At 45.7% G+C, this 144,179-nt stretch overlaps 1 pseudogene; it reads left to right on the forward strand.

Moving 5' to 3' along the window:
- The first annotated feature begins 103,394 nt into the window (after window positions 1-103,394).
- LOC147093058 (putative G protein-coupled receptor 139) lies at window positions 103,395-104,865 on the forward strand (annotated as a pseudogene).
- Window positions 104,866-144,179: the final 39,314 nt, after the last annotated feature.

Here is a 144,179-nt window from a genome sequence, read left to right on the forward strand (position 1 = left end):
TACGTAAGACATGCCCCCTGCTTACACATGGAGATCTCCTTTTTGGTCCCTAATAGGCCCAATTCTTGAGAGTGTCACATTACCGGAGGATCCCTGTATTTTACTGCCCTAACTTGTTGGTTCCGCCAGAATTCCGGGACTGAGGAAACTGACATTTGGTCACTGAGAAAGCCGAAGCATTCTGACACAGACACCGAACAGCGGCGTCATTTCCTGTTGTAAGACAATCAGACTGTGACCTCACTTCCTGTGGCCCATCGTGCAGAGCGCTACAGTCTGGAGTAGGGGCTCATGATGACGCAGGTGACCTTTCAAATATGAATCTGGTTCGCCACACTTCTGATACTAATAGCCAATTGGTGCAACGCTAAGGCGGTTCTGAGACGTGTCACCAAATATATTCAGGAGCGCCTGAATTTTTCACTCCCTACAGTTTGTTCAGCAGTTTTGTTTTATTTTTTGCAGTTGAAGGATAACAAATACATTGCTAATATTTATGCTTAATGTTTCTTCGAGATCAATTGACTTGTGGACATCGGCTCTGTGCAACTTTAATCTAAAGCAAAATCTTTTAATTCCGGCCAAGGTATAGATCCCTTTGGATTCTTCTAAAATTTAATGGAACATATGGCAGATTCCAATGCTAAGTGCGGTCGTCAGACTCATGAGGGAATTCTGTAATCCTCCACTAACAGTCTACAGCCACATAATTCTCTGCACTTTTATAAAAGCACATCCAACATGATCATCGTGTTCCGAATTATAGATAAACAACGGAGAACTTCGCGCCAGTTGCACCCCAGTTATTCCAGGCTTTCTTTCCACCTAATTATGCAATAGATTTACAGCAAACATTTAAACCTGTTGCTGTGTCTAAGAATTTATGAGAGTCGGTTTCATCTACAGGAAATGAAATCTCACCCACAATCCAAATGCTGTCACTGTCCAACTGACTCTGATAGCAGAATCTTGAAACAATTGGTGGCTACTTCACCAGTATCAGCACTTTATAAATAAGTATTCGGAAAATATGGAAGAAGATAATAATTCAATGTCTACTGAACTTTGCTGTGCTTTAGTTAATTCTGCCAAATAAGCCACAGGTTCATGTGAACGTTCCAACTTTCATGGGTTTAAACTGCTGGTAGGATATTTTACTTACCGCCCTATTGTGTTTTACATTAGAATCAATGGAAATGAAATTCAGCGGTGTCTATGACTGGTGAACAGTCCGCTCCTGCCCGATTTCCTCCCAGGCTGAAATTGAAAATAAGTTCAGTTTCAGGATATTCAGTTTCTACTAAACCCAAATGGATCGCGAACTACCTTTACAACTTGTATTTAAAACAGCTTAAATAGGGGTCGCTGCAATGCTCCTTACAAATAGTCCTGGAGGACTGGCTGAAAATAAAGAATTTCAGCTAAAATTAACCATGGGAGTAGTGGCCAATCGGCGGCCACATCGCTCGCCTGTTATACGCTGCTATGGGACAGAATATAGGGCGGCGCCTATAACAGGAAGCAATGTGATTTTGCCTTACTGCCCAAGACGAATTTCTACCCCTTGGGGGAAAAATTTGGTATCGCCCCATTTAGGGCGCTGTTATCGGCCATGCACAAAGTTTTGCGCCTGGCGCTAATCATCGCCTCTGACAGCAAATTTGGCTTTTATCGCCCTGAAGGTGATTGGAGCGCTAAATCAGGTGCTTCACACCTGCCTTTAGGCGCAAAGGCCGAGGAGTGAGGTGCTACATCAGAATGCTGGTGAAGCAAGGAAGGGCAAATCAAAATAAACCTGCAAAGTGCTGCTCATTGCTCATAACTCCTTCACACCGCGTTGAATCTCTCCAGAAGTCTCTCTCCCCCTCTCTCAGAATGCGTGGTGCAAAAATGTCACCGACAAAAAAAGGCAGGAAGCGGTCGCCTTTAAATAGCGCTCCCCTAGTCCCTTTCTGACAGCATAATGCTCCCCTCAACCTGTCGTTGCGAAGGGCAGGTGGTAAGGCAGGGGGCACCACTCAATATCTGGATTGTTGTGCTAACGGAGCATTGTTCACTCGATTGACGTGACAATCTGCCAGTACAGGAGATCGTGGCAGTAGTGTTTAGCACCACCGGAAAATGTCTAGTTAACTTCACGAGCAGCACGAACATCACCACGCCTGGCCTTTAGTTGCTTTGTGTCCCAATTGGTGCCCTCTAAAGGTGCTAATGGGAGGCGCAATCAACTGAATTTTTCCCCCCTTGAATTTACATAGCGCCTTTCAAGGGCTCAGGACATCCTAACGCGACTTAAAGCGCATAAAGTACTTTTAAAGTGTAGTTACTGCAGTCATGTCAGGAAATCCAGAAGCCAATATGCGCACAGCAAGGTCCCACAAACAACAATAAGGTAAATCACCAAATAGGACAACACTGGGCATGGGCGGTGGATATGAAATTATCGGTATCACATCGATTGCCTGTTATACACTGCCCTCAGTATTCAGCTATATTGGCGTCATGAGCGCAGAATATCAGGTCTGTTCTATAACTGTCGGCAAATGCCCAACTGGGTGCAAAACAAAACCATATGGAGATTTGCAGTCATCGGTGGATGGAAGACAGAGCAAAAACCGTCTATGAAAAAGAAAAAACATTCCAGCCAATATAATTTGAAGGATATTTGAACCAACAGAGTAACCTATATATGCGATGCCCATCAATCACAGAGGGCATTTAAACATCAAGTGGACACTATATACCCGGTTACACACATTCTATGTGTAACCGGGTATATTGAACGAGTGTGCAAGCAGCTCGCGGCATCTCCTCTGATGATCTTACACATCCTGCAGTGTGAACGGTGGATTTACCAATCCCAGGGGCAGCCTCTCCTCCACATCTTCCAATCAGTAACCCAAACACCGCTGCTTATAATGGAAAACAGTTTCAGCTGAGGCACAACAGGAGGAGGGCGGAAAATATGTCAGTTCATTGGCTCAAGTTTTTATCTGATGTATTTGCACCGAGCCAGGTCCCCAGTGGGGCTGGGCGGAGCTCCCAATAGATCGACTTGCATTGGGGATACCCGGTCAACACCAGTTGGTATAAGACAGGGGGTGTTATATATTATGGTCTGTGTGCAAACACAGGCAGAGGATTGTTCCAACTCAATACTTGACTTTTACATTTTACAGATCGCTGAATCAGCTTTTCCTTTTATTTAGTATATTATGAATTCTTAAACAGCTTTACCTGTTTAACCAGGTCGCTGATTCCAATTAACTGCATTAAGGTTACCTGTGACACAATTAGTAAAAACAAGTATCGGATGTACTTTAATGTAGCTGCAAAGCCTTCAACTAATTCTCAGTATTAGAGATATCAGAATAAAAACAGTTAAAATGACACAACTTCAGTTAACATTCAAGAAGTGGTGAAACATCACGACACTCTGAAGCTGGCATCAGCCCCACTCCTTATTCCCAGGAGACGGGATGAGGCGGTCAGTGCAGCTGCAATCAGTCCAATCAACATTATCAGTAAACCTGCGAGAAAAGATAATGTCACCAGGGTTTCTACACCACCGAGTCTTATCCTAAATCTGACGGATATTCTTGTCAATTACACGGTAAAATGAAATTACAGTCCTCGCTCTGTTAGATATTAAACACATTGATTAAATATCCTATTCCATTATTAAACTTCATTTATCACTGACGCTTTTCATACTTAAGGCAGAATGTCCTTATTGGGCAGGAGTCAACAGTTAACGAAGTGTGCAAACCCAAGGTCAATGTTGGGATTAATGACACAAGGGGCACAGATATAGTTGCATACCTGTGAGATTTTACAAGAACCATCCTAATGTAGCTGTAAGGATTGGGAACCCCAGTCGAAGCTGCAAAAGGAACTAAAAGTGAATTCTGATATTCCAAAGCGAGCCCTAGTACGCATTTATTTTATTTTTAACCAGTCTTAGAATCAGTGTCCAGGGGGATTTTTGCACCTTCTTCAGCTCTTCTCTGAATTTCTTCTGTGTCGCTGCATAAATACACGTGTTCAGACAGGAACCCAAAAGCTTCAGTATGGCTTTGGTTTCAGTGACGAAACATCCAGGTTTTGTGCGGTCGCCTCGGTAATAAGTGGTGTTTGATAGTCCGGTATTTGCAAAACTCACGACAGCTGTCAACCACAACAGTATAAAACTGCCGGATATAGTGAAGAGTAAAGTGATGGACTTCCTTCCGTTCTCCATCTCTGGATCACACTGATTCTCACTGCTGTCACCCCAGAATCCCCTGTGGGCTCTGCTGGTCACTAAAATACGTCTGATTGTGAAAGTATTACACAAAACTATTAAAGTAAAATGAAGCCAAACAACCCAGACGCTGTGAAACCAGGGGAACGCTGCACCTGGAGGTGAGGGGAAAAAAGCTACACTTCCTCGGCAGCCCCACTGCACCTTGTCAATTATTTGCTAAGAGTCATATGCAAACATAAAAGCGATATTCTTCAACAAAATCAGAACAGAGAACGTTGTTATAATCATGGCCGCGGTTTTCTTGGTGCAATACTTTACTTTAAACTTCTGGCAGCAGATAACTACACATCGGTCAAATGTCATGGAGACGGTGAACCAAACAGGCAAATCGAGGTTGACAGTAGTGATGTATAGAACGAACTTACACACGGGAATGTGGGAAAGGAATGAAAGTGGAAACTGATAACTTAAAATATAATGAACTATTATATTGAAGAACATGACCAGTAGATCTGCTGTTGCCATGGCCACCATGTAGACAGAGATATATTTGGAAAGGCCGCAATTTCCTCGGGAGAGAATCGCAATTGCCACCAAGTTCGCTGTAAGAAAGAGAGAGGAAGAAGCAATGTTCCAGTGTCTAATTGAAATATATATAGAGATTTAGAACATTTGCCTCCATGCAGTGTGATTATCAACACGGAGCAGTGTGAGAACAGGATTAGTTTTGGAGCCGTTACTTGGAAACCCAGCCACACATTTTAATGAGCTGCTGCAGCGCTCACTCTGCATGGGGGGCAAGACTGTCCAGGTATCCGCTAAAAATCCTTGTGTTGGAGCTTCAAAGAACATTGTAACATCAGTGAGTTTATCAGATTAATGGGAACGCGGTAAGTGCTGACATGTGGTTCATGAGTTGCTGGCAATCACTACCGATTGTGCTGACATCCGGCAAACCCGTCACCTTAGCCAGCAGGCTGTAAGAGCAGGGGGAGTATTAACAGCGCTTAACAACAAACAGGTTACAATGGCTCACTCACCGGGAACACCGATGGCTGCCAGAGTCGGGTAGTAAATCTCTTTTCTCAGTAGAATAGTTGGCCGCCCAATTTTCTGAGAGATTCGATGAAATATTCAGGAGCTGAATGTCTCTGACTGGCGCACGGCTGAGGGAATGGAAGGGAACCTATATTTGTCCTCAACTCAATCCTCCAGGGAGTCAATCAAGTATAATCTTAATTAGAATTAGCTGCAGTCATTTAACAAATAGACTCAGCTAAGTTGTATTGCTTATCTGATATTTCAGATTAAGAGAAAAGTGTGAAATTGTTGTTGGAGAGTTTAACAAACACACAATTAAAAGATTGTTCACAAGTGAAAAATGCAATGTCGCAGGATGATTGTTGGCTGTATTCCTACAGGCCTGGTGAAGGATGCTCCCCTTATAATAATCGTCATGACCCTGGCCATTAGTCACTATTAATGCACCATATTCTCCAGAACAGGCGGACTAACAAATCCTGCAAAACTGGTGATAAAGCCAGTCTGGCAGCATTAGCCATGATCTTGTTCCTCCAGTACGATACATATGCTACACTGATACTAGAGGTGATTGCGCTCCTCCTGTACAAGTGGCACACGTACACTTACACTACAGGTGACGGTGCTCCTCCGGTACAACGATTTACAATCTATATTAATGACCTGGATGAAGGATCCGAGTGAAATGTAGCCAAATTTGCTGATGATACATAGATAGGTGGGAAAGCAAATGTTGTGGAGGACGGAAAGAATCTCCAAAGGGATATAGATAGGGTAAGTGAGTGGGCAAAAATATGCCAGATGGAGTTTAATTTCAGAAAATGTGGGGTTATCCACTTAGGTAGGAAAAAATAAAGCAAATTATTATTTAAATGAGGAGAGATTACAAAATGCTGAGTTACAGAGGGATCTGTGGTGCTTGTACATGAATCACAAAACGTTAGCATGCAGGTAGAGCAATTAATTTGGAAGGCAAATGGAATGTTGTGCAAAGGGAATGGAGTATTAAAGTAACGAAGTCCTGAGACAACTGTACAGGGCGTCGCTGAGACCACACCTGGAGTACTGCATACAGTTTTGGTCTCCTTAATTAACAAAGGATAAAAGTGCATTGGAGGCAGTTCAGAGGTGGTTCACGAGGCTGACTCCGGAGATGAAAAGGTTGTCTGATGATAAAAATGTTGAGCCGGTTGGGCCTTATTCATTGGAGTTTTGAAGAATGAGAGGGAATCTCATTTAAGCATTGAAGGGCCTTGACAGCTTCGATGCCTAGAGAGTGTTTCCCCTCGTGGGGGAATATAGAACAAGGCGCCATAATTTCAGAATAATTGTGCACTCATTTAATTTGGAAATGAGGAGGAATTTCTCCTCTCAGAATGTCATGAATCTTTAGAGTTCTCTTCCCCAGAGAGCTATGGCAGCTGGGTCATCGAATATATTTAAGTTGGAGAAAGGCAGATTTTTGAAAGATAAGGGGGTCAAAGGAGCCATGAGGGAAGTGGAGTTAATGCCACGATCAGATCAAGCATAATCTTATTGAATGGCGGAGCATGCTCAAGGGGCCAAATGACCTACTCCTGCTGCTTCGTCTTATGTTCTTATGTTCTCCCGTACTAGTCAAACCCTGAATATTATCATAGAGTGGACCATGCTCATCCGGCGGTAGTGGTATCCTACACTTACACAAGCTGTGAGCGTGTTTCTCCTTCACTACTGGATATAATAAACCTAAATTAGAGGTGACCGCGCTCATCGGGTACTGCTGGTACACAACACTAGAGAGAGGTGAATATGTGAATGCTGATGAAGTGATTTTGCATGAAGCACAGGTTAGCTGATGACAACCAGCTGTACCTCCCCACCACCTGTCCCGATTCCTCCGCTCTCTCTAACTAGTCAATGCATATCCAACATCCAGTAATGCATGCGTAGAAATTGCCTCCAACTAAATATTAGGAAGACCAAATTCATTGTCTTCGATCAACGCCACAAACACCATTCCCTAGCCACCAACTCCATCCCTCTCCCTACGATAAATGTGACTGTAACCTCCGATGCCCCCTACATTTTGACTAGAGGAGATCCTGCTGCTCTGGTACTAGTGGCACCTACACTTAGATTAGAAGTGACCACCCTCCTATGGTACAGTTGGTAAACAATATTTTCTTTCGGTCCTGCAATGTGGGCATCGCTAGCAAGTCCAGCATTTACTACCCATCCCAAATTCTCCTTGAAAAGGTGGTGCTGAGCCGCCTTCTTGAAACCGCTGCAGTCAGAGTGGCGATGGTTCTCCCACGGTGCTGTTATGGAGGGAGTTCCAAGATTTTGAGTCAGCGATGTTGAAGGATCGGCGATATATTTCAGAGTGAGGATGGTGTGTGACTCGGTGTTGAACTTGGAGGTGGTAGTGTTCCCATTCGGCTACTGCCCTTTTCCTTCTAGGTGGTATAGGTCGCAGGGTTTTGTGGTGCAGCCCAAGAAACCTTGACGAGTTGCTGCAGTATATCCTGCAAATGGTACACACTGCAGCCATGGTACGCCGGTGGTGGAATGATTAAGGTGGTGGCTGGGTTCCCAACTAAACGGGCTACTTTGTCCTGAATGGTGTCGACTTTCTTGACTGTTGTTGGTGCTGTACATATCCAGGCAAGTGCAGATTATTCCATCACACTCCTGACTCATGCCTTGTAGATGGTGGGGATGTTTTAGGGAGTCAGGACGTGAGCCACTTGCCTCAGAATACCCAGCATCTGATCTGCTCTTATAGCCACAGTATTTTTGTGGCTTCTCCAGTTAAGTGTCTGGTCAAAGATGACTCCCAGGTTGTTACAGGTGGGAGATTCGGAGATTGTAATGCCGTTGAATATCAAGGTGTGGTGTTTAGACTCTCTTTTGTTAAAGATAATCATTGACTGGCACTTGTGCCACTTATCAGCCCAAGCCTGGATGTCATCCAGGTTTTGCTACATGCGGAGATGGACGACTTTATTTTCTGAGGAGCTGTGAATGGAACTGAACTCTGTGGTTTCATCAATGAACGTCCCCAATTCTGATCTTATATGAATCAGCTGCAGAAGGTTCGGCCGAGGACACTGCCCTGAGAAACTGCTGCAGCGAAGTCCTGAGGCTGAGCTGATTCACCTCCAACAGCGACAGCTAACTTCCTTTGTGCCAGAAATCACTACAGCAAGTGGAGAACTTTCCCCTGATCGCCAATCACATCAAGTTTACAAGGGCTCCTTGATGTGACACTCGGTCAAATGCTGCCTTGATGACAAGGGCAGTCATTCTCACCTCACCTATGGAATTCAGCTCCTTTCTCCAGGTTTGGATGAAGGCTGTAATGAGGTCTGGAGCCCAGTGTTCTTGGCAGAACCCAAAGGGGCATCAGCGAGCAGGTTATTGGTGAGTAAGTGCCGCTTAATAGTGCTGTCGAAGACACCTTCCATCACTTTGCTAACGATTGAGAGAAAATTGATGGGGTGATAAATAGCTGCTTTGGATTTGCCCTGCTTTTTGTGGATAGGACATACCTGGGCAGTTTTCCACACTGTCTGGTAGCTGCCAGTATTGTAGCTGTACTGGAACACTTGGATGGAGCCGCAACTAGTTATGGACCACAATAGTTTAATCTGCATATAGACTGGAATCAGATGGACAAAGGTAGTCTAGATGACGAGTACATGGAATGCTTTCGGGATAGTTTCTTGCAACAGCACGTTCTGGAGCCAAGCAGAGAGCAGGCTATACTAGACCTGGTATTGTGCAATGTGATAGGATTAATTAATGACCTCATAGTGAAGGCGCCCCTAGGTAGCAGCGGTCATAATATGGGTGAATGTTACCTTTAGTTTGAGAGAGAGAAGAGTCGGTCCAGGACTAGTATTTTAAACTTAAATAAGGGCAATTATGAGGGCATAAGAGCAGAGCTAGCTAAAGTGAACTGGCAAATTAGGAGAAGGGATAGCTCGATAGAGTTGCAGTGGCAGACATTTAAGGGGATATTTCAAAATACACAGAATATATACATTCCAACAAGAAAGAACAAATCCAAGGGCAGGATCCACCATCTGTGGTTAACTAAAAATGTTAAAGATAGTATTAAACTTAAAGAAAAAGCATATAATTGTGGAAAGATGGGTGACAGGTCAGAAGATTGGACAGAATATAAAAAAACAGCAAAGAATGACTAAAAGATTAATAAGGAGAGAACAATTAGCGTACAAGAGAAAGGTGGCTAGAAATATAAAAACAGATAGTAAGAATTTCTATAGATATTTAAAAAAGAAAAGAGTTAACAAAGTGAGCGTTGGTCCTACAAAAAGTGAGTCTGGGGAATTAATAATGAAAAATAAGGACTTGGCAGTTAAATTGAACAGGTACTTTGCATCGTTCTTCACTATAGAGGATAAAAGTAACATCCCAGAAATAGATGTACATCAGGAAATGGAAGGGAGGGATGAACTCAATAACATTATAATCACCAGGGAAGTAATACTGAGCAAATTGTTGAAGCTACGGGCTGACAAGTCCCCGGGTCCTGATGGACTTCATCCTATGGTCTTACAAGAAGTGGCTAGTGAGATATTTGATGCGTTGGTTTTAATTTTCCAAAATTCCCTAGATTCAGGGAAGGTTGCATTAAATTTGACAATAGCGAATGTAACTCCTTTATTCAAAAAGGGAGGGAGACAGAAAGCAGGAAATACTGGCCAGTTAGCTTAACATCTGTCCGAGGGAAGATGTTAGAAGCTATTATTTAAAACATTATAGCAGGGCACTTAGAAAAGTTAAAAGTATTTAGGCAGAGTCAACATGGTTTTGTGAAAGGGAATTCATGTTTAACCAAAATATTGGAGTTCTTTGAGGAAGTAACATGTGCTGTGGATCAAGGGTAACCGGTGGATGTACTGTACTTAGATTTCCTGAAGGCATTTGATACGGTGCCAGCTCAAAGGTTATTGTGGAAAATAAAAGCTCATGATGTAGGGGTAACATTTTGGCATGGATAGACGATTGGCTAGCTAACCGGAAACAGAGATTAGGCATAAATGGGTCATTTTCTGATTGGCAAGATGTAACGAGTGGTGTGCCACAGGGATCAGTACTGGGGCCTCAACTTTTTACAATTTATATAAATGACTTGGATGAAGGGATCGAAGCTATGTTTGCAAAATTTGCTGATGACACAAAGATAGGTAGGAAAGCAAATTGTGACGAGGACATAAGGAGGTTACAAAGGGATTTAGATAGGTCAAGTGAGTGGGCAAAGATTTGGCAAATGGAGTGTAATGTGGGAAAATGTGAAGTTGTCCATTTTGGCGGGAAGAATGTAAACGAAGCATATTTTCTAAATGGTGAGAGATTGCAGAGCTCTGAGATGCAGAGGGATCTTGATGTCCTAGTACATGAATTGCAAAAGGTTACTATGCAGGTACAGCAAGTAATTTCGAAAGCTAATAGAATGTTATCATTTATTGCGAGGGGAATTGATTACAAAAGTAGGGAGGTTATGCTTCAGTTATAAAGGGCCTTAATGAGACCACATTTGGAGTACTATGTACAGTATTGGTCTGCTTATTTCAGGAAGGGTGTAAATGCGCTGGAAGCAGTTCAGAGAAGGTTTAGCAGAATAAATCCTAGAATGGGTGTGTTGACTTATGAGGAAAGGTTGGACCGGCTAGGCTTGTGGGAAGAATCTAGAACAAGGGGTCACTGTTTAAAAATAAGGGTTCGCCCATTTAAGACAGAGATCAGGAGAATTTTTTTCTCACAGAGGTTCGTGAGTCTTTGGAACTCTCTTCCTCAGAGGGCGGTGGAAGCAGAGTCTATGAATATTTTTAAGGTGGAGTTAGATAGATTCTTGGTAAGCAAGGGGGAGAAAAGTTATCGGGGGCAGCGGGAATGTGGAGTAATCAGATCAGCCATGGTATTATTGAATGGCGGAGCAGACTCGAAGGGTTGAGTGGCCTACTCCTGCTCCTAATTCGTATGTAAATATTTTCAGCACGACAGTCGGGATGTTATCGGGACCCATAGACTTGCTGTATCCAGTGTGCTCTTCCGTGTTTGATATCAAGTGGAGTGAATCTAATTGGCTGAAAATTGGCTTCTGTGATGGTGGGGACCTCAGGAGGAGGTCGACATGGATCATTCAATTGGCACTTCTGACTGAAGATGGTTGCAAATGCTTCAGCCTTGTCTTTTATACATGCACGGTTGGCTCTTCCGTTATTAGGATGGGGATGTTCATGGAGCCTCATTCTCCCGTTAATTGCTTAATTGTCAGCACCATTCCCTTACAGAAGAGGTGACAGTGTGGACTGTGCGCTGGGAAAGTTTGGCGCTGATTTTCCGGTGGTCTAAAATTTCCAGCACCCGCCCTGCCCATTGCATGGGAATGGAAGTTGAATTCTGTTCGAATTTCCCGCTCTACCTTCCGCAGCCTGACTCACAAAACCCCATCAATAACAAGCTGTTTGTTGCTCGGTGGTGGTTGTCAGGCGCGATTTTTATTGGATCCGTTTTATTGGGATTGTGCAAGTGGGGAAACTTACTTTCTGGAAATTCCATGTTTTTGGCCTTTTACTATCTCCAGCTCGCAAACGGTTTCTCCATCACCACCAATGCTGAGGGATATTTTTGACATTCACCTGCCCCTGTGTCTATGAAGAGCAGGAACAGGAGAATGAAGAATTCGCCCAGCAGAGCTCAGTGCCCACTGTCGGATATCTGTGACCACAGGTCAGAGGTGGCACCAGAACAGAAATAAGATCAGAGACATCTGAAAAACAAACCAGTCCGGCTATCATCGAGTCTCCCATCGGAAATCATCCTGATTCTATTTTTACGAAAAATTACCGTGAATTTACAGCACAGAAACAGGCCTTTCAGCCCAACTTATCCAGGCCGGTGATTATGTTCCACACAAGCCTCCTTCCACCCTTCTTCAGATTACCCTATCAGTTCATCCTCCTGTTCCTTTCTATGTACTTACATAGCTTCGCCTTAAATGCATCCAAGCTATTTGCTTCAATTATTCCATAGTAGCTGCTTCCACATGCTCACAAGTATCTGAGTAAACAGTTTTCTCCTGAATTACCTGTTGGATTTATTAGTGACTATCGAATATGATCCCTAGTTAAGGATATTCCAGCAAGTGGAAACATCTTGTCCACATCTACCCTATCAACGATCTTCATAAGTTTTAAGACCTTTATCAGGTCACACATCAGCCTTCTCTTCTCTAGAGAAAAAAGCCCCAGCCTGTTCAATGTTTCCTGATGGTTATATCCTTCACTTCTAGTATAAATCTTGGAAATATTAGTTGGAACTTCTACAGTGATTCTCTATTCTTTTAATAATAACTCTATCTCGCCGGGCCACGGCACTTTGCCCAAATTATTTCCCCTTATCCAAATAGTGCTAAAAATGAAAGGAAGCCATTCTGTGTGCTCTCCTCTTTTGATAACCACCGGTGCCCCTGCCGATTCCTACAGTTATAGGCCATTTCATTCCAGCCTCTCCCCTCTCCTCAGTGGGCCTTCAGCACCAGGCGGTTCTGAGCTGATTGACTGATGCTGTCCAGCACGTTTATTGTGAGACTGAGGCGGCACTTGATTATATTTGGTGTTGGGATGTTTCTCATATCAGAAAAAAGTGCAGAGTGTGAAGCTGGAATGTAACCCAGGGGTCAGAATGCGGTGCTTAATGTGGGTGATAACAGGGGCAGAAACCAGAAAATAAGCGGCATGTGAGTCTTCCAATGATTTCTGACATGTCTGTCTGTTTGAAAGAAGGCCTGTCGGGAAGAGATGGGGTGGGGTGAAGGGTATTCGGGTCCCTCCTCCACATTGCTATCCAGCTGTCTGGTAATCAATGCAAACAGACCCGGCTGCAGGCAATAGTGAACATGGTTATTATAGCGCACTGTTACATGGGGCACTGACTCATGTTACCTTGGCTGCTCTGGAGATTTCTTTGAAATTCTTTCACCTTTCAGTAGCCAAGCAGAAATTGCTGGAGGTGAGACTCACTGCCAAGGACAATCTCCCCCCACTGGGCTGGCACCGTGCCCTCAGTGCACCTCCTTCCCTCAGTACCATGGAGCCGGATGGTCCTTTGTTGTATTTCACACAGTAAGGACAACCTGAATCATGTGTGAATGTCACGGCTCAGTGTGCGAGGAACCAGCATTCTGAGACTCTGCTGTGATCCATATAGTTTAACAAACTGATGCCTGCATTTCCCATCCCATTGCTGCAGAGAGATTGGCAACAAATTTTACGTTCCGCCCCAGCCCGAGGCGGGGTCCCAATATCGGGCGGGAAATGGGGCCTGTACATCCGCTAGCTATTTCATGAAGGAAACCGTGTAAAGCTCTTCCGGGGTCATGGCGTGGCCACTGAGATGGGTGTAATTTCCGGTCTCTGTGCACTCGGGATGTTTATGAGCCAGGGAATGAAACCAGATGTTTGTCTTCCGAAGCCCTGCTTCACATTACCAGTTTCCAGTTTGCTGGTCCCGACCGCCTCCTTTTCACTATGGACGTCCAATCCTTCTACACCTCCATCCCCCACCAGGACAGCCTTCGGGCGCTCCGTTTCTTCCTTGAGCAGAGGTCCAACCAGTCTCCATCCACCACCACCCTCCTCCGCCTGGCTGAACTTGTTCTCACATTGAACAACTTCTCCTTTGACTCCACTCACTTCCTCCAAATTAAAGGTGTTGCTATGGGAACCCGCATGGGCCCTAGCTATGCCTGCCTGTTCATGGGACATGTGGAATATTCTTTGTTCCATGTCCTACTCGGGTCCACTCCCTCACCTCTTTTTCTGGTACATCGATGACAGTGTTGTTGCCGTTTCCTGCTCTCGCCCTGAACTAGATAAGTTCATTCACTTTACTTCCAATTTCCACCCTTCCCTCACCTTCACATAGTCCATCTCCGACTCTTCCCTTCCCTTCCTTGAATTCTCCGTCTCCATTTCTGGAGATCGGCTTTCGACAAACATCCACTACAATCCCACAGACTCCCACAGCTACCTGGAGTACACTTCCTCCCAGCCCGCTTCCTGTGAGGACTCTGTTCCATTCTCCCATTTTCTCTGTCTCCACTGCATCTGTTCTGACGATGCCGCCTTCCATACCGGTGCTTCCAACATTTCTTCCTTTTTCCTCAACCGAGGATTCCACTCTACTGTGGTTGACACGGCCCTTGACCGTGTCCATTCTATTACCTGCACTTCTGCTCTCGCCCCTTCCCCTTGTCCTCACCTTTCACCCCACCAGCCTTCACATTCAATGGATCATCCTTCGCCATTTCTGCCACGTCCAACGTGATCCCTCCACCAAACACATCTTCCCCTCACCTCCCCTTTCAGCATTCCAAAGGGACTGCTCCCTCTGCGACACCTTGGTCCACTCCTCAATTATCCCCAACAGCCCTTCTCCTTCACCTGGCACCTTCACGTGCAAGTGCAGGAGATGCAATACATGCCCTTTTACCTCCTCTCTTCCCACTGTCCAGGGCCCCAAAAACCCCTTCCAGGTGAAACAGCAATTTACTTGTACTTCTTCCAATTTACTATACTCTATTCGCTGCTCGCGATGCAGTCACCTCTACACTGGGGAGACCAAACGCAGATTGTGCGACCGCTTTGTGGAACACGTCCGTTCAGTCTATAAGAGTAACCCTGAGCTTCCGGTCGCCTGTCACTTTAACTCACCACTTCACTCCCGCTCTGATCTCTCTGTCCTCGGCCTATTACATTGTTCCAATGAAGCTGAATGTAAGCTCGAGGAACACCACCTCATCTTTCGATTAGACACTTTGCAGCCTGCTGGACTCAACATCGAGTTCAACAATTTCAGATAATTATCCCTGCCCCCATTTTTCATGCAGTATGATTTTTGCCACTCTCATTTGCAACATTTTATCTTTCCTGCTTCTTGCTAAATTACAGGATGTTCTTTCAATTCCTTCATCCCCTCCTAACCTCCCTCCTCTCTCTCTGCACCTGCTTAATATCTGTTACACCTCCAGCTTTTTCCAGTTCTGATGAAGGGTTCCAGACCTGAAACTTTAACTCTGTTTCACTCTCCACGGATGCTGCCTGGCCTGCTGAGTATTTACAGCATTTTCTGTTGTTATTTCAGATTTCCAGCATCCGCAGTATTTTGCTATTATACAGATGTTTGTCTTTCTGCACTCGGGAATAAAGTAGCGACTACACAGAGCGCACACAGCAAAACAGGGATAGGAGAATTCCCATGGAGCAAGAAAACTCGCCCAATGTTCCCTCCATTAATGTTCCTCTCTGCGCACCACCAAGGCGATCCTTTACTTCCCTGTGCTATGACGGCTCATCCGCCCTCGGGATCTTTCCCTGCCGCTGGATCACTGTACCTGACTCGGGCTGGCGTGGCCACCTGATGCCCGCTTCTGCCCCTGCTATATATTGTAAGATTGGTAGTTGAGAGCCTTTATTTTGTCCGCTCACCACATCCTCCCAGTCTGAAGGCCGCCGGCTCGATGCCCATTTCATTTTATTCTTGGACTACAGGAAAACTACGATGCTTTGGTTTGACTTTTATTGATCCACTGCCAGTGGATTTGGTTCTAGTGACTGAATTGGGCACGTTCATCACTGCATGTGATTGACCAATAAAACGGGGGCTCTCGGTTTTCTAACCACCAGGCGGGTTTCAGTGTAAACTCATTTTAAACCCCTGGCCGGTGAAGCACATGCACTCTTTTTATGGAACAGTCGGATATTCAGCATAACACCGCGAGTTGGAGCTGGCCTCATCCAAAGGATTGAGTGTTCTCCACATCTGGATCATTCCTCGCACACTCCCGTTGATGGTTAGGGCAATCATTGTTCTGTTGGTCCATCAGGATGTTATTCTCTTCCAGCAAGGTCGATAATATGCACTGTAGGATATTAAAGTGTGGCGTCACATCCATCCCTCTCATTTTTATCATTATCACAACCCCTTTCACTGACGCTACCTTCTGTCTTCTCTACAGCACAGACCGAGTCCGGTCTGACATGGTGAAGTCTGTATGGAGCAGGTGATGGTCCATCAGTTGAGAACAGTCACTGAGATGTGAGACTCTCTGCACTACTTCTGATTAAAGGTGAACGTGCTGTGACTCTGGATTGGAGTCCTTTCCTGTGCTGAACCAGTAGACTGCGATGATCAGCGATTCAGCACAATTAATGGATTCAGTCCAATGGACCGAACCACTTAGGTAGATGTGGGTGACGGGATTGGCCAGGATGGATTGATTATTACAATAGATTGATCGCTGCAGCCCAATCCCACAGATTAATATAAATGTGCCATGTAGCTACATGTGGAAATGGGGATTGGCAAGGATTTACTGCTCATTACGAAAACAATAACCTTCATTTATAAAATGAATTTAACTGAGTAAAACACCCCAAGGTGCTTCACGTTAGTTTAATCAGACAAAACAGGATGCCGAGCCAAAGCAGGAGATATTACGACAGGCGACCATACGTTTGTTCAAAGACGTCAGACGTAAGGAGCTCTATAAAGAAGGAGATAAAGATGGAATGGGTAAGGGACGGAATTCCAGAGTTTAGGGCATAGGTAGCCGAAGGCACAGCCACCAATAGTGGGGAGAAGAAAGTTGGGTATGCAAAAGCGGCCAGAGTTGGAGCAATGCAGACATCTCTGAGGACTGTAAGGCTGGATAAGTTTACAGAGATAGGGGAGGTGCGAGGCAATGGAGCTATTTGAACACAAAGATGTATGTTTCTAAACCGAGACGTTGCTGGAACGAGAGCGAATGTATTTGAATGAGCAAAGGGTGATGTGCGAATGGGACTTGGTGCGAGACAGGTTATGGACAGCAGAGTTTTAGGTAAGCTTATGTTTATGGAGGGTGGGAGAATGGCAGCCGGAATGAATGGCATTAGATAGTCAAGTCGGGAGAAGGTAAAAGCATGGGCGTTCTGGCGGCCGAAGGGGCACATCTGTGAGATGTTACACAATCTTTGTGATGGAGCCGATATGGGGTCAGAAGCTGAGCTGGGGCGCTGAGTTTGCGAACACGCTGGTTCAGCCTGAGACGTTGGCCATGGAGGTAAATTGAATCAGTGGTGAGAGAACGGAATTTGTCGCTGGGACCAATGACAATGATTCAGTTTGCCCAATGTGTAATTGAAGGTCATCCACGACTGCAGGTCAGGCAAGCGTTTTGACAAAACAGAGGCAGTGGAGGGGTCGAGAGAGCAGATGGTGAGGTAGAACGGTGTGTCATCAGCATACAAGTGAAATCTGACGTTGTGTTTCTGGAAGATGTCGCCAAGTGGCAGCAAATAGATCAGAAATCGGAGGATGAAAGAGAATGACCTTTGGGCACACCAGAGGCAACAGTGCAAGAGTACGAAGTTGAAGCATTTGAAGTATATTCTCTGGTTCTGACTGGATAGTTAAGAGTGGAACCGAGTGAAGGCAGGAAACTAGAGGAGAGGCATTGGAGGAGGCTGATGTCTTCAGTCTTGTTGAAGAGGGAAGAAAGAGGCAGGATAGTGCACCCCGATCACAGTCACAGAGGATGTAATTTCTAACTTCGATAAGGGCCGTTTGAGTGCGGTGGAAAAGGCAGTACATTCATTGGAGAGATTCAAACATAGAGTTGCGGAAAGATGAGCACGGATCTGGGAGACAACAGTATGTCCAAGGGCTTTGGAGAGGAATACTTATTGGAGATGGGTTGATAGCTTGCAAAGATAGAGCGGTCAAACTGCCTTTGTTAGAAGGTGTGTGATGACGGCAGAAGGGATGTGGACAGTAACAGAGCAGGTGGAACCGTTCAGAATATCAGCTAGCATGGGGGCCAGGAACAGAAGTTGTGTAGTCAGCCATTTTATGGAATGTAGTTGGAATAGGGTCGAGAGAACACGAAGTGTATCACGTGAACAAAATGAGCTCGGAGAAGACTCAACGGGAAATGGGGAACATCGAGGAATTGATGGTAATACAGTAACTGTTTAATTACAAATACAAGGCAGGTGAATTTAGTAGAATGCAGCAAATGTTTCATTAGGAAAACAGGACTGGAGAATTTAGGGGATTGGAACAATTGTTTTGATATAAATAGAATAAAAGGTAATATGGGGAACACAGTCGTTGTTTAATGAGAACTAGAGGATTGGGAAGTTTAGGGGAACACAGTAACCATTTAATTAATAATGGGGAACACAGGGAATTAGGAGAACACATTAACTGTTTAATTAGGAATAGAGAAAGGGGGAATTTAGGAGTAAAGGTATAATTTGTAATTGAAGCTCATGGAACTTAGTATCCGTGTAGATAGAAGTAGGTGACAGGGAAAAACGGTTATGGTTTGATAACAAATAGAGGGTATGGAATGTCAGGGAAACACAATGGCCTAGAAATTAGGTTTGCCTCTGCCAGGGCTTTTGCGCCCGAAATTTTGCGACCGCGATAATTGCCGCTGCGCCCGCCAAAAATTCAGCAGCCCCGCGCCCAGACGGCTGCGGGCGCTAATGGAGGGTTTCAGCGCCTCGCTATGGGCGCTGAATGCAGGTTTGCGGCTCTAATCCCCCGCTGCGGCACCCGATGCGGTGCGGCAGGCTGGGGTACTGCAGGCCTCCTCCTTCTGTTAAGGAGGAGCTGCCTGCAGCCGACCGCTGACCGGTCGATTCGCCCGACAAATGAGCCCGGCACCTCGGAGAAGTGCCGGGCTCGCGGGCCACACACATCAGTGCCACGGGGGGGTGGTGGAGTAGTCCGGGGAGGGAGGTGCGGGCAGGCGGCCGCCGGGAAAGCGGCCGGCCGCCGCTCCACCTTAATGCGCCGGCGCTACGTGCTGCAACATCCCGTTGAACAATCGTTGGTTGCGGCTGCCATGGGCAAGGCGGCCGCAACTGAATTTGGACGTCCGGCCGCGTTACCACGGCAACCGGGATGCTGCGCACACCAATGACGTCATCGGTGCCGGCGCAGCACTACCGGCTAACGCCGATGGTAGGGCCCAACGCAATTTCGATCGCGGCTATAATTCCGGCGCAAGGCCCTCTAACGCCTCTAATTGGGCGCTAACCCCACCGAATTTCTAGAACAGTAACTTTAATTGGAAATAGAAAATCTCAAGGGAACACAATTATTTAATTAGCAACACGGGGTGGAGAATCACAGCCATACGGGACTTAAATTGACACGGTAATGTAATGGTTAAATTGTTCATGCATTTGATTTCAATTTTATATGTTGATATTAGATAATGTGATTGTTTACAGATCGGTTTCTCACGACTTGTGCTGGGTGCAGTTAAATCGCTGACTGAGAGAATTAACACCTCTGCCTGCTGCCTTACTCCTGTCTTACATAGAGTTGGCCGTCTGAATCTAGTTAACTGAGAAATTGCCTATTACACAGAACAGCCAGCACGGTGGCATAGTGGTTAGCACTGTTGCCTCACAGCGCCAGGGACCTGGGTTCGAATCCGGCCTCGGGCGACTGTCTGTGTGGAGTTTGCACATTCTCCCCGTGTTTGCGTGGGTTTCCTCCGGGTGCTCCGGTTTCCTCCCACACTCCAAAGATGTGCAAGTTAGGTTGGTTGGCTATGATAAATTGACCCTTGGTGTTGGGGGGATTAAATACGTGGGGTTACAGGATGGGGTGGGATATGTGTTGGTGTTGGGGTTACAGGGATCGGGTGGGATATGTGTCGGTGCAGGCTCGATGGGCCGAAATGGCCTCTATCTGCACTGTGGGGTTCCTGTGATTCTGTGAACTCACCACCACTTCCCCCAGAAGCTGAGTGCCAGCCGGATTGGCAGAGCCCGGGAATCACGGGGAAATTAAACCAATTTACTTAGCCTTTATCAATAACGAATATTCCTTAGTGAACGAGCTGTTTTTTTTCTATTGGGCTAACAAGTATTATAACTTTTGTTCATTATCTTTTCAATAGTTTCGCTCTTGATCCAAAAAATTGCAATTATAGCAAGTGAAAGTTTTAATGATAAGTCAATTCTTTGTTTCTGTATCATCGATGTCAATGCTGATGAATTTCCAAATGCTTTCATTGGCAGAACTAACACCTTCCCACACGTTATCACATGATTAATGGTCTCGGAAATATATGAATCAATTTGGGATGATATCTCTTAAATTAAATTTCGTATTACTTCATCCTGAAACTGACCATTGCTGCAGGGTCAGGCCTGGCCCATCAGCCTAGTGGTACTTTAAATAGTCATGGAGTCATAGAGTTATACAGCACGGATAGAGGCCCTTCGGCCCATCGTGTCCGCGCTGGCCATCAAGCCCTGTCTAATCTAATCCCATATTCCAGCATTTGGTCCGTAGCCTTGTATGCTATGGCATTTCAAGTGCTCATCCAAATGCTTCTTAAATGTTGTGAGGGTTCCTGCCTCCACAACCCTTTCAAGCAGTGAGTTCCAGACTCCAACCACCCTCTGGGTGAAAAAGTTCTTTCTCAAATCCCCTCTAAACCTCCCGCCCTTTACCTTGAATCTATGCCCCCTAGTTATTGACCCTTCGAATAAGGGAAAAAGCTGCTCAGTATCCATCCAATCTATGCCCCTCATAATTTTGTACACCTCAATCATGTCCCCCCTCAGCCTCCTCTGCTCCAAGGAAAACAAACCCAATCTGCCCAGTCTCTCTTCATAGCTGAGCGCTCCAGCCCTGGTAACATCCTGGTGAATCTCCTCTGCACCCTCTCCAAAGCGTTCACATCCTTCCTGTAGTGTGGCGACCAGAACTGCACACAGTATTCCAGCTGTGGCCTAACCAGTGTTTTATACAGCTCCATCATAACCTCCTTGCTCTTATATTCTATGCCTCGGCTAATGAAGGCAAGTATCCCATATGCCTTTTTTACCACCTTATCCACCTGTTCTGCCGCCTTCAGGGATCTGTGTACTTGCACACCCAAATCCCTCTGACCCTCCATCTTGCCTAGGGTCTTACCATTCATTGTGTATTCCCTTGCCTTGCTAGTCCCCCCAAAGTGCATCACCTCGCACTTTTCCGGGTTAAATTCCATTTGCCACTGTTCCGCCCATCTGACCAACCCATCTATATCGTCCTGCAGACTGAGGCTACCCTCCTCGCTATTTACCACCCTACTAATTTTTGTATCATCCGCGAACTTACTGATCATACCTTTTACATTCATATCCAAGTCATTAATGTAGACCACAAACAGCAAGGGACCCAGCACCGATCCCTGTGGTACCCCACTGGCCACAGGCTTCCAGTCACAAAAACAACCTTTGGCCATCACCCTCTGCCTTCTGCCACTAAGCCAGTTTTGTATCCAATGTGCCAAGGCACCCTGGATTCCATGGGCTCTTACCTTCTTGACCAGTCTCCTGTACGGGACTTTATCGAAGGCCTTACTGAAATCCATGTATACCACATCCACTGCGTTACCCTCATCCACACACCTAGTCACCCCCTCAAAAAATTCAAACAAATTAGTCAGACATGATCTTCACTTGACAAAGCCATGTTGACTATCCCTGATTAAACCTTGCCATTCCAAGTGGAGACAAATTTTGCCCTCAGAATTTTTTCCAATAATTTACCTACCACTGATGTTAGGCTCACTGGCCTGCAGTTCCCCGGTTTTTCCCTACTTCCCTTCTTGAATAATGGTACTACATTAGCGGTTCTCCAGTCCTCTGACACATCCCCTGTGGCCAGAGAGGTCCTGAATATATGTGTTAGAGCCCCTGCAATCTCTTCCTTTGCCTCACACAGCAGCCTGGGATACATTTCATCCGGGCCTGGGATTTATCCATTTTTAGGCCAGCTAAAACCGCCAATACCTCCTCCCTCTCGGTGTTAATATGTTCGAGCATATCACAGTCCCCCCGCCCTGTTTCTATGTCTACATCGTCCTTCTCCATAGTGAAAACAGATGCAAAATATTCATTTAGAACCCCTCCTACATCTTCCGGCTCCACACACAGATTGCCACTTTTAACCCTAATGGGTCCTATTTTTTCCCTAGTTATCCTCTTACCCTTCATATACTTATAAAACATCTTAGGATTTTCCTTTATTTTGCTCGCCAGTGTTATTTAATGGCCCCTCCTTTATCTCCTAATTTCTTTTTTAAATATCCTCCTGCACTTTTAGTACTCCTCTAGGGCTTCCTCCATCTTTAGCCTTTTGTATCTGCCAAAACCCCTCCTTTTTTTCCTAATCCATTCTCGTATATCCCCTGACATCCAAGGTTCCCTGTGGTTTTTGGAACCACCCTTGACCTTTACGGGAACATGTTGCCATTGTATGATCTCTATCTCCCATCTGAAAGCCTCCCATTGCTCCGATGCGGATTTTCCTACAAGTAGCTGATCCCAGTCCATTTTGGCCAGATCCTGCCTTATCCTATTAAAATCGGCCTTCCCCCAATTTAGAACCTTTATTTCCGGCCCATCCCTGTCCTTTTCCATGACCACCTTAAATCTCACCATAGTCTTGTACTTCCCCACTTCAATGGAAAAGGCTGTAGGTTAACATTACTAAAGTATAAAGAGAAACCAACATTAGCAGACTTCAGGACAGTCTGATTAACCCTTTCCTTATTGTGCCACTCTGTTGGTGTTAGAGTACTAACGGCCATCACTAAACAACTTCTCATCAGCATCATATATTTATCTCGACGTATTCCATGCCACAGATTTCTGCCTATTATTTTTACACATGTTCTCACTCTCTAGAGCCATATTAACAAATTCTTGTAGTGGTGATGTCAGCGTGACTGACCATGTCATGGATCCGTTCTTCGGGGCATCTGCATCATGTATATCGCATGCTGGTCAGTTCATGTTCAACGCGTCACTTCTGTACACACAGTGACATCGCAAGATCAGGCAGCACCAGACATCCGATATTGACCCATATCTGTCCTTTCTGGCTATCGATCAAAAGATCGGGGCTGTGGAGGTGTTTGATTTGAATTTCACCCTGCATGGTCCTGATGTTTCAGATAGTGGCCACGCTATCAAATATATTATTCTCATTGTTCATTATAAACAAGCACACAAACATCGCCAACAGAAAGCTATAAATTAGTTATTTTCACTACACTTTCCTGACTTTTACTAGATTATGTATTGTGTAAGAATCACTCTGAGATCTTCGACTCCAAATGATTCAACATTCACCTGTATTGGTAGCAGAGGTTAAATCTTTAATCATCACAAGCAGGAATCAATATAATTACTGTATCTTAAGCAGCAGGTTACAAGATATAATCAAAAGTTACACAACCCCGTTTCTGCCTCAGGAAATAGTCGAGTTAAGAGTTGCCTGCACCCCTCTGGCCGTGCCACAGACCTGTATTCACATTGGAGTGTTTCTGGGAATTCCTTGGATCCTCCTCTTGCTTCAACAACTTACAACTGTCAGAGCAAAATAAAGGAAAATCCTAAGATATTTTATAAGTATATTAAGGGCAAGAGGATAACCAGGGAAAGGGTAGGGCCCATTAGGGACCAAAGTGGCAATCTGTGTGTAGAGCCAGATGAGGTAGGCGGGGTTTTAAATGAATTTTTTGCATCTCTGTTCACTATGGAGAAAGACGATGCAGAAATAGAAATCGGGCAAGGGGACTGTGACATACTTGAACATATTAGCATCGAGATGGAGGAGGTGCTAGCGGTTTTAGCAGGCCAAAAAGTGGATAAATCCCCAGGCCCGGACGAGATGTATCCCAGGCTGCTGTGGGAGGCAAAGGAGGAGATTGCAGGGTCTCTGACACAAATTTTCAGAACCTCTCTGGCCACAGGGGATGTACCAGAGGACTGGAGGACAGCTAACGTAGTACCATTATTCAAGAAGGGTAGCAGGGATAAACCAGGGAATTACAGGCCAGTGAGCCTAACATCTGTGGTAGGGAAATTATTGGAAAAAATTCTGAGGGACAAAAGTAGTTTCCACTTGGAGAGGCAAGGATTAATCGTGGATAGTCAGCATGGCTTTGTCAAGGTTAAATCATGTCTGACAAATCTGATTGAATTTTTCGAGGGGGTGACTAGTGGGGTGGATGAGGGAAATGCTGTGAATGTGGTTTACATGGACTTCAGTAAAGCTTTTGACAAAGTCCCGCATAGGAGACTGGTCAAGAAGGTAAGAGCCCATGGGATCCAGGGTGCCTTGGCGCGTTGGATACAAACTGGCTGAGTGGCAGGAGGCAGAGGGTGATGGTCGAAGTTTGCTTTTGTGACTGGAAGCCTGTGTCCAGTGGGGTGCCTCAGGGGTCGGTGCTGGGTCCCTTGTTGTTTGTGATCTACATAAATGATTTGGATGAGAATGTAAAAGGTATGATCAGTAAGTTCGCAGATGAGACGAAAATTGGTGGAGTGGTAAATTGCGAGGAGGAAAGCCTCAGTCTGCAGGACGATATAAACGGGTTGGTCAGATGGGCGGAAAAGTGGCAAATGGAATTTAACCCTGAAAAGTGCGAGGTGATGCATTTTGGACGGACAAATAAGGCAAGGGAATACACAATGAGTGGTAGGACCTTAGGAAGTACAGAGTGTCAGAGGGACCTTGGTGTACATGTACATAGATCCCTGAAGGCAGCGGAACAGGTAGATAAGGTGGTTAAAAAGGCATATGGGATACTTGCCTTCATTAGCCGAGGCATAGAATATAAGAGCAGGGAGGTTATGATGGAGCTGTACAAAACGCTGGTGAGGCCACAGCTGGAGTACTGTGTGCAGTTCTGGTCGCCTCACTATAGGAAGGATGTGATTGCTTTGGAGAGGGTGCAGAGAAGATTCACCAGGATGTTACCTGGGATGGAGCGCCTCAGCTATGAAGAGAGGCTGGACAGGCTGGGGTTGTTTTCCTTGGAGCAAAGAAGGCTGAGGGGGGACCTGATTGAGGTGTACAAAATGATGAGGGGCATAAATAGGGTAGATAAAGTGGAACATTTCCCCTTTGTAGGGGGGTCAATAACAAGGGGGCATAGATTCAGGGTAAGGGGCAGGAGATTTAGAGGGGATTTGAGGAGGAACTTCTTCACCCAGAGGGTGGTTGGAATGTGGAACTGAATGCCTGAAAGGGTGGTAGAGGCAGGAACCCTCACAACATTCACGAAGCATTTGGATGAGCACTTGAAATGCCATTGCATACAAGGCTATGGACCAAATGCTGGAAAATGGGATTAGACTGGACAGGGATGGATGGGCGGCGCAGACACGATGGGCCGAAGGGCCTCTTTCTGTGCTGTAAAACTCTATGACTCTATGACTCTATGGCTCTATGACTTCCTTCTTATACACTATGGCGGTGTTTGATTACAATCTCCCCCTGCATGGTCCCGAAGTTGCGGGATTCCACTAAACTATCAAGTACATTCTTCTCATTGTTCAGTGCCAGAAAGGACACAACCATCTCCAAGATAAATCTATAAAGTAAATGTCTTAGCTACACTTTCCTGATTTTCACTAGACTGTGAATTGATATCAGATTGATATATTTGTCAGGTCGTGTCCAAGTGATATGAGTTAAGAAGGGACAGAACAGGATAGATAGAAGCTGGCTGTTTCCATTTGTTCAGCGATCAAGAAATAACGGTCAGAGATATAATAATAAATGTAAGAGGTTTAGAACTGAGGGTGGTTGAAACATCGTTACCTGGAGAGTTATGAGGCTGTGGAATTAACGGAGGCAGAAATTATGTCGATATTCAAGTTTAAATTGGATAGTTTGATCAATAATAATAGCTTGATGGGATGTTCAGGCAGGCTGGGAAAAGTGAATGGAAGTTCTTGTTCGGGGTAAACGCCACAAGGACTGATTGGGTCGAATGGACTGTCTCCTGTTATAATATTCCAACATTGTGATGAACAGTTGAGATTTTAATTCGATATCTGTGAACAAAGAGTCTAATGTCACATTGACGAGTCAAGTTCCTACTGTCTCCATCATCAGTCACTGATCATGAGAGAGGGCCCCTCTTGGCACAAGAGACAACGGGGGGGGGATTCTGATGGGGAGATCAGCACCTACTACATTCACACGAAGAATTACTGTTTAAATTATGCGTTTCTTTCAGCGTCAACATTAACTTTAGAGGAAATTTACTAACTACATTCCCGTGGTGAAATTCCGCGCTCCTCAGAGGTGCCATCATGTGTTCTCTGCTCTTTATTACAGGTGATCGTGATTTTCACCGTGGGCCAAAGTTATTCTTGCTCGTTGCTGTGTTGCTCAATAAATGCAGAGCATGGGGACTTAATCTACAAGTTAAGGTTGACTCAAATAAAACTGATCGTAGAGGCTAGAGAGAGAAACGCAGGCTCAGTGCCTCAGGAAGAAGAATGAGAGGTGATCTCATTGGAACATGCAAGTTTCTGAAGGGGATTGACAGGTTAAATGCTGAGAGGTTGTTTCCCCGGCTGGAGTGTCTACAACTAGGGGGCATAGTCTCTTAGGATAAGGGGTTGGCCATTTAAGACAGAGACGAGGAGGAATTTCTTCAACCAGAGGGTTGTGAAACTTTGGAATTCTCTGCCCAGAGAGTTGTGAATGCTGAGTCTTTGAATATATTCAGGGCTGAGACAGATAGTTTTTGGACTCTCGGGGAATCGAGGGATATGGAGAGAGGGCGGGAAAGTGGAGGTGATTTTGATGATCAGCCATGATCTTATTGAATGGCGGAAGAGGCTCGAGGGGTCGTATGGCCTACTCCTGATCTTATTTCTTAAATTCTTATGTGCCCCGACCTTCCGGACGGACCTGTAAAAGGACTTGGCGTTACCAAAACAAAATTATACTTTGTATTGTGAATTTGCATTCCAGATTATTCTTAATCTGTTACATGTTCCTTCGGTATATTTGCCTTCTGGTATATGTAATACACGTACGTGGAGTGTACACGATTATAGTGAGCACCGTTCGGGGAGAGGTTTAGGTGGACTGATATTGAGACTACGTGGGAACATGATGAAATACTGCGCAAGCAATTAAAAGGGTTGCTTAAAGGAATAAATAGGCAAACAGGGGATGTTATATCATAAAAAGGAGAGTCTCTGGTTCCATAAAGGAATGGCCGAAAGGTTGAGGATGAAACTAATACGATAATCATTCAGAACAACAAACACTAAAAGGAACAATTGGTGTCAAAGGCAATTGCTTACAGTATGTGTGAATGGTTTGTGCTTAATCATGTTCAGAAGTGGTTACCTGATTGAAAATGCAATCGGATCACAAATGTTGTATTAGACAAACAAGTGCAGTTCCCGACGTCAGATGGGAATATAAATTGGTGCAAAATGCGAAGATTTGAATCGGAGCATTACACGGCATAGGAGAATCATATAAAAGATACAACACACTGAAGCTCTTTGGGGACTTTGAGCCTAGTCTAACTGAAGCCAGCATAAGCATTCAAGGTGATAGGCTTGCGATCTCCTGAATGAGACCTGGCTACAGGAGTTATAGTATTATTGTAAGTATCTCTATCTCATATACCCTGCCTTTAAGAATTAGTGTTTTATTCTAACATTGACATGATTTAATGAAATGCATTAATAAGATGTTTCAGTGTTTCCTAGGCCACGAACTTGTATCAGATGTAAAGGATGTACGACGATATCTTATTATACCTCCACTTAAGGGCAATGGGCTGATATGACAATATTCTACAGAAACCAAACAGTGATCACTTGTAAATCAGGCCAAACTATAAATAGAATTATAAAACAGGCACGTGCCCGGACGCAGACAATGGAAACACTGGAGGAGTAGGGAGGAGGGGCACTCTCACCTCGAGAAGGGTTTAGCTCACCAGGTTAGACCGCAGTAGGTGGATTGTAGTCATGTTCAGCGAGGTTTCCCGTCATCTCGGCTCTGCTACAAAACTAGCACGTTAACTGACGCAATGATCTATGCAATACACATTATGTAACTAACTTAGCATCGAGAATAACAGGGTACACCACCGTGCTCCTCAACTGCTCCCTGAATTTCGTCTGGGTCACTCCATAAATGAAGGTGTTTGAGCAGCAGCTGAAAAGCTGAATTACAGTCCCAACATTTTTTGCCTGAATAAGACGAATAGTTATTTCCAGGTCTGTGTAAAGACATTGGCTGAGAATGAAGACCACAGTCGTTGTCATCCAACACAGAATAAAACTGCCCGACAGGGTGAAGAGCAGAATGATGGATTGTCTCCGTTTCTCCATCTCTGGATTTCTCTGGTTCTCGCCATTACTCCGGGCCCTGAGGCCTCTGCGGACTCTACTGGCCGCAATAATCTGTCCGGGCCCTGAGCCCCCTGCGGACTCTACTGGCCGCAATAATCTGTCCGGGCCCTGAGGCCCCTGTGGACTCTACTGGCCGCAATAATCTGTCCGGGCCCTGAGCCCTCTGCGGACTCTACTGGCTGCAATAATCTGTCCGGATCCTGAGACCCCTGCGGACTCTACTGGCCGCAATAATCTGTCCGGGCCCTGAGCCCTCTGCGGACTCTACTGGCCGCAATAATCTGTCCGGGGGACTCTACTGGCCGCAATAATCTGTCCGGGCCCTGAGCCCCCTGCGGACTCCAGTGGCCGCAATAATCTGTCTGACTGTCAGAGCATTAAGGAGCAAAAATAGAAAGAAAGGAAGCAGCGGCTTTAACAGACGGTCCAACAAGTAAAAGACCTCAAATGCTTCCGACATGGGGAGGGATTGTTTCCCCAAACACCGCAGATTCCCGCAAACATAATAAGCTGATTCCATTTGCAGGAAATAAAAGGGGATGTTCTTTAAACAGAACCCAAGACATACTGTGAAAATAACTACTGCCGCAATTTTTGGGGTGCAATACTTCAACTTAAATTTCGGGCAACAAATGGCTACAAAGCGATCGAAAGTGAAAGCGATGGTGAGCCAAACAGAACAATCCAAATCAACCTGACACAAGGCATAACAGAGAAGACAGATTGGAGCGCTTTCCAGGAATTTGATTTTCAAATAACTTCCAGTAATCTGGTATATCAGGACTTCAATAATCACCACCATTAAATCAGCTACTGCCATCGCCACCAGGTAGCGAGTGACACATTTGGAGAGACTGCAATTTCCTCGGCACAGGATGGAAATCGCCACAAGGTTAACTGGAATGAGGAGAGAAATAAATGTAGAATTATGTTAAACCTCAAAATTACAATCAACCAGAATGTGTGTGCAACTAAAAACTTTGTCTCTTCCATCCCGTGAGGACAATTGCTCTTTAATTTTTGCGCGATTTTTTTAATTAACATGTTAGAAAATAAGGAAATACTTGTATTTATAAAGAACCTTTGATAACCTCAGGGCGTCCCAAAGCGTCTTGTAGACACGTTTTAAATTTTTGCTATTCTAATGTTAAAAACACAGCAGCCAAGATCTTTCAAACAGCAATCTGATAATGACCAGTTAATCTGTTTCAGTGATGTTGGTTGAGTGATAAATATTGGACAGGAAACCGGGGAGAACTCCCCTGTTCTACTTCGAAACAGTGCCTTTGGATCTTTTACATCCATCTGAGATAGGAGACGCGGCCCCGGTTTAGCAATTCTTTTGAAAAGCAGCCTCTCCCTCAGTACTGCACTCGAGTGTCAGCCTGGATGAAACCTTCTGACTCAAAGGCGAGAGTGCTTTCAACTGAGCCACGGCTGACACTTTGTAAAATATAGATAAGTATGTTAATAAAGAAAAGGCTTGCAGATGAGCGATGGTGGTGTGGGGATCTGTAGAGCATAGAACATAAATGAAACTATGAGCGTGTGAAGGTTAATGTAGGCAGATGGGAATAAATACGGACACATTGGATTGAACTGGATCAGAAACTATAAAAAGGAGAAAGTAACCATAAACAACAACAACAATTTGTATTTATATAGCATCTTTAACATAGTAAAATGTCCCAAGACGCTGCTCAGAAGGATTTTAAGACAAACAATTTGACAGCGAGCCACTAACGGATAAATTTAGACAGGCGACAAAAAGCTTGGTCAAAGAGGTAGGTTTTAAGGAGCGTCTTAAAAGAGGAAAGAGAGGTAGCGAGGTGGAGAAGTTTAGGCAGGGAATTCCAGAGCTTAGGGCCTAGGCAACAGAAGGCACGGCCACCAAAGGTTAAATGATTATAATCAGGGATGCTGAAGAGGGTAGAATTGCAGATAACTCGGTGGTTATGGGGCTGAAGGAGATTACAGGGATAATGAGGGGCGAGGCCATGGAGGGATTTGAAAACAAGGATAATAATTTTGAAATCGAGGTGCTGCTTAAACGGGAGCCAATATATATCAGCGGGCACTGGGGTCATGGGCGAACGGGACTTGATGCTAGTAGAAAGTTTTTGGGAGAAATTAACCGCCCCACCACAATAAATATCTTCACCGCCTAAACAATGTTGGTCTGAATTGTAGACAGTGGAAGCAGGAAAGGGGAACGGGATTCTACAGATGCAGCCACAGTAGATCATGTGTTAAAATGTGACATGATTCTGAACTAAATCATTTGTTTTTACTTCATATTCTGACTACACATTTTAACCATCAGGATCATTTGAAAGGAAGCAGTTCCGATTGTGGTACGCAGTCTTATGACACTCGGACTGCTGCAGATGACTTATCTGTTGACAGTGCATTTTGGAGATATTCAGCGCAATTGAGAATGATTCAACCTTTTTAATTAACCTGAATGGTCAACATTACCGTGCCTTTAAATAAGAACTATTCTTACTATAGCATATGAGGTTAATAATAACACTCTGCATTTTCAGGGTAATACACGAGCACACATTGGTGATCAAACACCAGTTCCGGATCTAATCGTGTAACTGCTTGTGATTGAATAGGGATGACAAATCTGGTGACCAGTGAACCACTAGCTGTCTGTTACCTGTCAGACAATAAAAGTCATTGGTTGTGTGTGCAGGATTCACGAGAAGGCGCTGCTCAAAATCACGTCCCATCTTACCAGGTTTAGAATAGACTGCAACTTTTGAGCAGTGAACAACCAAAGCAAAGTGAAGAGACAACTATGGAACAAACACCGAGAAACTCCTCATCATCCGGCAGGCATCAATAGCGATAATACAGCCTAATTTCGCTCCATACAAAGCAATCACTGGTTACAAATACTTACCTGAGACACTGATGGCTGTAATAATTAGGTGGAGAATATCCGGGTAAACAATCCTTGTATTTTAGTGTGAGATGTTGTCTTATGGGACAGCGTCACAAGATTCAGCCCAATTGAGACTCTGCTACAAATGATTCCAAATGTGTAATATTCATACAACGATTGTGTCTGTCTTTAAATCTGAACAAACAGAAGACATCATGAGATAAATTTAGCACAAAAAATTGTGTAATTTATACTGATGATGTAGTTCGCTGTCCATCTATTTATTATAGAAGAAGGTGTGGATTCGGTCCTGCTTCAAGGTTCCATCCCAAGTGCTTCTGAGTTCCATAAATTTTACCCATTTATAGACGACTCGGTGCCCTGATGAGAAAATCCGATTACACAATAATTGGCGTTAGATACAGTCACTTATCAATCAAAGCAAGATTTTCCACTTGAGTGTTCTGGAGCCCCAATGGGGAAACAATGCACCTCTGTCCATATATTCTACACTAAGAGTATACAACACTAACATTACTGGTGTTGACTCTACTCTAACAAAACTGGTGGTGACCCTACTCTAACATTACTGGTTGTGAACATAATCTAACATTACTGGTGGTGACCCTAATCTAACATTACTGGTGGTGACCCTACTCTAACATTACTGGTGGTGACCCTACTCTAACATTACTGGTGGTGACCCTACTCTAACATTACTAGTTGTGAACATAATCTAACATTACTGGTGGTGACCCTACTCTAACATTACTGGTGGTGACCCTACTCTAACATTACTGGTGGTGACTCTACTCTAACATTACTGGTGGTGACCCTACTCTAACATTACTGGTGGTGACCCTACTCCAACATTACTGGTGGTGACTCTATAATAACGTTACTTGTGGTGACTCTACACAAAGATTACTGGAGATGACCCAACTACGATGTTATTGGTGCTGATCCTACTCTACCATTACTGATGGTGAACCTATGCTAACTAAACTGGTGATGAATTTAATGCAACATTACTGGTAGTGACTCTACTCTAACATTACTGAAAGTGAATATATTCTATCATTACTGGCGCTGACCCTACAATACATTACTGGTGGTGACTCTTCTTTAACATGATTGGTGGTGTCTACTCTAACATTACTGGTGGTGACCCTACTTTAACATTACTGCTGGAAACCGCACCCTGACATTAATGCTGATGACACGGATTTAACTTCAAATGTGGGTGCGCTACTCTGACATTGCTGATTGTGACCAAACTGTAAAATTACTGGTGGTGACCCTACTCTCTCATTAAAGGTGCTGACCCTACTCTAACATTACTGCTGGTGACTATAATCTAACATTACTGGGTATGACTCTACCTTAACATTACTGGTTCTGACATTACTCTAACATTACTCTTGGTGACAATACTCTAGAATTGCTGGTGGTGGCCCTACTATGACATTATTGTGGTGTGCCTACTCCTACATTACTGGTGTTGATGTTATTTTAACATTAATGGTGGTGTCTCTGCACTAACATTACTGGTGGTTTATCATATCTAAACTAACTGAAGATGGTTTTAATGGAAAATTGCTGGTGCTGACTCTAACGTAACATTACTGCTGCTGATCTTGCTGGCACATTACTGGTGGTGACTCGACTCCTGCATTACTGGTGATGAACCTATTTAAAATTACTGATGATTAACCTACTCAAGCATTAATGGTGATGATTCTAATCTAACATAACTGCTGTTGACTCTACTCTAACGTTACTCGTGGTGGCTATACACTAAAATTAGTGGTGGTGCTCCTACTCTAACATTATTGTTGGTGCCTCTGCTCTAATATAAATGTTCGTGACTCTACTCTAACATTACTGGTTGTTACCCTGCTCTAAAATTACTGGGATTGACCCTACACCATCATTGCTGGTGCTGACACTATTCTACTTATAGAATAAGGCCATCAAGACTAAAGTTAAATAGAGTTCACAAACAGTAATATTTGATTAGAGTCAAAACCAGTAATGTTAGAGCAGGGCCATCACGAGATAATTTAGGGCCGATTCACCACCAGTAATTTCAGAGTAGGGTCACCAACAGCAATGTTAGAGTAGGGTCACAACCAGTAATGTTAGAGTCTGGACAACACCAGTATTGTTAGAATAATGCCACCACCAGTAATGTTAGAGTGGAGACACCACCAGTAATGATAGAATAGATCCACCAAAATAATATTACTGTAGAGTCAGCACCTGTAACGTTAATGTAGGGTCATCACCAATAATGTTAGAGTATGTTCATCACCTCTAATGTTACAGTCGGGTCAACACCAGTAAAGTTAGATTAGTTTCAACACCAGTACAAATGGAGTAGTGTTAACATCAGTAATGTTAGAGAATTGTCACCGCCTGTAATGTTAGATTAGAGTCACAACCAGTAAACATAGTGTAGGATCACCATTAGTAATGTTATAGTAGAGTCACCAGCAGTAATGTTACAATAGGTTTCCGATGAGTAATGTTTCAGTTGGGACACCACCAGTATGTCAGCGAGGGGTCACCACCAGTAATGTTTGTTTAAGGTCGCCACCAGTTATGTTAGAGTAGGTATGCCAGAAAAATGCTTCAATAAGCTTACCACAATTAATGTTAGAGTAGGTGACCACCAGTAATTTTAGAGTGGAGTCACCACCATTAATGTTAATGTAAAGCCACCACCATTTATATAAGGGTAGGGTCACCACTAGTATTGTTAGAGTAAAATCATCAATGGAGTAAAGTCACCACCGGTAATGTTACAGTAGGTTCACTACCAGTAATGTTAGATTTGGATCACTACCAGTAATAATAGAGTAGCGTCACTACCGGTAATGTTAGATTAGGGTCACCACTGGCAAGGTTAGAGCAGGTTCACTATCTTTAATGTTAGAGTCGGGTCACCACCAGTTAGAATAGGGTCACTACCAGTAATGTTAGAGTAGAGTCACCACCAGTAATGTTAGAATAGTGTCACCGGCATTAATGGTAGAGTATGGTCATTAGAGAAATGTTGCGGTAGACTTACCACCACTAATTGTAACATTGTGTCACCAACAATAATTTTAGAGCAGTCACTACCAGTAGTGTTAGTTTACGTCAGCACCAGTAATGTTAATGTAGAGGCGCCACCTGTAATATTAGATTTAGGTCACCACCAGTAATATTAGGGTAGATTCACCACCAACAATGTTAGAGCAAATTCACCACAAGTAAAGTTAGAGTAGAATCACCACCAGTAATGTTACTGTAGGGTCTCCACCAGTAATGTTAGTGTGGGGTCACCACCAGTAATGTTAGTGTGGGGTCACTACCAGTAATGTTGGCGTAGAGTCACCACCAGTAACGATATAGTAGGGTCACCACCTTTATTGTTAGAATCGGTTCAAGACGAGTAATGTTTGTATAGGGTCACCGCCATTAATGTCAGAGAGGGTTCTCCACCAGCAAATCACAATAGGCTCACGTCCAATAATGACAGTGTAGCGTCACCACCAGTAATGTTTGAGCAAGGTAACCACCATTAATGTCAGAGTAGTGTCACCACCAGTAATATTAGAGTAGGGTCACCACCAGAAATATTAGAGTAAATTCAACACCAGTAATGTTAGAGTGGAGTCACAATCAGTAATGTAAGGATAGAGCCGCCACCAGTAATATTAGAGTAGAGTCATCACCAGTAATATTAGACTAAATTCATCAACATTAATATTATATTAGTGTCACCACCCATAATGTTAGAGTAGGGTCACCACCAGTAATGTTAGATTATTGTGACCACCATTAATGTTAAGTAGCGATGCCACCTGTAATGTTAGATTTATGTAAGCACCTGTAATATTAGACTGGAGTCACCACCAGTAATGTTAGACTAGTGTCATCAGCAGTAATAGTAGTGTCGAGACACCACCTGTAACATTAGAGTTAGGTCACCAGCTGTAGTATTAGAGTAGAGTAACCACCAGTAAAAATAGGGTAGGTTCATCACCAGTAATATTAGAGTAAAATCACCACCAGTAATGCTAGAGTGGAGTCACCAACAGTAATGGTAGAGGAGGTTCATCACCAGTAATGTTAGATTAGAGCCACCACCGGTAATGTTAGAGGAGATTCATAACCAGTAGTGTTAGATTACCTTCACCACCAGTAATGTTAAAATAAAGTCAACACCAGCAGTGTTAGTTTAGTTCACCATCAGTAATGTTAGAGTAGCTTCACCACCAGTAATGTTAGACTCGGGTCAGCACCAGTAGTGATAGAGAAAATAGAGTCAACGTTTCGGGGGAAAACCCTTTGTCTAGACACTTTGTTTTCACCTGAAACGTTGACTCTATTTCCACTCCACGGATGTTGCCTGGCCTGCTGCGTTTTTCCAGCATTTTCTGTTGTTATTTCGGATTTCCACCATCTGCAGTATTTTGCTATCGTACCAGTAGTGATAGAGCAGGATCGCCAACAGTAATCCGAATATGCTGACCACTGTTAGTCGTAACTATGACCTTGTATCGAATGCTTGAACCTTTATAAGCATGACACTGAATTAGAAATATTAGGCAGCAAGAACCTAACTCAGTGTCCAAGAGAGATGTTGGCTTCAGTGAACCCGGGCGTGTCAAAGCTTATTAAATCTGGGCTTACTTTCTGTTCCTTAATTTAATGGACGGATGTTTGTGGATTTAGGCGCATTACTTCCCGTTCATGTTCCTAGGCAAGTTGAAGTGAAAAATCTCACCCTGCTGTCAAGTGACTTTAATTAACGCCAGTAGTGTATAACTTGATTTTCTCACCGTGGCACCGACTGTTCTATAAAGGCGTAATATTTACAGGACTCAGCTGCAGCCCGGTCAAAACAATAAAATGCAGTCAGATTTTAACTTTTCTTCTAAAACTAGTGCAACCAATAATTCTACAGACTGTTCCAGCAATCCTTTGTGTTCCCGATAAATCGAGTAAACGGCTATTTAATAGGTGCAGAATATCGTTCCATGTTGATCTCTGTTATATACTGTAATAGATTAACGATTTAATATTTTCTTAGCTTTTTAACAATAATTTATATCTTACTCTAAAGTCTTTCTCAATATTTCTCCAGTGTCATGGAGAGAAGTGCTTGATATCCTCATGTATTTAATGTAACAGACACAAACACAGGTATTCGTTCAGAATCAACCTGCAGGATGCCACACAAAGATAAACACAGCCAGAGATACAGAGAGTATCGGGGAACACCGGGAAATAGACAAGAGATATTGACAAAATGCTTTGCTGTCTGAAAATTGCCTGAACCGCTGTGGTCACTGAATGGTTTGATGGATGACTTCCTAATACACCATGGAATTCAGGAGGACTTGGCTCGTGATTTATAGAACAAGTTGAGCCCCTGGGGCGGAGCCAACATCCACCCTGCTGTAATACGCGACGAGAACACAGAATTTGATCAGGGCCGGCGAGAGTCGTTAGAGCATCAGACACTTAATTTCAGATCGTTGGGTGAATGCTTTTTTAAAACTTTCATGTTGCGTTCATGGGCAACCCTTGACTCTGAATTCCTGCCGCAGTGTCACCACGCTGAAAATGGGTCTTTGCCCGCAACTTTCGCTTAATATTATATTTGGTTTAAGATTGAAAACTGGCATCCCCGTCACTTTAACTGCCAGAGACAACATTGTAGGTGCCACTTAATCAGATAATTATAGAATGATACAGCAGATGAGAATACCATTCGGCCCATCGTGTCTGTGCCGGCTCTTTGGCAGTGCTACCCCATTAATCACACTCCCCTGCTCTTTCCCCATAGCCCTGTATTAATTTATCTTCAAGTGATGTAAAATAAATGGTAAAACTGTATAAGCTAACAGGAAGAGCTCGGGATTCAGATGCACATACATTTCTGATGGGCCTCAGGTTCTCTCAGAGGTTACAACCTCCCCTGCTTTATTGTCCTTTGTGAGGCAGGTATGACGTTCCAGTCAAAACTCTGTGCGAACAAATCTGGCTGCAGACACAGAATTAGAATGGTCACATCCTGGGGACCGAGAGCAGCCGGTCCACATCGAGGAAGAATAAGAGGCGATTTTTTTTATTAGCGAGTTGTTGTGATGCGGAATGCACTATCTGAAAGGGGGTGAAGGCAGATCCAATAGTAACTTTCAAAGGAGAACTGGATAAAGATTTGAAGGGAAAATTTGACAGGGCTATGGGGAAAGAGCAGGGGGTTACGATGAATGGGATAGATCTGTCAACGATCTGGGACAGCCATGATGGGCGAATGATTTCCTTCTGTGCTGTATCATTATATGATTCTATGATTCTGTTAAAAGGATTCCATCGAGAATTATCTGATTCAGGAGATTAGGCGAGGACAATTAGCGAGCTCCTTCAAACCGATAATCACTTAAAACAATTCCTGTGTAACTTGTCTGGTTTCGATCAGTGAAAAGTCTGTAAAGTCAATGGAGGAGACGGATTGAGAGGTTTTAGTGTGAGATAGAAGTGATGTTGTTTAAGGTCACTGAGCCTTCCGGTATTTACAGGAGGACAATGAGTGACACCTCCCCTGATCATCTGTAGGGAAATTCCGGCAAATTGAGCAGCCGTGCAGTGAGTCAGGATGGCCGAGCGGTGAAAGGCGCTTTGTTCAGGTTGCGGACTTCTCTGGAGGTGTCCATTAGAAACCTCTTTCTAACATGGCAATTGCTTCACTTTTCCGTGTGAAAGTATTTTCTGGAATTAGCTGACTGGTCAGCCCAATGTATTTGTTGCGATCAGCATACACACTCTGGGATTGTTCTCCTTCGAGCAGAGAAGTCTAAAGGAACACCTAATAAATGTATTCACAGTTATGGTAGAGCAAGTATGGAGAAACGGTTTTACTGGGAGATTGGATCGGCAACCAAAGGGCATAGATTTAAATAATTGCCAAATGATCTACAGGTGACATTAGGGGAATTTTTTTTCACACAGAGAATTCTAGAATCTGGAACACATTACCTGAAAGGATGGTGGAATCAGATTCCATAGAAATATTCAAACGGCAATTGAACATGTTTTTGAAGAGAAATAATTAGCAGGGTTTGGGGAAAAAGCTGGGGTGTGGGCCTAAATTGGAGAATTCTTTCAATGAGCCGGCACAGGCCGGACGGGCCGAATGGCCTCATTCTGTGTTTTAAATTTTACATTCCTCAAATTCTATGATTTTATGACTCCGGCCTCTTGTGTATCCAACTTTTTATTCACTCTACAAATCGTCTGCCATAACCTGTGCCTCTCTCTCTCGAATTTGCTCCACAAGCCCTTCCGTCACGTCCTTTAAGACACTGCTTAAAACCATAAGCTTTGAGGAGATGCTTGACCACACATCTGAATAGCTCCTTCTTTGGATTTGAATGCCATATTTTTGACCAGATCTCTATGCAGCGCATTGGCAGATCCCCTAGAACTGGGGAGGAAAGCTGTTACTGAACACATGTGTTTGTGTCTGTTTGTTACATTAACTAAATGAGGGCATCTGGCGCTTCTCTCCCTGGCACTGGGAAACGACTGAGACAGACTTTATAGCAAAGTTATGTTTATCATTGAATAGCAAAGGTAATATTCTTCCGGAATTATCCAGGCTCCAATCAACGCTAAAAATAGTGCTGAGTCTGACCTGATTTGATACATGCAGCCTTCAGATCTGGAGTCAGACGCGCTATCCTTGTGCCACGAGGGCTCGAGTTGAATTAATGTATGAGATGTTTCTGTATAGCAATGTTTCTCAAATGCCGTTTCATTCTCCCACAGATCACCACATCACAGGAAAATAAACGAGGAAAAACCTTAAAATACACAAGAGGCAGAGCAGCTTCTGAAAAATAATTAAACTTTTGGCCTGTCGACAGTTGTTAGACATGCAATCAAGGCTGTGTGAAAATATACAATGCGAGTGCATATATAGAATCACAGAAACTCACAGTGCAAGAGGAGGTCATTCAGCACGCCGTGCCCGTGCTGGTATGGAAAGAGCAGTCGTGCTCATTCCCACACCCCCGCTTTTTTCCGTGACCCTGTAAGTTTTTCATCCTCAAGTATCTGTGAAACTCCCTTTAACATTATTGGTGGAATCTGCTCCACCACCTTTTCATATCGAGCGTTCCAGATCAGGAGAACTTAAAAATACAATTGGAATGAATATAGATACCCCCCGATAAATGAATAATTGCACTGATTAAGGGGAAAACATTTGGAAAAAGACAGATGCCCAAATAAATGAAATAATATCCCAGATACAGAGAAACACATTTGGAATGAAGACAGATACCCCCCGATAAATGAATCAATATCACTGATAAAGGGGAACATATTTGGAATGAAGACAGATGCCTAAATAAATGAATTAATATTACAGATACAGGGAAACACATTTGGAATGAAGACAGATACACCCCATAAATGAATCAATATCACTGATAAATGGGAACACATTTGGAATAAAGACAGATGCCCAAATAAATAAATTAATATAACAGATACAGGGAAACATTTTTGGAAAGACCACAGGTGGCCAATAAATAAATCACTATTACCGATACAGGGAAACACATTTGGAAAGAAGACGGATGCATGAATTAATGAATGAATATCTCAGATAAGGGAAACACATTTGGAATGATGACAGATGCTCCAATAAATGAATCGACATCACCAGTACAGGGAAATACATTTGGAATGAAGGCAGATGCCCCAATAAATTAATCAACATCACCGGTACAGGACAACACATTTGGAATGAAGGCAGATGCTTTAATAAATGAATCAATATCACCGATACAGGGAAACACATTTGGAATGAAGACGGATGCATCAGTTAATGAATGAATATCACTGATACAGGGAAACACATTGGGAATGAAGGCAGATGCCCCAATAAATGAATCAACATCACCAGTATAGGGAAACACATTTGGAATGAAGACAGATGCCCCAATAAATAAATCAATATCACCGATACAGGGAAACACATTGGGAATGAAGGCAGATGCCCCAATAAATGAATCAACATCACCGGTATAGGGAAACACATTTGGAATGAAGACAGATGCCCCAATAAATAAATCAATATCACCGATACAGGGAAACACATTTGGAATGAAGACAGATGCCCCAATAAATGAATCAATATCACCGATACAGGGAAACACATTTGAAATGAAGACAGGTGCCCCAATGAATGAATTATTATCACAAATACAGGGGAACAAATTTTTAGCAGTTGAATCAGAAAATGTATTTACATGTACAACAAGTCAAAATAAGTTTGCATCAAAAAGGGAGAGACCCAATTATATTTAAAATTATCACAACGATTTGCTGCAGCGTTTCCTGATGGCCTAGTGGTTCGGATTCAGCGCTCTCACCGCCGCAGCACAGGTTGGATTCCAGTTGAGGGGATTGACTCTTACAACAATTGTTTATTAAAATCCTTATCAAATTAGTTATATATATCCAATGTGAAAAATGTTATAATCGCCATTAATTACCTGATAATGTTCGTTTACAGAATGAAAGCAATGCTATCATGATTACTGAGGGACAATCCAAGCCTCAATAATTTATTCTGACCTTTGCATGGGATAAAGTGTTATCCCTATCCCATTTTACACATTGTATTTTGGAACCTGGTTTGAAATGTTCTGTGGTTATGACTCCAGGAATCTGGTGAAATATTTGTTAAGTTTAGCAGGATTGGCTATTTCTCAGAAAAATTCATTCTCTAACACAATGTTTTTATAAAATACACTGACTTATCTTTCTGAGGTCCAAAGTGGATGACTTGGATGATCAACTCCATTAATCACCGTTTTGCCCACTAACGTAATCCATCGATGTCCCTTACAATCCACTGCTCCCATCTACACATCTTACTGCGCTCTCAAATTAGTGCCATCAGAAATCTTGGATATCCGGTTCTATGTTCCTTCATCTAAGTCATTTATCAATACAGTGAAAAGCTGAGGCTGCAGTCCAGATCCCAGGGGACACCGCTAGTCACATCCTGCAAATTGAAGTACATGCCCATTATCACTACTCTGTAACTCCTACCTCCTAACCAATCCCCTACCCATGTCAATACGTTGCCTCAAATTCCATGTGCTTTTCTCACACATACACTTGAGAGAAACAAAAATTATTTTGAAGACGTACATGGGGCAAAAAGTCTACCCAAAGGAAAAATAAGGGTGACCGTTACATATAACGGTAAGGAAACATCAAAACTAGACCTGTATGTATTGCAAGATGGAGGACCACCATTTCTGGGACGTGAATGGATCCGGAAAATACAACTGGAGCGGCATTCAACACAGGCACTGATTGTGGCTGACAAAAAGGATGATGACGTCACATCTGGGCGAATTTCAAAGATCCTAACTGACGCAAAATAAGTGTTCCAGCAAGGACTCTGAACATTAAAAGGCATGACAGCGTCGATTAAAATTGAAGAAAAGCCGTCGAAGCAGAGCTGGAGAGTCTGGAACGTTCAGGTGTACTGTCCAAGGTAGACTGGAGCGAGTGGGCTACACCCATCGTCCCTGTGATGAAAGAGTCGTTGAGCAGCATGCCTGGGGAACCAAGAAAAGTTCGCATCTGTGGGGACTTTAAGGTAACAGTGAACCCGATCCTTCACACCGTACAATATCCACTTCCGCGGATTGAAGATATTTTTGCCTCACTATCTGGAGGGAAACGCTTCACTAAGATTGATCTGGCCCAGGCGTATCTGCAAGTGGAGGTAGAAGATGCATCAAAAAAAAACTCACAATCAACACCCATAAAGGTCTCTACCAATACAACCGGCTGGTATTCGGGGTAGCATCAGTTCTGGCTATTTGGCAGAGGGCAATGGAACAACTCCTGCAAGGGATCCCAGGGACCCAGTGTTATTTGGACGACATCCTGGTCACGGGCGAAAATGACAGTGATCACCTTGCCAACCTGGAGCAGGTGCTCACGAGATTGCAGGAATATGGGCTCCGAGCTAACCGCCCCAAATGCGAGTTTTTTAGAAAACAGATCTCGTATTGTGGCCATGTTTTGTATGTACCTTTAAGGGAATAACTGGTCTTAGACTGCAGTACCGCACCCTGTATAAAAGGCCCTAGCAGGCTTCTATAGTTTCAGTTCCAGGTTGTCTCCATTCAGTAAAGACCTGTTATAATCAACTCCTGCAGTCCGTTTCTAAATTATACACTGAAATAATACTGGCGACGAGCAGATACAAACTTACCTACAGTCTGCACCACCTCATGGGGATCCATCCCTGAAGTGAAGTTATCAGAGGTCGAGGCCAGAAGAAAGAAACAGTAGAAACAGGCGTCGACCATGGGCATCCGCCTCTGAGTCAGCGGAGTTGAAGATTTGCAGGAGAGGCTGTCGAGAGCGGGGCTTGGTTATCCTGCCGATGGTGCTTCAGCTAATCGGGCTAGTGGCAGGTAGTACACTGGTCCTTCCTGGGCTGCGGCGGTCTAGAGCTTGAGTGGGTGGCTTGCAAAGGGGCCAAGCAGCGTTGTCGGGAAGAGGAGAGAGAGAAAGAGGGTGGAGCACACAGGGCGCGGCCAGTGCTACGAAGCCGGGCAGCGTACAGACCCGAGAAGAGGGAGGCAAGAGTCCCGCAGGGTTGCTCCGATGACGGGAAAATAATTACAAAAAAAAAATTAAACGCGCTGAAAGCTGCAAGGAGCTGCAGTTCACCACGGAAACTGCGGAGAGCGGCGTTAGCAGCAGCACGGGGGGAAGTGCGCGAAGACCATAGGGCGTCGCCATCAAGGCACAAAACACCAGCAACAGAGCTAGCAACGGCAGAGAAGACAGAAAGCGCGGGAAGCGCCATCTTAATCCAGCGGGGAAGAAGGCAAAGCGTGGGAGGCACCATTATGTTAAATCAGGGAAGAAGGCAAAGCGCGGGAGGCGCCATCTTAGATTTCTAAGATGCCGGAGACTAGCTATATCACTGCCTTTGATAATGCAATAGAAGACTGGACCACGTATGTGGAAAGAGTCGAGGTATATTGCGAGGCAAACGAAGTAGCCGATGAAAAAAAGGCATCGGTACTGCTAAACTTAATGGGTACAAGAACGTACGGCCAATTGCAGGACCTGATTACTCCAGCCAAACCGAAGGTGAAGAGTTTTAACGAAATTGTTGCTATCCTACAGGAACACCTAAATCCTGCACTGCTGCTGATAGCAGAAAGATTTAAATTCCACAGGAGAATCAGCATAAAGATGAGAGCAATGCTGATTACCTTATGGAACTATGCAAGCTATCAAAGCACTGCCAGTTCAGAGCACGACTGGCAGATACCCTACGGGACAAATTTGTCTGTGGACTCCTGAGTGAAGGAACCCAGAAGAGGTCACTCTCAGAGAAAGAGCTGACGCTAGATAAGGCTTTCAGCGTGGCAGTATTGTATGAAGCAGCAGCAAGGGGAGCTGCGGAAATACAGCAGAAGCCACAGGAATATGGCACTCACGAAATGACACAGGGATTTGCAAAATGTTATCGCTGCGGCAGAACAACCCATGACCGGAAGGACTGCTGGTCCAAGGACAAAAGATGCAGGCAATGCAGAAAGATGGGACTGATTGCACGAGTTTGCAGGTCTGGGAAGAAGACCAACGACAACAAAAAGGCTACAAAGGAACCGTACAGGAAAGTACAAAAGATGACGGACAGTAGTTCCGAAGACCAGATGAGCGATAGTGAATACGGGAACAAGAGACTAAGTTGTCTCAAACTTCACAACGTAATCGCAAAAGAGGATCACCGAACCATTTGGGTCACCCTCACGATAGCAGGGTCCCAAGTCAAAATGGAATTGGATACAGGATCAGCTGTAACCATCATGAATCGACGAGACTACGAGCGGCTATTCTCACACATACCCTTGAAAGAGACATCCATTGTCTTGATGACGTATACGGGGCAAAAAGTATACCCCAGAGGAAAAATAAGGGTGCCTGTCGAATACAACGGCAAGGAAATACAGAAATTGTATCTCTACATACTGCAAGATGGTGGACCACCGTTATTGGGACGTGAATGGATCAGAAAGATAAGTTTAGACTGGCACTCCATTCAGGCACTGACGGTGGCTGGTAAAAAGGATGACGACTTCACTCCTGGACGATTGTCAACAATCTTAGCTAACGGCAAAGAGGTATTTCAACAAGAACTGGGCACTCTTAAAGGCGTAACCGCCTCGATAAAAATAGAAGAGAATGCAATTCCCAAGTTTTTCAAAGCAAGACCGGTACCATATGCAATTAGCCCAGCCGTCGAGGCAGAGCTGGAGAATCTGGAGAATGCAGGCATGTTATCTAAGGTAGACTGGAGCAAGTGGGCGACACCCATCTTTCCTGTCATGAAGATTACGTTAAACAATAAGTCTGAGGAGTCAAGGAAGGTTCGCATCTGTGGGGACTTCAAGGTGACTGTGAACCCAGTCCTTCACACTGTACAATATCCTCTTCCAAGGATAGAAGATAACTTCGCCTCACTAGCTGGAGGGAAGCGTTTTACAAAAATTGACCTAGCACAAGCATAATTGCAGATGGAGTATGGAGAATCCTTTCGGAAGTATCTCACGATAAACACTCACAAAGGTCTTTACCAGTATAATTGACTGGTATTAGGAGTAGCATCAGCTCCGGCGATATGGCAAAGAGTGATGGAACAAGTCCTGCAAGGGATTCCGGGCACTCAGTGTTACTTGGACGACATCCTAATGATAGGTGAAGATGACAGTGAACATCTTGCCAACCTAGAGCAGGTGCTCACTACACTACGTGAACATGGGCTACGAGCCAATCGCCCCAAGTGCGAATTTTTTCAGAAACAGATATCGTATTGTGGCCACGTGATTGATGAAGAGGGGTTACATAGGTCCCCTGACAAAATTGAAGCAGTAGTTAAGGCTCCAGCGCCTGAAAATGTGTTGCAACTGAGGTCATTCCTCGGATTGGTGAATTACTACCATAAGTTTTTGCCGAATTTGTCCACAATTCTGCACCCACTGAACGCCCTACTACAAACGGGAGTAGTATGGAAATGGAGCGATGAATGTAAGCGGGCCTTTCAGAAGAGTAAGGACCTAATCACTTCAAGTGAAATACTGGCTCACTACAACCCATCACTACTGATAAGACTGGCGTGTGATGTGTCTCCCTACGGCATTGGGGCGGTACTGTCACGTAAATTCCTTGATGGTTCAGAGAGGCTGATAGTTTTTGCGTCATGCTCGTTAACTTCAACCGAGCGTAACTACGCCCAGCTTGACAGAGAGGCCCTCAGCCTGGGGTGGGGGGTGAAGAAGTTCAATCACTACCTGCACGGTCAGAAATTTACTCTACTAACTGACCATCAACCTCTTGTCTCCATTTTCAACCCTCAGAAGAGCGTACCGATAATGACAGCACAACGGCTACAGAGGTGGTCCCTTTTCCGAGGGGCACACCAATATGACATCGAGTACAAAGGAACTAAACAGCATGGGAATGCTGATGGATTGTCGCGCCTACCGTTGCCGACGGTGGAAGAAGAACTTGCAGTGGATCCAGTGGAGATATTCCACTCGACCATAGTCGAATGTCTCCCTGTGACGAATGCAAACATCGAAAAGGTAACACGAAATGACCCGACACTCTCCTGGGTCTATGATTTAACGGTGAAGGAATGGCCAGCACATGGTGAACCACTGCTGCCAGCATTCTCGCCGAGAAGAGAACAGCTGTCAGTGTGGAGAGGAACCTTGATGTGTGGATCCAGAGTAGTAATTCCACCCAAATTGAAGGATAGAGTGCTCAATGAGCTTCATGAGGGTCATCTGGAAGGGGTAAAAATGAAGAACTTAGCCAGAGCGTTTGTGTGGTGGCCGGGAATCAATAGAGAAATCGAAGAGATGACCAAGAGCTGTACAGGATGCCAGAAGGTCCAAAACGCCCAACCACAAGCCCCCTCACATCCAATGGGAGTGGCCCTCATCTCCATGGCAAATGGTGCACCTTGATTTTGCTGGTCCATTTATGGACTCGATGTTTTTAATTGCGGTGGATGCACATTCAAAGTGGCCAGAGGTAATAAAAATGTCCTCAACCACCACAGAAAAAACTATCACAGTCTTACGAACCATATTCACCAGGAATGGGCTGCCTGAACAGATTTGCTCTAACAATGGACCAAAGTTTGTGTCTGAAGGGTTCCAGAGGTCCTTAAAGAACAATGGTGTTAAGCATTACACATCTGCCCCATATCATCCAGCCACTAATGGATTGGCCGAGAGGTTCGTTCAAACATTCAAGAAGGCTATCAAGGCAATGTGTAATGAAGATATACCCCTACAACACAAAGTGGATAACTTCTTGTTTGCCTACCGGAATTAGACACATGCGGTTACCAACCAAACTCCAGCCATGATGTTCTTCAATCGAAGACTACACTGCCGCTTGGATTTGGTTAAGCCAAACATCAGAAGAGATGAGGAGAACAGGCAGTTTCAGAGTATGAATGAAAGGCCGACCAGGTGCTTTAAGATAGGTCAACCAGTTTTGGCCCGGGACTACCGCACAGAGAAATGGCAGCCAGGAACGATCTGCACACGGCAAGGACCTCTAATGTACACCGTGGACGTTGGAGAGAGCATTGTAAGATGCCATGCTGACCAGATTCTAGAGTCACTGGAAAACGTCAATTCCACATCACGATCCGATACACCTGGTGATTAAACCAAAGTACCAATTGCATCTACCTCAGAATCGATGATATTGGAAGCAGACGAACCAAACAACGACGTTGACTTCGAATCAACTTTGCCAGAAGAACCTGATACCCCAAAGAGGCGTTATCCAGACAGAATCAGGAAGCCTCCTCAAAGACTGAACATATAATTGCTTAACTTCAGTTAATGTATAGCGACTGTAATTGTAAATATGTTATTTAGTTATTAATCGAATGTTATGTACTGTTTAGCTAAAAGGGGAGGAATTGTTGTGTATGTACTTTGCAGCAGGAATTATATTCTGCAGCCCCTGTATACTGCAGTATCAGTAATGAACACCCCTGTTTATAAGCCTGTGCAGTAACTTTGCATAGTAGTCCCAGTTTGTCTCCACTCAGTAAACATCTGTTGTAACCAACTCCTGCGGTCCGTGTCTCAATTATACACGGACATATTAAATATACCTGTAGTTTTATTATATTACAAATTCCTTTATCTGTCGTGATCAATATTACAATTGGATATGCCTGTAATTTTAATATACTGGCCCAGAAATTCGGGTCTCCATGGGTGAGTACGCGCTGGGTACTCACCCAGGGCCCAATGGAAGTGCTGGTTTCCTGCATGCACTGCGCATGCGCAGGACACGGCACTTCCATTCCTCTGAACAAAGAGGTTCAGAGGTCGAACGCGTGTGGGGCAGATGCTGCGCGTGCGCATCGAACTTAGGTTTTTTTTACAGGTTTTCCCGGGAGGGTAAGCCTGCAGAATTTACACATTTAAAAAGCAGGTGTAAGGCTTGCTTTTTACATGGTAATTGGTGAAATAATTAAAATTAAAAAAAAATTTCCACAGGTTTATTATTTTTAAATAGTTTAAAGCAAGGTAAGTTTATTTTTAGCCCCGTTAGAATATAAAATTATTTTTTTCAAAAATTTAAATTATAATTTAAAATAGTTATTTAATGCAATATATAGTTTATTTAAAAAATGTGATGTTTTTTTTAAATTTATTTGAAGGTTTAGTGCTATTTTGGGGCTGTAGTATTTATAAGTCTTGACAGCTCTTCCTGTCAGACTTATGAATGGAGCATTCCCTGCTCCGATTGGCTGCCCGTGGCCCACGGGATCCCAGGGGACGCATCAAACTAACTGTGCCCCTGGGATACGCAAGCACTGTGCACCGGCAGCTGGACCAGGCCCAGGATCGGAATATCACGGGGCTCTACAGGTCAACGGCCGGCGCGCAAGGTAAGTGCAGGTCGGGGGCTTGCACCTGCGGGAAGCCCCTGACCTTAATTTCTGGGCCATTACAATCTTCCACATCTTTGTGATAAATATTACTATTGGATATACCTGTTGTTTCAATATATTACAATTCCCTCTGTCTGTAGTGATTAATATTACAATTGGGTACACCATTAATTTGAATACATTACAATTTTCCACGTCTTTTTGATAAATATTAATATTGGATGTACGTGCATCTTAATATATTACAATTTTCCACATCTTTGTGATAAATAGTACTATGGGATATACCTGTAGATTTAATATATTACAATTCCGCATGTCTGTGTGATCAATATTTCAATTGGATATACCTGTAGATTTTAATATATTACAATTCCCCCTGTATATCATGATCAGTGTATCACAATAGGATATTTCTGTAGCTTTATTCATCAGACTGATACCTGGGATGGCTGGGATAACGTATGAGGAGAGATTGGGCCAATTAGGATTATATTCGCTAGAATTTAGACGAATAAGAGGGGATCTCATTGAAACTTATAAAATTCTAACAGGACTAGACAGACAAGATGCAGGAAGGATGTTCCCGATGGCGGGGGAGTCCAGAACCAGGGGTCACAGTCTAAGGATAAGGGGTAAGCCATTTACGACAGAGATGAGGAGGAATTTCTTCACACAGAGAGGGGCGAACCTATGAAATTCTCTACCACACAAGGCAGTGGAGGACAATTAATTAAATATATTCAAGAATGAGATAGATATATTTCTTAAGGCTAAAGGGATCAAAGGATACTGGGAGAAAACAGGCACAGGGTACTGAATTTGGATGCTCAGCCATGATCTCATTAAATGGCAGAACAGGCTCGTGGGGCCGAATGGCCTACTCCTGCTCCTATCTTCTCTGTTTCTATGTACCTATTACAAAAGGATTGAAGTATAAGAGTAAATCAGTCTTTCTGCAATTTTATACACCCTTGCTGGGCTCTGCCATCATTGAGGATGGGATGTTCATGGATCCTTCTCCTCTGGTTAGTTGTTTAATTGTCTACAACCATTTATGACAGGATGTGGCCGGACTGCAGAGCTTTGATCTGATCCACTGGTTGTTGGGTCACTTAGCTCAGTCATTAGCATGTTGCACTGCTATTTACCATGCATGCAGTCCTGTGTTTTAGCTTCACCAGATAGGCACCACATTTTCAGATACATCTGTTGGTGCTTCTGGCATGCTCTTCTATATGCTTCATTGAACCAGGGATGTTCCCCTGGCTTGATGGTAATGGCAGAGTGATGGATATGCTGGGCCATTATAAATCGCAGAGGGAACCTGGTTCCAAATGATTCAAGGTTGAACAATACTGGGGGCATCAATTTCTCCTTATGCAGCACAAACAAGGCTTAAAACATTACAGTATTTGAGCAGTGGTATGGCGAGGACACTTGAGACTTGCATTAATCCGTTAATCTATGGGTAGGAGCGCAACCATGATTAAGCTGCACCCTGTGTCTCTGGTCACTCTTCTTTCTTTTTCTCCCAGGATTCTCCTTGATTCTTCCTGAAATCTTCGACGCAATGGCCCAGATATTCGGGTCCCCACACATGAGTGCACGCTGGGTACTCACATGTAGGCCCAAAGAAAGTGCCGGTTTCGTGCATGTACTGCACATGCACGGGAAACCGGAACTTCCGTTCCCTTGAAAGAAGGGGTTGACAGGTGAAGCACGTGCGCCGGAGAGGCAGCGCATGCGCATCGAACTTCGGTTGTTTTGCAGGTTTCTCCGGGTGGGTAAGTCTCCAGCAGTTACACTTTCAAAAAGCAGGCGCAAGGCCTGCTTTTAACAAGGTAAGTGGTGAATTAATTCAAACAAAATATTTTTCCACAGGCTTAGTATTTTTAAATACTTTAAGGAAGGGTAAGTTTATTTTTAGCCCCGTTAGAAAATGTAATTAATTTTTTCAAAATTTTAAATTATTGTTTACAATAGTTATTTCATGTAATTTATATTTATTTTAAACATGTGATGTTGTTTTTTAATTGATTTGAAGTTTTAGTTATTTTTGGGGCTTATAGTATTTATAGGTTAAACAGCTATTCCTGTCAAATTTATGAATGAAGCAGTCCCTGCTACCATTGGCTCTCCATGGCTCAAGTGATCCCAGGGGATGCTTCGAACTAACTGCGCCCCTGGGTTATGCAAGCACTGTGTCCCGGCAGTTGGAGGAGGTCCAGGATCGGAATGCCACGCGGGCCCACAGCACAACGGCCGGTGCGCAAGTTAAGTGCATGTCAGAGGCTTGCACCTGCAGAAAGCCTCTGACCGAATTTCTGGGCCTTTGCGTCTCTTAAGATCCCCTTGTTATACACTTACTCTCATTCAAAACCTTTTGGACTCTTACTGAACCAATCACTGGCTGACATCCAAAAGCCCCCAGATCAAATCACAGAGATGCCACGTCCACACCAACTTGGCTTAAGCAGGTTCTAGACATAAGAGAATATTATATCAACTGTTTTTGACGAACAAGACACATATTTGGGGTAATTATGACAATAAAATACAATGGCACATGTCTCCAGTTTGCAGAGATATAGCGTCCTAGCTGTTTGTGTGAAAGGCTTATGTTTTCGTTTTCCTAGCGACGTCGTAACATTCCATCACAGTGGCAGCTACACCTGAGCTTGCTTCTCAGGCTCGCTGCACTCTATGTATCATCATTACTGTGGCTAATATCCACTTTTCACCCACAGCCTCTCTATTCAGCATATCTCTTTTTCACCCAGGCTGTCTGGTTACAGCATATGTACAGAATTTTAATAATCAGCAAAATGATTACATCTATATATATAAAAGAGTTTGTCTGTCTGTTTGTCTGTTTGCCTGTCTGTTTGTCTGTCTGTTTGCCTGTCCGGCTATACAATCAAAAGTTATGCAGCGTGGCATAGTTGTTAGCAATGTTGCCTCACAGCGCCAGGGAGCGGGTTCGAATCCGGCCTCGGGTGACTGTCTGTGTGGAGTTTGCACATTCTCCCCGTGTTTGCGTGGGTTTCCTCTGGGCGCTCCGGTTTCCTCCCACAGTCCAAAGATGTGCGGGTTAGGTTGATTGGCTATGATAAATTGACCCTTAGTGTTAGGGGGATTAAATACGTGGGGTTATGAGGATAGGGTGGGATATGTGTTGATGTAGGGGTTACGGGGATCGGGTGGGATATGTGTCAGTGCAGGCTCGATGGGCCGAAATGGCCTCTATCTGCACTGTGGGGTTTCTGTGATTTCTGTGATTTTCTGTGATATGTTATATCAAAAGAAAGCTTATCATTAGTGGAGTCTAATAGGCGTATTTACTTTCTGGTCAGACAAAATTGTTCAGACAATATACAAAAAATGTTCAAAAAATGGCAACATTCCACTCATTAGCGTTGAGTGACGTGATGGTTGCCAATCCTTCTGAGCTGAGGCGAGTGGCCGCCATCTTGATTCCTAACTATTGATTTATTTTTCCCAATTTCTGTGTGTTTATATTGAGATATTAATTTCCAGCAAAAGAAATGTTGGTCTTAAAAGAAAAAGAAATACTTTTGCAAAGGGGACTCGGGCTTTCCGCCCATCGGCAGTGGAGGAGCTGCCTGCAGGACTCAGGCCATGAAGCCTCAGCCTCTCCTCGCAAGCCACGCCCGAGCTAGGCACCGCCCGTCCCGCTGGGCCCACCCCGTGATCGCCGCCATCTTCGTAAAGGCTGGCGGGGCGGGACTGAGCCGAGCGCAGCCATTGCCGCCATATTAGTAAAGGCTGGCAGGGCAGGAGACAGCGCATGCGTGAAGGTCAGTGGCGGCCCGGAGTATGACCTGAGCTAAGGTGAGTCCAGCCGGACCTCACGTGCTAGACCGCACACCGGCCGGCCCTGCGGTGCTGATCAGCACACGGGGGCTTCGGGTCACCATGTCCAGGCCCTGAGGAAAGGGAGAGAGAGAGGGGGAGGGAGGGAGAGAGAGGAAATCAGGGAGAGACAGGGGGAGGGTGAGGAGAGAGGGAGGGGGAGGAGAGGAGGGGAGGAGAGGACAGGCGGGGAGGGAGAGGACAGGGGGGGAGGGAAAGGGGGAGGGAGGGGGGGAGGATAGGAGAGGGGGAGGGAGGGAGAGGAGAGCGGGAGGGAGAAGGGACGGAGGGAGAGAGAGTAAATCGGGGAGGGAGTGAGAGCGGGGAGGGAGAGAGGGAGGGAGAGGGAGGGGGAGGGGGGAGTGAGGGAGAGAGAGGGGGATGGATGGAGAGGAGAGGGGGAGGGAGAGAGCGGAGAGGGGAGGGAGGGAGGGAGTGGAGAGGGGAGGGCGGGAGGGAGAGGAGAGAGGGAGGGAGGGAGAGGGAGAGAGAGAGGGTGAGGGAGGGAAAGAGTGAGGGGGCGGGAGAGGGAGGGAGAGCTCGCCTTCTTCCTTCCTTCCTTCCTTTCTTCGCAGGTGTCCATCGGGCCAGGCCTGAGGCGCTCCTTCCCCCCCTCTCTCTCCAGGCTAATCCCACACTAAATCCAGCAGTCTCTCTCTCTCTCTTCCCCCCATCTCTCTCTTCTCCCCCCAGTCTCTCTCTCTCTCTTCCCCCCCCGTCTCTCTCTTCCCCCCATCTCTATCTTCTCCCACCCCGGCTCTCTCTTCCACCCCAGTCTCTCTCTCTCTCACTCCCCCGTCTCTCTTTCTCCCACTTCCCCCCAGTCTCTCTCTCTCTCTCTCTTCCCCCCAGTCTCTCTCTCTCTCCCTTCCCCCCCGTCTCTCTCTCTTTCTTGCTCTTCCCCCCAGTCGCTCTCTCCCCCCCAGTCTCTCTCTTCTCCCCCCAAGTCTCTCTCTCTCTCTCTTCCAACAACAACATGCCCTCAAAAAACCCTCGGCACTGCCGGGCACTCCAGCTAGTATCATATATAATTCAGGTTATCTTTGCATAAAAATGATGATAACAGATTTCTACATTTAATTCATACACACGATTATGAACATATTAAAGTTGATTGGACTGGAGGCAGTTATACAGTGGTGTTCCCCAGAGGTCTGTACAAGGACCGCTGCTTCTCTTGATATATATTAATGACTTTGACTTGGGTATACAGGGAACAATTTCAAAATTTGCACATCACACAGGACTCGCAAGTATAGTGAACAGTGAGCAGCATAGTGATAGACTTGAAGAAGACATAGACAGGCTGGTGAAATGGGTGGACATGTGGCAGATGAAATTTAATGCTGAAAAGTGCGAAGTGTTAAATATTGGTAGGAAGAACGAGGAGAGGCAATATAAATAAAGGGTACAATTCTAAAGTGGGTGCATGAATAGTGAGACCTGAGGGTATATGTGCTCAAATAGTTGAAGGTGGCAGGGCAGGTTGAGAAAGCGGTTAAAGAAACTTTTGGGATCCTGGGCTTCATAAATAGAGGCATAGAGTACAAAAGCAAACAAGTTATAATGAACATTTATATCACACTGGTTCGGCATGAACTGGAGAATTGAGTGCAATTCTGGGCACCACACTTTAGCCTTAGAGACGTTGCAGAAAATAATTTCGAGAATGATTCCAGGGATGAGGGACTTCAGTTACGTGGATAGACTAGAAACAGCGGGGTTGTTCTCCTTAGAGCAGAGAAGGTAGAAAGGAGGTTTGGTAGATATATTCAAAATCATGAGGGGTCTAGACGGAGTAGATAGAGAAAAACTGTTCCCATTGGCGAAAAGGCCGATGAAACAGAAGACACAGAATTAAGGTGATTGGCAAAAGAACCAAAAGCGACATGAGAAATAACTTTTTTATGCAGCGAGTGGTTAGGAAATGGAATACACTGCCTGAAAGGTTGGTGGCAGCAGACTCAATCGGGGCTTTCAAAAGGGAATTGGATAACTACCTGAAGGAAAAAATTGCAGGGCTACGATGAAAGGGCGGGGAAGTGGGACTAGTTCAAGTGCACTGGCAGAGAGCCAGCATGGGCTCGAACGGCCGAATGGCCTCCTTCTGTGCTGTAACTATTCTGTGATTCTATGAGTATAGATATTTATTATAAGATATTAAATCAATATTCTAAAATCCAATTAATGCAAGATATTCTTGCATCATGACTTTACAGATTGTGGTGTTATCCAATTTTGTTGCTGCTGATGGCCCACAGCGCCTCGTAGAAGCTAAGTTCTGAGCTGCTAAATCTGTTCTGAATCATTTAGCAAGGTGGTAGTGCCACACAACGCGTTGGAGGTTGTCCGCAGTGTATAGATGGCACTTTGTCTCGAAAAGGACTGTGCGGTGGTCACTCCTAAATATACTGCCATGAACAGATGCATCTGCGACAAGTAGATTGTTGTGGACGAGGTCAATTATGTTTTCCCTCGTGTTGTTTCTCTCACCACCTGCCCCAAGCTCAGTCTGGCGGCTATTTCCTTCTGGAGTCGGCCAATTCGGTCAATAGTGGTGCGACTGAGCCAGTTTTGGTGCTGCAAATTTAGGTCCGCCTCTCAGAGAACATTCTGTGCCTTTGCTACCCTTAGTGCTTCTTCCAATGGTGTTCAACATGAAAGAGCACGTGTTCATCACTGACGGAGGCTGGTAGGTGGTAATCTGCATGCAGTTTCCTGATGGCATGAGACTTCCTGAAGGCCAAAATCAATGTAGAGTACGGCCAGTGCCGCACCTTCACGACAGTATACCACTCTGTTGGCACATCTTGGAGGTTTCTCCTGCTGGTGCGGCAGCACATAACCACGGATGGTGATAGAGGAGCCTTGGACGTTAGCTGCCGGACTGGGCTTTTGGCAGATGGTGAGAGAACAATCACGAGGGAAACAACTACTTAACCTCGTCCTCACCATCTACCTATTGCAGATGCATCTGATGATTACAACATTGGTAGCAGTGACCAGTGCACAGTCCTTGTGGAGATGGAATCCCGTGCTAAATGGGATAGATTCAGATATGATCTAGCAGCTCCAAGCTGGGCTCCATGAGGCCCGTGTGCCATCAGCAGCAGCAGAATTATATTCCACCTAGATCTGTAAACTCATGATGTGACATATCCCTAAATTGCTCTTACCATCAAGCCAGGGCGTTTGCAACCTTCTTCAGCCAGTATTGCCGAGTGGATGAACCATCTCAACCTGCTCCTGAGGCCGCCACCATCACAATGACAGTTTCAGGCAATTCGATTCACTCCATGTGACATGAAGAAATGATTAGCGTGCTGGATATGGCAAAGGATGTGGCCCGACAGCCTCCACGCTGTGGTGCTGCAGGTTTTTTCTTTAGATCTAGCTGCACATCTCGCCAAGCTCTTTCAGTGCAGCTACAACACTGACATCTACCGATATGGTGAAAAATTACCCCGGCAATAAGCAGGGCAAATCAAATTCAGCCAATTATCGCCTCATCACCTTACTCTCAATTATCAGCAAAGTGATGGAAGGTGTCATCGTCATTGCTATCAAGTATCCCTTAATGATCAATAACCTGCTCACAGATGCTCAGTTTGGGTTCTGCCACCTTGACATTGCTCCAGATCGCAATACAGCTTATTCCAAACATGGACAAAGTAGCAGAACTCCAGAGGTGAGGTAAGAGTGATTGCCCGAGGCATCAAAAAGCATTTGATCGAATGTGACATCCAGCAGCCCTGAAACAAATGATGTAAATTGGTTTTAAGGGGAAAAGGCTTCACTGGCTGGAGTCATACCTAGCAAAAAGGAAGAGTGTTGCAGGTCAGTCATATCAGCCCCAGTACATCGCTGAAGGATTTCCTCGGGGCAGTGTTCGTGACCCAACCATCTTCAGCAGCTTCATCATTGAAGTTCCGGCCATCATAAGAACAGAAGAGTCCGGATGTTCGCTGCTGATTACAGAGTGTTCCATTCTATTCGTAGTTCCTGGGATAATGAAGCCTACATACATTGAGAGCAGGACAACTTGCACGCTTGGGCTGAAAAATGGCAAGGAACATTGCTGACAGACATGTGCCAGGAAATGAAAAACTCCAAAAAGCATGAGTGTAAACACCTCCCCTTGAAAGTCAACGGAATTACCATCGTCGACACTCCCACTACAAACATCGTAGGAGACACCAATGACCAGAAACTTAACAGGAGGAGCCACATAAATAATGTGGCTGCAAGAGCAGATCAGAGAACCGGTATTCTGCGGCGAGTATCCCACCTCCTGACTCCCGAAATTCTTCCTCCCATTTACAAGGCAGGAGTGTGATGGAATACTCGCCACTTGTTTTGATGATTGCAGCTCCAAAAACACTCAAGAAGCTCAACACATAAACATAGACATAGACATAGAAGATAGGAGCAGGAGTAGGCCATTCGGCCTTTCGAGACTGCTCCGCCATTCAACGAGATCATGGCTGATCATCCAAACCCTAGCACCCGGTCCCTACACCGACAGCCATCCCACCCAAGCCCTATCCCCGTATTCCCACGTATTTAATCCCCCCTAACACTAAGGGCCAATTTTTATCATGGCCAATCAACCTAACCCGCACAACTTTGAACTGTGGGAGGAAACCGGAGCACCCGGAGAAAACCCACTCAGGACAAAGCAGCTCTCTTGATTGGCACCGATTTACCACTTTACCCATTCACTCCATCCACCACCGGTGCACTGTGACTGCAGTTTGGACCATGTGCTGCAGCAACTTGCAAAGTTTCTTCGACCGCACCTCCCAAACTTGCAACCCCTGTCACCTGGAAGGACAAGGACAGCAGGCACATTGTGAAAACCACCACCTGCCAGTTCACCTCCAAGTTACACACCATTCGGACTTGGAATTATATCACCGTTCCTTCATCGCCGTTCAGTCAAAATCCTGGAAACCCCACCCTACCAGCACTGTGGGAGGACTTTCAACAAATGGACGGCAGCGGTTTAAGAAGGCGGCACACCACCAAATTCTCAAGGGCAATTAGGAATGGGCAATAAAGGTTGGTCTTGATTAGCACACCAACATCCCGTGAGCAAATAAAAAATGTCAGCAGCAGTAATGCTAGAGATGAGTCACCACCCATTAGCTTAGATTATTGTTACCAGCAGTAACATTTGAGAAGACTCACTACCAGTAACATTAGAATCGGATCACCACCATTAATGTTAGATTAGGGCCAACAACAGTAATATTAGAGCAAAGTAAGCACCAGTAGTATGATCAGTAGTCACCAGCAGGAATGTAACAGTGGGGGCATAGCCATTAATGTTAGAGTAGGTTCACCCCAGTCATGTTAATGTAGAGTCACCGCAAGTAATGTTTGAGTAGGGTCACCCCCAGTCATGTTAGTGTACAGGCACCACCAATAATGTTAGAGTAGGGTCATCACCAGTTTGTTAGAGAAGTGTCAACACCAGTAATGTTAGTGTAGGGGCACCACCAGTAATGTTAAAGTAGGGTCACCACCAGCAATGTTAGAGTAGGGTCACCACCAGTAATGTTAGAGTAGAGTCACCACCAGTAATGTTAATGTAGGGTCACCACCAGTAATGCTAGAGGAGAGTCACCACCAGCAATGTTAGTGTAGGGTCACCACCAGTAATGTCAAAGTAGGGTCACCGCCAGTGATGTTAGAGTAGGGTCACCACCAGTAATGCTAGAGGAGAGTCACCACCAGCAATGTTAGTGTAGGGTCACCACCAGTAATGTTAGAGGAGAGTCACCACCAGCAATGTTAGTGCAGGGTCACCACCAGTAATGTTAGAGGAGAGTCACCGCCAGTAATGTTAGAGGAGAGTCACCACCATTAATATTGGAGTAGCGTCACCACCAGTAATGTTAAAGTCGATTCAACAGACTCATCAGAGTATAAAAGGAATTTTGATCTGGCAATGGATGAGTGACGATTTCACCAAATTAAGATGAGGCTCCAAGAAATCAAAGCAGTGTCCGGGGGAATATTTGCTTTTTCCTTCAGGGTTTACTGGACTCGCGCAGAGTGCAGACCCTCTGGGATTACTTTCCGTTAATTGATGTTAATAGACGGAGTTTCATGGACTGAGCTGTTCAGTTTCCCCATTGGAGGCCCGGGCGCACTGAAGTTGAAAATCGCTCCTTGTTTGTTCAGTGACTGTAACTAAAGCCAATTATTGAGTAACCGGATTGTCTCACCGGGGCACCGATTGTTCTATAAAGGGGGAGCATTTACGGATTTCAGAAACACTCCAGCTGGAACCGTAAAGCAGCTCAGAATTCACACAAATCTTCAAAACAATGGTACGGCCAATAATTCTACAGATACGGGACATTTACTGCCATGTCCACGCAGAATTTGGCATTCCCGATGAGTCAATGTATCCTGTTGCCTAATACCTGTTGACTATCTCAGTGTTAATGTAACAGATTCCGAGAATGTCCACATTGCAGAGTCATTTATTCACCGGGATCAGTTGGTGAAAATCCGCGGCAATCCCAGTCGCCCACACGACCGCTGAGGCGCTGTTCCGGTCACTGGATTGCGGGCACCGGGCGCTCAATGTTCCTCCCTATACTGAGGGAGGGCGAGGCTGATTCCCCGGCCTCTCCAACAGCACATAGCTCACTAAAGAATGTGTTGCTCAGTGCCCATTGTAATCACGTCTTTTGTGCCGTTGTTCCCTGTCTACATTAAGTTGATAATTCCTCGGACTGCAGAAACTTCCACCCAACAGGAGATTTTGAAATGTATTTTACGAAATAAATTCAACTCAGGAAGGTGCTCCCCTCCTCTCGGCAGCGTTTCAGTATAATTTGAACGATTTCATTATCGGAGTTGAATATTTTATTTGAATAATATCTTTCCATTAATTGCCGTGTAATTATATTTAATGCTTGACTGAAGTTCGCTGGACGGACGGCCGCTTTTCAATCCCTCGATCTTGAATGTTCAGTGATTTCATTCCTTTAAATAAAGTGTCTTCACCGTCGCCTATGTTAATGAAAAAATCCGTGCGCTTAACGCTAAATAGGGACACATCTGACCATTTCCCCACAATAATCTGTGAGATTTATCTGAATGACCCCGTTACTGACCTCCTGTTGCTCCTTCTTACAGTGAACCTACTGACAATCGTGATTCTCTCCAGAGAAAACTGCGGCCTTTCAAAATGTATCTCTGTCTACATGGTGGTCATGGCAACAGCAGATCTACTGGTCATGATCATCAATGTATTATTGAACCGCATTTTAAGTTATTACTTTCCACATACATTCCTGTCGTTAACTGCCGTCTGTAAGTTCATTATATACCTGCAATGTGTCGCCCTGTTTTTGTCGGTGTGGTTTACAGGCTCGTTCATATTTGACCGATTTGTAGCTATATGTTGTAACAGGTTTAAAACCAAGTATTGCACAGTGAGAACTGCGGCCACGGTTATAAGAACGGTCTCTGTCCTGATCTGTTTACAGAGCCTCCTGTTTTGGTTTGCATTTGAACCTGAGCGAATAATTAACAATGTTCACTGGGGCTGCCGCTCCAGAGCGCAGTTTATTTCATCGCCTGTAGGTGTGGCGTTTTCCTGGTTATGTAACATTTGTTTTTCTTGGCTTAGTTATGCTTTGACATTACTGTTTAATTGTTTGACAGCCAGACCTATTCTAATGGCCAGTTGAGACCGCAGGGGACTCCGGGGTCACAGCAGTGAGAAACAGAGCGATCCAGAGATGGAGAGCCGAAGGAAATCCATCATTTTACTGTTCACTGGGCCAGTGCTGTGGCTGACAACTAGCGTTACTTATTTAACTACCAGACTGATAAGCACCGTGCATTACAGAGGAGATTATGCAGCCCCTGCCTATATTGCCGCTGCAACCGGATATGTGCTCATGTATTTGACTTCCTGTACAAACACGTGCATTCATGCAGCTACACAAACTAAATTCAGGGAAGAGCTGAAGCAGGTGATGAAAACTCCTTGGAAATTTATTTGCAAATAAATAAAAAATAAATATAAGATTCTGGTCCAAACTAGAGAGCAACTACTATGGTTTGCTCTGGTGAGAATTAAAAGGCATCAGAGAATATTTACTCCACTTTGTGCCTTGTGTTTTCCCCGGATGACCGTAATCGATTCCCGCTAAAACAGCGCTCTTCCCGCTCAAGATCCAAAGAGAACAGTTATGACTGAGCTTCAGCAGGAGTAGAACATGTGGGCGTCAGCGTTAACTGTCTCACACCGCAGGTACTGGAATGAGACGCCCCAGTATAACAAATAGTTAAAGGTTTTTTTATTGTAGAATTTATGTGATACAATCGTGGTTATCTGTAATTCTGTAATCTCGGTGTGAATTTTGCAGGCGCTGGTCTCCCCACCAGACTCCGCCCCCCATTGTCTCCTGGACCAATAGAACATGGCCCTGGCTCCTGATCAGTGCCTAATGATGGAGGCAGTAGGAACTTGATCGTCAATGTGACTTTAGATATCTTTCTTCACAGATGTTTACTTAAATCCCAAACTGGTCTTCAAAATGTTGTAGAATTGATAACAGGGGAACAGGTCATTTTAACCAACCAGTCCATGTCCGCGTTTAAACTGCACCCGAGAAAATAGTTCCATTCATTTTAAACCCCCTTATCTCAACATCCCATCAACCTATTTTTATTCATTGATATATCCAATTTAAACTTGAAATGGAGATAATTTCTCCCTCTGTGATTTCCACAGCCTCACAACTCTCCATGTAAAGAGGGTTATCCTACTCTCAGTTCTAAATCACTTCCATTTCTTCCTTTATCTATGGCAGTTAGTTCTTGATTCTGAACTAATGGAAACTGTCTCATTCTATCTATGCTATCACGTCCCTTCTTAACGTAAGTCACCTTGGCATGACTCGTCGAAAGATATAAGTTTGGAATCAGTGCACAATCTCGTGAAAGTCAATACATTTTGGTTAATTGATAGCTTTCCGTTGGAGATGGTTGTGTCCTTGCTTAAACTGAATAATGAGAAGAATGTAGTTGATATCTTGAAATCTAACACCTACAGAATCCGCCCCTCCCACCTCCCGGATTGACACAAAGGGCAGGAATGTTTTGTGTCGGATGTATTGTGCTGCATGATCTTGGATTTTCGCTGCATGTGCAGAGGTGACGTGCTGTGCAATAAGAAAGTAGCTTGCGATATTCATGATGCGGTATTCTGATGAAGATTCAATGGCGAATAGGTCCAAGACACGGTCAATCATGCTGAAAACAACCCTACTTGGAAAGTTTAATGTGGTTGTGGAGAGTTTAATGTGTAAAACCAATGGGTAGAGATCTGCTCAAAAGAATAGACCGCGATAGATATACGTTGCTGATGAGATATAGTTTAATGCTGACATTAAATACTCTAATCCTACGACGGAGGTCACTGTACGGGAAGGGATAATCAGACTGTCCTGAAGCCTGCTAATGTTATACTGTATTGGTTTATCGTAATATTGTATTAATGTTAACCTTTAGCCTTTTTCTGTTAAGCAGTTCATTTAAAGTAGCACTGAGCTGATGAACGAGGGCACACCCTGCAGCAATGATCAGATTCAGGATGCAATAAGATGAAATGTAATTAAAGTCATATCATTTAAAACTGATTGATATATTTCATAGAACTTTACTCATTTGAGAACAGTGTTGGAAATCTGTTAATTATGTAAAGGAATCCATCTGGAATGTCATCATCATTTTTTTATTCATTCATGGGATGTGGGAGCGCTGGCAAAGCCAGCATTTATTGCCCATTCCTAATTGCCCGTGAGAAGGTGCTGGTGAGCCGCCCTCTTGAACCACTGCAGTCCATGTGGTGAAGGTATTGCTACAGTGCTGTTAGGTGGGAGTTCCAGGATTTTGAACCAGCGATGCTGAAGGAATGGCGATATACTTCCAAGTCAGAATGGTGTGTGATTTTGAGGTGAACGTGGAGGTGGTGGTGTTCCCCTGAGCCTGATGCCCTTGTCCTTCTAGTGGAAATGTTCAAGGATTTGGGAGGTGCTGCCGAAGGAGCCTTGGCGTGTTAATTTGTACAAATAGTACAGAACTAAAGACAGAGTTATAATTAAAGTATTCACTTTGTCGAATTGCAATTAAAGGAACAAGAGTGAAATTATTGTTAACATAATGAACTAAAGTAATTATACGGGTCAGCCAAAATGAAAACGTGCTCTTTAATAAAGAAAACTATCATTTATGCTAAAAGGATGAGACCATTAAATTTTCCTGATATGGAGTTTTATTTTCACTTCTATATGATTGGATAATGCAAAATTTTGAGGATTGTTACGAAGAGGCAGAGGGAATGTGACAGTTTGGAATGATCAATCGCAATGGTCCAAGAAACTGAGTTCAGAACTATAACACGTTTGATCCCCAGTCAACAATCAGCAGCTGTGATTGTAGTTAGTACCTTTAATTGGATGTTTACTTGCTATTGCATATAATGTGTGCTTAAAATACCTATGTCACCTCACTTCAATTGTCAGGAACCTGATTGAAAACCTTTTGCTAACAATAGCTTCAGTACTTTGTGAATGAGCTTCATTTATTAATTGTGATTAAGTGCCCTCTTAACCCATCACTCTTCAAAGATCCACTTGATCCTGAGCTTCTGTAAAAGCCAAACTCCACTTGGTTTCAATCTCTGTGGAGCCCAGGCTTTGACAATCCGGCTGCCATCCAGCTTCTGGGGAAGTGATTATGAGTTTCGAGTAATTCTGTGTAACAGGCACATTCTCATTTAACTGGAGTCAGGCGATCAAAGTACATAAGGCACCAGTAACGCTTCATGCAGAGCTTTTCACTTCATCAGACTCAGATGCGATGCTTCTGCACCCAGATACAATCATGAGAAGTCGATATGTAATCAATCACATCATCGAAAATCAAAATGTAAAAGAGAAAACAAAGTTAACAGTTGCATTACGGTGTCAAATTCCATTCCATATGGTTATGATTCTCGCCTTGTTTCTAATTAAGCAGCCAGTATTTAAGAATCACTCTTCCCTAAACTTTTCCAATTCTGACGAATGGTTCGATCCGAAACGTTGATTTTAATTGGCTCTCCTCCATGCGGCCTGAACTGCTGAGTGTTTCCAGCATTTTCTGTTGTTATTTCACATTTCCAGCTCCGCTCTATTTTGATATTCTTATTGACGAGTTGATGTGTGCTCCTTCATTCCTGTGACCTCTACTTGTTATTAAATGTTGAATATATTTCCATGTCTCCTAAATTACTCTGTCGTCTATCACTCCTTACACAGTTACTGTGTTCCCCTGAATACCATGGCCTCTATCTCTAATTACACAGTAACCGTGTTCCCCTAAATTACCCTCTCCTCTATCTCTAATTGCACAGTTACTTTGTTCCCCTAAATTATCCTGTCCTCTGTCTCTAATTACAGTTACCGTTTTCCCCTAAATTATGCCATCCTCTATCTCTAATTACAGAGTTACTTTGTTCCCCTAAATTATGCCATCCTCTATCTTTGATTAAACTTACAGAGTTCCCCTAAATTACCCTGTCCTCTATCTCTAATTACACAGTTACTGAGTTCCATTATATAACCCGGTCCTCTCTCTCCAATTACACAGCTACTCTTTTCCCCGCAGCACGGTGGCATAGTGGTTAGCACTGTTGCCTCACAGCGCCAGGGATCCGGGTTCGAATCCGGCCTCAGGTGACTGTCTGTGTGGAGTTTGCACATTCTCCCCGTGTTTGCGTGGGTTTCCTCCGGGTGCTCCGGTTTCCTCCCACAGTCCAAAGATGTGCAGGTTAGGTTGATTGGCTATGATAAATTGACCCTTAGTGTTAGGGGGATTAAATACATGGGGTTACGGGGATAGGGTGGGATATGTGTTGATGTAGGGGTTACGGGGATCGGGTGGGATATGTGCCGGTGCAGGCTCGATGGGCCGAAATGGCCTCTATCTGCACTGTGGGGTTTCTGTGATTCTGTGATTTCTGTGAAATTAACCTGTTGTCTATCTCTAATTACACAGTTACTGTATTCCCCTAAATTACCCTGTCCTCTATCTCTAATTACACAGTTACTGTGTTCCCCTAAATTACCCTGTCCTCTGTCTCTAATTACACAGTTACTGTGTTCCCCTAAATTACTCTGTCCTCTATCTCTAATTACATATTTACTGTGTTCTCCTAAATTACCCTGTCCTCTATACCTAATTAAACAGTTAATGTGTTCCCCTAAATTCCCAAGTCCTCTATTCCTAATTCCTTTGCTCTCCTAAATTCCCCATTCCCCAGTTATAATTAAACAGTAACTATGTTGCCCTTTATCTCCCATTTCCCAGTTATAATTAAAAAGTCACTGTGTTCCCCATATTTCCCTTTTTTGATTCGTCTATGGGATGTGGGCGTCGCTGGCAACCCCAGCTTTGTTGCCCATCCCTAGTTGCCCTTCAGAAGGGTGTGGTGGGCCGCCGTCTTGAACCGCTGCAGTCTGTGTGGGGAAGGTGCTCCCACAGTGCTGTTAGGTAGGCAGTTCCAGGATTTTGACCCAGCGACGATGAAGAATCAGCGATATTCTTCTAATTCAGTATGGTGTGTGACTTGGATGGGTACTTGGAGGTGGTGGTATTCCCATGCTCCTGCTGCCCTTTTCTTTCGAGGTGGAAGAGGTCGCGTGTTTGGGAGGTGCTGCCAAAGAAGCCTTGGCGAGTTGCTGCCGAGCATCTATTAGATGGTATATACTGCAGCCACGGTACGCCTGTGGTGGATGGAGTGAATGTTTAAAGTGGTGGATGGGGAGCCAATCAAATGGGCTGCTTTGTCCTGGATGGTGTAGAGCTTCTTGAGTGTTGCTGGAGCTGCACTCATCCAGGCAAGTGAAGAGTATTCCGTCACACTCCTTACCTGTGCCTTGTAGATGATGGAAAGAATTTGCGGAGTCAGGAGGTGAGACACTCACTGCTTAATACATAGTCTCTGACCTGCTCTTGTTGCCACATTATTTATGTGGCTGGTTCAGTTAAGTTTCTGGTTAATAGTGAGCCCCAGGATGTTGATAGTGGGGGTTTCGGCGAAGGTAATGCCATTGAATGTCAATGGGAGGTGGTTAGACTCTGTCCTCTATTCCTAATTATACAGTTACTTTGTTCTCCTAAATATCTCTGTCCTCTACTTCTAATTATACAGTTACTGTGTCCCCCTAAATACACCTGTCCTACATTCCTAATTAAACAGTTGCTGTATTTTCCTAATTTACCCTGTCCTCTATCTCTAATTGCAGTTACTTCATTCGCCTAAATCTGCCATTCCACAGTTGTAATTAAACAGTTACAGTTTTCTCCTAAATACACTTCTCCTCTATTCCTAATTAAACAGTTACTCTGTTCTCCTAATTTACCCAGTCCTCTATCTCTAATTACAGCGTTACACTTTTCTCATAAACCCAACTTCCCCAGCTATAATTAAACAGTTACTGTGTTCCCCTAAATTACCCTGTCCTCTATCTCTGATTACACAGTTACTGTTTTCCCCTAAATTACCCTGTCCTCTATCACTGATTACACAGTTACTGTTTTCCCCTAAATTACCCTGTCCTCTATCTCTGATTACACAGTTACTGTTTTCCCCTAAATTACCCTGTCCTCTATCTCTGATTACACTTACTGTTTTCCCCTAAATTACCCTGTCCTCTATCACTGATTACACAGTTACAGTTATCCCCTAAATTACCCTGTCCTCTATCTCTGATTACACAGTTACTGTTTTCCCCTAAATTACCCTGTCCTCTATCTCTGATTACAAAGTTACTGTTTTCCCCTAAATTACCCTGTCCTCTATCTCTAATTACACAGTTACTGTGTTCCCCCAAAACTACCCTGTCCTCTATCTCTAATTACACAGTTACTGTGTTCCCCTAAATACACCTGTCCTCTATTACTAATTAAACAGTTACAGTGCTCCCCTAAATTACCCTGTCCTCTATTACTAATTAAACAGTTACTGTGTTCCCCTATATTACCCTGTCCTCTATCTCTAATTACACAGTTACTGTGTTCACCAAAATTTCCCTGCCCCCTAACTCTAATTACACACTTACTGTGTTCCCCTAAATTACCATCCTCTGTCTCTAATTACACTGTTGCTGTGTTCCCCAAAATGTCCCTGTCCTCTATCATTAATTGCACAGGTACTGTGTTCCCCTACATTTTCCTGTCCTCTGTCTCTAATTATACAGTTACTGTGTTCCCCTAAATACACCTGTCCTCTATTCCTAATTAAACAGTTAGTGTTCTCCTATATCCGCCAATCTCCAGTTATAATTAAAAAGTTTCCCTGCTTTCCTATATCCACCATTCCCCAGTTATAATTAAATAGTTACTGTGTTCCCCTAAATGTCCCTGTCCCCTATCATTAATTGCACAGGTACTGTCTTCCCCTACATTTCCCTGTCCTCTATCTCTAATTATACAGTTACTTTGTTACCCTAAACACACCTGTCTTCTATTCCTAATTAAACAATTACTGTGTTCTCCTATATCCCCCATTCCACAGTTATAATTAAACAGTTACACTGCTATCCTATATCCCCCATTCCCCAGTTATAATTAAATAGTTACTGTGTTCTCCTACATTTTCCTGTCCTATATTTATAATATAAAAATTATTGTGTTCCACTAAAGCCACATTTATTCTATTTCTAATTAACAGTTGGCGTATTCCTCTAAATGCACCTGGTCTGTATTTGGAATTAACAGTATCTGTATTTTCGGGAAGTCCCCTATATTCCCTGTTTTCCGCTGTATCCTCTCCGAGCTCATCTTGTCCACAAGACCCACCTCGTGCTCTCCCACTAATCAGCCAATCACCCAGCTTCACTTTCTAGCCTTCGTGCGAGCTGACGTTATGAATGGTTCCCTCAGCTCTGGCATTGTCCACTTCATCTCAAATCTGCCGTCATCGCCCCGACCAAACAAATCCACAATTGACCTTCTGTATTTTCAAACTACCGCCCCATCTCCAACCTCCTATTGTTCTCCTTGAACATATTGTCGTCTCCCAAATCCATGACCATATTTCTGACCACACCATGTTTGAAACGATATAATTAAGTTGCTGCTCTTGCCACAGCACTGAAACGGTCCAAATTGAAGTCACAAAATATATTCTTATGTGACAGCCATCATGGTGCACTATGTCTCCTCATTCCGGCAGTCATTGACATGGTTGTCGACACCATCCTTCTCCAACGACACCTCTCCATTTTCCAGCTGAGTGAATTGCCATCACCTGGTTCCGCGCTTATCTCTGCAGTCACAGCCAGAGAATAACCTGCAACGACTTATATTAGAGCCTTCACACTATTACCTCTGGAGTCCCCGAAGGATATATTCTTTCGCCTTCCATAAAATATTCTGCCCCTTAGTGACATCATCCATATATACACTGACTACGCATCTCTCTCTCTCACCAACAGCTCTCTTCACACCTCCACTTATATCAAAGTAGTTAACGGACATGCGGTCCTGGAACAGTCAACATTTCTTTCAGTTAAACATTGGGCAGACTGAATCCATTGACCTTGGTCCCTGTGACAAAGTCCGTTCTCCAGCCATCGGATGCATCTCCGACCCTGGCGAATTTCTCAGGCTGAAACAGACTGTTCACATTCTGGTCCTTCCATTTGACCCTGAGCTGAGCTTCTGGCCCCTTATCGTCTCCCTCACAAAGACCGTGTAACATTACCCAGCTATGCCCCTTCTGCTGCTAAAACCCTCCAAGCTTTGCCACCTCCTGACCTGGTTTATCCAATGCTATCCTGTCCCGACTCCCATCTTCCACGCTCCATAAACTGGGCAGCTCACCCGAAAAAATGCTGCCCATAACCGAACTCGCACCAAGTCCCATTCACACATCATCCGCTCTTAGTTGAACTACATTGGATCCTGTTCCAGCAAAGTCTCGATTTTAAAATTCTCATTCTCCTGTTCAGATCCCCCCCCCACCCCCCATGGCCTCGCCACTCCCAATCTGTGTAACCTCCTAAAACCCTACGATCCTCCTAGAACTGTGCATTGTTCATTCTCTGGCCTCTTGAGTATCCTCCACTTCCTTCGCCCCATCATTGGAGGCCGTGCCTTTAGCTGTCTAGGCCTGAAACTCTGGAAACACCTGCCTAAGCCTGTCCATTTCTCTCCTTTAACACTCTCTTTAAAACCTACCTCTGATCCCGCTCTTGGTCACCTGTCCTCATGGCTCCTTCTTTCGTACGGTATCCTATTTTGCCCGATTACGCCCATTTGATGTGCCTTGGGGTATTTTAATAAGATAAATGCTCGACACAAATGAACGCAATTCTTGTTGTAATGAGCAATCCATCCTGGCCAGTCCCATCACCCAAATATATCTCAATTGTTCTGTCCCTTTACAAAGATCAGTGGAGTTGGGCTTGGAGATGAATCTGTTGTCATTACCAATCCACCCTGGCAAAACCCGGCACTCATATGTATCTAGGTGGTTCGGTCCATTTACAATGACCCGTGGGGTTGGGTTGTACTGATTCCATCAGTTGACCATCACAATCTCCTGGTTCAGCACACGAAAGGAATCCAAACCCAATTCACAAAACGTTCATCTGCAATCAGCACTGAGGCAGAGAGTTTAACCGCATAGTGATTGTTCTCAACTAATGGACCCTCAACTGCTCCCTACAGACTTCACCATATTAAAATGGAATCAATCTGTCCTGTACAGATGATGGAAAGTATTGGGTCCGAAAGGGGTTGATGTATTGGTAAAAACGAGGGGTGGAATGTGACGCTTCACTTTAATACCTCATTGTCCAAATTATCTACTAGTTGAGGGAGAATAAACCCCTGATTGACCAACGGAGCAACCATAGCCCTGACCATAAGCGGGAGCATGATGTGAAGGATGCAGATGTGGAGAACACTCCACCCTTTGGATGGTGACAGCTTCAGCTCTCGGTGTTACGCTGAATATCCGAATTTTCCATATAAAGAGCGCAAGCCGTTCAACTGCCAGGGCGAAAGAATGTGTTTACCCTAAAACTCCTCCTGGTGGTTAGAAAACGGAGAGCCCTCGTTTATTGGTCAATCACATGTTGTGATGAAACGGGACCAATTCAGTCAGTACAACTCAATCCACTGCCAGTGGATCCAGAACACATAGTGCAAAGCACCGTGAGGTTTCCGGCAATTCATACAATAAAATTAAATGGGCATTGAGTGTGCGGCCGTCGGACTGTGAGGATGTGGTGAGTGGACCAAAGAAAGATTCTCAACTACTAATCTTACAATACAATGGCTACTGAAAGGCAAGCGAGGATCAGTGAACTCTCCGGAGCAGCCAAGGTAACAGGAGTCAGTGTCCCATATAATGGTTCACCATTGCCTGTCCCCGGGCCTCATTGCACTGATCACTAGACAGCTGGATAGAAAAGTGCGGGAGAGGCCTCAATAACCTTCACCTCACCCCATCCTTTCCCCACAAGCCATCCTTCAATCAGACCGACATGTTGTAAATCAGCGCAAGGCTCACATGACGCTTATTATCTGTTTTTTGTCCCTGTTATCACCCATATTAAGGAACGCTTTCTGACCTTTGGGTTACATTCCAGATAAAGCCAAGCAGAGCAGCTTCACACTCTGCACTTTCTTCTGAAAAGGGAAACAACCCATCACCAAATCTAAGGAAGTGCCGCCTCAGTCTTACAAGTAACGTGCTGGACAGCATCAGTCAATCAGCTCAATACCGCGTGTTGGAAAAGGCCCACTGAGGAGAGGCGGGAGGCTGGGATGAAAGGGCCTATAACTGTAGGAATCAGCAGGGGCACCGGGGGTTATCAGAAGATGAAAGCACACAGAATGGCTTGCTTTCATTTTTAGTACTATTTGGATAAAGGGTAATAATTTGAGCAAGGTGGGTGGCCCGGCGAGATAGACCTATTGCTAAAAGATAGAGAGTCAATGGAGAAGTTTCAACAAATATTGACAAGATTTGTACCAGAACTGAGATTTTATAAATATCTGGAAATATTGAAGCAGCTGGGGATTTTTCTCTCGAAAACAAAAGGATCATCGGTGACTTATAGAGTTCTTTACCTTGAGATATGTTTTGACAGGTTAAATGTAGAGAACATGTTTCCACTTGCAGGAGTATCCTTAACTAGGGACGATATCTGATAGTCACTAATAAATCCAATATGGAATTGAGGAGATACATAGTCATAGAGTCATAGAGTCATAGAGTTTTACAGCACAGAAAGAGGCCCTTCGGCCCATCGTGTCTGCGCCGCCCATCCATCCCTGTCCAGTCTAATCTCATTTTCCAGCATTTGGTCCATAGCCTTGTATGCAATGGCATTTCAAGTGCTCATCCAAATGCTTCTTGAATGTTGTGAGGGTTCCTGCCTCCACCACCCTTTCAGGCATTGAGTTCCACATTCCAACCACCCTCTGGGTGAAAAAGTTCCTCCTCAAATCCCCTCTAAATCTCCTGCCCCTTACCCTGAATCTATGCCCCCTTGTTATTGACCCCCCCACTAAGGGGAAAAGTTCCTCTTTATCTACCCTATCTATGCCCCTCATTATTTTGTACACCTCAATCAGGTCCCCCCTCAGCCTTCTCTGCTCCAAGGAAAACAACTCCAGCCTGTCCAGCCTCTCTTCATAGCTGAGGCGCTCCATCCCAGGTAACATCCTGGTGAATCTTCTCTGCACCCCCTCCAAAGCAATCACATCCTTCCTATAGTGAGGCGACCAGAACTGCACACAGTAATCCAGCTGTGGCCTCACCAGCGTTTTGTACAGCTCCATCATAACCTCCCTGCTCTTATATTCTATGCCTCGGCTAATGAAGGCAAGTATCCCATATGCCTTTTTAACCACCTTATCTACCTGCTCCGCTGCCTTCAGGGTTCTATGTACATGTACACCAAGGTCCCTCTGACCCTCTGTACTTCCTAGGGTCCTACCACTCATTGCGTATTCCCTTGCCTTATTTGTCCGTCCAAAATGCATCACCTCGCACTTTTCAGGGTTAAATTCCATTTGCCACTTTTCCGCCCATCTGATCATCCCGTTTATATCGTCCTGTAGCCGGAGGCTTTCCTCCTCGCAATTTACCACCCCACCAATTTTCGTGTCATCTGCGAACTTACTGATCATACCTTTTACATTCTCATCCAAATCATTTATGTAGATCACAAACAATAAGGGACCCAGCACCGATCCCTGAGGTACCCCACTGGACATAGGCTTCCAGTCACAAAAGCAACCTTCGACCATCACCCTCTGCCTCCTGCCACTCAGCCAGTTTAGGATCCAATGCGCCAAGGCACCCTGGATCTCATGGGCTCTTACCTTCTTGACCAGTCTCCTATGCGGGAATTTGTCAAAAACTTTACTGAAGTCCATGTAAACCACATCCACAGCATTTCCCTCATCCACCCCACTAGTCACCCCCTCGAAAAATTCGATCAGATTGGTTAGACATGATTTACCCTTGACAAAGCCATGCTGACTATCCCCGATTAATCCTTGCCTCTCCAAGTGGAGATTAATTTTGTCCCTCAGAATTTTTTCCAATAATTTCCCCACCACAGATGTTAGACTCACTGGCCTGTAATTCCCTGGTTTATCCCTGCTACCCTTCTTGAATAATGGTACTACGTTAGCTGTTCTCCAGTCCTTTGTTACATCCCCTGTGGCCAGAGAGGTTCTGAAAATTAGTGTCAGAGCCTCTGCAATCTCCTCCCTTGCCTCCCACAGCAGCCTGGGATACATCTCGTCCGGGCCTGGGGTTTTATCCACTTTTTGGCCAGCTAAAACCGCTAGCACCTCCTCCCTCTCGATGCTAATATGTTCAAGTATGTCACAGTCCCCTTGCCCGATTTCTATGTCTGCATCGTCTTTCTCCATAGTGAACACAGATGCAAAAAATTCATTTAAAACCCCGCCTACATCCTCTGGCTCTACACACAGATTGCCACTTTGGTCCCTGATGGGCCCTACCCTTTCCCTGGTTATCCTCTTGCCCTTAATATGCATATAAAACATCTTAGGATTTTCCTTTATTTTGCTCGCCAGTTTTATTTCATGGCCCCTCCTCGCCCTCCTAATTTCTTTTTTAAGTATGCCCGTGCACTTTTTATACTCCTCTAGGGCTTCTTCTGTCTTTAGTCTTTTGTAACTGCCAAAAGCCCCCCTTTTATTTCTAATGCATTTTTGTATATCCCTTGTCATCCAAGGTTCCCTTTGCTTGTTGGTCCCACCCTTGACCTTTACAGGAACATGTTGGTGTTGTACTCTCTCTATTTCCCTTCTGAAAGTCTCCCACTGTTTTGATGTGGATTTTCCTATAAGCAGCTGCTCCCAGTCCACTTTGGCCAGATCCTGCCTTATCATATTAAAATCGGCCTTCCCCCAATTTAGACCCCTTATTTCCGGGCCGTCTTTGTCTTTTTCCATGACCACCTTAAATCTCACCGAATTATGGTCACTGTCGCCAAAATGCTCTCCTACTGACACTTCCACCACTTGCCCGGCTACATTCCTCAGAATTAGGTCCAGTACCGCCCCCTCTCTTGTAGGACTTTCTACATGTTGGCTCAAAAAGCTCTCCTGGATGCACCTTAAGAATTCTGCACCCTCTAAGCCTTTCACACTCTGACTGTCCCAATTTATATTGGGGAAGTTGAAATCCCCCACTATTATTACCCTATTATTTTCGCACTTCTCTGAGATTTGCCTACATATCTGTTCCTCTATCTCCCCCTGACTGTTTGGGGGCCTATAGTACACTCCCAGCAAAGTGCTTGCCCCCTTCTTGTTTTTAAGTTCTACCCATATGGCCTCATTAGAGGAACCCGCTAATATATCATCCCTCCTTACAGCAGTAATTGATTCCTTAATTAATATTGCAACACCCCCTCCCCTTTTACACCCCCCTCTGTCTGGCCTGCAGATTCTATACCCCGGAATATTGAGCTGCCAGTCCTGACCCTCCCTCAACCATGTCTCCATGATAGCAACAATATCTTACTCCCATGTGTTCAACAACAACTTCAGTTCATCCACCTTATTTGCAAGACTCCTTGCATTAAAATAAATGCCTTCCAGCCCTGCCATATTCTCTTTTGCCTTCACATATTTGCTCTGCCTTCCCAGCTGACTTGTTTTTCCCCCTGTATTTGGCCGTAAGTCACCCCCTACTATAGCTCCACTCTGTACCCCAACCCCCTGCCAAGTTAGTTTAAACCCTCCCCAGCAGTGCTAGCAAACCTCCCCGCAGGTGTAAACCGTCCAACTTGTACAAGTCCCACCTTTCCCAGAAGCAGACCCAGTGATCCAGGAAACTAAAGCCCTCCCCCCTGCACCACCCCTTTAGCCACGCATTCATCTGTTCTATCTTCCTATTCCTATACTTACTAGCACGTGGCACCGGGAGTAATCCAGAGATTACAACCTTTGAGGTCCTGCTCCTTAATCCTTCACCTAGCTCCCTAAATTCTTGCTGCAGGACCTCATCCCTCTTTTTACCTATGTCGTTGGTACCAATGTGGACTCAGAGAATTGTGAGAATGTGGATCTCGCTAAAATATATAGTAGTTGAGGCGAAGAGCTGAGATGCATTGACGGTGATGCTAGATAAGTACATGAGGGAGAATGTAATAGAAGGATTTGCTGTTAGCTTTACATGAAGTAGGGTGGGAGAAGGCTCGTGTGGAGCATAAACACTGGCCTGGATCAGTGGGGCCGAATGGCCTGTTTCTGTGCTCTAGATTCTAAGTAATGGCTTGTAAAAAGTGAATCAGGATGTTTTTCTACGGGAGCCTCGATAGTTGTGGAGGAGTGCTCCGTGATAGCGGCTCTGGTTCATTCTTTCAAATGCCTCTGGTCTTATTTCTGTTCTGGTGCCACCTCCGATCTGTGGTTACAAACATCTGACAGCGGGCACTGGGCACTCCTGGGCGAGTCTCCAGCTGCCTGCTTGCCCTGCGGCTCCTCAGGTACAGGGGAAGGTCCAAGAAATCCCTCAGCGTCAGCAGTGATGGAGAAACAGTTAGTGATCTGGAGATAGTATAAGGCCAAAAACAGGGACTCCTCAGAAAGAAATTTTCACCAAGTACACTATCCAAATAAAGTGGTTCCAATAGGAATCTCTCCTGACAACCACCACCGAGCAACAAGCAGCATCTCTTTGATGGGGGTTTGTGAGTCGGAATACGGACAGTAGATGAGGAAATTCCAAATGTTTTAACTCCCATTATCATCCAGTGGGCAGAGTGGTTGCTGGAAATTTTGGACGGTCAGAAAATCAGCAACAGGCATTTCCACCACATGTTCTGCATGGGTCATACCTTGTGTAAGTGTCATGTATCATCAGTATTGGAGGAGCGCAGTCAGCTCTAATGTAAATGTTCTGGTGTGAGTAATACCAGAGGAGTCCGGTCACCTCCTGTTTAAGCATAGGGGCACCACTATTACAGGGGGAGCTCGGTCACCTCCAGTGTAAATGTAGGGTGCCACGAGTACCGGAGGAGCTCGGTCACCTCCAGTGTAAGTGTAGGGTGCCACCAGTACTGGAGGAGCTCGGTCACCCCCAGTGTAAGTGTAGGGTGCCACCAGTACCGGAGGAGCTCGGTCACATCCAGTGTAAGTGTAGGGTGCCACCAGTACCGGAGGATCTCGTTCACCTCCAGTGTAAGTGTAGGGTGCCACCAGTACCGGAGGAGCTCGGTCACCTCCAGTGTAAGTGTTTGGTACCAGCAGTACCGGAGGAGCATGTTCACATCCAGATTAAGTGTAGTGGTACCAATAGAACCGCAGGAGCTCAGCCACCTCCAGTGTAAATGTAGGGTACCACCATTACCGGAGGAGCACAGTCAACTTTAATGTAGGAAGAGGGATATTTAATTGGAGGAGTGTTCTGCTCCTCCAGTGCTGAATGTCAGACAATCATTCTGACAATTTATAGACAGTTGAGCTGTCAGAAGATGTGCTTAGTGCTGCTTCAACAGAGTGCCGCGGGTTTGGTGAGTCAGGGAGGCTTAACTGGTTGCTAAAATCAACCTTCTGTTTGTTTCACATTTACTGTTACTTTTTGCTGTTTAAAATCTAAATTTTCCAACTTTTAGCAGGGTTATAAGGGCTATACAAGTCCTACAATTCAGAGTAGCTGAAGGCAGTTAATTAAGGAAACTCCTGTTCTCCTGTAGCTGAGCTCAGCATTCTCCTTTGTTTCAGGGCCTAAAAACGGGCTTTGAAGGGCGATTTTGCAGTTAGTGCGGTTTTAGCAGAGTGCTGCGATGTGGGTAAGTCAGGGAGGCTTAACTGGTTGATAAAATCAAACTTCTGTTTGTTTCACATTTACTATTATTGTCTACTTTTATAATCAACATTTCCCAGCTTTAAGTAGGGTTATAAAGGGATATACAAGGCCTACAATTCAGAGCAGCTGAAGGCAGGTAATTAGTGATACGAGATTAAGCTGGTTCTCCGATAGCTGTGTTCAGCAAGTCTCCTTTGTTTCAGGGCCTATAAAATAGGCTTTGAAGGATGATTTTGCAGGTGAGGAGCGGAAGAAGGAGCTCCCATGCTTCGCCTTTATTTTTCCTAATGTTTCACCCTGTAGGAAGAGGACGGTGTCGGGAGCAACAGAAGAGTCCGTGGCCAAGGTCGGGAGCAGCAGGAGAGTAAACTTTCACGGGCTTTTTTTCAGATGCCGGTCAAACTTGCAGACCGGCAGCGGCATTCCACTGCCAAATCACGATTCAAAAAGTGACTCGGGCAAGAGGATGCAGCTGATTGGGTGGGTATGGCCAAGATAGTACTTATACTACACTATTGTTTGACAGTTAAGGTTAATAGTTTATAAAGCTTAGAAGGACTTAATTTTTGTGGTTATATTTTCTAAGGTCTCTGTTGTGCAGCGGAGAGTGCAAGTAAACAAGGCCCTTGAGTATATCATTTAATTGCAGTGTAATTAGTGGTATTGATTAGATTTAATTTAATTTACATTTATTAAGGGGTAAGTCTTGGCATTACAGCTCGGCCCCATGACATTCTCCTCCTGCACTACGTGGGAAATCAGGGACACTTCCTGTGTCCCTGACAGCCATGTGTGCAGGAAGTTTATCCAGCTGCAGCTACTGGCAGACCGCATTGTTGCACTGAAGCTGCGAATGGATACATACTGGAGCATTCGCAATGCTGAGGACATCGTGGATATCACGTTTAATGAGTTGGTCACACCACAGATAAAGGCTGCACAGGCAGGAAGAGAATGGGTGACCGCCAGATAGAGTAGTAGGCGCAGGCAGGTAGTGCAGGGGTCCCCTGTGGCCAACCCCCTCTCAAACAGATATACCACTTTGGATATTGTTGAGGGAGTTGACTTATCAGGGGAAAGCAGCAGCAGCCAACTTCTTGGCACCATGGGTGGTTCTGCTCCACAGGACCTGAGGAAAAAGAACGGTGAGCTGTACTGATATGGGATTCTATTGTAAGGGGAATAGATAATCGTTTCAGCGGCCGCAAGCAAGACTCCAGGATGGTATGTGGCCTCCCTGGTGCAAGGGTCAAGGAAGTCTCAATGTGGCTGCAGGTGACTCTGGAGGGGGAGGATGAACAGCCAGTTGTCATCGTGCCTATAGGTTCCAACGATATCGGTGAAATGGTATGAGGTCCTCCAAGATGAATATAAGGAGTTAGTAGGTATATTAAAAAATAGGACCTCAGAGATAATAATCTCACGATTGCTTCCAGTGCCACGTGCCAATCAGAGTAGAAATAGAAGGATATTTCAGGTTAATATGAGGCTAGAGGAATGGTGCAAGGGGGGGGATTCAAATTCCTGGGACATTGGAACCGGTTCTGGGGAATGTGTGATCAGTACAAACTGGACGGTTTGCACCTGGGTAGGACTGGGATCGATCTCCTAGGGGGATTGATTGCTGGTGCAGTTGGGGAGGGCTTAAACTAAAATGGCAGGGGTTGGTAACCTGTGCAGGGAGACCAAGGAAACGGAAGCAACAATAGAAGCAAAAGACAGGATGCAGAAAAGCAAAAGTGGCAGTCAGAGAAATCAAGGGTGTGAATCAAACAGGGCCACAGTAAATAATAATTCGAAGATGTCTAAAAGCATTAAAAAACCATGCCTGAAGGCTTTGTGTCTTAATGCGAGGAGCATTCGTAATAAGGTGGATGAATTAGCTGCGCAAATAGATGTAAACGGACATGATATAATTGTGATTCCGGAGACATAGCTCCAGAGTGACCAAGGCTTGGAAATCAACATCCAGGGTTATTCACTATTCAGGAAAGACAGGCAAAAAGGAATAGATGGTGGGTAGCATTGCTGGTTAAATTGGAGATTAGAAAATAGAAAATTGGTGGGGTGGTAAATTGCGAGGAGGAAAGCCTCAGGCTACAGGATGATATAAATGGGTTGGTCAGATGGGCGGAAAAGTGGCAAATGGAATTTAACCCTGAAAAGTGTGAGGTGATGCATTTTAGATGGACAAATAAGGCAAGGGAATACACAATGAGTGGTAGGACCCTAGGAAGTACAGAGGGTCAGAGGGACCTTGGTGTACATGTACATAGATCTCTGAAGGCAGCAGAACAGGTAGATAAGGTGGTTAAAAAGGCATATGGGAGACTTGCCTTCATTAGCCGAGGCATAGAATATAAGAGCAGGGAGGTTATGATGGAGCTGTACAAAACGCTGGTGAGGCCACAGCTGGAGTACTGTGTGCAGTTCTGGTCGCCTCACTATAGGAAGGATGTGATTGCTTTGGAGAGGGTGCAGAGAAGATTCACCAGGATGTTACCTGGGATGGAGCGCCTCAGCTATGAAGAGAGACTAAACAGGCTGGGGTTGTTTTCCTTGGAGCAAAGAAGGCTGTGGGGGGACCTGATTGAGGTGTACAAAATGATGAGGGGCATAGATAGGGTAGATAAAAGGGAACTTTTCCCCTTAGTAGGGGGGTCAATAACAAGGGGGCATAGATTCAAAGTAAGTGGCAGGAGGTTTGGAGGGGAGTTGAGGAGGAACTTTTTCACCCAGAGGGAGTTGGAATCTGGAACTCACTGCCTGAAAGTGTGGTAGAAGCAGGAACCCTCATAACATTCAAGAAGCATTTGGATGAGCACTTGAAATGCCATTGCATACAAGGCTATGGACCAAATGCTGGAAAATGGGATTAGACTGGACAGGGATTGATGGTCAGCGCAGACACGATGGGCCGAAGGGCCTCTTTCTGTGCTGTATACCTCTATGACTATGATTAGCACAATAGTAAGGAAGGATAGTGGCTCTGGTGAAGTGGAATCTTGAGGGGTAGAGCTGAGAAATACCAAGGGGCAGAAAAAGTTAGTGGGCGTTATATGCAGCCCCCCAAACAGTAATGTTGAGATTGGGGACGGCATTAAACGGGAATTTAGAGATGCGTGCAGTAAGGGCACAACAGTTATCAGGGGTGACTTTAATTTACATATAGATTGGGTTAACCAAAGTGGTAACAATACCATGGAGGAGGAATTCCTGGAGTGTATACGGGATGGTTTCCTGACCAATATTTCGAGGAACCAACTAGAGATCAAGCCATCTTAGACTGGGTATTTTGTAATGAGAAAGGATTAATTAGCAAGCTTTTTCTGCGAGGCCCCTTGGGGAGGATCGATCATATTATGTTAGGATTCGTCATTAAGATGGAGAGTCAGAGACGAGGGTCCTGAGCTTAAGAAAGGAAACTGTGATGCTTTGAGGCGTGAGTTGGCTAGGATGGTTTGGGGAATGTTCCTCAAAGGGCTGATGGTGGATAGGCAATGGCAAACACTTAAAGATCGCATGGATGAAATACAGCATTTGTTCATCCCTGTTTGGCATAACAATAAAACATAAAAGTGACTCAAACGTGGCTAAAAAGGGAAATTAGGGATAGGATATGAACCAAGGAGAGGACATATAAATTGGCCAGAAAAAGCATCAAACGTGAGGGTTGGGAACAGTTTAGGATTCAGCAAAGGAGGACCAAGGGTTCAATTAAGAGGGTGAAAATAGAGTATGAGAGTAAGCTTTCAGGGAACATAAAAATTGACTGAAAAAGCTTCTATAGATATGTGAAGAGATAAAGATTGGTGAAGTGAAGCGTAGGACCCTTGCAGTCAGAATCTGGGATATTTATAATGTGGAACAAAGAAATGGCAGACCAATTAAATACATACTTTTTTTCTGTCTTCAAAATGGATGACACAAATAACCTCCCAGAGATGTTGGGGAACATAGGAACTAAGGAGGAACTGAATGAAATCAGTATTTGTAGGGAAATGGTTTTAGGGAAATTCACGGGATTGAAGGCTGATAAATCCACAGTGCCTGATAATCTACATCCTAGGATATTTAAGGAAGTGGCCCTCGAAATAATACATGCATTACTGGTCATCTTCCAAAGGTCTATATACTCTGGAACAGTTCCCATGGATTGGAGGGTAGCCAATGTAACCCCACTATGTAAAAAAGGTGGTTGAGAGAAAACGGGGAACTATACAGGTAAGCCTGACATCGGTATTGAGGAAAATGCTAGAGTCCATTATAAAAGATGTAATAGCAGAGCACTTGGAAAAAAGTGAGAGGATCGGACAAAGTCAACATGGATTAAGAAAAGTTAAATCAAGCTAGAGTAATCTACTGGAATTTTATGAGAATGTAACTGGTAGAATAAATAAGGCAGAACCAATGGATGTGCTGTATTTGGACTTTCAGAAGGCGTTCGATAAGTTCCCGCATAAGAGATTAGCGTGCAAAGTAATAAGCACATAGGATTGGATAAGGTATAGAATTGGATAGAGAACTGGATGGCAGACAGCAAGCAAAGAGTTGGAATAAACGAGTCTTTTTCCGAGTGGCAGGCAGTGACTAGTAAGGTACGGCAGGGATTCTTGCTAGGACCCCAGTTATTCACAATATCTATTAATGATCTAGACGAGGGAACTAGATGTAATATCTCCAAGTTTGCAGATGACACGAAGCTGGGTAGGCGTGTTTGCTGTGAGGAGGATGCAGAGAAAATGCAGTATGAATTGGACAGGCTGGATGAGTGGGTAGATGCATGGCAGATGCAGTATAATGTGGATAAATGCGAGATTATCCACTGTGGTGGCAAAAACAGGAAGGCAGATAATTATCTTAACGGCAATAGATTGGGAAAAGGGGAAGTGCATATCAAGGGGGTTCGAGTATAGGAATAGGGATACCTTACTACAGCTGTACAAGGTGCTGGTGAGACCGCATCTGGAGTATTGTGTACAGTTTTGGTCGCCCCATCTGCGGAAGGTTGTTCTTGCCATGGAAAGAGTGCAACGGCGATTCACCAGGCCGATACCTGGAATGGCGGGAATGACCTACGAAGAGAGATTAAATAGTTTGGGCTTGTACTCACTGGAGTTTAGAAGATTGAGAGGGGATCTCATCGAAACATATAAAATTATGGCAGGCCTGGACAGGCTGAATTCAGAGAGAATGTTTCCAATGGCCGGGGAGCACAGAACCAGGGGCCACAGTCTAAAAATAGCGGGCAAATCATTTAAAACAGAGATGAGGAAGAATTTCTTCACTCAAAGAGTGGTGAGCCTGTGGAATTCCCTGCCACAGAGGGCTGTGAAGGCTAATTCAATAAATATTTTCAAGAGAGAATTGGATATATTTCTGAAGGCTAAGGGGATTAAGGGTTACGGAGAAAAGGCGGGGACGGGGTACTGAACTGGTAAGATCAGCTATGATCTCAGACGAAGATCAGCCATGATCTCATTGAATGGCGGAGCAGGCTCGAAGGGCCGAATGGCCTACTCCTGTTCCTATCTCTATGTTTCTATGTTTCTATGAGACCTGTGTGTCCTTGTGCACCAATCGCTGAAGGTAAGCATGCAGGTGCAGCAGGCGGTTATGAAGTCAAATGGCAGGTTCCTCATCATTGCGAGAGGATTCGAGTACAGGAAAAAGGATGTCTTGAAGCAGTTGTACAGGGCATTGGTGAGACAACACCTTGAGTATTGTGTGCAGTTTCGGTCGCCTTATCTAAGGAAGGATGTTCTTGCCATGGAGGGAGTGCAGCGAAGATTCATCAGACTGATTCCTGGGATGGCAGGAATGAAGTATGAAGAGAGATTGGCTCGATTGAGCTTTTATATGCTAGAGTTTAGAAGGAGAGGGGATCTCATTGAAATTTAAAAATATCTAACAGGACTAGATAGACTAGAAGCCGAAACGATGTTCCCGATGCCAGGGAGTATAGAACCAAGGGTCACAGTCTAAGGGGTAAGCCATTTAGGGCTGAGATGAGGAGGAATTTCTTCACTCAGAGATTGATGAAACTGTGGAATTCTCTACCACAGAAGGCATTTGAGGCCAATTAATTAAATATATTAAGAAGGAGTTAGATATATTTCTTAATGCTAAAGGAATCAAGGGATATGGTGAGAAAGCAGGAACAGGGTACGGAATTTGGATGATCAGCCATGATCTCATTAAATGGTGGAAATGGCTCGAGGGGCCGGATGGCCAATTCCTGCTCCTACCTTCCATATTTCTCTGTGTCTATGTTTCTATGTGCACCTGGGTGACGTCAGCGTTCATGTGCCCCATCGGAAATGATATAATCAGTTTCCACATATACACATCTAACGACCCTCCACCATTCATAATCTATCACAGTGCTTGTCCGACATTCATTACTGGATAAGCAGAAAGTTCTTCCAATTTAATATTTGGAAGACCAAAGTAATTTTCTTCGGTCCCCATCACGAACACTGTTCCCTAGCACCGGACTCCATCGCTCACCCCGGCAAATGTCTGAAGCTAATCCAGGCAGTTACCAATCCTGGTGTCATATTTGACCCGAGATGAGCTTCCGAACACATAACTGCATCATCACTAAGGCCACCTATTTCCATCTCTGGAACATTCCGTGACCACGCCCCTGTCTCAGCTCATCTCTGGCTGAAACATTCATCCAAGCCCTCCTTACCTCTAGACTTGTCTGTTCCAACACACTCCTGGCCGCTCTGCCACGTTCTACATTCCGTTAACTTGAGGTCATCCAAAATGCTGCTGCCCGTGTAAGGTTCGCGAAATTTTCATTAAATAATCACGTAGGAAAATAGGGTTAATAAAACAGCTTTATTGACCGAAAGAAGCTTATACAGAGAAACCTTTGATAAAAGGGCACACAAAATGGCCGCCAGACCTCGTGACCAGCTTCTGGGACCATTTGAATTTCTGTTACTGCAAGCCAGACAGGCTTGTGGATTGAGGGCATTATAAGCCCGCGAAAACCAGTTTCGGGAAGCCGAAACTCATGGAACTGTGCATACATATTGATTAGATTATAAGTACAGGACAGATTTGGGTGGCAGGATGAGACCCATCAAGAAATGGGCGGACAATTGAACGAACGCTTTAACCAATTACACTGTACAAAGAGAAGCCGTTTAACAGCCATCCAGGGCAATCTCCAGACCGATCAATATACAAACCAAGTTACGGTAACAAAGCAAAGACATTATCGGCCCAGGAAGGCCAGTTAAGCTATCACCGACTCCCGTTATGAAGACAAAACACCCCTGCAGAGAGTTCTGCCCGCCAAAATTATTACAAAGACAGGACTATGATTTGGCGGGAGATAAGAATGTTCCAAAAACAGGTATGACTGTGGATTGAAAAAGTCCATCAGAAGCACTTCGGTTCGGAGCATCGAAACTCTTCGGTTCGGAACGTGTTCGGTGTTCGGCCAGGCAAGGTCCGGCCACGACGAGAAGACGACGAGAAGAATTCGGCTTGGAAGCCAGCTCGTCCAGGCAAGGCCCGGGCACGACGGGAAGACGACGAGGGAGGCCCGGGTACTTTTGTCGGGAGATCATCGATGACCCAGGCCGGAGAATAAGACACTCAGTTCCCAGATTGTGCATCCAGTTTCTTCAACAACACATCGGTAACGGATCCATCCGTGGCGAGCGCTCACCAAGGCTGTATCGGCTGCCTCCATCGCAGGAGAACCAAGAGGAAAGCAAGCTGCGCCAGAAGCTTCCAAACCCACGTGACGACGGAAAGCTGTGTCGAAAGGCTGCAGAGCCTTTTTTGCAAATCTTAAAGTGGTGAGCATAATCCCGAATCCCTCAAATCGAAACTTAGGGGAGGGGGTTAAGGGTAATTATAATGTGTTAACCCTTTCACGATGTGCTGTGTGTTCCCCATTTCTATAGAGTTAAGTTTATAGATGTGTGCATGCTTGTAGTTGCTTTAATCTGTGCATATGACATGTATTTTATAATGCTGCAAACTGTTCAATAAAGGCATCCATTTCGTGCTATTCGACCTGGTCTATTGTGTTTTTCTGCACTACAGCCCCCTGCACTTAAGTCCAAGGTCTAGAACCGTAGGGGCGAGTGGGTCGAACCACTCACGGGTAATTATTGCAAGAAGCCTGGCAGGAGACCAGAGCAAGCAAGAGAAAACCCTCCAGAGATGGTGACCACGACAGGACCTTGGCATCAGGAATGTAGTGTCTTAGATCAAGGTCTGAATAAACGAAATGTGACGGATGAGAGAATAGCGGATTATGTTTTTGGGAAGGTAAACCTTACAAAATAGTGGATATCCGACCTATTAAGAGATAGGCGCCCGCTAGACACAGCCATCAAGTGGACAGAAAGCAAAGAGCACAAAAGATCTGTAGAAAAAGCGGTCTGGCTGATGTGCTACAAGAAGCAAGTCCAGCTTTTGGACCAAGTCGTTGTAGCACAGATGGCCCAGATCAAAGGGTTACTAGCAGAAGTAAAGGAAAAGGTTGCGGGAGGAAAGAGACTGATTGCATCGCTCAACGCGTTGAATCAGGAACGCCACTCAGTAACCACTCGCCATGAGGCCAAGATAGATTACTTGGAGTGTCAGGTCACTGAGGCCAAGTCCAGTGAAGGAAGAATAAGAGACAGGTGTGTCCACCTAGCTCAGCAGGTAAAGGCACAGGAGGAGAGTATTCTGGGAGCTAGAGCAGCTTACAAGATGGCCATCGAGGATAGGTCTGAGAACGCCGACCATAGCGCTTGCCAAAGGAAGCTAGAGGATCTGCGAACGGCCCTCGCGAAGGCAAACGGCTTGGTGTGTCTCATAAACCCACCAGCGAGCCATCTACAGTTAGCCAGGGAATCCAGAAGACCGCTTCCGCGAGAGGCAGTTGGGGTACCAACCACCGAGCCTTCGGCACCTCCCAGCTATGATGAGTCTTGGGTTGCGGGGGAGGAAACGGTGGAATTAGACGAAGAGATTCCTGAGGTAGAGCAACCCCAGGTAGTAGGGTCAAAGCCGGCAACGATGTGTCCCGCTCGACATCGGAGGCTCGGTCCGGACGAAGCGAATGGCAATGACGGACCCCTCATGAATCAGATCGTAATGCCCCACATCGCACAACAGCTAAGGGCAATGATAAGCCACATCCCAAAACTCTCCGAGTCAGGAGATCCCTCCGTCCATTTTAGGGATGTGGAGCAGACCGCAGCAGTTAATGACTGCGACAGGGGAGAGCAGTCCAGAATGCTGCTGTTCTCCCTGGACAGCTCGATCCTCCAGTGTCTCTCTGACGAGAGCAAGAGAGGGCGCGGTGGCATAGTGGTTAGCACTGTTGCCTCAAAGCACCAGGAACCCGGGTTCGAATCCGGCCTCGGGTGACTGTCTGTGTGGAGTTTGCACATTCTCCCCGTGTTTGCGTGGGTTTTCTCCGGGTGCTCCGGTTTCCTCCCACAGTCCAAAGATGTGCGGGTTAGGATGATTGGCTATGATAAGTTGACCCTCAGTGTTAGGGGGATTAAATACGCGGGGATAGGGTGGGATATGTGTTGGTGTAGGGGTTACGGGGATCGGGTGGGATATGTGTCGGTGCAGGCTCGGTGGGCCGAAATGGCCTCTATCTGCACTGTGGGGTTTATGTGAGTTATGTGAGTTCTGTGAGGGCACAGGGAGTCTGAGGATTTACGGGATGAGGTCCTGGAGATTATGGGGGAAGATGACGGAAGTCCGTTCCTCCGATTGAGTAGGACGATACAGCTAGAGGGAGAGCCCCCACGGGTTTTCGCCGGAAGGTTGTGGCCAGTGTATCGGCGCAGCTGCCCAGGCGGGCAAGCCCGGGACGGGCTGGACGCTGGTCGAAGGGCTCATTGGCTCCGGTGCCTGGTCACCAATTGCTTGCCACAAGTGAGGGAGCAGGCCAAAACATGGTTTGACACCAATAACCCCCGCTCCACGGAGGAGATAGTACTTGATCAGCTCACGATAGGTTACAGGAACAGCAGGAGTAGGGAAGTGCCTCCCCCGAAGGGAATGTGCATGAGGTGAGGCCTGCAACTCCTGTTAAAAGAGAGTGGCACCAGGAGGGCAATCGCCCTCCCCAAGCCATGAGCAGTTGTTACGGGTGTGGGAAGGAAGATCACTGGCGCCGGGACTGTAAAAATCCCTGGAAGGATTTAAAGGGAAAAGCTCCCTCAGCCCCAGCCCAAACACACATCCGGGAGAAAGGAGCCGATGTGTCGATCCATCCCGCTGCAATCGAGTCAGTTTTAGAGGCAATGCGGTCTCTAATGACCTCGCAGGGGAAGGTGGCAATCGTCAACGGCCTTGTTGCTCCCCCAGCCCCAACCGCAGTGCCCCAATGACTAAAGCCCATGCAGCCCGTCGACCTGTGTCCTCTCCGATATGACGCGTGGAGGAGACCCCTTGTGGAGATGGAGGTAGAGAAGGAAAAAGGTAGCTACCTGTTGGATACGGGGGCATCGTGTACCGTGATCCACACAGCTAAACCTTTTGCCTCACCTCTGTCTACCCAGGCTCCATTCTCATTAGCGGGTTTCACAGGCAAAGAACAGGCTGGCGCGTTCTCAACCCCCCTCTCCATTCATTTGGGAGCACTCCACACCACATGGACGTGTATCCTGATGAAATGGAACGAGGTGGGTGGTAAAGGCATCCTCGGGTCTGATTTCTTGGTGGAACACGGGATCCTCGTGGACCTTAGAAATCACTGTCTCTGGGGAGCCGAGAATCTGTTAGGCAAGGTAGTCATGATCCCAGGGAAGGGAGAAAAGTGGACCCTGTGCACTATGAAGCCATCAGGAGGTTACGACCTCGAGCTTATGGTCACAGACGTCCCAACGGACTTGCAAGCATTTGTGTCGGACAATCTGACCGCATTTGCCACCCACAAGCACGACTGTGGGAGGGTCACCGGGTTTGAGGTCAGCGTAGACGGGGACCCCATGATCCGACCCCAAAAGCAGTATAACTTCCCCAAGGAAGCAGAACCCGACATGGAGACAGCAATATCTTCATTGGTCCAGCAGGGCATGTTGAGGCTGATAGCCACTCACGTGAACTCCCCATTATGGCCGGTAAGGAAGCCGGACAATTCATGGAGGGCCACGGTGGACCACAGAGTCCTCAACAGTAACATCCCAGCCTGCGCGCCCACGGTAGCAGCAGTTGCCGACCTAATAGGGAGTATTCCAGCATCCGCAACCACGTTGACGGTGCTGGATATCTCGAACAGTTTCTGGTCCATTCCGTTGCGGCGGGAGGATCAGTACAAGTTTGCCTTTACTTTTAAAGGGCAACAGTACACTTGGAACTGCTTGCCACAGGGTTTCCACAACAGCCCCAGCATTATCCATCAGTGCATGGCAGGAAGTTTAAAGGAATTTAGCCAGCCCAATCAGATAGTGCAGTATGTGGACGACTTGCTCCTGTTCACGGATTCAAGGGAGGAGCACGGCCCTCTATTAGCCGAATTATTGGAGCTACTGGAAAGGAAGGGTTTTAAAGTAAACCAAAAGGAAGCACGGATCGGCCAGCAGGAGGTGAAATTCCTGGGTCTGAACATCCGCGCTGGGGAAAGAGCCATAGATAAGGCTAGGCAGGAATCGGTGCAAGATTTGCCGATTCCTAACACAGTAACGGGTGTGAGGTCCTTCTTGGGACTGACCGGGTACTGCAGAGACTTCACCGAGGACTATGCAGCCACAGCAGCCCCACTACTCCGACTCTTACACAAGGGAGTTGAGTGGTCTTGGGACGAGGGTTGTCAGGCAGCATTCGAGAAGTTGAAAAGGGACCTGCAGACCGCGCCAGCCCTAGGGGCCATAGATGGGGGGGAGGAGTTTTTCCTGGAAGTAGCCACCAGTGGAGACAGCCTGAGCACCGTGCTGCTCCAGGAGCGACACGGCAAGCTGAGGCCGGTGGTCTACTCCTCCAGGGTGCTTACGGATGTGGAGAGGAGTTTTTCCAATTGTGAACGGCATCTCCTGGCCACGCATTGGGCTGTGAACAGATCAGCGATCTTCACATGAACCTCTCCCATCCCTCTCCTCACCCATCACACACCCACAAAGATGCTTCTGGATGGAAGGATTAAGGATGGGACCGTAAGCAGCGCTCGGATTGCACACTGGACCCTCCTCCTTTCCCAGATGGATCTCAAGGTTAAAAGTCTTTGCGAGCCGAAGCTCGCGGCCAACATGGTATATCCCGGAACAGCCCATCGGTGTTCCGTCAAAGGGGTATGGGAGGTCAACATAGGTTTACGGGCCGGGATACACCCCACAGGCCACGAGATCTATGTAGACGGTTCCAGCACGGTATCTGCTGGCGAACGACTCACAGGGTGTGGAGTTTATGACCCCGCGGCAAACATTGCCCTGATGATTAGGCTCCCCAGCACTATGAGCACACAGCAGGCTGAACTGTCCGCGGTGGCGTACGTGGTTACCCACCCCGAGATCTTCCCAACACCATACACGATTTGCTCAGAGAGCATGTTCACATGCAATTCGTGTACGGAATACCTGGCCATTTGGTCTCGTCGCGGATATACCTCCGCGGACGTTCGAACTTTAACAGTTAAGCCCTTGCTGGAAAAGATCCTGGCAGCAGTGGGGGAGGAAGTGGAGGTGTTCATCCACAAGGTAAATGCTCATTCCACCACAGAACCCCGCAGTCAGTGTAACTAGCAGGCGGACGCGCTTGCCAGGGAGGGTGCCCGCAATGGCATTTTCTGGGACCCCTATGGACCCGGACCCGTGGCAGCGATCTGAGGCAGGGAGGGGACTCCAGGGAACACAGGGGTGACACCGCCCCTAGACCTAAAGACCGTCCAAACCCTGGATCCCGCCCTGAAAACAGTCCTCAATGCTATTGCTGAGGGCAAGCAGGTAGAGGGTCTGTACAGTACGACAGCCCTCTCCGTCAAGAAAGGCATGTTGTTCCAGGAGGAACAGTGGGTTGTGCCGCAGCAGCACCGGAGGGAATTCCTTCAACTGGCCCATGAGGGTCCAGAGGCAGGACACCCTGGGCCTGAGGTTACCTGGCAAGGGGTAGAGAAGGCGGGATGGTGGCCGGGACTTCGAGACGATGTCCGCGAGTTCTGTGCAAGCTGTCTTGTGTGCATTGCAAACAACCCAGACCCCCAGAAAAGGAAGGTGCCCATGGGGCACATCAGGAGGGTAGAGGGACCATGGCAGTCGATACAGGTCGACTACATAGGGCCCCTGCCCACCGCCCAGGGAGGCTATAAGTACTGCCTTGTCTTGGTGGATGTGTTTACCAAGTGGGTAGAAGCCTTCCCATGTAGAACAGCTACGGCGCTGGTTACTGCCAAGATCTTGGTCCGGGAAGTGTTCTCACGGTGGGGGCTCCCCCGGTTTGTTGAGTACGACCGAGGGAGTCATTTCACCGGCCAAGTGATGCAGAACACCCTCATGCTCTTGGGCATTGAAGGGAAGTGGCACGTAGTGCACAATCCCCAGTCATCCAGGATTGTTGAACGCATGAACCGGACCCTCAAGGAAAAGCTGAGAAAAGAGGCAATGGTCTCGCCCCAGAAGTGGGCAGAGATCCTGCCTCTAGTCCTCATGGGGATCCGGGCCAGCCAGTCCAAAAGTGCGGGGCACTCTGCGCACGAGTTAATGACTGGGAGGATATTGCGAACACCCACCCATGTACTAGCCCCGGTGCTCACTGAGGGCCAGCTCCAAGAGGTGAATCGGGACAAGTTCGTCCAAACCCTTTTGGAGCACGTGAAACAGGTTTATGAGCAAGCGGCTGGGAACATTGGGAGACAGCATCAGGGCAATCGACTGTTGCTGGAACCCCGTAAGAAGCAAGAGTGGGAAGTCGGAGACCAGGTCATGGTTAGGAACTATGCCCGAGGAGGGAGTTTAGAACCACTGTACATGGGGCCCTACAGCATTGTAGACAAGGCCAGCCCCATGGTGTATGCAGTGATGGTGCCCCGACGTACTGAATGGTTTCACATTAACCAGTGTAAACTGTTTAAGCCGGGTGCACAAAGGCCAACAACAGGGGCCAGGTCTGAGGACAGAAATCCTCAGCCTGGGACAGGGTCACAGACCACACAGGCTGGAACTGTAGCCTGCGTGAGGGGAGGAGTCATCCCATTGGAGTGGGAGGTCTCCCCTTTAGTTTGGGATTCGGACAAGGGAGAGCCCGAACTGCTCGACCCCACCCCTGACCCGATCACGGAAGAGGAGGAGGAGGAGGACGAAGGTCCCGCCCCCGACTCGAGCATAGGGGAGGTAGGGATTGGGGGCGGAGACTCACCACCTGTGGGGACAGGTGGGGTGGAGTCGGATGCCACGGTACCCAGCCCCAAGGGGGCGGAGCCTGAGGGAAGGGAGCCGGAGCCGGCAGCTGTGGTGGGACCACAGGCTGCGACGGTGGAGGTCCCGATCCCCGGTCCGTTAGCCCTGGGGGCCTCGCCCAAGGTGCCCCCTCGTAGGTCGGCTCGGACGCCTCAGCCCAGAAAGTTTTGGTCAGATTCTCCTCACTTCCCCCAACATCGATCCAGGGTAGCCCAGGAAAGACACGATTCCCATTCAGCAGCGACAGGCTGCGGGGGGATCAAAGCCGAAGGTCAGTGCAGCCCCGCCACAGGGAGCAGCACGCTGCAGCCCACACAGGAAATAGGTAGGCCGCCCGAAGGATGGCGGCGCTGTACATAAGTTTAGGTATGTTAAGTTTAGGTAATGATATGTTAAGTTAAGTAATTTTAGTTATTTCGGATTTCCAACATCTGCAGTATTTTGCTATCGTACTAGTGTTTGGTTCACTGCCACACCTCTTCTAGGAATGCCTACCTTGAAGAAGTTCTGCTCTTCTCTGCGACGGGATCTCCGTTTGGCTCTTCAACCTTGTTCATCTTCATTACTTTCAGTTTCCCTTCTCGTGTTTGATCAGGTATCTGCCAAGACTCGGTTTCACAGCCACATCATTTTCCTCAGCAACTGTCTCCGGTTCCGACTTACTCCACGTGGATTCCAACTAAACTTCCACCCTTCGTGCTTCGGATCCACCCAGGATTACAAATATCTCCAAGATATTCATCGTTCCTCGAACTACTGCTCTCGCCGCATCCTGAGATCCACGCTCAACGCCATGCGGCGCCACATGAACACACTCGACTTCTCTCTTCAGCAACACCGGCGCACTCTATCTCAAAGCTGTCCGGGTCCTCAGTTCCACTTCATCCTTCGACTCATCCGACGCTTCAACAAAAAACTTTTCTTCTTCCTTTCCGATGTCAAGGATCGCAAGCTTCATCAACTCTTGGACACCAACGCCCCTCCGGAACCTTCTTCCCCTTCACTTTCCTCTGACCCCCCTTCTCCCAATCTCACCCCCTGCCGTGTGTTCACTATCCCCTCTGACCTTCCACTCTCTGACCCTGAACGATCAGTCCTCAGCAAAGGCCTGAGCTTCATCCCCTTACGCCCCCACCTCAATGAATTTCGAGCTCGGCACGATGCTGAGCTCTTTTTCCGCCGCCTTCGTCTCCGTGCCCACTTCTTTGGCCAGGAGTCCTCCCCCCGCACAACTGACCCTTTCTCCCGCTTGCAGAATTCCCATTCTACCTGGACCCCTCCCCCTGGCCTCTTACCCTCTCTAGATCTTTTCATCGCTAACTGCCGCCGTGACATCGGCCGTCTCCATTTCTCTGCTCCCCTCACTCACTCCAACCTACCTCCCTCTGAACTTGCAGCACTCCATTCTCTTAGCTCCAACCCTGACATTGTCATTAAACCCGCTGACAAGGGTGGTGCTGTTGTTGTTTGGCGTACTGACCTCTACCTAGCGGAAGCTGAACGCCAACTCTCCGACACCTGCTCCTACCTCCAGCTGGACCATGACCCCACTACCGAACATCAAACCACCGTTTCCAAGACTGTCACTGACCTCATCTCCTCTGGAGATCTTCCCCCCGCTGCCACCAACCTCATAGTTCCCCAACCCCGCACAGCCCGCTTCTACCTCCTTCCCAAGATCCACAAACAGGACTGCCCTGGTAGACCCATCGTTTCAGCCTGTTCTTGCCCTACGGAACTTATCTCTTCCTATCTTGACTCTATCTTTTCTCCCCTTGTCCAGTCTCTTCCCACCTACATCCGCGACTCTTCGGACGCCCTCCGCCACTTTAACAGTTTCCAGTTTCCTGGCCCCAACCGCTTCCTTTTCACCATGGACGTACAATCCCTCTACACCTCCATCCCCCACCCGGATGGCCTGAGGGCACTCCGCTTCTTCCTCGAACAGAGGCCCGACCAGTCCCCATCCACCACGACCCTCCTCCGCCTGGCTGAACTTGTTCTCACATTGAACAACTTCTCCTTTAACTCCACTCATTTCCTCCAAATCAAAGGTGTTGCCATGGGTACCCGCATGGGTCCTAGCTATGCCTGCCTTTTCGTGGGCTATGTGGAACAATCTTTGTTCCAGTCCTACTCGGGTCCCCTCCCTCACCTCTTTTTCCGATACATTGATGACTGTATCGGTGCCGTTTCCTGCTCTCGCCCCGAACTTGACAATTTCATTCACTTTGCCTCCAATTTCCACCCTTCCCTCACCTTCACATGGTCCATCTCTGACTCTTCCCTTCCCTTCCTCGACTTCTCCGTCTCCATCTCTGGGGATAGGTTATCAACCAATATTTACTACAAGCCCACTGACTCCCACAGCTACCTGGACTACACTTCCTCCCACCCCGCTTCCTGTAAGGACTCTATTCCATTCTCCCAGTTTCTCCGCCTCCGCCGTATCTGCTCCGACGATGCCACCTTCCACACCAGTGCTTCAGACATGTCTTCCTTTTTCCGCAACCGAGGATTCCCCTCTACCGTGGTTGACACTGCCCTCGACCGTGTCAGTTCTATCTCCCGCACCTCTGCCCTCACCCCTGCCCCTCCCTCCCGGAACCACGATAGGGTTCCCCTTGTCCTCACCTTTCACCCCACCAGCCTCCACATTCAACGGATCATCCTCCGGCATTTCCGCTACCTCCAAAGTGATCCCACCACCAAACGTATCTTCCCCTCCCCTCCCCTTTCAGCATTCCGCAGGGACCGCTCTCTCCGAGACACCCTAGTCCACTCCTCTATCACCCCAAACAGCCCTTCCCCTTCGCCTGGCACCTTCCCGTGCAAGCGGAGGAGATGTAACACCTGCCCCTATACCTCCCCCCTCCCCACTGTCCAGGGCCCCAAACACCCCTTCCAGGTGAAACAGCGATTTACTTGTACTTCTCGTAATCTAGTATACTGTATTCGCTGCTCACGATGCGGTCTCCTCTACATTGGGGAGACCAAACGCAGATTGGGTGACCGCTTTGCGGAACACCTCCGTTCAGTCCGTAAGGGTGACCCCGAGCTTCCAGTCGCCTGTCATTTCAATTCACCGCTCCATTCCCACTCGGACCTCACCGTCCTTGGCCTCTTGTACTGTTCCACGGAAGCTCAACGTAAACTCGAGGAACAGCACCTCATCTTCCGATTAGGCACTCTGCAGCCTTCCGGTCTCAATATCGAGTTCAACAATTTCAGATCATAACCTCGGCCCCTATTTCATTTTCACTTATATTTTTCCACTCCTTTCCTTTCCCCCCCCCCCCTTTCCTTTTGTTTCTCTCTCACACCTGGCAGCTATCTTTTGCCCTGCCAGTACACTTTACACCTAATCACAGCCTATTACCATCTCGTCCAGCTTCTAATCTCTTTTACTTCTTTTGGTTCTTTTATTCTTTTGTCTGATCGCAGCCCTGCCTTCGATCTAGTTCCTTTTCTCTCCAGTTTTGAAGAAGGGTCAAACCCGAAACGTCAACTCAAATTTCTCTCCACGGATGTTGCCTGACTTGCTGAGTTTTTCCAGCATTTTCTGTTGTTATTTCGGATTTCCAACATCTGCAGTATTTTGCTATCGTACTAGTGTTTGGTTCACTGCCACACCTCTTCTAGGAATGCCTACCTTGAAGAAGTTCTGCTCTTCTCTGCGACGGGATCTCCGTTTGGCTCTTCAACCTTGTTCATCTTCATTACTTTCAGTTTCCCTTCTCGTGTTTGATCAGGTATCTGCCAAGACTCGGTTTCACAGCCACATCATTTTCCTCAGCAACTGTCTCCGGTTCCGACTTACTCCACGTGGATTCCAACTAAACTTCCACCCTTCGTGCTTCGGATCCACCCAGGATTACAAATATCTCCAAGATATTCATCGTTCCTCGAACTACTGCTCTCGCCGCATCCTGAGATCCACGCTCAACGCCATGCGGCGCCACATGAACACACTCGACTTCTCTCTTCAGCAACACCGGCGCACTCTATCTCAAAGCTGTCCGGGTCCTCAGTTCCACTTCATCCTTCGACTCATCCGACGCTTCAACAAAAAACTTTTCTTCTTCCTTTCCGATGTCAAGGATCGCAAGCTTCATCAACTCTTGGACACCAACGCCCCTCCGGAACCTTCTTCCCCTTCACTTTCCTCTGACCCCCCTTCTCCCAATCTCACCCCCTGCCGTGTGTTCACTATCCCCTCTGACCTTCCACTCTCTGACCCTGAACGATCAGTCCTCAGCAAAGGCCTGAGCTTCATCCCCTTACGCCCCCACCTCAATGAATTTCGAGCTCGGCACGATGCTGAGCTCTTTTTCCGCCGCCTTCGTCTCCGTGCCCACTTCTTTGGCCAGGAGTCCTCCCCCCGCACAACTGACCCTTTCTCCCGCTTGCAGAATTCCCATTCTACCTGGACCCCTCCCCCTGGCCTCTTACCCTCTCTAGATCTTTTCATCGCTAACTGCCGCCGTGACATCGGCCGTCTCCATTTCTCTGCTCCCCTCACTCACTCCAACCTACCTCCCTCTGAACTTGCAGCACTCCATTCTCTTAGCTCCAACCCTGACATTGTCATTAAACCCGCTGACAAGGGTGGTGCTGTTGTTGTTTGGCGTACTGACCTCTACCTAGCGGAAGCTGAACGCCAACTCTCCGACACCTGCTCCTACCTCCAGCTGGACCATGACCCCACTACCGAACATCAAACCACCGTTTCCAAGACTGTCACTGACCTCATCTCCTCTGGAGATCTTCCCCCCGCTGCCACCAACCTCATAGTTCCCCAACCCCGCACAGCCCGCTTCTACCTCCTTCCCAAGATCCACAAACAGGACTGCCCTGGTAGACCCATCGTTTCAGCCTGTTCTTGCCCTACGGAACTTATCTCTTCCTATCTTGACTCTATCTTTTCTCCCCTTGTCCAGTCTCTTCCCACCTACATCCGCGACTCTTCGGACGCCCTCCGCCACTTTAACAGTTTCCAGTTTCCTGGCCCCAACCGCTTCCTTTTCACCATGGACGTACAATCCCTCTACACCTCCATCCCCCACCCGGATGGCCTGAGGGCACTCCGCTTCTTCCTCGAACAGAGGCCCGACCAGTCCCCATCCACCACGACCCTCCTCCGCCTGGCTGAACTTGTTCTCACATTGAACAACTTCTCCTTTAACTCCACTCATTTCCTCCAAATCAAAGGTGTTGCCATGGGTACCCGCATGGGTCCTAGCTATGCCTGCCTTTTCGTGGGCTATGTGGAACAATCTTTGTTCCAGTCCTACTCGGGTCCCCTCCCTCACCTCTTTTTCCGATACATTGATGACTGTATCGGTGCCGTTTCCTGCTCTCGCCCCGAACTTGACAATTTCATTCACTTTGCCTCCAATTTCCACCCTTCCCTCACCTTCACATGGTCCATCTCTGACTCTTCCCTTCCCTTCCTCGACTTCTCCGTCTCCATCTCTGGGGATAGGTTATCGACCAATATTTACTACAAGCCCACTGACTCCCACAGCTACCTGGACTACACTTCCTCCCACCCCGCTTCCTGTAAGGACTCTATTCCATTCTCCCAGTTTCTCCGCCTCCGCCGTATCTGCTCCGACGATGCCACCTTCCACACCAGTGCTTCAGACATGTCTTCCTTTTTCCGCAACCGAGGATTCCCCTCTACCGTGGTTGACACTGCCCTCGACCGTGTCAGTTCTATCTCCCGCACCTCTGCCCTCACCCCTGCCCCTCCCTCCCGGAACCACGATAGGGTTCCCCTTGTCCTCACCTTTCACCCCACCAGCCTCCACATTCAACGGATCATCCTCCGGCATTTCCGCTACCTCCAAAGTGATCCCACCACCAAACGTATCTTCCCCTCCCCTCCCCTTTCAGCATTCCGCAGGGACCGCTCTCTCCGAGACACCCTAGTCCACTCCTCTATCACCCCAAACAGCCCTTCCCCTTCGCCTGGCACCTTCCCGTGCAAGCGGAGGAGATGTAACACCTGCCCCTATACCTCCCCCCTCCCCACTGTCCAGGGCCCCAAACACCCCTTCCAGGTGAAACAGCGATTTACTTGTACTTCTCGTAATCTAGTATACTGTATTCGCTGCTCACGATGCGGTCTCCTCTACATTGGGGAGACCAAACGCAGATTGGGTGACCGCTTTGCGGAACACCTCCGTTCAGTCCGTAAGGGTGACCCCGAGCTTCCAGTCGCCTGTCATTTCAATTCACCGCTCCATTCCCACTCGGACCTCACCGTCCTTGGCCTCTTGTACTGTTCCACGGAAGCTCAACGTAAACTCGAGGAACAGCACCTCATCTTCCGATTAGGCACTCTGCAGCCTTCCGGTCTCAATATCGAGTTCAACAATTTCAGATCATAACCTCGGCCCCTATTTCATTTTCACTTATATTTTTCCACTCCTTTCCTTTCCCCCCCCCCCCCCTTTCCTTTTGTTTCTCTCTCACACCTGGCAGCTATCTTTTGCCCTGCCAGTACACTTTACACCTAATCACAGCCTATTACCATCTCGTCCAGCTTCTAATCTCTTTTACTTCTTTTGGTTCTTTTATTCTTTTGTCTGATCGCAGCCCTGCCTTCGATCTAGTTCCTTTTCTCTCCAGTTTTGAAGAAGGGTCAAACCCGAAACGTCAACTCAAATTTCTCTCCACGGATGTTGCCTGACTTGCTGAGTTTTTCCAGCATTTTCTGTTGTTATTTCGGATTTCCAACATCTGCAGTATTTTGCTATCCCCCTAAGTAATTTTAATGTTAGTTTTAGGCATGTAAAGTTTAAGACGATGGGGATGTTTTAAAAGGTAGTTTTCGAAGTCTGCCCAGTATGTGTGTTTGTTTGGAAGCGGGGTCAAGGGACCCGAGCGTTCGGTTAATTAGGCCATTGCATATTGGGAGCCTGGCTACATCATCTTATCGGTTACAGAAACCAGGAATACAATGGAGAGGATTCTCGTGGTGCTCGCGGCGATCGGGTGCGGGCTGGCCTACCGAGGCCGCACCAAGGACGTCGTCGTGTTCGGATGCTCTGGGGACACAGCCCCCATCGTGATGGATGGGACGGGGAAGTGAGAGGTTGAGGAAACCGCCACCTACTTCCACCAAGGAAGATGGCCAGGATGGCTGGGGTCGAATTCTACAGAATACTTCAGCAAATCCGGGTTTGCCTACCAAGAGACTTCGTTACTGTGCCCTCGGGTGAGGATCATTGCACCCAGAGTCAGCGTTACCGTGGGAAAGAGGATCTGTTTGGTGTGTAATGGGAACGTACCGCTAAGTAGATGGTGGTGGCTTCGAAAGCTGGGAAAGAATATGAAGAACTCTTCAATCGAGTGGGAGCGACTGGGTAACAATACCCATCGGAAAATTACGGGGACTCACGCACAATTACATGTGTGTTGGGACAAGTGGTGGGAACCAGATGAAGGGATATATGTCTGCATGTGGGGTTCGAAGTACGTTTGCCCCAAAGGCATATCCATCTTTTTCCAGAGGCAGTGGCAGGATGAAGGGAAAGGGATGAGGTGGGACGTCAGCACCCGGGCGTGCGGAGTCCCATTCTCCCCGATTCCGGTAAACGCCACTGAACTCAGCACCCACCCACGCAAGCCCCTGCCCACGATTCTGGTAGCACTAGCCCAGAAGGAAGGGTGCCCCACCACCACAAAGAGACCCGGGAACGGTTTAGTATTGGTACCCACCGGTCAGATGCTGTACCAAGGGGTACACTACGCGGTGAGGTACAATTGCCGGAGTGGTTCAGACAATTTTATGAGTTTGACTTTGCTGACATCGACAAAGCCGAATTGTACACCACACCACAGGAAGTTTTGGATCGGGTAGGGAGGCAAAGAAGGGGTACTGTAAATGACATCTTCACTGCTTTTAGTACCAGGATGTCTGTTGTCAACGCTCTAGACAACATGGAGCTGCAGACACATGTTAATGGTCTAAAGGCCCAGTTAAGGAACATACTGACAAACGAAAATAAGGTAGTGGGTTCTGAGCTACATGAGGAACAGGCCATTACACTACACTTAAAAGAAATAATCGCTGAGCTGGAGAAACACGCTAGAACGGTAAATGCACTCATTAGGGAGAATCGGAATGCGTCCGATCAGGCTGCACAGAACGAGGCTTGTGTGCTATACGGGGCGTGGTTACTGGGCGAGGGCCGCAGTAAACCTATCATGGGAATAGTGGTGAGGATGCCGGTGTTGGGTCCCACAGCAAAACCCGCCCCGGTATACAGGGTGGAGAACATTGGTGTCATTCAGGGGGGTGCGCACATTCGTTACACAGTGGTCCCGCCTTATGTCACCAGATGGGAGCGTACGATGACAGGCACCGACCTCTTGGGGTGTCGAAGCCGGGGAGCACACATCATCCTGTGTCCCCAGCACTTGAATGCCTTTTTAAAACCACAGTGCGGATTCAGAGCCGCTAGCGCAAAGCCGGTAAATTGCACCATGGAGGCAATGGCAAAAGACCATGTGCCCCCGCAGGTGGCATATATCGGAGGTGGAACATACTGTGTTACCACTGCAGTGCCTCACTACCACCACGGACAGCACGGGTGGTGTCCGGTCAGTGACAGCAGTTTCTTTTTCAAACCCAGGGCTGAAGTTCAAGTGGCACAACAGCGAATTGTCCCCATTCCTGAACCTTCCACCGATCACCTCACTGTAAAAGAGAATTTCACGGATTTCCAGCGATTTGTTGCGCATTTTGGTTATGTCATTCCCCCTCACCCCGAACACCTCACCAAGATTTTAAAAGCCGTAATAATCTCACAGAAGCATTTTTACACACTAGAGCAGAAGACATTGGAGATAGGGAAAGACATATTAGACATAGTCACCCCACCATGGTGGGACCTGTTCACTAATATAGAGATCCCGCCCTGGATTAGAATAGCATCCCACATCCTAGTAGTGTGTCAGGTTTTGATTGTAATATATTTACTGTTCTTGCATTGCAAGAGAGGCAAACGCTTCCAGAGGCACGAGAACACAGGTGAATGGACAGAACGCTATGTACGAGTGGGTGAAGAGACCCCCGCTTAGGCTGCTATGTATTAAAGGATAAAGCATCCCTCCACTCTTGGTTTTGGTTACTATATGATTTAAGTGTATGAATACTGTTGTGTTATAACCGTTGATTGGTTTTCTATTCTTGATTAATAAAATGTGTATGCAAGTGGTGTAAAGGGTATCGGCCCCTTCACATCTGAAAGATGAATGTGTTATGGTTTGAGGTAGTACTGCCTATGGTTGTCCAACTGTACACAATGTAATTTTTCTGAATTGGGAACTGCATGTGTCGTGGGGGCCATATATAGTTAATTACCAGGAATGTTTGGATGTGGGGAATCAGGGAAAATTTGCTCACCAAGGGTTGATAATTTAAGCAAGCTATCAGTATCACAGGAGGGACTGTAAGATTCGCGAAATTTTCATTAAATAATCACGTTGGAAAATAGGGTTAATAAAACAGCTTTATTGACCAAAAGAAGCTTATACAGAGAAACCTTTGATAAAAGGGCACACAAAATGGCCGCCAGACCTCGTGACCAGCTTCTGGGATCATTTGAATTTCTGTTACTGCAAGCCAGACAGGCTTGTGGATTGAGGGCATTATAAGCCCGTGAAAACCAGTTTCGGGAAGCCGAAACTCATGGAACTGAGCATACATATTGATTAGATTATAAGTACAGGACAGATTTGGGTGGCAGGATGAGACCCATCAAGAAATGGGCGGACAATTGAACGAACACTTTAACCCATTACACTGTACAAAGCGAAGCCGTTTAACAGCCATCCAGGGCAATCTCCAGACTGATCAATATACAAACCAAGTTACGGTAACAAAGCAAAAACATTATCGGCCCAGGAAGGCCAGTTAAGCTCTCACCGACTCCCGTTATGAAGACAAAACACCCCTGCAGAGAGTTCTGCCCGCCAAAATTATTACAAAGACAGGACTATGATTTGGCGGGAGATAAGAATGTTCCAAAAAAAGGTATAACTGTGGATTGAAAAAGTCCATCAGAAGCACTTCGGTTCGGAGCATCGAAACTCTTCGGTTTGGAACGTGTTCAGTGTTCGGCCAGACAAGGTCCGGCCACGACGAGAAGATGACGAGAAGAATTCGGCTTGGAAGCCAGCTCGGCCAGGCAAGGCCCGGGCATGACGGGAAGACGGCGAGGGAGGCCCGGGCACATTTGTCGGGAGATTATCGACAACCCAGGCCGGAGAATAAGACACTCAGGACCCAGAGTGTGCATCCAGTTTCTTCAACAACACATCGGTAACGGATCCATCCATGGTGAGCGCTCACCAAGGCTGTATCGGCTGCCTCCATCGCAGGAGAACCAAGAGGAAAACAAGCTGCGCCAGAAGCTTCCAAACCCACGTGACGACGGATAGCTGTGTCGAAAGGCTGCAAAGCCTTTTTCGCAATTCTTAAAGTGGTGAGCATAATCCCGAGTCCCTCAAATCGAAACTTAGTTAGGTTTAGGGGAGGGGGTTAAGGGTAATTATAATGTGTTACCCATTTCACGATGTGCCGTGTGTTCCCCATTTCTATAGAGTTAAGTTGATAGATGTGTGCATGCTTGTAGTTGCTTTAATCTGTGCATATGACATGTATTTTATAACGCTGCACACTGTTCAATAAAGGCATCCATTTCGTGCTATTCAACCTGGTCTATTGAGTTTTTCTGCACTACAGCTCCCTGCACATAAGTCCAAGGTCTAGATCTGTAGGGGCGAGTGGGTCGAACCTCTCACGGGTAATTATTGCAAGAAGCCTGGCAGGAGACCAGAGCAAGCAAGAGAAACCCCCTAAACCCGTCTCCTAAATTGCATTAAGCCCCGTTCACACAATATCCCTGTGCTCGCTGACCAACATTGACTCCCGGTAAAGAAATGCTCAATTTTAAAAAGCTCATCCCTGTTCCCAAATCGCTACATGGCCTAGCCCCTCCCTACATCTGTAATCAGCTCAAGCCTCACAACCCCCGAGATATCTGCGCTTTTCCAATTCCGGCCTCTTGAACTTCGCTGATTTTGATCTCTCAAGCTTGGCGTCCGTGCCCTCAGCTGCTAAGGCCCTGAGCTCTGGAATTCCCTCCAGAAACCGCGCCAGCTCTCTACTTCTCTTTCATCCTTTAAGACTCTTTTTAAAACCTGCCTCTTTGAACATGATTTTGGTTATCTGAACTAATATCTCCCTGTACTGCTTGATGTCAATTCTTGTTTGATAATCGCTATTGTGAAGCCCGTTGGGAAGTCTCACTACGTTAAAGGCACTGTAGAAATCATGTTGTTGTTGTTATTAAGTGTAAGTCTATCACCAGTAAAGTAGACTCAGCATCATCGCTGGGGTAAGTGTAGGCAAGCACGAGTACAGCACGAGCTTGATAACCACTAGTGTAAGTGTAGGGGTAACAATCGTACCGGAGGAACAGGTACACTTCTAGTGAATGTGTAGTGTACCACGCGTACTGAAGGAGCACAGTCACTACTAGTGTAAATGTAGGAGTATCACAAGTACCGAGGAGCACTGCCATATCTAGTTTAATTGTAGGGGTATCACTAATTCAAGGTTAGCATGCTGACACCCAGTGTATGTATAGTGGTACTACTTCAACCGGAGGAGCCCGGTTTCTTCTCATGTAAGTGTAGGGGTACCACTAGTGTAGGAGGAGTACGCTCAACACTATTGTTAGTGTAGGGGTTTAACTAGTGTAGGAGGAGCACGCTCAACACTAGTGTTAGGTTAGGGGTATCACGAGTGTAGGAGCAGCACGGTCACCACGAGTGTAATTTTATTGATGCATCTATTTATGGAGTAGAATGCACAAATGTAGTGTAAATGTAGTATTACCTCTAGTGTAAGTGTACAGTACCACTAGTACCAGCTGAGCACTCTCACCTGTAGAGTCAATGTAGTGATAACACTAGTGCAGGAGGAGCACGGTCACTGTAAGTGTAAGTGTAGGCGTGCCACTTGTACAGGAGGTAAATGGTCATCCCTAGTATAAGTGTATGTACAACAATTACCAGAGGAGAAAGTTCACATATAGTGTCAGTGTCGGTTATCTTAGGAGCACGGTCAGAGATAGTGTCAGTGTCAGTTACCTGAGGAACACGGTCACGTAAAGTGCAAGTGCCACATTTTGAGCAGCACGTGTATGTTTTGGGGACCACATATCCGGGAGGAGCACTCTCAATCCTAATGTATATGAAGGGGTTCCACTGGTTACAGAGGAGCACGGCCACCTCCAGTATAATTTCAGCGTTACCCCTAGTACTGGAGGAGCTCAGTCAACTTTAGTGCAGGTGTAAGGTACCCATAATACAGGAGGTTCACAGTCACATCTAGTGTAAGTGTAGGGGTCCCGCTAGAACTGGAGGACAACGTTCACCATTGCTGTAACTTTAGTGATGCCACTTTTACCGGAGACACTTGCACAAACCTAATTTAAGTGTAGGGGTAGCATTGCGACAGGAGGGACACGGTCGAATCTAGTGGCAGTGAAGGGGCACCACTGAACAGAATGAGCATACGCACATCCAATGTTTGAGGGGGTTATCCACTAGTACTGGAAGAGCACTGTCAATAGTAGTGTTAGTTTAGTGCTACCACTATTACCATAGCAGCACGTTCAACTCTGATAATATACTAGTACCTGGGGAGCAAGGACACATCTAGCATAAGTGTACAATACCAGTATTACAGGAGAAGAACTGTCTCCTCTAATCTAAATATAGGGTAACATTATTTCAGGAAGAGCACTGCCAACTCTAATGCTGCCAGACTGGGTTCATCACAATTGCAGCATTTGTTTTACCGCCTGTTCTGGAGGAGTGGTTCTCTAGGAATGACTCAATGGCACGGTGATGACGAATATTGCCTGGGCAGTTGAATTCAGCAGGTCTGTAGGACTAGCATCAGCACCAGTACGGAGAGATTGCACTTCCTACTCATAAATAATGTTTCAATTGTGTATTTTTTTAAAAACTGTCCAATAACAATTTCACATATTTCTCAGAACCTGATTTATCAGTTAAAAAACGCACTACATGAGTCTATTTGTTCAATGACTGTAACTAATGTTAATTATGATTAAGCTGATTGAATCGCTGGAGGATTGATGTGTGGTTAAATATAAGTTCCCATCCATTGCCTCAGCCGTGCACCAGTCAGAGTCTTTCATCTCCGACAGAATTCATCCATTCTCACAGAAAATGTGGCGACCAATTATTCTGCTGATCAAAGAGATTTACTTCCCGATTCTCACAGCTGTCGGCGTCCCCGGTGAGCCATTGTTAGTTGTTTTTTGTTAATCGGTGTTAATTGTAATCATGTACAAACAACCTGCTTTGATAAGGTAGCGAGTTTTCTAGATGTCAGCATTACACTTAATCTGATAACCTTACTATTGTTACAATGTTTTTCGAAGCTCCAACACAAGGTTTTAAGTGGATTTCCCGAACGTCTTGTCACTCCGTGCAGAGTAACCGCTGTAGCAGCTCATGAAAATGTGTGGGTGGGTTACCCGGGAAATGGCTCCAAAATTAATCCTGTTCCTACCCTGCTCCGTGTTGATATTCACAGTGACGGGAGTAAACTGCTCTCTACAGCCATCTCCATATATATTTCAATCAGACACTGGAACATTAATTCTCTCCTCTCTCTTTCTTACAGCGAATTTGGTGACAATTGTGATTCTCTCCCGAGGAAACTGTGGCCTTTCCAAGTGTATCTATGCCTACATGGTGGCCATGGCAACAGCAGATCTACTGGTCTTGATCATTAATGTAATGGTGTATTATATTTTCAATTATCACTTTCCACTTTCATTCCTGTACCACACTCCCGTGTGTAAGTTCATTCTATACAGCACTGCTGTCAACCTCGATTTGTCTGTCTGGTTCACCGTCTCCTTCACATTTGATCGATTTGTGGTTATCTATTGTCAGAAGTTTAAAGCAAAGTATTGCACTAAGAGAACTGCGGCCTTGGTCATTACAGCGTTCACGGTCCTAATCCTTGTAAAGAACATCCCTGTTTTGTTTGCCTTTGAACCTGAACAAATAATTAACAATGTGCAGTGGGGCTGCCGGAACAGTGTGGCTTTTTATTCCTCCACTCCAGGTGTTGTCTACCTCTGGTTTTACAGCGCCTGGGGCGTTTGGCTTCCTTTTACTTTAATCGCCTTGTTTAATTATTTGACAATCAGACGTATTTTAGTGGCCAGCAGAGCCCGCAGGGGTCTCCGGGGTCACAGAAGTGAGAATCAGAGCGATTGAGAGAATGAGAACCGAAGGAAATCCATCATTTTACTGTTCACAATATCGGGCAGTTTTATATTGTTGTGGATGACAGCTGCCGTGTGTTTGGTAACTACCAGACTGACAAACATCACCTATTACCGAGGTGACCGCACAGACCCTGGATATATCGCCAGTGAAACAGGAATAATATTAAAGTTTTTGAGTTGCTGTCAAAACCCGTGTATTTATGTAGCGACACAGAGGAAATTCAGAGAAGAGCTGAAGAGCGTGGTAAAATCCCCTTGGGCACTCATTCAGAGAATAGTTAGAAAATGAGAATAAGAAGAATCAATCAAGCGAAAGTTTCCTCATGACTAAATCTCCATTTCAACTATTTTTTAACCTTAGAACGTCCTTCTTTCTGGTAACGTGGTGAGAACTTGTGTGAACATTTCTTCCATTTTGCAGCATGCGTTTGATGTCTGCAATGCTTAAATTTTCATATTTCATTCCTTGATTAAACCTATCCTATTCCTGCAAATTTAGTACATTTCAAGTTCATGGATCAAAGGCAAAAATTATGAGATTCCTGAATGGACATTTGAGCAAAAAGTGGAATCCACCTGACGCTGCAGATACTGGGATCGAGCACGCCCCTTTAATATCATCAATAAAGTTTGATTCGTTGCCAAAACAATCAAAAGTCTAGTGGTCGCCGATATTGCCAACTTTCCTGGAGGTTTGGGGTGAATATTGCAGGCGCGGGTCTTTCTATCGGACTCCATTCCTCATTGACAAATAGAGGGGCTCATGTCCCGTGATCAGTTTTCGAATGGAGGAAATATTCGGAACTCGGCACATCGATGTGACCTTTCACCTCTTTTGTCCCAGATACTGACATAAAATCTCGATTGTGCACTAACTGATATCTGTCACTCAGCACAAAGATGGAGTCAGCTCTTGTTTTGTGCTGTCGGTAAAAGTATTAGGAGTAATATTACTGATATTCTGTCTCAATCAGCCTTCCATACAAAGGTGTAAAGGAATGTAAAATGAATGACTTTACATAAAGTTATTAATTATTACAATTGTTGCGAGTGATCTGTTGAAAACAATGCCAGAAACTCAGGTAAAATAAAACTAAGATTAAGTCTTCTCTGTTCGGATGAACATTTGCAGACGGTCAGAAATAATGGTTGGTCATTATAGTCTTATTATTCGGTTACACATTGTTCCAAATAATAATTGAAAAATACCAGTATATTTGATTCAGTTACAAATTGTTCACAGGTGATCTCGCCTGATTTTGCGAGAAACGCCAAGGAATGGGAGCAGGCTCTCAATGGGAAGGAGCTGACGGGTATGGATGGACAGCGAGATATACAGATCCAAATGTTCAATTCCTAGAAAGTTCATGAGCTAACCAACAATAATTACAGTTTTATTGGCAGAGACGTTAATCACAAGAATAAAGAAGTGATGATGAATCTTTTCAAAATACTGGTGAGGCCACCGTTGGAACACCAAGTATAGCTTCGGTCCCTCATTGTGGAAAGGCCATTAAATCCACTGAGAGCGGGTAGTGTAGATACACTTGGATGGTGCCATGGATCAGAATTATACTGGTGATCAGGGTCAAGATGTAGGGACTACTTACACTGGAACAGCGAAAGATAAGAGGAGATTTAATAGAGGTGTTAAAAATTATCAACAGTTTCGTCAGAGTGAAGAGGGAGAGATCATTCCATCTAGTTGGGGAGCTGGCAATCAACAGTGATCGACTTAAAATGGTCACAAAGGGAATGAGCAGAGAGGTTATCAGAATCTTAGATTTGCAAAGGGTTGCTGGAGCACGGAATGTTTGGCCTCAGAAAATAATTAAGGGAAAGTTAGGTGAACATTTGTTAAAAGAGAAAATCATTTTCTGTGGAGAGAGGAGGACAGTGCAGATAGTTTTTGATTCATGTCTCATAGAACCCAGTACAGATAGAATGGGTGAAATTACATACTCCCGCCCAGTACATTTCTATGGTTTTATAGTGTTACATATGCTGGTATAAGTTTAATTATTTTTGTGCCTAAGCTACTCTCAGCCCCATTGAGCTTCTATTGAACAAATGATTATAAATAAACTGATACCAAGGAAGATCCCCGAGTTTCAATAGTCACCTGTCCCTTACTGATTTCCATTTGTCAATAACCTACTTTCATTTTGTAATTAGCTCCCTGTGCATTGCCTGATCTCCCACCCAATCCCATAATTCCTCACCGTTTGTAGACGTGGAACCTTGTCCGTTGCTTCATTAAAATCTGACTGGGTCATCCCAGCTGCATTTCCACTGACCTATAGGCCAGTGATGTGTTTCAGAAGCTCCAGCGGGTTAATTGAAGATGACACATCGCCCCTCAAACCAATATAATTCCCTTTAACATTACTGGTCTCACAGGAGCTCGTTTTCTAGATCTCTCCTGTCCTTATTTTTAACACTGGGATAATTTCAGCCAATGTCGGATCCTCAGAAATCTTATTTAATTGAGGAAAATTGCAGCAGTGTCAGTAAACCGTCACTCCTGTCAGTCCCTATTGCTTTATCTCATGCTCTCTGTGTCCCTGGATTCTAGATTCACATGTTATGTGTTTGAACACTGTAACCATGTTTAATTAACGCCTTGATCGCTGTCTCTCATACAAGCCATCAATGATTCACATGTGATCTAAATTGTTTATTTTACTTACCAAGCGGTCTTTGCTGGTCCTTACAATTTATCTGATAGATTCGTTGAATAATTAAAAAACTTTTTCTTAATCCTTAATAATGCTCCCGACATAATGACGTGGGCCCATGTTGCCTCCTATTCGCTTTTACATTGATAAATATATTTTAATTCCACACCCACTAGCTCCTTTTTAACTACTCTCCACTTGTCTAATCTTGCGGTCGGATCTCCTAGACCTGCACCACTGCCGGAGTCTCACACACACGCGGGTGGATTATTGGAAAATTATCCAACGGTTTCCTCAGCTTTCATTCCATTGTCATTATTGGCTGAGGGTCACGGGTAATGCTCGAGGCATAGAATCATAGAATCAAAGACCCATAAGGAGACCATGCGGCCTATCATGCCTCTCTCGGCTCTTTGAACTAGGTATCCAATTAGTCCAACTCCGCTGCACTTTCCCCACAGCCCAGCAAACCTGGCTTTTACAAGTATATATTTAATTCCCTTTAAAAAGTTACTAATTTTATAAAGATGTCAGCAGTGGCTCTGTGCTAGCTCTCTCGCCTCTGCATCAGATGGTAGTGGTTAAATTTCCCGCTCCAGAGACCTGAGCATAAAATCTATGCTGACACCTCAATGCAATACTGAGTGTGTGCTGCACTGTCGGAGGTGCCGCCTTTCGGATGGAACTTCAAACCAAGGCCCCGACTGCTGTGTCAGGAGCTACAAAAGATCCCACAGCACTATTTCAAAGAAGAGCAGGGGAGGTCTCCACAGAGACCTGGCCAATATTCATCCCTCAGACAATATCACTAAAACAGATTATCTGGTCATTTTCTCATTGCTGTTTGTGAGAGCTTGCTGTGCTCAAATTGGCTATGACGCTTCCTACATTACAACAGTAACTGCACTTGAAGAAGTACATAATTGACTGTAAAGTGCTTTGGGACGTCCGTAGGTCGTGAAAAGAGCTGTAATCTGCACCGGTACCATTTCAGGCAATGCATTCTAGATCATAACAGGTCGCTATGTTAAAAAAAAATCCCATCTCCTCGCTGGTTCATTTACCAATTGCCTTAAACTGTGGCCCTGATTATCAACGTTCCTGCCTGTGGAAACAATGTTGCCTTATTTAGTCAGAGCCCCTCATAATTTTGAACAAATCCCCCCCTGAACATTGCATGCTCCATGGAGAACTATCGCAGGTTCTGGCCATGCCGACAGTTTTCAGGTTTCTCAGATCTCTTGCATGCTCAGTTTGGAAGATTATTCTTTCATTGTTCTGTAGAATCAACAATTTAAGGTTTAGAAAAATACATTATACGTTTGTTAACCAATTCCCCATTGAAACGGATCCAATCTCTTCTATTAATGGTTTTATCGATTCGCTCTTAATATAATTTCACCGATCGATATTTAAAAGCGGAAACAAAATAGGATCAATATTTTATTAAATCAAAGTGGGGTGTCTGCGCCTATTGATTTGTTCGACTCTTCCTGCTCTCCTTCACATCATGGCCCCGCCCTCCTTGTTCCCTTTCTTTCTGTCCGATACCACACCCTGCCCGATCCCAGTCCCACTGGTTTCCGCACTCTGCGATATCCCAGTCCCACGGGTTCCCGCACTCTGCCAGTTCCCAGTCCCAATGGATCCCGCACTCTGCCAGTTCCCAGTCCCACGGTTACCCACACTCTGCCAGATCCCAGTCCCACGGTTACCCACACTCTGCCAGTTCCCAGTCCCACATTTACCCACACTCTGCCAGATCCCAGTCCCACGGGTTCCCGCACTCTGCCAGATCCCAATCCCACTGGTTACCACACTCTGCCAGATCCCAGTCCCACGGGTTCCCGCACTCTGACAGATCCCAGTCCCATGGTTACCCACACTCTGCCAGATCCCAGTCCCACGGGTTCCCGCACTCTGACAGATCCCAGTCCCACGGTTAACCACACTCTGCCAGATCCCAGTCCCACGGTTACCCACACTCTGCCAGTTCCCAGTCCCACAGTTACCCACACTCTGCCAGATCCCAGTCCCACGGGTTTCCGCACTCTGCCAGATCCCAGTCCCACTGTTTCCCGCACTCTGCCAGATCCCAGTCCCACGGGTTCCCGCACTCTGACAGATCCCAGTCCCACGGTTAACCACACTCTGCCAGATCCCAGTCCCACGGGTTCCCGCTCTCTGACAGATCCCAGTCCCACGGTTACCCACACTCTGCCAGATCCCAGTCCCACGGGTTCCTGCACTCTGACAGATCCCAGTCCCACGGGTTCCCGCACTCTGCCAGATCCCGATCTCCCCTTTGTTCGAAAATGGACCCCAGAATATCAGAGGGATAGCATTCAAAGGAAATGTGTTATGGTCATCACAAAAAGTGTTGGGCTTGCCTCATTTGGACTGTGTGGACACATCTGGCAACCTAACCATAGAAAGAATATCTCTGCACTCTTTATGTCACGCAGCTCACTCCCAGTGGTTTTAGGAATTCACAGTTCCAGTTTTGAAGACAATCTAGAAAATCGTGCTTTCTAAAAGAGGAAACTGCCAGTTGACCTAATGTCAATTTTAATGTTACATGAAGAATGCACAAATTGCTCAAATTCTTCGCTCTGGCAAGGAGTTCAATCATAAATATCTACATGTGATACTAAGAGTTAGATGGGAAGCCGGGCGGAATGTTTCAGCTCACTGGGTGACCGAAATCTGTATGTTATTTACTGAATTAAGAAGAGGGTCATTCGGAACAAACTAATTGATCTGCTTCTTAAGTTTACAACTATGTTGTCGAAAATTTATCACATGACAAACATAACCTTCTATAAACAAACTGCAACATCCATGTGCTGTGTCACGACCAAAATTCAATCTGAGGTGTTTAATAATCAAGATTTACAACGAAGAAAGCAAGAAATTTATCTTGAACGAAGCGAATAGCATCGAAAATACACCTATAAATGGAGTACACCTGTCACTTCATTTACTGCAGTTTAGGAGGCAATAATATGAACTCTGTTATTTAACGTTATTTTGTTAAGTTGCCGATTAATCCTAATCATCCTCACAGTTGTTAATGGGATAATCTGCGGTGCCTGTCCCTACTGTACAAATCCAAAGCTGGAGAACTAGTTATATGCAAACCATTGAATTAAAAATGTGAATTCTGTCGTGTTGTGTTGAAGGGGCCCATGGCATCAAAAAATGCACGGAAAGTCCTGTGTTCTGAATCCAAGTATCTTCCCAAGTCGTGGTGATCCCGTTGTTTCAAAGCTGGGTTTTATTATCCTGAAATATATATGCTGCGGAAACAGATGGATCTTTCATTCACTCCTTTAAAGCCTCACTGAGGAATTGGACTGAAGCTGTGTAGGGGCGGGGTTAGGCTGCATTGCAGAATTGAGAGTTACACAGAATGATGTGCGCTAATATGTTGCTGCATTCTGGGAGTTGTATATTGTAATGATTGGATATAATGTGTGATGCGCTTTAATTGAACCACTAGCAATAATAAAAAATGCTAACTTTTCTGAATATTATAATTTCTCTTGAAGGAAATAACAACCCTTTCACCATTCCTTACCTGTTCCTGGTAATTGGTGAGAAAGACCTCGTGGAGGGGTCACGTGAACTTGTGCCTTTCTGTGCAGTCTGAGCTCTTCACTGTGAACCCACATCTCCCAAAGTTAGCTCAAGATTCCTTAACCACTTCCCACAATCAGTCTCCTCACATTCTTCCTGGAGCATTTGTTACATTTGCACCCTACACTGCCACTCACTGAGAACAATGGCGTGGGGATCATACAATCAATGAATCCCAGAATTATACAGAATGGAAGGAGGCCATTTGGATCAACGTGCCTGTGCCGGCTGCTGAAAGAGATAAACAATTAGTCCGACTCCTCTGCTACTTAATTTTTTCATTCATTTTTACCTCTTCTCCCCGCTGGTTTATGCGCCATTTACCTTAAATCTGTCACATGGCGATAAGGCTGGGGAATGGAAATGAGGCAGAAGGTCAGCCAGGATCTCATTGAATGGCGAAGCAGGATCGAAGGGCCGAATGGCCTACTCCTGCTCCTATTGCTTATGTTCTTATGTGTCCTTTGGTTACCGAGAAGTCTGCCCCTGGAAACAGTTTCTTCGAATTTACTTTATCAAAAACCTTCCTAATTTGTATTTAACTTGGTGTTTCACTGAATTATTTACCTAACTTTTATCGTAAGCTTCCTGTTTTCTGTGTTCAATTTTGATTTAAATTTTGACTTCAATTTTGGCTTCAATTTTGCTAACAGTTCTATCATGTAGTACTCTATGAAACGCCTTTTTAAAGCCCATATATACAACATCAACTGCAACTATCCTCATTAACCGGCTATGTTACTTCATGAAAGGACTCGTTCAAATTAGTAAAACAATCCGTGCTGGCTTTCATTGATTAACCCACAATGTCTAAGTGCTAAATAACTTTCAGTCGTACTATTGTCTCCAAATGTTTCCGCACGAGGTTCGGCTGACTGGTTCATCCCTCTACCCTTTTATGAACGGGTGTAATATTTGCAATCCATTACTATTGTGACAGCATTCCCATATCTAAAGAGGATTTGAAGATTTTGTTCAGAGTATCTGCAATTTCAACCCTTACTTCCATCAGCTTCCTCGGATACAGGCCATTTGGTCCAGTTGACTTTTCTACTATGAGCGCTGCCAGTCTTTTAAGTGCCTCCTCTTGATGTATGTTTTTCCTATCCAATTTCTCAATTATCGCATCTTTTACTGTGACATTGGCCGCATACTTTTCTTTAGTAAAGACACATGCAGAGTACTCATTTAGTACGTAAGACATGCCCCCTGCTTACACATGGAGATCTCCTTTTTGGTCCCTAATAGGCCCAATTCTTGAGAGTGTCACATTCCCGGAGGATCCCTGTATTTTACTGCCCTAACTTGTTGGTCCGGCGGAATTCCTGGACTGAGGAAACTGACATCTGGTCACTGAGAAAGCCGAATCATTCTAACACAGACACTGATCGGCAGCGGCATTTCCTGTTCTAAGACAATCAGACTGTGACCTCACTTCCTGTGGCCCATCGTGCAGAGCGCTACAGTCTGGAGTCGGGGCTCATGATGACGCAGGTGACCATTCAAATATGAATCTGGTTTGCCACACTTCTGATACTAATAGCCAATTGGTGCAACGCTACGGCGGTTCTGAGACGTGTCACCAAATATACTCAGGAGCTCCTGATTTTTTCACTCCTTACAGTTTATTTGTTCAGCAGTTTTGTTTTATTTTTTGCAGTTGAAGGATAACAAATACATTGCTAATATTTATGCTTAATGTTTTTTCGAGATCAATTGACTTGTGGACATCGGCTCTGTGCAACTTTAATCTAAAGCAAAGTCTTTTAATTCCGACCAAGATATAGATCCCTTTGGATTCTTCTAAAATTGAATGGAACATATGGCATATTCCAATGCTAAGTGCGGTTGTCAGACTCATGACGGAATTCTGTAATCCTCCACTAACAGCCTACAGCCACATAATTCTCTGCACTTTTATAAAAGCACATCCAACATGATCATCGTGTTCCGAATTATAGATAAACAATGGAGAACTTCGCGCCAGTTACACCCCTGTTATTCCAGTCTTTCTTTCTACCTAATTATGCAATAGATTTACAGCAAGCATTTAAACCTGTTGCTGCGTCTAAGAATTTTTGAGAGTCGGTTTCATCGACAGGAAATGAAATCTCACCCACAATCCAAATGCTGTCACTGTCCAACTGACTCTGATGGCAGAATCTTGAAACAATTGGTGGCTACTTCACCAGTATCGGCACTTTATAAATAAGTATTCGGAAAATATGGAAGAAGATAATAATTCAATGTCTACTGAACTTTGCTGTGCTTTAGTTAATTCTGCTAAATAAGCCACAGGTTCATGTGAACGTTCCAACTTTAATGGGTTTAAACTGCTGGTAGGATATTTTACTTACTGCCCTATTGTCTTTTACGTTAGAATCAATGGAAGGGAAATTCGGCGGTGTCCATGACTGGTGAACAGTCGGCTCCTGCCTGATTTCCCCCCAGGCCGAAATTGAAAATAAGTTTAGTTTCAGGATATTCAGTTTCCACTATACCCAAATGGATCGCTAACTACCTTTACAACTTGTATGTAAAACAGCTTAAATGGGGGTCGCTGCAATGCTCCTTACAAATAGTCCTGGAGGACTGGCTGAAAATAAAGAATTTCGGGTGAAATTGACCATGGGAGTAGTGGCCAATCGGTGGCGTCACATCGCTCGCCTGTTATACGCTGCTATGGGACAGAATATAGGGCGGCGCCTATAACAGGAAGCAATGTCATTTCGCCTTACTGCCCAAGACGAGTTTCTACACTTGGGGGAAAAATTTGGTATCGCCCCATTTAGGGCGCTGTTATCGGCCATGCACAAACTTTTGCGCCTGGCGCTAATCATCGCCTCCAACAGCAAACTTGGCTTTTATCGCCCTGAAGGTGATTGGAGCGCTAAATCAGGTGCTTCACACCTGCCTTTAGGCGCAAAGGACGAGGAGTGAGGCGCTACATCAGAATGCTGGTGAAGCAAGGAAGGGCGAATCAAAATAAACCTGCAAAGTGCTGCTCATTGCTCATAACTCCTTCACACCACGTTGAATCTCTCCAGAAGTCTCTCTCCCCCTCTCTCAGAATGCGTGGTGCAAAAATGTCACCGACAAAAAAAGGCAGGAAGCGGTCGCCTTTAAATAGCGCTCCCCTAGTCCCTTTCTGACAGCATAATGCTCCCCTCAACCTGTCGTTGCGAACGGCAGGCGGTAAGTCAGGGGGCACCACTCAATATCCGGACTGTTGTGCTAATGGGGCATTGTTCACTCGATTGACATGACAATCTGCCAGTACAGGCGATCATGGCAGTAGTGATTAGCACCATCGGAAAATGTCTAGTTAACTTCACGAGCAGCACAAACATCGCCACGCCTGGCCTTTAGTTGCTTTGTGCCCCAATTGGTGCCCTCTTAAGGTGCTAATGGGAGGCGCAATCAACTGAATTTTTCCCCCCTTGAATTTACATAGCGTCTTTCAAGGGCTCAGGACATCCTAACGCGGCTTAAAGCGCATAAAGTACTTTTAAAGTGTAGTTACTGCAGTCATGTCAGGAAATCCAGAAGCCAATATGCGCACAGCAAGGTCCCACAAACAACAATAAGGTAAATCACCAAATAGGACAACACTGGGCATGGACGGTGGATATGAAATTATCGGTATCACATCGATTGCCTGTTATACACTGCCCCCAGTATTCAGCCATATTGGCGTCATGAGCGCAGAATATCAGTTCTGTTCTATAACTGTCGGCAAATGCCCAACTGGGCGCAAAACATAGCCATATGGAGATTTGCAGTCATCGGTGGATGGAAGACAGAGCAAAAAGCGTCTATGAAAAAGAAAAAACATTCCAGCCAATATAATTTGAAGGAAATTTGAACCAACAGAGTAACCTATATATGCGATGCCCATCAATCACAGAAGGCATTTAAACCCTTGATTTCTCCGATGTCCACCTTTGTTTTTCCCCTTCCTCTCTTTTGCTTCTATCCTGGTTTCCCTTTCCTCTGTCTCCCTGCTCAAGGTTCCCAAACCCCTGCCATTTTAGTTTATACCCACCCACAGAGCACTAGCAAACACTCCCCCTAGGAAATCAAGTCCGGTCCTGCCCAGGTGCAAACCGTTCAGTTTGTACTGGTCCCACCTCCGCCAGAACCGGTTGCAATGTGCCAGGAATTTGAATCCCTCCCCCTTGCATCATTCCTCTAGCCACTTATTCACCTGAAACGTCCTTCTATTTCTACTCTGACTAGAACATAAGAACATAAGAAATAGGAGCAGGAGTAGGCCAATTGGCCCCTCGAGCCTGCTCCGCCATTCAATAAGATCATGGCTGATCTGATCCTAACCGCCAATCCACTATGACAGGACTATCTCCTGAATCTAACAGCATTAGACACACGAAAACAGGAGCAGGATCAGGCTACACGGCCCCTGGGCCCGCTCCGCTACCCACAGGGCCATGACCTATCCAAACCTAGACTCATGTCAAAATTCCTGCCCGCTCCCCGTAACCCTTAATTCCCTTTTCTACTAGGAAACTGTCTATTTCTGTTTTAAATTTATGTAATGATGTAGCTTCGACTGCTTTTTGGGGCAGCATATTCCATGGAGCTACCACCCTCTGAGTGAAGTAGTTCCTCCTCATCTCAGTTTTGAAAGAGCAGCCCCTTATTTTAAGACTATGCCCCCTAGTTCTAGTTTCACCCATCATCTGGAACATCCTCCCTGCATCCACCCGATCCAACCCCTTCATAATCTTATATGTTTCAATAAGATCGCCTCTCATTCTTCTGAAATCCAATGAGTAGAGTCCCAATCTACTCAACCTCTCCTCATATGCCCTTCACCTCATCCCCGGGATTAATCGAGTGAACCTTCTTTGTACTGACTCGAGAGCAAGTATGTCCTTTCTTAAGTATGGACACCAAAACTGTATGCAGTATTCCAGGTGCGGTCTCACCAACACCTTGTACAACTGAAGCAATACCTCCCTATTTTTATATTCTATCCCCCTAGCAATGAAAGCCAACATTCCATTGGCCTTCTTAATCACTTGCTGCACCTGCATACTAACCTTTTGAGTTTCGTGCACCAGGAACCCCCGATCCCTTTGTAATTCAGTACTTTCAAGTTTCTTGCCATTAAGATAATAACTTGCTCTACGATTGTTCCTGCCAAAGTGCATAATCTCACACTTTCCAATATTGTATTCCATCTGCCAAATCTCTGCCCACTTACTTAGCCTGTCTATGTCCCCTTGCAGGTTTTTTATGTCCTCCTCACTCACCACTTTCCCTCCCATCTTAGTATCATCTGCAAACTTTGATGTGTTACACTCGGTCCCCTCCTCCAAATCGTTAATATAGATTGTAAAGAGTTGGGGACCCAGCACTGACCCCTGCGGAACACCACTGGTTACTGATTGCCAGTCTGAATATGAACCATTTATCCCAACTCTCTGCCTTCTGTTAGATAGCCAATCCTCTATCCATGCCAGAACATTACCCCCAATCCCGTGATTTTTTATCTTAAGCAATAATCTTTTGTGTGGCACCTTGTCAAATGCCTTTTGGAAGTCTAAATACACTACGTCCACTGGTTCACCTTTATCCACCCTATATGTTACTTCCTCAAAGAACTCCAGCAAATTTGTCAAACATGACTTCCCCTTCATAAAACCATGCTGACTTTGTCTTATTAAATTATGATTATCCAAATGTCCTGTTACTGTCTCCTTAATAATGGACTCCAAAATTTTACCTACCACAGATGTTAGGCTAACCGGTCTATAGTTTCCAGCCTTCTGTCTACTGCCCTTTTTAAATAAGGGTGTTACATTAGCAGTTTTCCAGTCTGCCGGGAACTTTGCTGAGTCCAGGGAGTTTTGGAAGATTATTACCAATGCATCCACAATCCCTACCGCCACTTCCCTCAAAACCCTGGGATGTAAGCCATCAGGTCCAGGTGATTTATCCGCCTTGAGTCCCATTATTTTACCAATTACTACTTCCTTAGTGATTTTAATCGTTTTTAGCTCCTCCCCCCCTATAGCCCCCTGCTTGTCAAGTGTTGGGATATTCTTGGTGTCCTCTACTGTAAAGACTGATACAAAATATTCATTCAGTGTTTTTGCCATCTCCATATTTCCCACCATTAATTTCCCGGTCTCATCCTCTAAGGGAACAACATTTACTTTAGCAACCCTTTTTCTTTTTATATAACTATAAAAACTCTTACTATCTGTCTTTATATTTTTTGCTAATTTACTTTGATAATCTATCTTCCCTTTCTTAATCAATCTTTTTGTTATTTTTTGCTGTCTTTTAAAGTTTTCCCAATCCTCTATCCTCCCACTAGATTTGGCTACCTTATATGCCCTTGTTTTTAGTCGAATACTATCCTTAATTTCTTTACTTAGCCACGGAAGGCTGTCTTTTCTTTTACACCCTTTTTTTCTCAGTGGAATATACTTTTTTTGGAATTTGTAAATTAACTCCTTAAATGTACACCACTGATCATGTATCGTCTTATCCTTTAACCTATTTTCCCAATCCACTTTACTCAATTCCGCTCTCATACCTTCATAGTCTCCTTTATTCAAGCTTAGCACGCTTGTTTGAGATACAGCCTCCTCACCCTCTAACTGAATATGGAATTCAACCATGTTATGGTCACTCATTCCAAGGGGATCCTTTACCAGGACATTTTTAATTAATCCTGTCTCGTTACACAGGACCAGATCTAAGGTTGCTTGCCCCCTGGTTGGTTCAGTTACATACTGCTCAAGAAACCCATCCCTAATACACTCAATGAACTCATCCTCAAGGCAGCCCTGCCCAATTTGATTCGTCCAATTTATATGATAGTTAAAATCCCCCATAATTATAGATGTTCCCTTATTACAAGCCTCAACTATTTCCTGATTGATACTCCGTCCAACCGAGTTGCCACTGTTCGGAGGCCTATATACGACACCCACTAGTGTTTTTTTCCCCTTATTATTCCTTATCTCCACCCAAACTGTTTCATTATCCTGATCCTTTGACCCAATATCATTTCTCTGTATTACAGTGATTCCTTCCTTTATTAACATAGCCACCCCACCTCCCCTTCCTTCCTGCCTGTCCTTCCTGATTGTTAAATAACCTGTTATGTTTAATTCCCAGGCATTGTCACCCTGCAGCCATGTTTCTGTAATGGCCACAAGATCAAACCCATATGTAGCTATTTGTGCCTTTAACTCGTCTATTTTGTTACGAATGCTACGTGCATTCAGATAGAGAACTTTCAAATATGTTCTGTGACACTTCGTTCCTGCTATTGCCCTTTTTATTACTTTACCTTTTACTCCACACCTTCTACCCCTTCCTGACACGCTCTGGTTTTTAATTTCCCCACTGCTACCTAAGTCTTTGACCTTCTCTGTTGTCATTTTTATTATTTGCTCTCTAGGAACCTCCCCCCGACTAGTTAATTTAAAGCCCACTCTACAGCCCTAGTAAGATGATCCGCCAGGACTCTAGTCCCAGCACTGGCCAAGTGAAGCCCGTCCCAACGGAACAGCTCCCTCCTGTCGCAGTACTGGTGCCAGTGTCCCAGGAAGCAAAACCCATTTCTCCCACACCAGTCTTTGAGCCACGCATTTAACTCTCTTATTTTATTTGTCCTAGCCAAATTCGCTCGTGGCTCAGGTAATAATCCAGAGATTATTACCCTAGCGGTTCTGCTTTTTAATTTGGCCCCTAGCTGCTCAAACTCCCTCAGCCGAACCTCCTTCCTTGTCCTATCTATGTCGTTGGTACCAACATGGACCACGACAACTGGATCCTCCCCCTCCCACTCCAAGTTTCTGTCCAGCCCAGAGGAGATGTCCTTAACCCTGGCACCGGGTAGGCAACACAGCCTACGGGACTCTCGCTCTTGGCTGCAGAGAACACTATCTATCCCCCTAATAATACTATACCCTACCACTACAACATTTCTATTTACTCCCCCCTCTTGAATGGCCCCCCTCTCCACGGTGCTGTGGCCAGGTTGCTCATCCTCCCTGCAGCCCCTGCTTCCGTCTCCACAAGGAGTAAGAAGCTCGAACCTGTTGGACAAGAACAAGGGCTGCAGCTCCTCAAACACTACCTTCTGGATCCCCGTACCTGCCTCACTCGTGGTCACACCGTCCTGTCCCTGACCATGGGCTACATCTGAATTAATTAACTTCATAAGTGTGACCACCTCCTGAAACAGAGTCCAGGTACTTCTCCCCCTCCCTGATGTGTCGCAGTATCTGAAGCTCAGACTCCAGCTCATCAACACGGAGCTGGAGATCCTGTAGCAGCAGACACTTGTCACAGATGTAATCACCGTTAGCCTCAATGGGGTCTACCGGCTCCCACATCTCGCAACAGTAACACATCATCTGCTCCATTCTATGTAATTAATTATAAAAAAATTTATTTAATTAATTGGATTTAGATTAAATCAATCCCTCTAAATTACACCAGTTTAATGGTTAACCAACTGTCTCCCTTACAGCACAGACCCTAGAAAAAAACCGCCGAATTTAAGCTTGTAATAAAAAGAAGAAATACTCACCAACCAATCCAACCAATCACTTACCTGCTTCCTGGTGACGTCACTCTTGGATTATTTTTTACCTCTCTCCTCTGCTGTTGATTTGGTATGCCTCTGGTTGCTGCCGCTGGTTTTTATGCCGGGTTATAGCTCCTCCTCCTGACCTCGCTGCTCACTCCTAGGTCCGATGCTGGTCTCGGGCCTCTGGTCGCTGCCGCTGGTTTTTATGCCGGGTTATAGCTCCTCCTCCTGATCTCGCTGCTCACTCCTAGGTCCGATGATGGTCTCGGGCCTCTGGTCGCTGCCGCTGGTTTTTATGCCGGGTTATAGCTCCTCCTCCTGACCTCGCTGCTCACTCCTAGGTCCGATGTTGGTCTCAGGCCTTTGGTCACTGCCGCTGGTTTTTATGCGGGGTTATAGCTCCTCCTCGGGTTATAGCTCCTCCTCCTGACCTCGCTGCTCACTCCTAGGTCCGATGCTGGTCTCCTAGCACCTGGCATTGGAAGCAAACCTGAGATTAGTACCTTTGAGGTCCTATTTTTTAATTGACCTCCTAACTCCCTATATTCAGCTTTTAGGACATCATCCCGTGTTTCACCTATATCGTTGGTACCTATATGCACCACGACATCTGGCGGTTCACCCTCCCCTTCCAAAATGTTCTGAAGCCGCTCTGAGACATCCTTGACCCTTGCACCAGGGAAGCAACACACCATCCTGGAGTCTCGTTTGTGGCCGCTGAAACGCCTATTAATTCCCCTTACAATGAAATCCCCTATTACTATAGCCCTACCCCTCTTTCCTCCCGTCCTGTGCAGCAGAACCGACCCTGGTGCTAGGAAGTGGGCTGCTGCTGCCTTCCTCTGATAAGCCATCCCACTCAACAGTATCCAAACTGGTATATCTGTTTGAGAGGGGAATGAACAAAGGGGACTCCTGCACCACCTGCCTGCCCCTGCTACTCTGCCTGGTGGTCACCCATTCCCTTCCTGCCTGTACAACCTTTCCCTAATGAGATGGATGAATTAGCTTTGCAAATAGATGTAAACGGATATGAGATAATTGGGATTATGGAGACATGGCTCCAGGGTGACCAAGGCTGAGAATTCAACATCCAGGGATATTCAATATTCAGGAAGGACACGCAAAAAGGAAAAGGAGGTGGGGTAGCATTGCTGGTTAAAGAGGAGCTTATCACAATAGCAAGGAAGGAAATTAGCTCTGATGAAGTGGAATCTGAATGGGTAGAGCTGAGAAATACCAAGGGCAAAAAATCTTAGTGGGAATTCTATACAGACCCTCAAACAGCAATGCTGAGGTTGCGGATGGCATTAAGTGGGATATTAGAGATGCATGCAATAAGGCACAGCAGTTATCATGGGTGACTTTAATCTACATATAGATTGGGCTAACCAAATTAGTAACAATACTGTGGAGGAGGAATTCCTGGAGTGTATACAGGATGGTTTCCTGGACCAATATGTTGAGGAACCAACTAGAGATCAGGCCATCTTAGACTGGTTATTACGTAATGAGAAAGGATTAATTAGCAATCTTGTTGTGAGAGGCCCCTTGGGATAGAGCGATCATAATATGATAGAATTCTTCATTAAGATGGAGAGTGAATTAGTTGACTCAGAGACTAATGTCCTGAATTTAAATAAAGGAAACTACGATGGTACGAGGCGCGAGTTGGCTAGGATGGATTGGGGAACATTACTTAAAGGGTTGATGGTAGATAGGAAATGGCAAACATTTAAAGTTCGCATGGATGAACTACAGGATTTGTTCATCCCTGTTTGGCATAAAAATAAAACAAAAACTGTGACTCCACCGTGGATAACAAGGGAAATTAGGGATACCAAACGATCCAAGGAGAGGACATATAAATTGTCCAGATAATGCTGCAATCCTGAGGATTGGGAGCAGTTAAGTGTTCAGCAAAGGAGGACAGAGTGATTAGTTAAGAGGTGGAAAATAGAGTATGAGAGTAAGCTGCAGGGAACATAAAAACTGACTGTAAAAGCTTCTATAGATATGTGAAGAGAAAATGATTGGTAAAGTCAAGCGTAGGTCCGTTGCAGTCAGAATCAGGGGAATTTATAATGGGGAACAAAGAAAAGGCAGACCAATGAAATACATACTTTGGTTCTGTCTTCACAAAGGAAGACACAAATAACCTCCCAGAGATGTCGGGGCACATAGGGTCTAATGAGATGGAGGAACTGAATTAAATCAGTATTTGTAGGGAAATGGTGTTAGGGAAATTGACGGCATTCAAGGCCGATAAATCCCCAGGGCTTGATAATCTACATCCTAGGGTAATTAAGGAAGTGGCCCTAGAAATAGTAGATGCATTGCTGATCATCTTCCAAAATTCTATAGACTCTGGAACAGTTCCCATGGATTGGATGGTAGCTAATGTAACAACACTATTCAAAAAAGGTGGTAGAGAGAAAATGGGGAATTATAGACTGGTATGCCTGACATCGGGTAGTGGGGAAAATACTAGAGTCCATTATAAAAATGTAATAGCAAAGCACTAGGAAAACAGTGACGGGGGAGTCAACAATCGGACAAAGTCAACATGGATTTACAAAAGGTAAATCATGCTTGACTAATATACTGGCATTTTTTGAGGATGTAAATGATAGATATGGGAGAACCAGTGGATGTGCTATATTTGGACTTTAAGAAGGCTTTCGATAAGGTCCCGCATAAGAGATTAGCGTGTAAATTTAAAGCATATGGGATTGGGGTAAGGTACTGACTTGGATAGAGAACTGGTTGGCAGACAGGAAGCAAAGAGTTGGAATAACCGGGTCTTTTACTGAGTGGCAGGCAGTGACTAGTGGGGTACCACAAGGGTTGGTGCTTTGACTCCAGCTATTCACAATATATATTAATGATCTAGACAAGGGAACTAGAAGTAATATCTCCAAGTTTGCAGATGAGACAAAGCTGGGTGGGCGTGTGTGCTGCGAAGAGGATGCAGAAAAACTCCAGTATGATTTGGACAGGTTGGGTGATTGGGCAGATGCAGTATAATGTGAATAAATGCGAGGTTATCCACTTTGGTGGCAAAAACAGGAAAGCAGATTATTATCTGAACAGCAATAGATTGGGAGAAGGGGAAGTGCAACGAGACCTGGGTCTCCTTGTGCACCAGTCACTGAAATTAAGCATGCAGTTGCAGCAGGCGGTTAAGAAGGGAAATGTTATGTTGGCCTTCATAGCGAGAGGATCCGTGTACAGGAGCAAGGATGTCTTGCTGCACTTGTACAGGGCCTTGGTGAGACCACACCTTGAGTATTGTGTGCAGTTTTGGTCACCTTATCTGAGGAAAGATGTTCTTACCATGGAGGGAGTGCAGCGATGATTCACCAAACTGATACCTGGGATGGCAGGAATGACGTATTGGGTCGATTGGACTTATATTCGCTGAAGTTTAGAAGAATGCGAGGGGATCTCATTGAAACTTATAAAATTCTAACAGGACTAGACAGACTAGAGGCAGGAAGGATGTTCCCGATGGTGCTGGAGTACAGAACCAGGGGTCATAGTCTAAAGACAGGGGGTAAACCATTTAGGACAGAGATGAGGAGGAATATTGTGGTGAACCTGTGGAATTCTCTACCATAAAAGGCAGTTGAGGCCAAATCATTAAATATATTCAAGAAGCAGTTAGACATATTTCTTAATTCTAAAGGGATCAAGGGATATGGGGAGAAAGCAGGGACAGGGTACTGAATTTGGATGATCAGCCATGATCTCATTGAAAGGCAGAGCAGGCTCGAGGCGCCGAATGGCCTACTCCTGCTCCTACCTTCTATGTTTCTATGTTTAATTTGAACCTATTTACAATTAATAACATTTGCTTGAAGTACTCTTTTTGCGGACTGAACTCACTCACAATGTATGTTGCCAGCTCCAGCTCCGCCCACAATAATATCCCACTGATACTGTTTAACCAGAGCTGAAAACCTGTCTCCAGGTGACATCACAAATGTGCCAGGAGCCAATCACAGAGCAGTAAAGGCAAATGTCACACAGCAGCCGGACCCCCTCCCACTCGAGGTTCTACTTTTGCAATTTAGTAAACTTTATTCGCTGCTCAGGATGCCGTCTCCTCTACATCGTGGAGACCAAACGCAGATTGGGTGATCGCTTTGCAGAACACCTCCATTGAGTCTGTAAGTCTGACCCCGAGCTTGCAATCGCCTGTCAGTTTAATTCTCCACTCCACTCCCACTCTGATCTCTCCATCCTCGGCCTCTTACACTGTTCCAAGGAAGCTCAACGTAAGCTGGAGGAACAGCTCCTCATTTTCCAATTGGGCACATTACAGCCTTCTGGACGCAACATCGAGTTCAACAATTTCAGGTCATAACCTCGGCCCCTACTTTCTTTCTCGCACAAGGTAGCCGTTTGTGGTTACCATGCTTCTGCCCAATCACCCAGCCTATCCAAATCATACTGGAGTTTCTCGGCATCCTCCTCACAGCACAGACGCCCACCTAGCTTTGTGTCATCTGCAAAGTTGGAGATATTACATCTAGTTCCCTCGTCCAGATGATTAATATATATTGTGAATAGCTGGGGTCCTAGGACCGATCCCTGCGGTACCACACTAGTCACTGCCTGCCACTCGGAAAAAGAGCCATTTATTCCAACTCTTTGCTTTCTGTCTGCCAACCAGTTCTCTATCCAAGTCAATACCTTGCCCCCAATGATTCATACTCAAAAAATTAGTACAATTCCTTTCTACTAACAGATTCTGGAATTAATATGAATTCTTATTTTAAAAGATTCTTGGAGAGCGTCTTTCTCAGGAATGTGGAGAGAGCAGAATCGAATCCGCACCACACTAACTGGGACTGGAGAAAGGTCGCTGGTTTCAGAGCAGATCTGGTGGGACCAACACTCCCATTGGCCAAGACGGGATAAAACAGTACGTTTTATCAAAGATGGGAAAGGCTGAAAATCCCATCAGTACAGGATTTTTTCAAGTGAGTGTCTAAAAAAACTATTGTGTGCCGTTTAATTTCTGGCAAAAGGCTCGGCCTTTGATGCGATAATTTGACTGGGGATTTATTTGTATGTGAAGCTCGCTCACACCTCACCAGGGACTGCGTGATGCTTACATGTTCAGCGATTTCTTTCCTGTATTCACACCATGCTGTACGTGAGATGGTGCGCTTCATTGGGTAGTGTAAGCGGAGCTGTAAGCTGCATTGGCCACATGCTGTATCTGAGTTCACTGTGCTTGCTGAACGATAATAGTGAGATTTACACTGTATCTAACGCCTGTCTACCTGCCCTCGGAGGTTTTGACGGGCCAGTGTTGAGGGAGTTTTACTCTGTTTCTAACCCGTGCTGTACCTGCCCTGGGGGTGTATGATGGGACTTTGTAGAGGGACCTTTACTCTGTAATTAAGTATTTATGTATCTAACCTGGGTATGATTGACGGGATCATGTAGAAAGAGCTTCACATAGTGTCTACCACGTGCTGAACCTGATCTGAGAGTATTTGATGGGCAGTTTAAATATGCTTTACACTGTATCTAACCCATGCTCTACCTGACCTGGGAGTGTTCGATGGGACAATGTAGAAGAAGCTCTAAGTATTATTGCCCATGCTTTCCAGTCTAATTATGGCACCAATTGCCCCACCCATTAATAGCCCAATGATCCCTTCAATGTGGCTCTGCCGCCCCTTCCTGTTACAGGGAATAGACTGGTTTTGGAACACAGAGGTGTTTGTTACATCATCATCCAAGCACCATCACCACAAACTGTCTTTCACTGCCAAGGCAGCAGGAGACAAACTGCCTGATATTATGTGAGGGAAGCTTTCGGATGTATAAACCAGAAGGTGGCCATTGAACAGTGGATCCTCATAATTGGAGGATGGGAGGGAGAATTGGTAAGGGACAATTTTCCGAGGTTGTTTTCCTTGCCTATTATTTTTCCGTGGAATGTGGGCGTCGCAGGCAAGGCCAGCATTATTTCCCATCACTAATGGCCTTCCCTTGAGAAGGTGGTGGTGAACCGCTACAGTCCCTGTCGTGAAGGTACTCTGCGGTACATGAGAACAGGGTCGGAGACAGGACAGAATTTATAACATGTGTTCATTCCCAGTGAGACTGCGCACCAGGAGCAGTGCAAGGTCATGTGACCCCCGTGAAACGTCGACTGGGTGGAGCTCCGGCTGCTTTGACATTGTTACTAGCTGCTGTATGATTGGCTCCTGGCTCCTTTGTGATGTCACCTGGAGACGCCCCATCAGTGGTGAGTTACTGTGGGCGGAGCTGGAGTTGACAGCAGATATTGAGTGAGTTCAGCCCCTATAAATAGGGGCAAAGAAAGAAAAGAACAATTTAATATTAAGGTAAGTAATTCAATCAAATGTCATTAATGATAAATATTGTGATGAAATATATGTCTTCATCAGCCCCTGTGTTTTACCTGCATTGTATTGTGTGTACCGCCCCCTTTTCCCCTATTGTGTGTATTGGCTCCGCCCCTGTCTTTTGTCATATAAAGGTCTCAAGAGCTGTATGAGTCATTCTGCCAGATGAATCCGATGTGGAATGATGTGCAATGTTCTTAGCGATTAAAAGCCTTCAGTTGAATCCTTTAACTTCTTGTCTTTGAGTTATTGATGGCACATCAAATATATTCAAATTAATATTGATATTCGCAAAATTAGTCCCATTGTTTTTGAGTCATAGATCGCAGGATTAAGGAGTCATTTTGATATTAAAATATTCTCGGAGTGAGCATTATCTCAGGAAGGTGGAGAGAGCAATGTCGAATCAGCACCACATTAACTGCGACTCGAGAAAGGTCGCTGCTTTCACAGAGCAGATCTGATGGGATCAACACTCTCATTGAACAAGACAGGATTAATCAGGAAGCATCATGAATGATTGGAAAGACGAGGAGCTCCACTGAGAATCAATCCCATCAATACAGGATGTTTTTCAAGGTGAGAGTCTAACACGCTGTTGGATGCCGTTTAATTCACAGAATCACAGAAACCCCACAGTGCAGATAGAGGCCATTTCGGCCCATCGAGCCTGCACCGACACATATCCCACCCGATCCCCGTAACCCCTACACCAACACATATCTCACCTTATCCCCGTAACCCCACGTATTTAATCCCCCTTACACTAAGGGTCAATTTATCATAGCCAATCAACCTAACCCGCACATCGTTGGACTGTGGGAGGAAACCGGAGCACCCGGAGGAAACCCACGCAAACACGGGGAGAATGTGCAAACTCCACACAGACAGTCACCCGAGACCGGATTCGAACCCAGGTCCCTGGCGCTGTGACGCAAAGGGCTCGGTATTTGAGGCGGCAATTTGACTGGAGATTCACTCATCTTTAAAGCTCGCCCATACCTGACCTGGGAGTGCATGATGCCTACATGTACAGGGATTTCGATCCTTATTCATACCATGCTGTTCGTGAGATGGTAAGCTTCATTGCGTAGAGTCAGAGGAGCTTTACGCTGCATTGGCCAGATGCTGTATCCGAGTTCACTGTGCTTGATGAAGGATAATACAGTCATCTTTACTCTGTACCTGACCACTGTCTGCCTGCCCTGGGAGTGTTTGATGGGACCATGTAGAGGGAGCTTTACTTTGTATCTAGCCTGTGCTGTTCCTATCCTGGGAGTGTTTGATGGGACAGTGTAGAGGGAGCTTTACTTTGTATCTAACCCGTGCTGTACCTGCCCTGGCACTGTTTGATGGGACAGTGTAGAGAGAGATTTACTTTGTATCTAACCCGTGCTGTACCTGCCATTGGAGTGCTTGAGGGGAGACTGTAGATTGAGCTTTGCTCTGTTTCTAACCCATGCTGCACCTGCCCAGGGATGTTTTGATTGCACAGTGTAGATGGAGCTTTACTCTGTATCTAACCCATGCCGGACCTGCCCTGGGAGTGTCAGGTGGTGCAGTGTTGAGGGAAATTTTCCCTATATCTTACCCGTGCTGTTCCTAGCTTGATGATTCAACCACTTGATACCACTGATGATCCCTCCACTTATTGCCTCTGAATCTCCTTATTGTTAAAGCGAATAGACTATTTTTAGTAGAGAGAGGTGGTTGTAATATCCCTGCCTCATCTCAGCACTCTCACCTCAGAGTGCCTGTCACTGCCAAAGCTGGAGGGAGACACTTTGCCTGATATATAGAGAAGTACTTTAGAATTTATAAACATGTGGTTGACATGGGGTCCATTAAATACTGGGGCCTCGCATTTGGATGATGCGCAGGAGAATGAGTAAGGGGTAATTGAGCGAGCCTGTGCTCTCTGTCTCGAGTCTCAGTAAATGGGGGTGGGGTCGGAGACAGGACTGATTGTACAAACTGCGCTCATGCCCAGTGAGACTGCGCACCAGGAGCAGAGCACTGTCATGTGACCCTGGAACAAATATTTTGGGGCGGAGCTCCGGTTGCTTTGTGACATTGGGTGAGTACAGTCCCTATATATAGGGGCAAGGAAAGAAAAGAACAATTTAATATTAAAGTAAGGAATTCAATCAAATTGTAAATATTTTCATGTTAAATATATTAATAGTCACAAAAATAGTCCCATTGTTTTCCTGTAACATGTTCTTTAATAAAGATGAATCATGTTTATATTAAAAAAATCTTTGAGTAAGCAGTATCCCAGGAAGGTGGAGAGAGAGAAGTCGAATCATCACTACACTAACGGACTGGGGAAAGATCGCTAGGTTTATAGAGAAGACCTGTTGTGACCAAGACTCTCAATGTCAAAGATTGGAAATGGGAAGCTTCAACAATGATTGGAAATGTGAGGAGGTTTACTGAGAATCTCTTCAGTCGATGATTTTGCCGAGGTGAGAGTCTAACCAGCCATTGGGAGAAGTTTAGATTCTGGCATAAAACTCGGCCTTTGTTGCAGTAAATTGACTGGGGATTCACTGGTAGCCAATATCTGTAGCTCTTGACCCACTCGCCAGAAGGAATAGTTTTTCTCTGTCTACTCTATCAAACCTCACATCATCCTGAAAACCTCTATTAGGTCACCACTTAACTTCTCTGTTCCAAGGAGAACAGTCCTAACTTTTCCAACCTCTCCTCATAACTGAAATCCCTCAACCCTGGTAACATCCTGGTAAACCTCCTCTGTTCCCTTTCTAAGGCCTTTACATCTTTCCTGAAGGGTGGTGCTCAGAATTGTCAACAATACTCCAGCTGAGGCTTTACCCGTGATTTATAAAGTTCTAACTGATTTCTTCTCTTTTAGATTGTATTCCTCTATTTAAAACCCAAGAAAACCAGGTGCTTGTTTTAACCAACTTATCAACTTGCCCTGCCACCTTTAAGGATTTGTTGTGCAGACATCTAGGTTCCTCTGATCATTTAAACATTTCAAAATTGTGCCATTTATAGGACACTGTCTTTCTATTTTAATCCTCCCAAAGTGCATCACTTACACTTCTCCGCATTTCTCTGCCAGGCATCTTCCCATCGCACCATCCTTGCTATGTCATCCTGAAGCCTATAACTATCCACATCATTATCTACTACTTTCCCAAGTGTTGGGTTATCTGCAAACTTTGTAATGCTGCTTCCTAGGTTATTTATTTAAAAAAAAGTAAAGAGTAATGGACCCAAAATGACCCTTGGGGAACACCGCGGCACACTACATCCCAGTCTGAAAAACATCCATCCACCATCACCATTTGCTTTCTGTCACTGAGCCAATTCCGCAGCCATCCACCACATTCCACTTCATTCCATGGGTTTCCATCTTCTTAACAAACCGCAGATCCGAACCAGATATCCAAGTTTGCCGATATAGGTGGCATTGTAAGCAATGTAGATGGAAACATAACATTTCAAAAAAATATTAACAGATTAAGTAACTGGACAAAACTCTGGCACATGGATTTTAACGTAGGGAAATGTGAGTTCATCGACTTTGGAATTAAAAAGGATAGATCAGAGTACTTTCTAAATGGCGAAAAGCTAGAAACAGTGGCGGTCCAAAGAAACTTATGGGTCCGTGTACATAGATCATTCAAATATCATGGACAGGTAGAGAAAATAATCAAAAAGGCTAACGGAATGCTGGGGTTTATATCGAGCTGACTAGATTATAAGAGGTAGCAGTTTTGCTACAGCTATACAAAGCCCTGGTTAAACCATACCTGGAATACTGTGTTCAGTCCTGGGCACCACACCTTAGGAAGGTATGTTGGCCTTGGAGAGAGTGCAGCCTAGGTTTACCAAAATTATACACAGACTCCAAAGGTTATATTACGTGGAGAAATTACACGAATAAGGGCTGGATGTCTGGAATTTGGAAGGTTATGGGGTGATTTCAACGAAGTTTTCAAAATATTAAAGTGAACTGGTAGGGTAGATGGAGAGAAACATTTCCGATGGTTGGGGAGTCTAGGTTTGGGGAACATTTCTATATGCAAAGAGTTGTAGACATTTGGAACTCTCTTCCACAAACGGCAGTTGATGCTAGGTCAACTGTTAATAAAAATTCATCAACTTCAGATTTTAAATTAACTAACAGAATTCTGGGGCATAAGCTGTTATATTTAGCTCGGTCACAGTTCAGCCATGATCTCAATGAATGGCAGAACAGACTCGAGGGGCTAAATGACCTACTCCTGCTCCTATTTTCTGTCACTGCACGAATCTGGAGATTAGAATCGTGATATGAATGAACACCTGACCAGGGACTTGAACCCTGGACTTTCAGATTATAAAGTCTGATGCTCTACTGACTGAGCAATCCACGCTCTGGACCTCAGGCTCACAAAGCGACCTTCACTGGCTGACGTGTATCATTGCACCCTCTATATTTTCCATTTGCTTCTCCAGTGATCCACTCTGTACAGCACATTTCTCTCACACACCTACACGGACTGCCTCACACAGGCTTCACTTTAGGAATATTCTCCCTCCCACAAACGACACGCTCTTTAGCAGCGGCGTCAGATGTGGGAAGTGCTGTTCCCCAGATATCGGTATTGGATCCTCAACCTTTCACCATGTTTATTATTGACTTGGACGGAGCAACAGAGTGCTACAGATCCATGTTTGAAGATCACAGTAAGTTAGGAATCACAGTAGTAGTGCAATTGAAAGTGGGACTTAACCAAAGGGACAGAGACAGATGAAATGAGTGGGAAAAAAAGACAACTTGAATTCATTGTGCGCAAGTGTGAGCTCATCCAATTTGAAACCAAGTAAGATAATCCGTTTATTTTCTAAATGATTGAGGAGAAAAGAGGTGTGTGAGTGCCAGTTCACAAATCATTAAACACTAGTAGACATGTACAGACATCAGTCAGAAGTCTAGTGTAATCCTGCCCTTTATAACAAGGGGGCTGGACATGGAGGAGGAGGTTATGCGTCAGTTGTATGGACCCTTGTTCAGTGCCATCAGAATTACTGCATTCAGATATTGCCTGACCTGCTGAATATTTCCAGCATTTTCTGGTTTTATTTCAGATTTCCAGCATCTGCAGTATTTTGCTTTTGTAATAGAAATCTGGAAACCTGTTCTCAAAGAGGCTGTGGATTATTGGACAACTGGAGGTTTTAAGAAAAACATCAGGCTTCCACGACATTCTCAAAGGCCATTAGCAATACGCATTACATTCTAACCTTGCCAGCGACGCCCACATCCGAATAATGAAAAAAGATATTGTTGAAGATTAAAAAATAAATATATAAATAATTCTTTTTAAATTTTTCCATTTGTTACTTGTATTTCTCACCCTCTTAGTCACATCTTTCTTTTCTCTCTTCATTTCGCTCTCTCTACATAATTTGTCACTGAATTAACTATTCTAATTTACAGTTCCTGGTTCAGACGCTGAGATCCTCAGTAAGGATTCTTTAACCTGATTGGTTGAGGAGATGCACAGTTGCTTGTCATTTTCACCCATGTCCCGGATCCCCTGTAGAGGGCACCATGCTCTTTTGGATTTCTATTCACCGCAATTCCGGAGCAAAAGCCCGGAGAAAATCAGTGGGCAAGTGGAAGTGTAATGAAGGGCGAGCACCGTTAGTTCACTGCTGACTGTAAAATCCAGGCCACAATTTAGGACAGATGACCAAACCTTGATCAAACTGGCAGGTTTTAAAGAGCGTCTTAAAGGAGGAGAGAGGTGGAGAGGTTTAGGGGTTTAATGCCAGATTTTAAGGAATAGACAGCTGAAGGCACGGCCACCAATGGAGGGCTGAAGCATTTGGGCGATTCACAAAAGGTCGGAGTAGGAGCAATGCAGATTTCTGGGAGACATTAAAAAGCAAATCTCACCATCTCTGCTCTTGTAATGCAGTAACTCCACATTATAGGACTTGTAGAGCTGGGTGAGTTTACAGAGATAGGGAGGGGCGAGGCAATGATGGAGAATTTTCAAATTGAGACGTTTGTGCACCAGGAGCCAGTGCAGATCAGCGAGTGCAGGGTTGAGCTTTGATTCGGAATTACTGCGAGTTTGATTACAGGCTGCGGTGTTTTGGATGAGCTCATGTTTATGGAGAGCGGAAGTTGTGAGGTGTTGTGTATGTACCTTTAAGAAAATAACTGGTCTCAGACTGCAGTACCGGCAGTGACCACCCCTGTATAAAAGGCGCTAGTAAGCCCCTGTTGTTTCACTTTCACTATTGACTTCCATCAGTAAAGACTTATTTTGTTCCACTCCTGCCATCCGTGTCTCAATCATTCACGGACGTAATACTGGTGATGAGCAGATACGAACCTACCTACAGTCTGCACCACCTCCTGGGATCCATTCCTACAGCAAAGTGAGCAGAGGTCGAGGCCAGAAAGAAAAGAAAGTAAGAGGCAGTAGAAACGGGCGTTGACCATGGGCATCCGCCCTGTGTTGCAGAGTTGAAGATTGCTGGAGAAGCTGTCGGATGCAGGGCTTGGTTCCTGTCGAGCGTGCTTCAGCTAATCGGGCTGGTGGCAGGTAGTGCACTGATCCTTCCTGGGCTGCGGTGGTTGCGAACTCGAGCGGGTGGTTTGCAACGGGGCCGAGCAGCGTTGTCGGGAAGAAGAGAGAGAGAGGGTGGAGCACACAGGGCGTGGCCAGTGCTACGAAGCCGGGCTGCGTATAGACCCACGAAGAGGGAGGCAAGAGTCCCACAGGGTTGTTCCACGACGGGAAAATAATTTTTAAAATATATATATTAAACGCGCAATAAACCGTGGAAAGCATCGCTACCAACAGTAGGGAAGAAGGCAAAGCATGGGAGGCGCCATCTTAATCAGCGGGGAAGAAGGCAAAGCGCGGGAGGCGCCATTTTGTTAAATCGGGGAAGAAGGCAAAGCACTGGAGGCGCCATTTTAGATTTGCAAGATGCCGAAGACTGGCTGTATCACTGCTTTTGATAATACAATAGAGGACTGGACCACATATGTGGAAAGAGTCGAGGTATATTTCGAGGCAAACGAAATAGCGGAGGAGAAAAAGGCATCGATATTGCTAAACTTAATGGGCGCTAGAATGTACAGCCTATTGCGGGACCTGATTACTCCAGCCAAACCGAAGGCGAAGAGTTTTAATGAAATTGTTGCTGTCCTACAGGAACACCTAAACGCTGCACCGCTGTTGATAGCAGAAAGATTTAAATTCCACAGGAGAACTCAGCACAAAGATGAGAGCAATGCTGAGTATCTTACGGAACTACGCAAGCTATCAAAGCACTGCCAGTTCGGAGCAGGACTGGCAGATACCCTATGGGACAAATTTGTCTGTGGACTCCTGAGTGAAGGAACACAGAAGAAGTTACTCTCAGAGAAAGAGCTGACGCTAGATATGGCTTTCAGCGTGGCAGTATCGTATGTAGCAGCAGCCAGGGGAGCTGCAGAAATTCAACAAAAGCCACAGGAATACGGCACCCACGAAATGACACGGGGATTTGGAAAATATTATCGCTGCGGCAGAACTAACCATGACCAGAAGGACTGCTGGTCCAAAGACAAAATATGCAGGCAATGCGGGAAGATGGGACACATTGCATGAGTTTGCAGGTCTGGGAAGAAGACCAGCGACAACAAAAAGGCTACTAAGGAACCGTACAAGAAAGTACAAAAGATGACGGACAGTAGTTCCGAAGACCAGATGAGCGATAGTGAATCCGGGAACAAGAGACTAAGCTATCTCAAACTTCACAATGTAATCGCAAAAGAGGATCACCAAACCATTTGGGTCACCCTCACGATAGTAGGGTCCCAAGTTAAAATGGAATTGGATACAGGATCAGCGCTAACCGTCATGAATCGATGAGACTACAAGCTGCTATTTTCACACATACCCTTGAGAGAGACATCCATCGTCTTGACGACGTATACAGGGCAGAAAGTATACCCCAGTGGAAAAATAAGGGTGCCTGTCGAATACAACGCAAGAAAATACGGTAATTGTATCTCTACATACTGCCAAATGGTGGACCACCGTTATTGGGATGGGAATGGATCAGGAAGATAAACTTAGATTGGCACTCCATTCATGCAATGATGGTGGACGGTAAAACAGATGAAGACGTCAATCCTGGACGATTGTCAACAATCTTAGCTAACGCCAAAGAGGTATTTCAACAAGAACAGGCAGTTTCAGAATTTGAATGAAAGACCGACCAGGAGTTTTAAGATAGGTCAACCAGTTTTGGCCCGGGACTACCGCACTGAGAAGTGGCAGCCAGGAACGATTTGTACACGACAAGGACCTCTCATGTATACCGTGGGCGTTGGGGAGAGCATTGTAAGATGCCATGCTGACCAGATTCTAGAGTCACGGGAAAACGTCAACTCCACACCACGAGCTGATACACCTGGTAATGAAATCGACGTTCCAATTGCAGATACCGCAGAACCGGTAATATTGGAAGCAGATGAACCAAACAACGACATTGATCCCGACTCAACATTGCCAGAAGAACCTGATACCCCAAAGAGGCGTTATCCAGACAGAGTCAGGAAGCCTCCTCAAAGACTGAACTTATAATTGCTTAAACTTAACCAATGTATCTTGCAACAGTAATTGTGATTGTAATTAGTTATCATTTAGTTGTTAAATTAATGTTATGTACTGTTTATCTAAAAGGGGAGGAATTGTTGTGTATGTACCTTTAAGAGAATAACTGGTCTCAGACTGCAGTACCGGCAGTGACCACCCCTGTATAAAAGGCGCTAGTGAGCCTCTGTTGTTTCAGTTTCACTATTGACTTCCATCAGTAAAGACTTATTTTGGTCCACTCCTGCCGTCCGTGTCTCAATCATTCACGGACGTAATATGAGGCAGTTCAGGAGAGCATTGGCTTAGAAAAGTCTGGAGGTTACAAAGGTATGGATGAGGACGAGGCCAGATGGAGCGGAGCTGATTGATGTGACACAGTCTTTGTGTTGGACATGATCTGGGGTCATAAGCTCAACTCAGGTTCAAGCAAGCCAGCGAGATGGACAACAGTCCTGTTCAACCTGAGACACTTGCCAGGGAGGGGAATACGCACTGCCTGATGTTCAGTTCCATTGACTGCAATAGAATGGAATATCAGGTGCTGTGTATAATGGGAATATAGAAAATTCAGAGGGGAAGTGAAAAGGGAAATAAAAGTGGCAAAGATAGTCTAAAATTAGACTGGCAGCTAAAATAAAATGGATTCCAAAAGTCTTATATATAGGTACATAAATAATAAAAGGGGTGTAAGAGGAGGGGTGGGGCCAAAATTGAGATCTACACATGGAGGCAGAGGGCATGGCTGAGGTACTAAAAAATACTTTGCATCTGTCTTTACCAAGGAAGAAATGCTGCCAAAGTCATTGTGAAAGAGGAGGTAGATGGGGTACTGGATGGGATAAAAATTGATAAAGAGGAAGTAGTACAATGGCTGGCTGTACTTCAAGTAGATAAGTCACCAGGACTGGATGGGATGCATCCTAGGATACTGAGGGAGGTAATGGTGAAAACTGTGGAGGTGCTGGCCATAATCTTCCGATCCTCATTAGATATGGTGTGGTGCCAGAGGGAAGGAGAATTGCAAATGTGACACCCTGCTTCAAAAAAAGGCTGTAAAGATAAAACCAGCAATTACATGCCTGCCAGTTTAACCTCACTAGTGTGGAAGCTTTTAGAAACGATAAACCGGGACATAAGTAGCAGTCACTTGGACAAGTGTGGATTAATTAAGCAAAGTCAGCACGGATTTGTCAAAGGCAAATCGAATATAACTAACTTGTTTAAGACGTGCGGAATTACCCTTCGCCCCGTCCAACAGGTTCTAGAGATCGGACTGTATACTTATGAGAAATTACACCAAACGGGTTCTGTCTTTAACTTTTTATTGTTCCTAAGACAGATTCAAAACCCCAACCACTATTCGAGCAGTTTACCAATAATATTACAGAAAATCATACATACAACCAGCCGCCGATGAACCATCCAGTGTTGATTGTAGGTCCTCATACACGAAAAGACTGGCCAGGCCCCTCCTTCCTCTGACTGCAGATTGATCCTTGTAGGCGAGATGACTGGCCAAGCCACCTTCTGCTAACTGCAGTGCTGATTTTCTTTAGCGATGTGTTTTAACAGCTTTCCTTGTCTTTTGCATCAAATCATTCATTCAGAGATTGTGAAATCTTCCTTTACTGTTGGTCTGAGCTGTTTGAGCTGTCAAACGTTTACACTCACACATCCTCTGTGGCTATTATTCAGTTTGTTTTTATCACAGCCCAAAAGTGTTCATTCACTCCTAAAGTTTACTTACAAAGGTGGCAGAGAACCACTTGGTTCTGTTCATGAGTTATATCGTATTCGGCATTTCAAAACTTCAAAGGTTTGACATCTCACCTCAGAAAGATCACCAGAGACACCAGGTCTAGAATCTGAGAGGGTTTGATTATCTCTGTTGACTGTCTCTACCCCCTGCAGTCACAAGCATGTTCCCTGCCTTATCAGTGAAAGACTGCTTGTTACATTTACCAACTTGACTTCACTTTGTTAAAGCTTTTTGCCTGGAAAAGCATTTCAAGAAATATGAAAATTAAGTTTCTGTATTGAGGTTTTTGATGAGGTGAAGGAGAGGGTTGATGAAGTCAATGCGGTTGATACATGGACTTGCAAAAGGCGTTTGATAAAGTGCCACATAATAGACATGCCAGAAAAGTTGAAGCCCATGGAATAATAGGGACAGTGGCAGCATGGTACAAAATTGGCTAAATGACAGTACACAGAGAGTAGTGGTGAACGGTTGTTTTTCAAACTTGAGGAAATTATGCAGTGGTGTTCCCCAGTCAACGGTTTCTGGTCCACAGCTTTACTTGATATATATTAGTGACTTGTTTTGGGGTGTACAGGGCCTAATTTCAAAATCTGCAGATGACACAGAACTCGGAAGTATAGTGAACAATGTAAAGGATAGTGCTAGACTTCAAGAGGACATAGACAGGCTGGGGGAATGGGTGAACACGTGGCAGATATGTGCAAAGTGATACATTTTGGAAGGAAGAATGAGAAGAGGCAATATAATCCAAAGGGTACATTTCTAAAGGGGGTACATGAACAGACAGACCTGGGGGTAGATGTGCACAAATCATTGAAGGTGGCAGGGTAGGTTGAGAAAGCTGTTTAAAAACATACGGGATCCTTGGCTTAACAAATAGAGGCATAGAGTACAAAAGCGCGGAAGTTATGATGAAGCTTTATAAAACACTGGTTAGGCATCAACTGCAGTATTGTGTCCAATTCATGGCACCGCAGTTGAGGAAGGATGTGAAGGCCTTAGAGAGGGTGCAGAAAAGATTTACAAGAATGGTTCCAGGGATGAGTGACTTCAGTTACATGGATAGGCTGGAGAAACTGGGGTTTCTCTCCTTGGAGCAGAGACGTTTGAGAGAAGGTTTGATAGAGGAGTTCCAAATCATGCAGTGTGAAGACAAAGTAGATAGCGGGAAACTGTTCCCATTGGCGGAAGGGTCGAGAACCAGAGGACACAGCTTTAAGGTGATTGGTAGAAGAACCAAGGGCAATATGAGGAAATCTTTTTCACGCAGTGAGTGGTTATGATCTGGAATGCACTGCCTGAAAGGGTGGAGGAGGCAAATTCAATTGTGGCTTTCAAAAAGGAATTGGATAAGTACATAAAGGAAAAAAAAAACAGGGCTACAGGAAAGGGCAGGAGACTGGGACGAGCTGAAGTGCTCTTGCAGAAAGCTGGAATGGGCTCGACGGGCCGAATGGCCCCCTTCTGTCGAGTAAATTTCTGACTGTACCATTGTCCTTTTAATGGAATAGCACTTTGCAACACAATAGAAATTTTCAATGGAATAGCATTTTGCATTGTAATAGTCCTTTGCAATGGAATATCACTTTGCAATATAATAGTCTTTGCAACAAAATAGCACCTTACAATGAAATATTGCTTTGCAATGGAATAGCACTTTGCAATGGAATAGCCTTATGTAATGGAATAGCATTTTGCAATATAATTGTTCTTTGCAACGGAATGGCATTTTGCTATATAATAATCCTTTGCAATGGAAAATCACTTTTCAATATAATAGCCCTTTACCAATGGAATATCACTTTGCAATGGAATATCACTTTACAACATAATTGTGCTTTGAAGTGGACTGTCACTTTAAATGGGCGCGTAGCTTGTGTTGCAGAGAGCGGGGGCCCGCCCCACACGCCCGGCTTCTGTGTGTGGCCTTTGTCTGGAGCCGCTCACAGGCTGTGCTGCTGCTCACAGACACATCCAGGTAGGCAGCACATGGTGCAGGAAGCAAAAAGAAATGGTGGCTGCAGCTCGCCAGCTGGGCTCCTGTGTGGGTGAGTGACTGAGTGTGGAGCTCAGGACCACAAGGGGCTGGGGGAGTGGCATGAGGGATTGGAGGGGGTTGACAGGCATGTAGGGGGCGATTGGCGCTCCAGGAGATGGGCACGGAGGGACGGTGAATAGAAGAAAATACAATCAAGAATAAATAATAATAACATACATACTTTAATTCTGTAAATGAAATGTCTGTCTGTGATTTGAGTGGAGTGGAATAAAATGAATGGAATGATCCCACAGCAGCTTTTGCTCTGAAAGCTCCCCACAAACATTCCCCGATAAAGCCCAGTCCAGAAAAAAATCACGTGGATTTATTATTCTGAAAGTAATAAAAAAGTAATTATAATATATATACTTTGTTTGTACAAAAGACTTGTCTTGTATTGGTTGGGTTGGGAATGAAAGGGAGAGTAAGATCCCATAGCAGGATATGCTCTGACACATGAGATGCAGTACCAATGCACAAGGCAGGTAACTTCAACTCAGACAAGCCCTGCATACACACCAGCTTTTGCTGTCTGTGTCTCTCTCTCTCACACAAACACTCTATATAAACACACTCACACACACACACAGGCCAGCCTGCAAAATTGCCACACAACACTGTCAGCAATGAAAAAAAGTAGATTTATATAATTGCTCTGCTGTGTTTGTCAGTTTAAAAGCAAAAAACACTTTTCAGTACAATTCTTTTCATTTTGCGGCCTACAGAAAAAGGCTCTCTATTCTACATCAAAAGCAAAATACTGTGGAAGCGGGAAATCTGAAATCAAAACAGAAAATGCTCGAAATACTCAGTATTTCAAGCAGCAACTGTGGAGAGAGAGAGAAACAGAGTTAATGTTTCTGCTCGATAATCTTTCATCAGAACCTTGCCAGAACCTGACAAAAGGTCATCGAGCTGAATTAACTCTGTTTCTCTCTCTCTACAGTTGCTGCCTGACCTGCTGACTATTTCCAACAGTTTCTGTTTTGATTTCAGTTCTGCATATTGTCTTGATTTCATGTGTCTCTCTCACTGCCTGCCTGTTCTCAATTTGAGTGGAGTGGAATAAAAAGAATGCAAAGATACCATAGCAGCTTTTACTATCTGATGCTCCACAAAATATTTTTCAGTTTCTTATCCTTTTTATTTGCGGCCTACAGCAACAGGCTTTCTATTCTGCATCTTGCCTTTTGATTTCATGTCTTTCTCTCTCACTGACTGTCTGTGTGTGTCTCTCTCTCACTCACACACTAACCCTGCCATCCACATTGAACTAAAATTTACAGTATCATGACACACAGACTCTGCAATTTGCAGAAACTCACACTCACACACATCCACTTTGAAAGGGGTGCAGCCTGGGCATGGCAATTTTTGATGAAGTCCCTTCCTAGCTGTGCGGCCATGTTTGATGAGGTCAATCCAACAGGAAGAGGTGAAGCCGAGGCCCCGGAAATCTGGGCCCCCGAGAGGAAATGAATGCCTGGGGGAGTGAAAAGAAGTAAATACAATCAGGAATAAATAATAATATGTATACTTTACTTTTGTTAACTAAATGGCTGCCTGTCTGTGATTTGCGTGGAGTGTAATAAAATTAATGGAAAGATCGCACAGCAGCTTTTGCTCTAAAAACATTTCAAGCTCATTCCCCAATAAAGCCCAGTCCAAAAAAAAAACAATTGAATTATTCTGAAAGTAATTTAAAAAAATAATACATTGTGGCAGAACCACTGAATGACTCTGGCTAACTGTATATAATTCCTTTTAACGATGTTGTAACACCAGCCTAAACCTGTATCATTGTGTTAGGCATTACTGTGTTTTGTATATAGAGTTTGCATGTATGGGGCGTGGCCCCTTTAAGAGCACGGGAAAACGCGGGCAAAGGCGATGACATCACGTCGTAAACCATGGGGCTGCCCAGGCAGTCCTCGTGGAATCTCCATTGAGTAAAGACCTGTTTTCATTGTTCTCCTGTGTCAATCGCAGTTATTCATAGGAATTCATCAATTCCTACATTGGTGACCCCATTTTTTGGGAAAGTTTTCACAAAAGAAGAACACAGCATGGAGGCAAACGCCGTTTTGCTAAAGCTACCGCAGTTCTGGGAGCAGCAAGCGCCCTAGTGGTTTATTCAGGTCGAGGCCCAGTTCGCTCTGAGGAACATCGATGCGGATCAGACCAAGTATCTTTACGTGGTCTCCGCACTCGACAGCTCTACTGCCTCTTGGATCGTCAGCCTCCTCGAAAACCCCCCAACGGAGCGCAAATATGAAACCCTCAAAGCGCGGTTACTGCAAGCTTTCGGGCTCACAAAATCGGAGCGCGACAGTCGATTACTCGCTATGCCCGGGCTCGGGGACTCCAAGGCCTAGAAATTCAGTAGAGCCACATTTGGGGCGCTACAGCATGGCGTTCTCTAACTTTTGCGCCCGGCGCAACTTAGCGCCACCTTCGCCGATTTTCAGTTGCATCGCCCCAAGAGGTTGCTGCTGTGCTAAAGCAGGCGATGCACGACTATCATTAGGCACTAAGCCGGTGATCCGGGGTGCAAACACCGAAGGCGGGCACAGCGCAGGTGCGGCGAGTTGCTCATTGAGGCCAGACAGTCAGGCACTGGTCAGCACTTAAAGGGGGAGGGTGGAAATGCTTGGCTGCCACGCCCTACACACTGCAGCCCCAAGGCAAGGCCTGAACACTGCTTCTGGAACAGCTCCACGCCCAGGAGAATGGAGAAGGCCAGGGAGAGAGTGCAGCGCTTCGGCGAGGGTGACCTGAGGCTGCTGGTTGGCGCAGTGGACCGCAGGCGCCATATCCTCTTCCCTGAGGGTGGCAGGAGGCCGCTGCCCGCTGAATATTGCAAAGCATGGAGGGATGTGGTAAACAGGGTCACGCCCAACAGTGTGGTTGGCAGGACACCAACCCAGTGCCGGAAAAAATTCAACGACCTCACTCAGGTTGTCAGGGTGAGTACCCTTTCCAGTAACCTCCTCATCCCTGCATGTGCACCTCACTTTATGGCCAAACAGGTCTGAAAGCCCTCATGGCCAGCTCTCATCCAGCAGCTATGGGACTGTCATGAAAAGCACTTGTGCAATCAGGACTTTAGACACTGTCAGGGCTATTCGACCATAGGAGGAAGTGCGGGCAAGATCAGGGCTTGACACTGTCAGGGCTAATCGAACATGGGAGGCAGTGCGGGCAAGATCAGGGCTTGACACTGTACTTAGAGGCGGTCCTTTCTCTTGCAGGCCAAGCTGGCGCATAACAGAAGACAGCAGCGACAGACCGGGGGAGGCCGTCCTGACCTGAAACAGCTGAGCGACCTTGAGCAGCGAGTGGAGCGGATCATGGCAGGCCGGCTGAGTGGCCCCGACGCCACTGGAGATGCTGAACCTGTTCTGGGCACCAATGGTAAGGTCATCACCTTTTTGACCTCTCCCTTTCCACTTGCGCCTCATGCCAGCATTCTTTGACACTATCGAACCAATGCAGTGCACAGCAGCACTCATGCCTCCCTTGCTGCTGCCCTGTCCTCACTCTAAAGCAACTCTTGTGCCTCCCTGCTTTCAGATGGTGACTCGCCAGGTGAGGAGGTGGCCCCTCAAGCTGACACTGTGTCCGAGTCAGACATAGAGGAGGAGGAAGAGGGAGCTAGCCCATCAGGGACACCCTCAGCCGAGGCAGCCCATGGCCATGATGGTGACACGTCTTCCCTGGAGGGGAGCAGGGAGGAAGGGTCGGAGTATAGTGAAGCTCCGGGGTCCAGCGGGCTGCAGCAACGTGGGAGGGGTGGGGAAGCTCGGCGGCCTTCTCCCCGGAGGGTGAGTGCGGCCTCCAGCCCTGCTATGGTGAGCGCAGAGGAGGTGCTGCTCCTAGCGGAAATGGGCACCCAGGCTGAGCGCAGGCACACTGAGCTCATGGCTGCAGTGGCAAGGATGCCTGACTCCATAGAGTCACTGGCGAGGAGTGGCAGGAATTCGGGGCAGCACAGGCCAGGAGTCTGCAACAATTCAGTGCAGCACAGGCCAGGATTCTGCAACAATTCAGTGCAGCACGGGCCAGGAGTCTGCAGGACATTGTGGCAGCACAGGCTAGGAGTCAGCAGGACTTCGCTGCTTCACAGGTGGCTTCTAGCCAAGTGCTCAGTCGCGCCGTGCCTTCACTGGCTGCTGTCATGCCGACACAGACCAGGGCCACATGGGCACTAACTGCTGCCACACTCGCTGGATCGGCCAGGAATCGCCGGGGCACACGCTGTGCCGCAGCAGCCCAGCATGCTGTGCCTCAGCAGATTGCTGCGCATGCTGCAGTGCTGGCCCGTGCACGTGCCAATGTCTCAGCCGACCAGGGAGTGCCTGTGATCTGTCAGGTTGGCAGCATTCCTGCAGCCAACACTGTCACTCCTCCATTGCAGCTGCCACCAGCTGTTGGACAGGCTGCTGCCACCCAAGCAGAGTTGGAGCAGTCAGCAGCCGGCCCCTCCAGGCCCACAGCTGGTCCAGGCCGACCCCCAAGGGCTTCTGCCGTCTCACCATCTGACCCTCAGCAGCCTTCCCCCAGCCTTGCTGCAGCCACTGGGGTCCCATTGAGGAGGTGCTGCAGGGTGGGTAGGGGCCAGTCACGGAATCGAAACGGATCACCCTCGCAGGGGAAAAAGTAGAAGGTGTGGCCAAATGTTTTGTTTTACTTATAAAAGCCGAGACTGGTGTATTTGTTTCATATATAAAAGACGAGACTGGTGTATTTGTTTCATATTTAAAGGCCGAGACTGGTGTATTTGTTTCATATTTAAAGGCCGAGACTGGTATATTTTTTTACTTGTAAAGGCCGAGAGTGATGTATTTGTGTTTTTGGGGGGGTTTCTCTCCATTAGTTTGTCATGTGGGAAGGGCACAGAGGTGTCATAGTAAAACATTTTCTTAAATCGCACTGTCCATGCTTTCTTTTGGAAGTCCTGGTTGCTCTGCTCGGCTGAGGGCTTGTGGAGTGGCTACATTCATCTTCTGCCATTGGCACAAGCCATTCCCTGAGAGGGGGTCTAGAACCGACTTGCAATAAGCCGCCGACGGGCGGCCCTTGCACTTTCTGCCTCCCTCCTGTGCTGGTCATCCTCCTCCTCCTCCTCCTCCTCCTCTGGTGGTCCTCCAATGTCTGCTGGCAGTTGCTGAGTCCTGCGGATAGCCAGGTTGTGCAGCATGCAGCACACAGCAATGAAATGGGAGACTCACACAGGCGAGTACTGTAGGGCTCCCCCGGAACGATCCAGACAGTGAAACCGTTGCTTCAGCACGCCGATTGTTTGCTCAATGATGTTCCTCGTTGCTTGATGGCTCTCATTGTATCCCTCTTCAGGAGGGGTGCTGGGCGCATGGAGCGGGGTCATCAGCCAGGTGCACAAAGGATAGCCTTTGTCCCCGAGAAGCCATCCTCATGGGTGAGGCTGGGCCTCGAACATGTCTGCCACAGAAGACTGGCGCAGGATGAAGGCATCTTGGCTGCTGCCTGGAAAGTGAGCATTGACAGATAGGATGACCTGCCTGTGGTCACACACCAACTGCACGTTGAGCGAATGGTAGCCCTTCCGGTTGCGGTAATCCTCGGCATTCTCTAGAGGTGCCCGCAAAGCCACATGCGTGCAGTCAATGGCGCCCTGCACCATGGGGAAGCCCGCTAATGCTGCCAAGCCCATTGCACGCTGTTGCTGCTTGTCAACGGTCATGGGGAAGGAGATGAACTGACATCTCCTTCTGAAAAGGGCATTGGTCACCTGGCGGATGCAGCAATGTACCGCAAACTGGGAGATGTTGGAAATGTCCCCAGTAGCGGATTGCAAGGAGCCGGTAGCATAGAAGTTGAAAGCCACCATCACCTTCACTGCCACCGACAGAGACGTCCTGCTCCTCAGCTGTGGCTGCAGATTTCCGTGAAGCAGGTGGCAGATCTCAGTGACCACCGCCCTTCTGAATCGCAGCCTCCG

Source organism: Somniosus microcephalus, unplaced genomic scaffold (genome assembly GCF_052327205.1).
Source record: "Somniosus microcephalus isolate GS21.2 unplaced genomic scaffold, FLI_Smic_1.0 unresolved_chr2, whole genome shotgun sequence".
NCBI classification, from domain to species: domain Eukaryota; kingdom Metazoa; phylum Chordata; class Chondrichthyes; order Squaliformes; family Somniosidae; genus Somniosus; species Somniosus microcephalus.